Below are 144,179 nucleotides of genomic sequence, written 5' to 3'. Positions count from 1 at the left end.
GGCGTGAAGAGGAATTGATCTATATGATCTATAGGCCAAGTCTGATATCATCGACATTTACAATATTGACATCACACTGTTACTTGCAATAAAACCATTAATTTCCCGTTATGGTTACTGAAGAGAACACGGAAGCATGGTTATTATAAAAACTGTATACACAAATACATTTGAGTTTTAGAACGCTATTTTTTCAATAAAAAACATAAGACGGGAACTTAATCTAACGGTAGTCGTTTGGCATTCATGAACATAGCATTTCATAACACATACGTGGACGAGTCTTAATCAAATATATCCGCAATTAAAATAACACTTTCTGGATTAGTTTGCAAGCAGACTCTAATTTTCTGATTATAAGATTTTATAATGTTATGTAGTGATAAAAAAGATGCAAAGTGGGCCATTAAGTAACCAGGGGAGGTAATTGCTAGGGGGCATAATTAACCTTGTTGAAGGCACGATGCCAAATGCATTGGTTCTAGCAATGTCTTTAAGTTTATTTTCTGTTAGAAATAGCTTTTGGGTACCGTTTGACCCTGTCTTGACACGAAGAAATGAGCAATTTGTCCATTCAGATTGACGGATGAGTTAAGTGACTCGCCATGGCTAATCTCGCCTGTACATATCTTAGTGTTAACAGTGGATGGTAAACGACTTAGAATGGCTACAGGCTATTCATCAGCATGACCATGCGTCATGAGGCAGACAGGAAAAAACAAACTAACACGCGACGTATGTAGGTGGTAAGGCCATTACTATACGTATACATCGTGCCTTTGCCTGGATACAGTCGGTCCGTGAAGAGCCGGGGAAGAATAAGTCTTCAGCATTCCATGCTTGCCGCAAAAGGCGACTGTGCTTGTCGTAACGAGATCGGGTGGTCAGGCTTGCGGACTTGACACGTGTCATCGGTTCCCAGTTGCGCAGATCGATGCTTATGCTGTAGATCACTGGATTGCCTGGCCCATTTTTTTACAGACGCCGCTATGTAGTTGGAATATTGATGAGTGCGGCGTACAGCTACACTCACTCACTGGGTACAGTCCGATTGTCACTGGTGCACAATGTGAAAGTCAGAGGAACTGACGTTGACTAATGCTAAATTTCTGAATAAATATAGTTTTGATAGTAATAAACAAACCCAATGTAATGCAAAAGGAGCCCCAGGGAGACCAAAGATTTTGAATCTGAGGAAATCTAGACTTGTTTCAGACTTTATTATTGCAGAGAAGTAACTGACTGGTTCTATGATCACCCTGTACATGACAATCTGATGTGTTCAGTAACCAACCTGTAGATGACATGTTGATCGGTTCAGTAACCAACCTGCAGATGATATTCTGTTTGGTTCAGTAACCAACCTGTAGATGACACTCTGATCGGTTCAGTGACCAACCTGTAGATGACACTCTGATTGGTTGAGTACAGCGGCACCAGTGGGAGTTTCAACTGAAAGGACAAGTAAGATCAGCAAGTGTGCTTTATGCGCTGTGGATTTACGCAGATCCAGAATAACGGTCCACTCCAACTGTCAACCTGTTTACAGTAGCATGTATGCGGTCGTGTTGTTTTATAAGTCTTCACGTTGGACTGAAGCCATGTTGACGTGGGCACCAGTGAATACACGACTCGGGAAGAGTAAACGTTTTTAAGTGAGACATAATATTACTGAGAGAGGCCTGGTCTAAAAGCGAAGCTGACAGTATGATACCGACGGTGTCGTGAACATGTCTCCGCAGTAATATATACTCTGGTATTCGTGAAACCTTCACGTATGATCTTAACTTAAGTGTAAACACCTGTTTCATTAGTACGTTCATAAAGGTATTATCATAATACTTCTCACCGATTCGTCACACTAAACCTTTTTTATTTGCCACGTTCTTTCCTGTGACAGCGAAGTATTCAGAAAATGTTACCTACATTTAAATATAAATATATATTTTACTATTGAATATATTCATATATGCTGGTTGTGGGATTAGTTTCCGAGATGGTATCTATTCCATTCACCATGTTTTCCAAGGAGGTATAACATAGCCCAGTAGAAATCTATTATGTACATACATTGTAGTACAGCTGTGAATCGAAATCCGATAAATAGATAAACGTAACCATCTTAGGATACAGGCCAATTGCAAACATATCGTAGTGAAAACTGTATCAACAGGTCAACCTTGTATGTCAATGGTGACGGTTGTCAGTTTTCTTGGAATGTTTAACGGCCCTCTCCAGTACGTCAGCTTTCACGTGTCGATCAAAGAGACCAAATTAGGACATTAGCGGTGTCAGTTTCATCTGACATTGAAACGGACACTAGGTGATTATTTAGAGAAATAGGGCAACGAGTTTCCTCCACCATTAACTGGTAGTTTAGTGTTATACTAACACCCAATTTACAGCTAATGGTCACTGAGCTTTACGCTTATTTCGTTTCATCAGTACACACTGGTGGAATGCTGACACCAATATAATCTCTCATCACGTGATACACAGCCTGAACACGTGTCGCCCGTTACGTCATCGACAGCTTCATCTGAATGTGCCTTTAATTGGAAACGCCCCTCAACCAATAAATCAGTTGTCATAGCAACTTCCATATAAAATGTTAGTGTCGGCCCGAAATCAATTAAAAACAAATCAAATTTGACATTTAAGGGTTTTGGAAGGTTCATGTAGCAGAGACATTGAACAGCAAGAATCTATTCATTGGACCTGACGCTAATGATGTAATAAGCCAGAATCACGTTTCATACAAATCAGCTAGTTTTGGCTAGGGTACGTTTAACGTGCATGGGCTGCATAGTTGTAGTACCCGTGCCGACAATGACGTCTTCAGCGACAGTGAACATTTGATATATGAAATATCAACTATATACTTACTTTAGAATATGCTGGTACTTGGCAGCAGAGAGTTTTAGAGATGTTTTAATTACTGATAGGCGAAAAAGTCTTGGTCGGGGATGGTTGAGATACGTGTATAATGTTTGAAGGTATACTGACCTGGGGTTTGACGTATTTCGGTGATTGTTCTTGGTTTTGTCAGGTTTTGATGAGGTCAAATTCAATTTTCATGTAAATGTTAGATTCTCCACGGTAGGTTATACAAGCTGGACAACTTAGATCCTTCTTATGAAGTCTCAGTGTATGTGGTGTGTTAGGGATATACGTACATTTTGAAATAATGAATAATGATCTATTTATTCATTGACACGCTGATAAAATATCAATCATAAAATACCTATATCAGTAACTTATTTTGTCCAGTATATTTACCCATCGTGATATTAGCATCAACAGCATGTCTGTGATGAGTGTGTCCCATTCAAATTTCGTAGCTACGTTTACACAAACGGATTTCCTGATATTGTCTGGTACAACACCAGTAGCGCCTAGTGTGCTCTTTCTCTGAATATACACGTATTAAAGATCGCCATACTATTGTTACTTTGTTTGATTAAGGCTATAAGATCCAATACCTCGTCTAATACGCTCAACTTCAATGAAACTTATGACAATTTGAAGGGTAATTCATTAACAGGTATTTGTGACACCAGGGCAATTATACACCTGACTCCTCTTTGGGGTAATCAGAGTTTCAGTGATCCATTCTCAGAGTGTTTCTTAACCACTGTTTTCACGTTTAAGTTATGTTGAATCAGTTACGGTAAGACTTATTTCTATCTGGCTTTGACGTTTTATATTCCTGCCGCACAGAACCGAATTCTAGTTACATCTCAGCTTTTCATTTCAATTTGGGAGGAAAGCCTAACTGATATAGAAATTATTCCTCAAAAATTACAAGATGGCGTCATATAATAGTTTATAATCTGATAATGTACGCTCGTGCGCAGTCTGGAACCTTGGTGCACATTAGCAAGCTACACAGTGATATTATTAGAGTCTTTTGTTTACTTCAGACTCCAGTCTTGTAAACACGACACACACAGAACATAAAGGATGTTAATGGTCATGTCAACAAACAGTGAGTACATCGTCCAGCACAAAGAAAATGGTAAACGTATAGTACATTCTGTATTACATGTTAAATTAGTGTTTTCTGTTTCGTCAGAGTCAAGATGATCAGTCGCGTTCACACAGACTGCTCCTACGTGTCATATTATTCTGCATGGTCATATCACTCAACAATTTAACTAGCAGAGAGTAGCATGATCTCTTGGCAAACAAGTCACGCCGCTACAACCGATCTACTGTTTTCGTGGCTCATCGCGTGGAACTTTCGGGAATCCTGTCAAAACACTAGCAGAAACACAACATTGGATAGTTACCGTACGTCACCTATAACAATCCATATTTGTCGTAACTTTTAGTGGAGAAAAACTTTCGGAATGTCCTTGAAAACCAGAAAGAATTAAGGTAGGTAAAATAATGTGGTTCAAGGACTGTGAGACTGACTACATTGCAGGGAGAGCTAGGCAGAAGGGAAATAATGTGGTTCAAGGACTGTGAGGCTGACTACATTGCAGGGAGGGCTAGGCAGAAGGGAAATAATGTGGTTCAAGGACTGTGAGACTGACTACATTGCAGGGAAGGCTAGGCAGAAGGGGAATAGTGTGGTTCAAGGACTGTAAGACTGACTACATTGCAGGGGGGGGGGGGGCTAGGCAGAAGGGAAATAATGTGGTTCAAGGACTGTGAGACTGACTTCGTTGCAGGGAAGGCTAGGCAGAAGGGGAGTAATGTGGTTCAAGGACTGTAAGACTGATTACATTGTAGGGAATGCTAGGCAGACAGGAAATAATGTGGTTCAAGGACTGTAAGGCTGACTACATTGCAGAGAGGGCTAGGCAGTAGGTAAAATAATGTGGTTCAAGGACTGTGAAACTGACTACATTGCAGGGAGGGATAGGCAGTAGGTAAAATAATGTGGTTCAAGGACTGTGAGACTGACTACATTGCAGGGAAGGCTAGGCAGAAGGGGAATAGTGTGGTTCAAGGACTGTAAGACTGACTACATTGCAGGGGGGGGGGGGGTAGGCAGAAGGGAAATAATGTGGTTCAAGGACTGTGAGACTGACTACATTGCAGGGAAGGCTAGGCAGAAGGAGAATAGTGTGGTTCAAGGACTGTGAGACTGATTACATTGTAGGGAATGCTAGGCAGAAGGGAAATAATGTGGTTCAAGGACTGTAAGACTGACTACATTGCAGGGAAGGCTAGGCAGTAGGTAAAATCATGTGGTTCAAAGAATGTGAGACTGACTACATTGCAGGGAAGGCTAGGCAGAAGAGGAATAGTGTGGTTCAAGGACTGTGAGACTGATTACATTGTAGGGAATGCTTGGCAGAAGGGAAATAATGTGGTTCAAGGACTGTAAGACTGACTACATTGCAGGGAGGGCTAGGCAGTAGGTAAAATCATGTGGTTCAAAGAATGTGAGACTGACTACATTGCAGGGAAGGCTAGGCAGAAGAGGAATAGTGTGGTTCAAGGACTGTGAGACTGATTACATTGTAGGGAATGCTTGGCAGAAGGGAAATAATGTGGTTCAAGGACTGTAAGACTGACTACATTGCAGGGAGGGCTAGGCAGTAGGTAAAATCATGTGGTTCAAAGAATGTGAGACTGACTACATTGCAGGGAGGGCTAGGCAGTAGGTAAAATAATGTGGTTCAAGGACTGTGAGACTGACTACATTGCAGGGAAGGCTAGGCAGAAAGGGAATAGTGTGGTTCAAGGACTGTAAGACTGACTACATTGCAGGGGGGGGCTAGGCAGAAGGGAAATAATGTGGTTCAAGGACTGTAAGACTGACTACATTGCAGGGAAGGCTAGGCAGAAGGAGAATAGTGTGGTTCAAGGACTGTAAGACTGATTACATTGTAGGGAATGCTAGGCAGAAGGGAAATAATGTGGTTCAAGGACTGTAAGACTGACTACATTGCAGGGAAGGCTAGGCAGTAGGTAAAATCATGTGGTTCAAAGAATGTGAGACTGACTACATTGCAGGGAAGGCTAGGCAGAAGAGGAATAGTGTGGTTCAAGGACTGTGAGACTGATTACATTGTAGGGAATGCTAGGCAGACAGGAAATAATGTGGTTCAAGGACTGTAAGGCTGACTACATTGCAGAGAGGGCTAGGCAGTAGGTAAAATAATGTGGTTCAAGGACTGTGAAACTGACTACATTGCAGGGAGGGCTAGGCAGTAGGTAAAATAATGTGGTTCAAGGACTGTGAGACTGACTACATTGCAGGGAAGGCTAGGCAGAAGGGGAATAGTGTGGTTCAAGGACTGTAAGACTGACTACATTGCAGGGGGGGCTAGGCAGAAGGGAAATAATGTGGTTCAAGGACTGTAAGACTGACTACATTGCAGGGAAGGCTAGGCAGTAGGTAAAATCATGTGGTTCAAAGAATGTGAGACTGACTACATTGCAGGGAAGGCTAGGCAGAAGAGGAATAGTGTGGTTCAAGGACTGTGAGACTGATTACATTGTAGGGAATGCTTGGCAGAAGGGAAATAATGTGGTTCAAGGACTGTAAGACTGACTACATTGCAGGGAGGGCTAGGCAGTAGGTAAAATCATGTGGTTCAAAGAATGTGAGACTGACTACATTGCAGGGAAGGCTAGGCAGAAGAGGAATAGTGTGGTTCAAGGACTGTGAGACTGATTACTTTGTAGGGAATGCTTGGCAGAAGGGAAATAATGTGGTTCAAGGACTGTAAGACTGACTACATTGCAGGGAGGGCTAGGCAGTAGGTAAAATCATGTGGTTCAAAGAATGTGAGACTGACTACATTGCAGGGAGGGCTAGGCAGTAGGTAAAATAATGTGGTTCAAGGACTGTGAGACTGACTACATTGCAGGGAAGGCTAGGCAGAAGGGGAATAGTGTGGTTCAAGGACTGTAAGACTGACTACATTGCAGGGGGGGGGGGCTAGGCAGAAGGGAAATAATGTGGTTCAAGGACTGTGAGACTGACTTCGTTGCAGGGAAGGCTAGGCAGAAGGGGAGTAATGTGGTTCAAGGACTGTAAGACTGATTACATTGTAGGGAATGCTAGGCAGACAGGAAATAATGTGGTTCAAGGACTGTAAGGCTGACTACATTGCAGAGAGGGCTAGGCAGTAGGTAAAATAATGTGGTTCAAGGACTGTGAAACTGACTACATTGCAGGGAGGGCTAGGCAGTAGGTAAAATAATGTGGTTCAAGGACTGTGAGACTGACTACATTGCAGGGAAGGCTAGGCAGAAGGGGAATAGTGTGGTTCAAGGACTGTAAGACTGACTACATTGCAGGGGGGGGGGGGTAGGCAGAAGGGAAATAATGTGGTTCAAGGACTGTGAGACTGACTACATTGCAGGGAAGGCTAGGCAGAAGGAGAATAGTGTGGTTCAAGGACTGTGAGACTGACTACATTGCAGGGGGGGGGGGGGGGGTAGGCAGAAGGGAAATAATGTGGTTCAAGGACTGTGAGACTGACTACATTGCAGGGAAGGCTAGGCAGAAGGAGAATAGTGTGGTTCAAGGACTGTGAGACTGATTACATTGTAGGGAATGCTAGGCAGAAGGGAAATAATGTGGTTCAAGGACTGTAAGACTGACTACATTGCAGGGAAGGCTAGGCAGTAGGTAAAATCATGTGGTTCAAAGAATGTGAGACTGACTACATTGCAGGGAAGGCTAGGCAGAAGAGGAATAGTGTGGTTCAAGGACTGTGAGACTGATTACATTGTAGGGAATGCTTGGCAGAAGGGAAATAATGTGGTTCAAGGACTGTAAGACTGACTACATTGCAGGGAGGGCTAGGCAGTAGGTAAAATCATGTGGTTCAAAGAATGTGAGACTGACTACATTGCAGGGAAGGCTAGGCAGAAGAGGAATAGTGTGGTTCAAGGACTGTGAGACTGATTACATTGTAGGGAATGCTTGGCAGAAGGGAAATAATGTGGTTCAAGGACTGTAAGACTGACTACATTGCAGGGAGGGCTAGGCAGTAGGTAAAATCATGTGGTTCAAAGAATGTGAGACTGACTACATTGCAGGGAGGGCTAGGCAGTAGGTAAAATAATGTGGTTCAAGGACTGTGAGACTGACTACATTGCAGGGAAGGCTAGGCAGAAAGGGAATAGTGTGGTTCAAGGACTGTAAGACTGACTACATTGCAGGGGGGGGCTAGGCAGAAGGGAAATAATGTGGTTCAAGGACTGTAAGACTGACTACATTGCAGGGAAGGCTAGGCAGAAGGAGAATAGTGTGGTTCAAGGACTGTAAGACTGATTACATTGTAGGGAATGCTAGGCAGAAGGGAAATAATGTGGTTCAAGGACTGTAAGACTGACTACATTGCAGGGAAGGCTAGGCAGTAGGTAAAATCATGTGGTTCAAAGAATGTGAGACTGACTACATTGCAGGGAAGGCTAGGCAGAAGAGGAATAGTGTGGTTCAAGGACTGTGAGACTGATTACATTGTAGGGAATGCTAGGCAGACAGGAAATAATGTGGTTCAAGGACTGTAAGGCTGACTACATTGCAGAGAGGGCTAGGCAGTAGGTAAAATAATGTGGTTCAAGGACTGTGAAACTGACTACATTGCAGGGAGGGCTAGGCAGTAGGTAAAATAATGTGGTTCAAGGACTGTGAGACTGACTACATTGCAGGGAAGGCTAGGCAGAAGGGGAATAGTGTGGTTCAAGGACTGTAAGACTGACTACATTGCAGGGGGGGCTAGGCAGAAGGGAAATAATGTGGTTCAAGGACTGTAAGACTGACTACATTGCAGGGAAGGCTAGGCAGTAGGTAAAATCATGTGGTTCAAAGAATGTGAGACTGACTACATTGCAGGGAAGGCTAGGCAGAAGAGGAATAGTGTGGTTCAAGGACTGTGAGACTGATTACATTGTAGGGAATGCTTGGCAGAAGGGAAATAATGTGGTTCAAGGACTGTAAGACTGACTACATTGCAGGGAGGGCTAGGCAGTAGGTAAAATCATGTGGTTCAAAGAATGTGAGACTGACTACATTGCAGGGAAGGCTAGGCAGAAGAGGAATAGTGTGGTTCAAGGACTGTGAGACTGATTACTTTGTAGGGAATGCTTGGCAGAAGGGAAATAATGTGGTTCAAGGACTGTAAGACTGACTACATTGCAGGGAGGGCTAGGCAGTAGGTAAAATCATGTGGTTCAAAGAATGTGAGACTGACTACATTGCAGGGAGGGCTAGGCAGTAGGTAAAATAATGTGGTTCAAGGACTGTGAGACTGACTACATTGCAGGGAAGGCTAGGCAGAAGGGGAATAGTGTGGTTCAAGGACTGTAAGACTGACTACATTGCAGGGGGGGGTAGGCAGAAGGGAAATAATGTGGTTCAAGGACTGTAAGACTGACTACATTGCAGGGAAGGCTAGGCAGAAGGAGAATAGTGTGGTTCAAGGACTGTAAGACTGATTACATTGTAGGGAATGCTAGGCAGAAGGGAAATAATGTGGTTCAAGGACTGTAAGACTGACTACATTGCAGGGAAGGCTAGGCAGTAGGTAAAATCATGTGGTTCAAAGAATGTGAGACTGACTACATTGCAGGGAAGGCTAGGCAGAAGAGGAATAGTGTGGTTCAAGGACTGTGAGACTGATTACATTGTAGGGAATGCTTGGCAGAAGGGAAATAATGTGGTTCAAGGACTGTAAGACTGACTACATTGCAGGGAAGGCTAGGCAGTAGGTAAAATCATGTGGTTCAAAGAATGTGAGACTGACTACATTGCAGGGAGGGCTAGGCAGAAGAGGAATAGTGTGGTTCAAGGACTGTGAGACTGATTACATTGTAGGGAATGCTTGGCAGAAGGGAAATAATGTGGTTCAAGGACTGTAAGACTGACTACATTGCAGGGAGGGCTAGGCAGTAGGTAAAATCATGTGGTTCAAAGAATGTGAGACTGACTACATTGCAGGGAATGCTAGGCAGAAGGGAAATAATGCGGTTCAAGGACTGAGACTGACTACCCATCTATCATACAAGAGGACGGATGAGCATCTTGATTCTCTTGTTGCCGTTAAGTTATCAATGCATGCTAAGTGTATGTAGTGGGGTGACTATAGTTACCGCCTCTCGCCGTGTCGTTAAACTGTCCATGTGCATCAATCTTATGATTTGGATGGAAACAAATAATCACCCAGTACATGACAGTTTATGACTGCTTGTAACGAACTATGGCTATATAGCATACAACTATAACAATAAAAAATGAATGGTCCCTTTGAGTTAGATATAAAAGCAGTTTACAGTATGAGAATTACCACACAACGCGTGTTCGTCTCATGACGCTGCTGGATGAAGCCCCCCAAAGGTCGTCACACGGAATATAGACGTTGTTTTATACAATCATATACTTAATTAGTTCATGGTCAGACAGAATTATTCACAGGTCTGTTTTCTGTCAACCTGCGATTACAACTGAGAAGACGAATACTTTTTACACGAGACGGATCTCTTTATGACAGACGAGGAAGACGATGATGACGATGATGATTTGTGACCTGTAATCAAGTTGGTTAACATGGGTATTTATATACATGACCCACTCCACACTTGGAAGACTCGGGGAGGCAGGCATAATTCATGTTAGCTTAAATACGCCTGTGAAGAAGGACCGTCGGGCGACACGGACACAAGAAATATGAGTGAGTATTGTTTTACGTCGGCGACGAAACAGTAATGGACGGTAAGCAAATGGGAACCCGTGGGAAGCTTTGTTCACCGTGCTCCACCGTTGCATCAGTGAGAGATCAAGCCGCTTCTAACAGTATCCCAGTCACATCACGCCATGTCAGCTCACTGTCATCGACAGTGAAATGCGGAGTGATGCTCTCACAGACATTGGCCACTTCCTTGAAACCCACGAACTCATTACTTGGTGCTTACAAGCCTATAAATGTGTAAGGCTGTCCATTCCTATGATATATTTAAGAGCTTCTTAACTGATAATCACCAGATCAGTAATACTTTCGCTTCAGCAGAGACTGACCTCGTTTCCATGGTTCCGATGCAATCTGTGGTATTACCCCAGTGTTACTGACCCATTCAGTGGTCATTGATACTAGACAGTGTTCGAATTAACCACACTAGATGGCGCTGTCAGAGATGCCGCGGGGCATTGTAGGTAAGGAGAAAAACGAGATGTTTTCAGCTAATCTGATAATTCAGTTGACCAGTATCAATTTTACTCACTTTTCGCCAATGACCAACACCTGTCATTGTAGAGACTAAATTCTGCAAGTACCTGCCAGTACATTCTGTGTTCTAGAAAACCACAGTTTTCTGAAACACAATAACACTAACAACAGCTGGGTCGTTCAAATGGAATGATTTCTTTTACGTGGGCCTATGCCCAAGGGCGAAACCAATGTACAATTTGTTCCATCAAAGTCATTCGACCAAGCTTTATATTTATGCGCAGACTGCATCAAAACCCAGAAATCAGCTCCAAACCTCATTCCACCAATCCTTCAGATTACCACCCCAAACCCCTCACCGTACGCCACCCACCCGATTCGCAAACTGCTGAAGGGATTTTAAAAACGCTAATACATTTTGTCGAGGCACGGTGTTTCATGAAGTCAGATCACTTGGCCATATTTACTTTGCTGTTATCAATTTGCAACTGCTATACATAGCAAGCTATTTATTGTCTACACTCTTTAAACAGAAAGAAACAAACCTTTATCGCGTGGCATCGGATGGCACTTGTCATAAAACAGACAAGAAACTCACAATGTCGTAATATCAAAATACAATTGACGACTATGATTAGTTATGAAAACGAAACACCTCTTTGAAACAGTTTCAATATAGATCACCAAATGACTACTCAAGTCATGTTCCAGCTAGAGAAACAAATACATGGAAGGTAGTGGAAACATTTCTCTTTGATCGTGGCCGTAAAATATGCATCTCTTTTTCTCCACTGCTAGCAGACTTTAGTCTTAGCGCTCACCACCGGAGGTATTTGTGTCTGAAATCTGAACATTGTTATCGTATTTATGTTGTATGACGTACAAGCTGGTCATCGTGTTTTCAAATGATATTGTTCTGTCTCAGTGGGAGAATAAAATTTCTGACAAGGATTAAGAAGGCATCAACGCAACAGAAATCACCCTCCAGCTGGCAGTGTTCAGCGAAAATTCAGATTGGCATTCGTTTTGGAGGAGTTCAAGGCCAAATCATTACGCCACGTCTTGACACAACGACACCGAACATCGCCATTGAAAGAATGCACGCTGGAGAAACTAAATCTTCTGTTGCCAGCCAGGCATCTGAATGTTAGTCTTTAGTCTCTGAAATGAACATATCTTACTGAAAAAAGTTCATAGTTAAAAATAATAATATAATGAAATGGGGCCCTGAGACTTTCTTCATTTTCAGCATGAAGCTAAGGGAATCTAGACTTGCCACATTTTCTAGACTTGCAAGGGCTTTCTTGGATATATTTGCTTCATGGTCTGTACGACAGACTAGAGTGAGGTGCCTGGACTTCAGAGGATATCCTGTCAAAATGTACGGAACAGGCTGAGAGAGATTGACTGGGAACCAGGAGTTTCGACGTCGGGCCGACACCATAGCGTGCAATGTCTCCGTAATCTAAAATTATCCTCTTGGTTGTATAGGCATTGCCTTCTTTTCAACTGACGCAAAAATTATGCACTAAGGTCCATTTGTGGACGAGTTATGCATGTTTAAAAATACAACACTTTCGCAACAGATTTCTGGGTTATGCTTTTCTTTTGTTGAACAGTATATATACAACCAGGAGAAGTGTCAAAGTAGCCAAGTAGACGCAGGATGAATGTACTGTTTTCTACTGGGACAGCCTCCGTAGTTCAGCAAGTGTATGGAGCGTCCGCCAGGGTGTCCGGAAGTTCGATCCCCGGTTACGTCATACTGGAATAAGGTACTTGTTGTTACTTTGGCACGGCTAGTGTTTTAAGGGGATAGATACAACATGGAGACCTCAGCTCGGAATCAATACACTGTGTATGAGCGAGGCATTCATGATGGACTGCTACAGCAGTCTCTAAGAAGACCCCGTTAGGCAGGCAAAAACACGTAGCCACACACATACGCTCGCACGCAAATCTTACGTCGCCATATTAATACAGGTGATGACTTGTTTCACCTCACCTTTGCTGTCAACGAGCGGACACCAAGCCCAGACAAAATATTTAGAGGTGGCCACGCTCACAGCTGGTACAAAGTGCATTTCTGGACAACTCATTATTTGTCCAATTCGACCGACAGAGGCAAGCCGCATTCTAAAGACGTACCGAAATGCATCGAAATTGAATCACGATTACTCATGTAGGTTCCTAAATATAACACACTTTAATCAACCTTAAAACGTAATTTTATCACAGACAGTTAATTTAGCCGTGCAGATTTCCGCACGACGAGACACAAGGCGAGCTATCTAACATCACGCCGCATGTCCCACTTAACACGCCACGCAGGATTTCTCGGTTAATTCTATTAGTTTCGTTGATTAATGGCTTCGAGAATCGTCAGACATCAACAGACAACGTTACCAGATAAACTACATTTGTGTTTTGCATAAACAACGCACACATGGCTATTGTGAACGAAGCATAACCGGGCGTGTCAATGTTAGTATTTGGGGTTGTCGACCATAAAGGGTCCAGTCGTGTTGTCCACGTGTTTGTTTAATGGCACCTGGGCAATGCCGCTGATTTCCTGTGGCGGGTCATTTGGATGGGGGAGGTCATACACGCCTCGGACGTAGGAGTAGTCGCAGTAGTGTTGGTGGTAGATGTGGTAGTAATTGTCGTCGTGGTAGTGGCAGTGGCAGTAGTAGTGGTAGAGTAGCTTTAACTGTATTAGTTATAGAAGGAGTGATAGTAGTTGAGTTAGCAGCAGTAGTAGTAGCAGCAGTAGTAATGGAGTGAGTGAGTTTAGATTTTACTGACCACAATTCAATCCCAACCCAGGTATTGATGAGAAGAAGACGCTTCACTGACGCTGCTGTGGCATGTACAAGTAAAGTACGTGTGTATTTGCATACAGGACTCCGCGAGTCAGCGTCTACACTTTACCGTGATGCAGAACAGTCTCGCGTGATCAGCAAAAAAAATATTCTCCGTTAAAACATAATGTCAGTTGTATGTCGTGTTTGCCTGTGTCAATTTCCATAACAGTCACTCAGGGTTAAAGTCCGACAACCAATAGGTTTTCCCTCCCCGAAGATGGCGTCGTCAGTCTTCAATAATTGATGACGGAAGCTAACGCCTGCTGTTCTCGATCCTGTTCCATGGAGCCGGACTGGATGTATGGTTATCACTGGGAAATAGTACCTCAGTGAATCACTGAACATGTAGTCATTTTACTTCATGTTTTAATGCACTTTACAACGTTCAAGGTTATAAAGTACTCCTAAATAGGGTCCCGCAGATTGGTTCAAAGACTAGTGAGGCTGCTAATGGCTGTCACGGACCAGTAGCGTGGCAGTACAGTGTCGCACCATTAGCCATCAGAACTGATCAGACCATATACTGTCAAGTAGCCACCTTGTCTATTGTTTCAAATCGACTTTATGTCTTTAACACTGAAGTTACAAACTCTGATCAGCTACTACAACATTTCATCAAAGCTTTATGTCTCACAACATAGGATGTCTGTAAATTCATTTTCAGAAATTGGCTGACCCATTACAATTCATTGAAAATATTGGATTGAAATGATCATATTAATTTCTTCAATGAAATATGACCACATACATTCATCACTGAATGATCTGACTCCAGTAGTGTGTTAAATGATATATATAACTGTGGACACTTACATGTCAGAGTTTGCCCACATAACCACCTGTAGAGACTGCAACATCCTGACGCTAACTGGCGGGTGAGAGACGCGAGCAAAGGTTAATCAAATATCATTCTGAATAATTAATTTCTCATACGTAAATATCATGTTCTTCAAGGCAGTATTGCAGTCAAAGGGGAAGGAAATAATTTAGCATACACTGGGCATACAAATGGTGAACAGGACAAGGAAGTTGAATGTTACCATTTATGAGTTACATTGTTAGATAAAGCTGTATTTTTTTTCATTTCATTTAAGAACACTACGATATTCAAAAGCATGCAATGCGTTCAACTTGATAATTTGTAACAAACACTATTGTTATTTTGTGAGATGAGATGCGATTCCCTTTTTGCATAAGCATTTTCTTCATTATCTAAACGCAACTGTTGACTGAAGACTCTTGTTAACGTATTCCTTTTGAAGGACATTGTCCGGATCAAAGCGCTGTAGACTGACTGGCAATGTAGTAAGTCGCTAGAAAGATGTTACTGAATTATTCACCTAGGAAAAAATTACAGTTGAAAGTCGTTCATCCGAACGGTTGCGTTTCCACAGTCTGGATGAACGATCATCCGAAAATATACAGCAATGTATTTCCAGTTTTGTTTGGAGCAAAAGGTCATTAAGACTTTAAGGTCTGGATCTTCCAGAGGGACATCACAGGCCGTTCGAAAAAGTAACGATCAATTTTCCCTTCAGAATTAAGGCCATGTGATTTGGTAAGCTAAAAAGTTCTCAAATTAGAGTCGAACACACGAAAATCATTTAAGTATGGACAGGCAATATTTTCACAAACACTTTTAACCTTTCATCTCAATTTCCTAACATTCCAAGCAAAAAGCCTTTCTGCTAGAAATAAAATTATCTCATTTTCAACCAGATACTTTTCGCTCGCTGAATTAGCTGCACTAACTAGCTTAAATGAACTAACGTGCTGTCAAACTAGTAAAGGTTATCAGGTCCATCTCCCAGTAGATAGCGAGGTGTCAGTCCGACACTTGTATCCAGCGTCCACTCACGAGGCCGATACATCGCTTCCTAGTGCCATTAAATATTAACGTCTCTAACAAGCCAGCACACTTGATTTTCCGGACCATTAACCAGCTGGGGAGGGAGCGGGATCGTGACAATGTGTGCTTCTTCATACACGATAACAGGAGCATCTTCAAGGTGGAAACGCCGCTGATTACCGTACCGGATTATCATACTCGCTTTTCCTTGAGCTTGTCTGAATATACATACACATAATTCCTTGGGAATTAAAAAGGAGTCCCATTGAAAGGGGATTGTTTGAACCGAACGAAATCTAGAATTCCTTCATTTAGGGCCTAGCATTACAGAGAGGAATGAAAGTAATGCCCGTGAGGTACTGTGACAGATCAGTCCTGTGTTGTGTTGACTTTACAGATGCTGCCTTTTGTTAGATGTGTATTGTAGTTTTGCAGGAATCGTACTATTTGTATATCATTTGGAACGAAACATTTGGTAAATATCACAGAAAAAGTGTTTCATTTTTTAACTCTAAAGCATTTAAAGGTTACCAATGATATGTGCTCCTGAGTAAGTTTTGAAACAAATATAGATACAAGGGTATGTCAAGAAGAACCTCACCACGACAATGATATAATGCATCTGTTTTTATGAGATATTTTTCTACATAATATCTGTCAACTTCAAGTAAATTGGTTTGCTATGTACCAGCCTCACGATCCCCAATTTGTTTGACTTTTTTGTATTGGTACCTCCCCAAAAACGCAAAATCTGCAATAAATGCACCACAAACTTCAGGAAACAAACTGTGCAAGAAACGTTTTGTTCCTTTGAGGTAGGTAGAAGTCAGTTAAAGTCAAACATATACATTAAGATGCATAACAAAGCAGTTTGAAACTATAATCGGATGTTTAGTGAAAGAGCTTGTTTTGGAGGCACAATCCCCTGGTCATTTTACAAAAATTGGACACCTAGAATATTGTTAGGCTCCCTACATTTTGGCACCCCCTCGTATATCGGAGTCAATCAATGTTGAAGTGATAAAAAATATAGGATTTGACAGTGCATCACCATTTGAGCTTCCATATCATTATAGTTGTCTGCCCAAGAATGACCCCCCGTGCACGTGCATGGGGCTACTACGTTGTGTACGTACACATTACACGCGTTGTGTACAGGGTGATAAAGAGAAATAGTGTTTCTTTCGTACGATGTCTGTCTTTGAAAAGTTTGTGAACGCATATACTTCCTACTGTTACGAGAGTGTGTTTATGTTTTGATTATTTGTGCGTGCTTCCGGGAGACTGCTACAAGAGTCCACGTTGATTGCGATGGTCATGTGTCCTCGAACTTTCAGGAAATGTTGACTGTATATATAAAGGCTAGTTGCCATTTTGTCGACACGGATATACAGAGATTAAAAGGAGTACATTAACCTGCCAATCTGAACGCTTGACCTACAAAACCTGTGCCTGACCGCTCGCTGTGTTACATTTCGCATAACTGTTTCTCAATCTTCCATCATGACTTCGATGAGGTGACATTACATTGTGACCCATTACTTTAGATTTGACTCTGTTATATTGTACATGAAACATCTCTTGTGAATCTTTTGTACCTTGCTTTCTGTTAATACAAAAGTATTGGAAATACAACACTGGACTTCTCAGTGTTATATTTTGCTGGTTCTGAGGGGATTTCTTGCATCATTAATTTTGTCAAGGCAACTTTTAACCGTAACACTACCCAAATTGAAAGTTCGGGTTTTTAAAGAGCATATGTTTGTTAGCTGCACTTGCCATAGGTATTAGATACTGATATTATTAAATACATCAGTTGGAAGATATTCAGATGTTGGAACAAGCCATCGATACCTGTAGTGATGCGGTTTTCAGCAGGTGCAGACATAGAAGACAAAAGGCTAGCAAATCTCTGCACAACACTTTAACACCGGGCTATGTACTTCGCTCACTGAAGTGACATACAGCACTGAAAAATATATCAGTGTACTTGAGAAGTAGGGTAGAACTGAAATAAATAGATATATACATGGGATATATATATTAAGAGATGAAAGGATGCTTGCAGGTAAAATTTTGTTACCTTCATATATTTTGTACCATGTATCAGGTCCCAACTCCATGTATTTGTACCAGGAACTAAGTCAGCACAACCTTCAACATCACAAGATTCGCCAAAAATCGGTCAATCGTCCATCACGGGAGGGAAACGCTTAGTTAATTTAAGAACGACTTAACAATAATACTCCCTGCTTTAATTTACAGAGAGGACAGTTAGTGAGTATGTTTTTATGCTACGTTTAGCAGCATCACGACAATGGACTGTAGAAAGCAATTATATTCGGAATGTGTTGGTCTGTGATCGGCCGCTGATTAGTACTCCGCCTTGACTTGACCCCATACTGACCACAAGCGGTTGGGTTTACACTCACACACACCGAAACCTCTTAAGGCGGAAAACAATAGCTTGATCATTACATGCTCCTTTGTGCTTTAGAAAACTTGAATATAAAGTTTAGTCCCAGGCCAAAGGGATGAATCGTCCTGGTTCAGTATCTGATATTTGATTTTTATTTATTGCGAATCATTCCGTCAAGAAACAGTAGCAGTATACCATAAACTACAAATACGAACAGTAGATACAGACATATAGAAATACAGATACATAAATGATATACATTACAACAGTTTATCATATGCAGTATAGTCAAATGGAAGTAATGTGAGGCAATATACAGGATTCATTTGAAATTGTAAATATCATGACATATTTTAGAAATAGTTTATTAATAACAATTTCTGTTTGAAAACATTGTTAACGATTGTTCTTTTCTTGAAAGTGTAGCAAAGTTTTGATTATGGGAAAGCAATGTTTGTAGATGTGACTCCCTTTCTTTCCTGTACTTAGAACAGGATATTATAAAGTGTTGTTGATCTTCTAAGACACATAGACGATGTTCTAGTGGGATTTTCGATATCTTCCAGTTTCAATTTTGAGTTTATGATTGCTTAAACGTAGTTTTGAAAAATGTGACCTATGGGCTTCGTTTTTACAATGAGATAGATAGTTCTCAAGATTTATGGATGACTTGACCAATCTGTAGGTTCTTAATTGATGTGGGAGAATCACTAAATGACAGTCTGAACATGTCTTCACATTTGGACTGGAGTTTATTCATTGTAAATTTATTGAATTTAGTTGTGTTATATTGTGCTTACAGAGATATTTGTTTCTAGGGCATCCTTAAGTATTATATTTGTTATGCTATCTATATGGATCTCATAGTTAATTATTTTTTTGATGATAAATACTAATAATGTGTCTATACCTAGTTCTGCACGACAGGCCCAGCCATATTTTTTCTTGCCGACTCCTAACAATGATTTACAAAATTGAAGCTGTAATTTTTCTGTGAGCAGAATGTCAATATTTTTTAACGTGGTACAATCTACACCCCAAACTTCACAGTTATATAACATTATTGGTTCAAATTGGGTTTTAAACAGTTTTATTGCTAATTGTACTGGAATATCATGATGAAAGACTGACGTTTTTAATCTGTGAGAAGCACTTATAGTTTTTCTAGTGAGTGCTTGTATACAACTTTTGAACTTTCCATTTTGATGGAGTTGTATACCAGGATATATGTATGTACCTGTCAGCTGTAGCTATTGTTTTTCCTTGTGCTGACCATTTGTAGTTTTTGTTGTCTTGATTGTTTTTTTCCGAAGATAACTACTTTAGATTTATCATGGTTAATTTGTATGTTATTGACGTTACAACATCGTGATACATTGTCCAGAAGCGTTTGTAATTTAAGTATTATCATATAATGCGTCGTTTCAACAAAACAAAGATTGCACCATCGTTTGACGGGATTTATTGTCCATCAGAGGATTGTCTGGTTTGCTTACATGTTGCCATGTACAAGTGCTGGGCTGTGAATGATAGGGGTTCCCGGTAGGGCAGAGGGAACATCTGACAGCATCTCTGAAGATCAGTGATCCATTCATAACAGTTTCAATGCTGGAATTTAATCAGGAATAGTTACTACTGACGATTTCCGTCAGTAGAATTCCGTAGACGATTCCCGTACACCTCCTCGTGCCATTGTGTGATTTCCCCATAGGTCACCACCACATGTGATCTACACCAGTGTCTTTGCATGCAAAGTGTACTTGTTGACTATATCGGTATTGTATGTGTGCGCGCGTGCGTGCTCGCGCGTGTGTTAGACTAACAACTGGCGTCTGAAATGAACGTATTTTGCATTAACACTTCATAGGAAATAAGAGTTAAACATAATGAAAAGTAACCCTGAGACCTCTGAGGGGGTGTGGAATTCAAGACATTTTCTTGTCTTCAATGGTCTTTCTTGGGTATATATATATATATGTAAACCCTTGTTTAATGAAGACTCTTGTCTTCACCTGCATTGTCCTGCGTGTATTTACATAATTTTGTTCCTTGAAGGCAGCACAGAACACAAAAGATATTTTGGTAGAGCAGGCTTATTCTTTCATTAAGGACCTTGCAGGATGCTGTGTTGTAGACTGGGTTTAGGAAGGCGAGGATCCCTGCCAACTGTCGTAGTAGTAGATAACAGCCAGGCCGCATCCTGTTGTGTCCGATGAAACCATACGCACGGCGTCTTAACGTCACCCTGCAGGTCTGATCCCACGATTCGGCGAGGTGGCATTCGGAGAAATATATGGCCGACGTAATCTGAATTACTGTAGGTGCTTCACAGATGTGCATACACACAATGGGAACTCACGACTGCGTTAATGTGGACCGTATGGCCACTGACGTACCTGACAGTCGTTGACACGACGTTGATGTTTATCCGCTATGTTTATAAAAATCGACGTCTACATGATGTCAGTACATTTGATCACAGTGAGTAAGATACATGTTAATTTGAACATCATCTGAATTTCTTGTGTTATATTTCTCTTGCTAATGTATTAATACAGCTCACTCCTTAATATTGGTTCATTCTCTCACACCACTATCTGTAAACTTTAGTATCGTGAGAACACAGGTGTGAAATGAATGAATGAATATTCTAGCTATTACAAGTTGTATGAGTCGACTTCCCAGCTGAAAAGAACTGGAAATAATCAACAACTGCATTATGAAATGATCTTTACAACTAAATACAAAGTACTAAGTTTAAGTATACAATGGATAAAAAATCAATAGCAGTTTGAAATAATAATAAGAAAGGTACAAGTTCGGAAATACAAAAACCTAGGGTGAAACATTGCCTTTATACCACCGCTGGGTTTGGTGTGAATGAGATGCTAGAGGTATATGCTTGTCCGCTTATACAGTCTAATTGCTCTCTACAAATTTCCCTATCGTGGTGAAACAGTATGTTTCAGATGTCAGATTAGACTCCCGAAGCAACAAAATATAGTCATGTCTACTGTAATGAGTGACTGATTGTTGTTCAATGCCGCGCTGTATTCTGACGGTCTGTAAATAATCGAGTCTGTCAACCAAGTCAACGAGCCTGACCATGCAGACCTGTTTGTCGCCTCTTACAACAAGCATGGGTTACTTAAAATCAATGGTAACCCGAATTTGTACGGGTTCTTACACTAATGAATACACAAGGCAGAGCTGAAGGGGAAACAAGAGAAGAAATAACATAATGTATAAGGAAACAACAAGCACTATGTTTATCAATCTATGTATTAACATGGTGCAAATGCACAATATTTTATAAAGATTCTATGACAGAATATTTTATTGAAATATTGAAATGCTACACGTTCCACATCTTCAGTCTGCCAAGGGTCACAATGATAACGAAGGTCCAAGACCAGTATCTTGTAAGTGTCAACAGATAGAGATAGGCTAATCCAATTTATCATGTACTTCACTCGTGGTCACACTGATATCGAACGCCGTTGTGGTCAAATACGTTATGAAAATCTTTATGTAATTCTGACAGATAGAGTAACTTAACTTCGCAGTAGGTACGTTATCGGTACTCGAATTAGGCAATAGGATTTAGATACAACAACTTATCAGCAATATTATCAGTATTATCAGATTAGCTATGACAACTGGGAAAGGGTATAAAACAGGGACGACCACAGTCACAAATCATCCTGTGACTGTGGCGTAATAAACTCCTTGTTTATTTACTCAGGTTCTCGTGTTGTGTGTGGGTTGGTATAGTTACACCTACTAGCTGCCAAGCGAGCTGATTCCCCAAACTCGCGAGTTAACATATGTATACGGATATAACTACTCCGTGTCCAGTCCACACTGGTTTTCCGTCAAAACCACGCTGTTCCAGACCGGCGCCCCCAGCAGGTCACGGGTCACTAACACTACTAAATCAATTTTATGTCAGTATAATACCTTTTAAAACAGACGCCCCTTAATTATTCCTGTATGAACATATTTGAACCAATTCCGTCAGATGTCAACTGGGAATAACACTGGACGATGGACCGAAAGGCGATTAAGAGTTCAGAAAATGCATTGGATTCACTTCACTTTCAAGTGCATTAGGCGATCTAAACTGAGATTAACGTTTTCTGCTAAAATATTCATAAAGATTTCCCTGCTCTTGTGCATAATGTAGTTTTGTCATGGCAGGCTTTGACACATCGTCGGGCGCGTGATCTGCTCCGCAATGACGTCCCGTGCATCCGATGTCACAAGCATGCAACATGCGCATTAACACATATCCGGTTACTACCTTTCATAGATGAATGGTGCTTGTCTCAGATCATTCTAATGAGCCCTGTTCGCCCACGTCCGCTATTCAGTTGACGTGACGTATGTATTGTTGATTTAATTCTCAAACGAAATGTGTTTCCTTGACGATGGTTAATTTTCTTGTATTCACCGGAAAGTTCCGTAATACGTTTATGTAGACCACGGTTGATGGTGACGGTGGGAAGATGTGTTTCAGGCATGTTGAGGAGGGCAACTCTACATGGTGAAGCTGAAAGGAAAACATTTGAAGTAAACGCCAGTATATGTTTATGGAATATAAATATTCAACTAATATGCAAAATTTAGACCAAAGCCGAAAGGAAATTAAAAAAAAATAACAAAAGAAACTCAAAAAGTGAAATACAGATGTGACGAACTAGTGTCTGCTCAGTTACACACTGCTCGAGGCTACCAGACACTCATTTCTCAAGTAATACTTGATATCGGTTTTAATAACCAGAACAGAATACATATTGAATACTACAACAACAACAACAACAACAACAACAACAACAACAACAACAACAACAACAAAATAATAATAAAATAAATTGAAGAAATATTTCCCTTTTATATTGAATTACAAGTTGTATGCTGTTGCCGCACCTCGTGACATTCCTACCAGCAAGACAGCAACCTACCATAACACTTCAAACTTTGCCTTCTGCCAAGGTTTCTCACTCAAAATATATCCTGAATATGTTCACTAAAGGAAGGACTATTGTGCTGGACACTTATGGACAACCAGTTCTTTATGCAGGGCTATTTTTGTATACCGTATCAAGAAAAATACCAGTGGATTTGAACACTGGTGTGTCAGAACCATACTCGTGGATTTTGTGAAGTGATGAGTCACTTCCAACGACAGTGAGGTTCCTAGCCAGGGGTCACCTGCAGTACAATTCCATGTTAATTCAAACTGATTCACTCGACTAAGAATGGTTAAGTAACAAAGGACACACCCGTCCATTGCGATAGGAGCCCATGTTCCTTCGAAAACCCATTCATCCTCTCATTCTAAGTTACACCTTGATCCCTCATGCTTTCATATAGGACATCTAGTCAAGCTGGCATTGTTTAACGATATCAAATGCATGTACATTCATATTGGGATGACGTTCTTCTATTTGTTTCAGGTAATTAATTCTGACCCACCCATTCATTCTGGCCAGGTAAAATAGGCGCAATATCAGATCACGGGGTTCAATCTCTCGAATTTGATGAATCCGGAAGTAGAATCAAATCACGGTTTGTGGCCTCGTGGATTCTACTTCCGGGTCAAGCATACTCTCCTGACTGTACCATCTACTGGGGTGAAACCCTAGCTATGTATTTCCAATATGCGTTGTTTGACAGAGTTTTGAAATATCAGTGTAGGATGGAGCTAGAGTCTGGGTGCATAATCACCAGGTTCCCGGAAGCCCGGCATCTGTTGTATATTGCACAGTGTCACATTTCCCTGATCCAGCGGGAACAATCAGAGAGCGCATTAATCTTGTCACGTGCACCAGCTGGTCTGACGGGAGCGAGTCCTCATAAGTGCAGCTGCTGCTGGAAGTTAATAAGTGAAGAGATAGAGACGAATAACTTGTCATAATGCACTTGTTACGTGAAACTTATCGCTCACATAGCACAGTGGATCACAGGTAGGCCTCATGTTGAAAACGAACATTAAACTATGCAGAGTTGTCTCTCATAGCTATAGCAGAGGACGGTCGATGTTCGAATCTTTGACTGGTTCCTCTATACGATTTCTGTTGGGAAGCATACAAGGAAAACAATCTGAGTCATTAACTGCGGCCATGGAAGGGAATAATTGATAACGTGTTATATAAATTACATGCGCTGAACGCACAAGGTTCCTGAGTAACACGACCAAATCATCCATGACATAATGGCGGTGAGGGATTGTGGGTAGGATACTTGTTGCTTGACGAAACCTGGAACCAGTCTTTTCTTTCGAACCCCTGATGCTGCCGAACCAAACGCCGGACCGGATGTTGTGCCCCTCCAACCGGTTTTATGCCTTCTCCGACAGGTTTCAACCGAGGAATTGGCCTAACTATTGATGTTTCAGTTTGGTTGTCTCTGTGTCATGACGCTACTCGCCCACCACCATGAACCAGTTCGTGATAAGTTATGACCTGCTATTGACAGCATCTCAATAAAAATGATCATGCGTTTGTTTCAGATGTGTACCAAACGTACGCACGAGTACATTGCACATTGTTCTTTTTCACTTTTGGTTGTAACTGTTGTACTGGACTCATCTGAATATTTCGCGGTGCACAATACCACTCCCGGTCACCTGAACGGGAACAACGGCATATGCTTTCAGGTTTGGGTTGTGGAATATGTACTCGTTCGCCGTTTAAGGCACAGATCAGTGTTTCTGTTTTTATATACTAAGTTAAGGCCTGGGTATATATCTTTATACAAAATCGTACCTTAATTCAGTGAAAATATGTGGTGTTGAAACGTTGCGTTGCATAGGTCCTACTTTCAGCATAACCATTGCGTTCAGCAGGCCTTGGCCCAACATTAGCATTTATAACCAACCTAAAATGGCCTTATTAGCACCTGGCGACTTCCCAGTTTTTGAATGCGGTTTTGATCAAAAGACCACGTGTGTGAGTATCGACCCCACAACAAATCCGCAAACTTCCAAAATGAACATAAGCATACAGTTACAAAAGAATACTAAAGCAAGAGATGTTTTTCAATTTCTCAAAATTACATTCCAAGGTGTAAATTGAACAGAAGGTTTGTACAATCGCAATAAACATGCGAAAAAGCTTCCTACGGAAGCATCCGACAGTTTACGAATAGAGGTTGGTACCACGTGACATAACGTCATGTGATAATGCCGATTTCTTCAAATCTAGCAATTTCGCGTTTTCACAACGTTATTCTGTGGACTCACATTTACGTTGTGACGTCATCCTAAAGTTAAGTCATGTGACGTTGACGAGTAGACTAAGGCTTAGTCTCTGAATATACATATATTTTTTTCAGTAACAAGCAAACCCGCCGCTGGGAGACCAGAGAAATGAGGAAATCTAGACTTGCTTCACTTAAGGCTTTAGCACTGCAGAGAAGGCTTGGAAGTCAGCAAAATAATGTGGTTCGGGGACAGTGAGGCAGACTAGCTGATGCGTTTAACGTGTCTTAACGTTCTAACTGACGTTAATATATTGTTGAATAGGTTTCTTAGTCGTGTACATTACATAAGAAACAAAGCAGAAATTCCCTTCAATGTCAATTCGTCAGTTTGCGTTGTTTTGAGGGGAGGGGTGGGTGGGTGGGTGTTCTGGAGCTGCCACTGAATAGTAAATAGAGAATCTCAAAGTGAAGAGTTTTACAGAAAAATCTACCGTGACAAGTTATAAGAGAGGTTTTTATAAAGTTGTGAGGAGCTCAAAGCATAGTACCATTTCTTCGGCGTAGATTGGCAGCGTTGGTATTACGTTGTGACGTGACGTTGTAAAATGACGTAGAACAAACGGTGTGACAAGTGATATCATGACGTCACCAATCTACCTTTCCACAACGTTGCGACTGACAATCCGTCACTGCTGGATCACTGACAATCCGTGATGACACCGTTATCAAGTGATTATACCACTATAAGCTTTACCAGCTCTGCCAGTTGCCCTCGTTTTCATAATTACCTTAAACATGTAAATATTTGTACAAACAAGTGATAACGGTGTTAACACCTATAGGAAAACGCTGCATGTTCCGTAATAAAGAAGTTGTATATCCATAGAGCTCACCCACAAGTCTATCACACCAGCCTCTAAATGCCACTCAAAGAAATGTAAATGTTTGCAGATGGCGCCACACGTACGTATTCAGCCAGTGATAGTAATGGGATAAACCGGCACTTTTCTATCAAGATTAAATGTTCACTTCAAAACATTCAACACATGTTGAAAGCACTTAACAGACCTTTTTTCAACGTAAAACTCAACACTGTTCAATTTGAACTATCATATGTACATCACCGTCCCTGACGTGAGATGGAGTTATCGTCCCAAACCGCGTGCGTGGAAGCGCCACCTAGTGTTTAGGTTTAATACCAATCAAAACTTATCATTCCTCGATCTGCGAGCTGTGTCACAAGGAATTCCTTTACAGCAGCCGACTTGGCTCTAGCCGACTGGAAACAGTTGTACACGGTGATTATCAAGACGGAAAGATCAGCCTGTTTAATTTGCAAGACTTAACATATGTAGAGATCTGAAAGTATGTTAGTACAGATGTAATAGTTTTACAAGGACACAAGTGTTTCTCACACTGGACAGGTATAGCTGCCACCCAATCCACAGTAAATAGGTTCCTTAGTAAGGAAGTTGTGCAAGTTACACATCAGAGCTTTCCGGGATAGCTCTATGTAAATGTCATGAATAGAGCAGACACAAGCATGAACACACGGACATACACACATGATATGATCTTGCAAGCTTCGATTCCAGTCTACTTACATCAAAACAAAGAGCAGTTCTGGAGTTGTTCCTATAGTTTAGGGGTGTGGACGCTGAAGAGGCCTGACTGTTATCACCGACAAATTACATTCCATTTTCTCAGATGAGTGCGATGGGGGAATATTGCTAAAACAGGAAGCAAGAGTGTTTTATCCCATATGTCCTTAAAAAAGAGAGAGAGAAATACGGAAATTATGTGAATGTTAGACTAGGACCACGAACAGCATAATAATCAGGAGTAATAGGGGATTCATGGCCTCAAATCTGGCATTATGTTAGGCTCTTTTTCATCATGTTTTTTTTTCCTTTTGCATATGAATGATCAGACATCTTTGAGACATAAAATGGAACACACATTTCGGGGATTACATTATAGTTCACGGTTCACGTTTCTCCACAGAGGCATTCATTGAAACACACACAAACGGCCATCACAACAACGGGACTCCCTCGAACCAAGGGGAACAACTCCGTCAGTGATACCCTTGAGACGTCATAGTTGGCACTAGCTACGTGCGCCGCTGCACGTCCGTCAAAAATGCATTAAAGGAAGCAAGATGTACCCAGATACCCCGTCACTTCGCATTTAGCACAGATGATAGAGAACATTGGGAGGTCTGAAACTTCTCACTAAAATTCTCCAAGTCGGATTTTATCTCGTGTCGTGAATTGTGAAATTTCAAAATCATCACCACTCAGCTGCTACATTTTGTCGACTTTTTTGGTTCTGCGTTGAAATATCTGAGACAAACAGGAAGTTGTGGAGAGTCAGCCACATGCATATCAGATTCACGGCGCAGAAGTATTCCGACTGGAATCGTGTCACAAAATGTGATTTATGTCACAGTATATATCTCAGCTTAACCGGGGCCGATATCGCTTGCTCCGAAACAGGAAATCGGACAAAACACCTGGTTCTGTTTTACCAAACGTCCTTAACTCGACGACAGTCCATAACGCATACTTCAAACTATAAGGTCGTATTTACGTGTCTTGTAGTGATATCAGTCACAATCGTTTCTGAAACTTGTAATTGTATGTGGTAAGATTGCTTTCAGACCACTGCCCCCACATCATAACATTTGGTGTAGTCGTGCACGGTTGGAGGTCGGGTGAAGACGTCGTCAACTTGCTCTGTTGATTTCGGATATGCACATTCAGCTCTTTCTGTTTAATTCTAAATTCCAAAGCTCGTATTAATTTGAGTTACATTTACAAGACGACATAATGTGTGTTTATCGACTGAATATACATAAAAAAGATTTCATTGTGAAAGAGTTATATTGGGGCAGATGGTAGCTGGTTCTTACGCCTCTGGTTACAGGGACACAATTGTCGCCTTATACTTCAAGTCACAGCACGCCGATGGTTACAGGCACACAATTGTCGCCTTATACTTCAAGTCACAGCTCGGCTCTGGTTACAGGCACACAATTGTCGCCTTATACTTCAAGTCACAACTCGCCTCTGGTTACAGGGACACAACTGTCATCTTATACTTCATGTCACAGCATTTCTGGCATATATGCTGTGCCAGCATAGTTATGACACCTTGAGAAACTGTATCTCTGATGGGAGATCGTGTAACATGTCGGTTAATGTATTATGCGATAAGATAAGACAAGATCAGATATTTATGGCGTAGCATTCCATTAAGGAACAGTGGCAATATTCTATAAACTACAGATATAAACATAAAGGGTACAAAGATGTAGAAATACACATACATGATCCTTATCATTACAATCAGATGCTAGATGCTCTATATGCAAGGCATTAATGAACCACAGTAACAAGACATATACGATATAATGTGTATAATAATGGCCTAGCACAATCAAGACGTCTTCTATATTTGTTTGAAGTTATACGTATGGTAGCAAATTATTTCTATGCTATTTGGTTGGTTATTTTTAAACATGAAGCTGATTTTTTTCGGTTGCAGTAAGATTTATTATTTTGGGATGAAAGGGCTTTAATAAGTAGCACCTTCCTTCTGCATATTTAGAACAATACATGGAACATCTTCAAGGACTGAGCATTGACTACAGTGATGGTCTTCCACAGGTGTTGGTGGTCTTGTTCTCCTACCTAGACATTGTGTTTTTTCATCTTGCAGTGTTCGATTTCTGATTTAAATTTTCTGTAAGTTCTAAGGTGGTTCCTAGAATTTAGTGAGTTTGGTTTATCTTGAACAGAGGATTGGAACATATCTGTAAATTTCAGTTGGAGGTCCTCTAAAACAGAGGAAGAAGTTATATTACTTTCCTTGCTGTTAAACTTATTTAAGAGGCCTCTAAACCATCCAATTTTGTGTTTGACAATTTTTAATCCGTGTTCTTACAGGGAACCTTTAGTCTGGCTTTGTTTGGACGTCTACCAGCGTACTTCAACAACTACGCTTGAGAGGAACTTGGCTTTGTTTGGACGTCTACCAGCCTACTTCAACAACTACGTTTGAGAGGAACTTGGCTTTGGATACTGAGATGGAAATGATATTTTCACAACTTCTAGAAGAACTGGAAGAACTAGGGAACGGTGCAACCTGGTAGAACTGTGGAAATGGGGAACGGTGGAACCTGGTAGAACTGTAGAAATGTGGAAATGGGGAACGGTGCAACGTGGTAGAACTAGAGGATGGGGAGCGGGGATAAGGGTGATGATGGAGTAGCCTTTCACTAATGTATCGTACAGAGTAGGAGGGCGTATCACGCTGTTCGCGTTGGTTTGAGTATTATGTTCGGATCAGTCGAACCTACGATCGATACCATGAACAAAGTGCCCATCTCGGCGGGCGATAAACACAGATATAGGTATTCGGCCACACGGGTTCTATACAGATGTACGTCGCCCACGTTCAGCTGCAGCTGAGTGCTCAGAATTCAGAATCACTGCCCATCATAACATGTTGTCCTGGAGATATTTTGTTTAACTACAAAGTGAATGAGTGTGATTTTAGCAACATTCCTTATCATGGCACGGGCATCAACAATACGCCTCAAATACAACCTTTGGTGCAACCTTGATCTTTGGCGTAACTAGCGACCACATCAACCACTGACACTCCGGTCGCAAATGAGGAATGTTTCTCAGTCGCTGAAACATACTACTTTCCCTTCTTCTTAGCACTTAGTGTAATGTTACACAGCCCTAAGTAACGTTCGTCTCCATTGCCTAAAGGTTCCGTTTATCTAATATCAGCAGGGTGGTGGGGTAGCCTAGTGGTTAAAGCGTTCGCTCGTCACGTCGAGGTCCCGGGTTCGATTTCGCATGTGGATACAATGCGTGAAGCCATGTGGTGTCCCCCGTCGTAACATTTTTGGAATATTGCATAAAACCCAACTCACTCACTCTAATCTCATCAGGCTCATTTTCAGTTTAAATGGGGGTTGTTTGTTTCTATCAAAGCTACATACTTTCCGAGAATGGGCGTTAGTCTGCAGGGCCGCTTAGTAAACGTACGTACGCGAGTGTACACTGGACATGTTTTCGTAACTCTATTCCTGTAGTTGTCATGGTAGGAATAAAGGAATAATCTGATGTGTGCAGTCGGCTCGCCATGTGCCGGGCGGATGTAGTAATGTAAGACGATGTATACACAAGCACGCGGGGCAAAACTTTGCATCTGTGTACAATGCAGATGCTTAAATGCCATGAGCTTCTCTGGCAAAGATCACGTAATGCATTTCTTTGTGTGTTAATATATATGTGTGTATTTACCAAGATCTGAAAATATTCCGTTCTCATGTGATCTTAAAACGTACACATTCTGCTCTTTTATATGACATACTGCATAAATCAGTGCCAGTGGAAGCATATCCGTCGTAGATTGCCTTTGGATCTGCAAATATGTGTTTGAATGGGGGCCTGTTATCATCATCATCATCATCATCATCATCATCATCATCATCACAAATACCCCCAACCCCTGCTTCCCCTACCTTTCTCCTTATCCTCATCATTCGTCGGTTATCACGACTTCTCCAGGGGAATCACTGTTACTTATAAACTATATAAGCGAATGAGTGAGTTCAGTTTTACTCCATATTCAATATTCCAGCTATATGGCGGTGGTGTGCAAATGATCGCCAATCCAGTGATCAACAGCATAAGCACCGATTGGGAAGCGATGAAATGTGTCCACCAAGTCAGCGAACCTAACCAAGCATCATGCATGGGTTGTTGAAGACCTATTCTACCCCGAATATGTACATAAATATCAGGAACACAGAAAAGGGTAATCATCATCATCATCATCATCATCATCATCATCATCATCATCACTGATCCTAGAGGCAAGGTGAGTTATGGGAACGGAGGGCGATTTGTTGCATGTAGCAAAAAGGTCGACGCCGACTACGGAACAATGTTTTCCGGTGCACGTATATTTCACACTTAACATATCATTTCTATTACATTCCATATGCCGATAACGCGAGAAAATTCCAAGATGGTTATTCCAGAACCTCGTAACATTGTCAACGGAAATACAAGCAACGCGTCGGCGTCTGTTCTTATATTAATCCCGAGCCCATCCCATCCATCGCACATCGCCGGCGTTCATAACTTGCGTAATCCTACCCATCTCCACAGCAAATGTTCATGTCAGACATATTTCTCTCGTGCTGGCGGTTATTTCACCTGTTTGTGCAACATTCAGCTGTCAATCACGTCTCACTGTCGGCGGTAAACAGGTCGTCAATAAGTTCCACCACACCGACATATGTCATCCAATACTCTATTCACTGGAATGTAATGCCAAACACTTTCCCCAATTTATCACGGTTACAGTGAGTGTATTGCACGTGGAGAAGACAGCTACGTAGCCCACCAGACTCCGGATAAATAAACCTGAACAAAAGACTTATCCCTGGGTGGGGCACTGGCTACATACACTGGACGCCTTATTGAGGGGTTGTATCATAAAGTCCTACATGAGTTTTACATCACGTTTTGTAACCTTTACGTCGTGACTTTGTGGAGCGCGTGACATGTACTGGAGTGGTGTATTAGCTGCTCTGAACATAACGTGGGTTCAGGCGGTATATCTGTGTACAGAGTGAGTGAGTGAGTGAGTGAGTGAGTGTGTAAGAGTGTGAGTGTGTGAGTGTGTGAGTGAGCGAGTGATGTGTTACGCAGCTCCTAACAATGATCCACCTGTACTGAACTATCTCAAGCGCAGTTCAACCACCAGACTCCCACACTGCCCGTTACTAGATGTATGGAAGAACAAGTTGACAGATAGACAAGAAGATGAACGCATAGGGTGTTGAATCGTTAAGTGATCGCACAGCGTTCCTTAATCGAGGCCGAACGTGGACTAGTTATATATTGGCCACCCAGATGTCCAGTACTCTTCAACCCAATAGACAGCTGCATCAAATACAGTTAACGTGAAATATTAAATAAATCAACCCATAAACTGTACGTAGAATGTTGTAGACTACCTGGAGTGGCGGCCAGCAGGTAACATCACCATGAGTGTTGATTAAACAACTGTTACGCTACTCCTGCTGTCACGACCTGGGACACCCAAAGTAGACTGATTCTCGGACATCTTGGAACAAACACAACTGGTGTGTCTTTATATAGATTTAGTAATAAATGTGTTGGTAGGTGAATATAAGTAAATTACACAAATCTCATAGACCGGTCAGATGAAAGACAACACACATCTTAGCAGACAATAAAGTCCGATTCCCAGCCATCCACGGAGTGGTTAATAGCATGAGCAAGGCCAGACAATGACACACCCATACACACTGACATACACCCACACACACTGACATACACCCATACACACTGGCATACACAAATACACACTGACATACACCCATACACACTGACATACACCCATGCATACACCCATACACACTGACATACACCCATACACACTGACATACACCCATACACACTGACATACACCCATACACACTGACATACACCCATACACACTGACATACACACTGACATACACCCATACACACTGACATACATCCATACACACTGACACACACCCATACACACTGACATACACCCATACACACTGACATACACCCATACACACTCACATACACCCATGCATACACCCATACACACTGACATACACCCATACACAGTGACATACACCCATACACACTGACATACACCCATACACACTCACATACACCCATGCATACACCCATACATACTCACATACACCCATTCAAACTCACAAACACCCATACACACTGACATACACTCACATACACACTGACATACACCAATACACACTGACATACACCCATACACACTCCCATACACCCATACACACTCACATACACCCATACACACTCACATACACCCATACACACTCACATACATCCATATACACTCACATGCACTCACATACACCCATACACACTGACATACACCCATACACACTGACATACACCCATACACACTGACATACACCCATACACACTGACATACACCCATACACACTGACATACACCCATACACACTCACATACACCCATACACACTCACATACACCCATACACACTCACATACACCCATACACACTCACATACACCCATACACACTGACATACACACTGACAAACACCCATACACACTGACATACACCCATACACACTGACATACACCCATACACACTCCCATACAACCATACACGCTCCCATACACCCATACATACTCACATACACCCATACACACTCACATACACCCATACACACTCCCATACACCCATACACACTCCCAAACACCCATACACACTGACATACACCCATACACACTGACATACACCCATACACACTCACATACACCCATACACACTCACATACACCCATACACACTGACATACACCCATACACACTGACAAACACCCATACACACTCACATACACTCACATACACCCATACACACTGACATACACCCATACACACTCACATGCATCCATATACACTCACATGCACTCACATACACCCATACACACTGACATACACCCATACACACTGACATACACCCATACACATTGACATACACCCATACACACTAACATACACCCATACACACTCCCATACATCCATACACACTCCCATACACCCATAAACACTCACATACACCCATACACACTCCCATACACCCATACACACTCCCATACACCCATACACACTGACATACACCCATACACACTCGCATACACCCATACACACTGACATACACCCATACACACTCACATACACCCATACACACTCCCATACACCCATACACACTCACATACACCCATGCACACTCCCATACACACATACACACTCCCATACACCCATACACACTCACAAACACCCATACACACTCACATACACCCATACACACTCACATACACCCATGCACACTCACATACACCCATGCACACTCCCATACACACATACACACTCCCATACACCCATACACACTCACAAACACCCATACACACTCAGATACACCCATACACACTGACATACACTAATACACACTCCCATACACCCATACACACTCACATACACCCATACACACTCACAAACACCCATACACACTCACATACACCCATACACACTGACATACACCCATACACACTGACATACACCCATACACACTCACAAACACCCATACACACTCACATACACCCATACACACTGACATACACCCATACACACTGACATACACCCATGCACACTGACATACACCCATACACACTGACATACACCCATACACACTGACATACACCCATAAACACTCACAAACACCCATACACACTCACATACACCCATACACACTCACATACACCCATACACACTCACATACACCCATACACACTCACATACACCTGTGCATACACCCATGCACACTGACATATACCCATACACACTGACATACACCCATACACACTGACGTACACCCATACACACTGACATACACCCATACACACTGACATACACCCATACACACTGACATACACCCATACACACTGACATACACCCATACACACTCACATACACTGATATACACCCATACACACTCACATATACCCATACACACTCACATACACCCATAAACACTGACATACACCCATACACACTCACATACACTGACATACACCCATACACACTGACATACACCCATACACACTGACATACACCCATGCACACTCCCATACACACTCACATACACCCATACACACTGACATACACCCATACACACTGACATACACCCATACACACTGACATACACCCATACACACTCACATACACCCATACACACTCACATACACCCATACACACTCACATACACCCATACACACTCACATACACCCATCACGCAGCTTCTCTATACATTTTGGCATGCTGGGTCCTGATGAACAAAGCTTTCGTAGCGATGGGTTTATGACACTTTATGACAGCCTTACGATTGATGTTCATGCTCTTGATCACTGGAGTGTCCAGACTTGATATTTACAGACCGCCATCATATACCTACAATAATGATGAGTGTGTCCTTAACGACACGAACCTACGAATAACGAATAACGAAGAGTTTTTGTGTCTACACGCATGGGTTACTTTCAGGTGCAGGTACCCACAGTGTTTGCAGTGCGACAATATAACTAGTAACATAATGTTACAGTGGAACTCAAAGAAGGGACGTATTTCTAAAATAGAGCATCGTCCTATCTATCAAAATTTTATTTCAGTTTATATTAGAGACTGTGTATTGTGTTTTGGCTTAGGGGGTATACCCAGTCGACCATCATTGAGCCTATTCGCCTGCAGAGTTGCGGCCCTTGGAGGGGACGACAGTCTGTGGACTTGGCTTGGAATCCGAGACTAACAATGAGTGAGTTTGCTTTTACGCCGCTTGTAGCGATATTCCAGTAATATCACCAAGGGGACATCCGAAATGAACTTCACACAGTGTATCCGTGCGGGAAATCGAACCCATATGTTTGGTGTGAAGAGGAAACGCTTCAACCACGCCGCTACCCCACCGACTAAGCGTTAGTCTATGCTTACTGTAGCCTTGCTCTAAGACTCTACTGAATATTAAGCCCGTGGATGTAGAGTAATTCTATCTGTCGAAGAAGCAAGTCCAGATAAGAGGACAGTACAGTAGGTTATTGTTTATAGAAATTATCATTTTCACTACTAATTAATATCTTAGAGACTTGTGCAAGTCTATGGTTACTCCTAACATGTTGAGAAATACTGACTGAGTATTGTGATACCTTTCCTGTGTGTATGCATAAAATGATCCATCTGACGTCAAGCTTGTCTTCAACATTTGACACACGTGTCGTCATGTAACTGGAATATTGAGTGAAGCGACGTACACTGCCTTGGTTTCAAGTCCGCCAGACAAGAGGAGAGTAGCGTCCGCGATGTTTTGCAGATGCTAATCAGTAACGAATCCAGAAACCATACACGATAAGATCAACCCATACCAGGTCTCCAGTTGGCAACATCAAGCAAACATGACGCTGATCAACTCATTCACTCCAACAAAAAGTGGCTTCCTTGAAAGAACTCTTTTGGCTCCCGCATCAAAAGAGTAATACATCCTCGTTGATTTGCATACTGAAAAACGTAGCATTTATGTCTATCTGCGTCTTGAGATATAGAGATCAGCTTGAAGATGGAGCAGAGGTGTCCACGTCGTCTGAGGTGAGGCAGTTATCTGCGCGGGGTTGAATCCAGACTCCTACTATGGCAGGTTCGAGTCCAAGTGTCTCTCTTTTCAGTTTTATAAGTTTCCTATTCCTGTTCTAGTGTGTCGCCAAAGTAGAAATTATACATTCCTACCACATGATACACACTCATATACAATACATGATACATGCCCATATACACCACATGATACACGCCCATGTACACCACATGATACACACTCATATACAATACATGATACATGCCCATATACACCACATGATACACGCCCATGTACACCACATGATACACACTCATATACAATACATGATACATGCCCATATACACCACATGATACACGCCCATGTACACCACATGATACATGCCCAAATACACCATATGATACACGCCCATGTACACCACATGATACATGCCCATATACACCACATGATACACGCCCATGTACACCACATGATACACGCCCATGTACACCACATGATACACGCCCATGTACACCACATGATACATGGCCATATACACCACATGATACACGCCCATGTACACCACATGATACATGCCCATATACACCACATGATACATGCCCATATACACCACATGATACATGCCCATATACACCACATGATACACGCCCATGTACACCACATGATACATGCCCATATACACCATATGATACACGCCCATATACACCACATGATACATAAATATATACACCAGATGATACATGTCTTGATACATCACATGATACACGCCCATATACACCACATGATACATGCCCATATACACCACATGATACATGCCCATATACACCACATGATACATGCCCATATACACCACATGACACATGCCCATGTACATAACATGATACACGCCCATGCACACCAGATGATACATGCCCCTATACACCACATGACACATGCCCATGTACATAACACGATACATGCCCATATAGACCATATAATACACGCCCATATACACCACATGATACACGTCCATATGCACAATATGATACACGCCCATATACACCACAAGATACATGGCCATGTACACCAGATGATACATGCCCATATACACCACATGATACACGCCCATTTACACCACATGATACATGCCCATGTACACCAGATGATACATGCCCATGTACACCAGATGATACACGCCTATATACAACACATACTGTTCCAAGAGGTGGTAAAAACATCTCGGTAACTCACGTGGAAGAGATTAATGTGCAAGACTGGATATCGGCCTCGGCGTGGCACTACAAACAATCCATCGGGGATCTATGTGCTTGGTTGTTGTTAGACGCTGCACTAAGTTCCAGCTATATGGCGGAGATAACAATCCAGTCTGGACCAGACATTCTAATGATCAACAGCATGAGCATGGTTCTATTCAATTAATATATGGTGACACGTGTCAGCCGAGTCAGCTTGCCTGACATCCCGATCCCGTTAGTCGCCTCTTACGACATGCAAGGGGTGCGGAAGACCACTTCTAACCCGGTCCTTCGCGGGTCCGAATATTTAGTGAAACAGAGTGCATTACAAGTTGTTCACTGGTCACGAGGGGACATATTTAGCTGTGTACGATGTAGCGACATGCTAGAGAAGTACCCGTTCACAGGAGAGAATGGTGTATATGAGAGATAGTGTGTTGCCAGAGCTTGTCACCTTCAGAACCTTTCTCTCATACATTCAGCCTGGCACAAGTAAAGTAATCTCCGTGTTGAGATGAACACTAGCGAGCTGTTCTGGATATATTCGTCCTGTTTTAATTATTATTTTAGTAAGTATTTATTATAAATTATTATGCATATATATATGTGCTTAACCTGTATTTCTGGACGTGCATAAAGTTGTGCGTTGTAGAGGGGTTCACATTTTCACACGGGTACCTTGCTCAACGCCCATTTCTGAATAAAACACTCCCACACATTCACTCTCTCTACTGCTATGTGGCTTCCGGGCTTCCTAGGTTTGTGTCCTCCACCATAAGACAAGTGGCATACAGGAAGTTCCTTGACGCGTGTCGTCCACTATACATCAAGATTAAAACCTCTCAAGTTCAACAAACACTTCATTCCATAAGACATTGGTGCGATCGTGCCAGAATAAATATTTTTTACTCTTGAGACGCTCCCCTTAAGAATGGCGGTCACTTTGTAAGTTTAAAATAAATGCTTTCATAAGGTAAAGTAAACGTGATCACATTTCCCATAATCCTTTGCCCCTCGGTCAGGCGGCCTATCGTAAATATTTGTGCTACTTCAGAAATATGGCATTTTAATGTTAACTAGATAATAGATTACCGGACCCCATCTCACCGCTGCACTTGTTCACCCGAGAACATCCCCCCGTGTGTGAATGAAGCCAATCTCGGCATTCTGACTGTATACTTTCCGACCGTCAGCACGGTATTACACGCTATTTACAGCCTTCAGGTAGCGAGTGCCTGTCACGTGACTTTCACCTGCACGGCGTGCGCGCATGGTGAAAGGTGCAAGGAAACTTAAACATTAAGATGAGTGGGATATTAAAGCAAACCTGAGGCACAGATTTAGTATATTTTAAACATAAACCAGCAAAAACATATAGTGACAGTAGTAGTGAATATTGCAAGTTGGTCGTTTGTCCGGTTTGAGATACTCTGAAAATAATAAGAGAACGTGTTTTCAAGTGAACCTACGAGAGGCATTCTATGAAGAAATAGTGTGTGCACGCGTTTGTGTGTATAAATCGTGTGTGTTTGGACGTGCGCCTACGTGTATGTGCATGTGTGTGTGGAGTGAAATGTGTGATTTCCGGACAAACTGATCCAGGAAAACCGGAGTTTCACTGTATTGGACAATCTGATCATACGTCGTCCCCTGGAAATGACCTCCAGCTATAGTATCAGATCACGATGGGCTTGTACAAGACATTTGTAAATACACAAATTGATCCCATACAGAGTATCAAGAGACCCGCTGTTCTTGTATTTCAAACACACGAGTTTGAGTATTTATGAAAAGACAAGAGCTCTGTTGCAACAAATGACAGTTCGGAGGAACAAAGGCCGGTAGCATCTAACAATTTCATGCTTGTTTGTAAACGAACGGTGAAATATAAAACGCTATCTCTCATTAACAAACCCCATTTGGATGGTTACTTTGGCCTGTTGTCACAATCGATCTCCTTTTTAACCTCAATCCGATGTGATTATTTTGAATGCTTTTCAGGCATTATCACATGTCAGTCTTATAGATTTAGAGCCGAGATCGATTGTCTACATTTGAAAACACGCACAAGTTGACACATCGAACAGACCCTGGGCACTACCACCGACCTCCGTGGATACTATTTACTAAATGAGATTAAACAACGGTATATTTCCAGGGATGTTTTAACGGTTGTGTTCTAAGGGAGAGTCTTGTACAGTTACTTTTAAACAACAGTGCTGATTACGCCGGGATCTGATCTAAGGGAGATAACTGCACTACCAATAGCACGGTCATCAATCTTTGGAGAATTTAATCTACATTTTATGTTCGAATCATATCCTCAACTTTATGTTATTTTTGGAGAATTTAATCTACATTTTACGTTCGAATCATATCCTCCACTTTATGTTATTTTTGGTATTACCCTCCATTATCTAAATTTATGTGCCAGTTTGTGGGTTCGAGTGTGCGCGAGTTTCCGTTTGTTTGTGTGTGTGTGTGTGTGTGTGTGTGTGTGTGTGTGTGTGTGTGTGTGTGTGTGCATGCATGTCTGTGTAGTGATGGCGTACGTGAATTGACAATGCTTTTTTTCAAGAGATAAGGAATGGAGTTACTTGTCCAGTGTTGCACGTGCAGATGTACACCACATGTACACCGCATGATACATGCCCATATACACCACGTGATACAAGCCCATATACACCACATGATACATGCCCATATACACCACATGATACATGCCCATATACACCATATGATACAAGCCCATATACGCCGCATGATGCCTGTCCATATACACCACATGATACATGCTCATATACACCATATGATACATGCCCCTATACACCACATGATACACGCCCATGTACAGCACATGATACATGCCCATATACACCATATGAGACAAGCCCATATACGCCGCATGATGCCTGTCCACATACACCACATGATACATGCCCATATACACCTCATGATACATGCCCATGTACACCAGATGATACATGCCCATATACACCACATGATACATGCCCATATACACCACATGATACATGCCCATATACACCACATGATACACGCCCACATAGTCCACTTGTCCAGTGTTGCACGTGCAGACGTTTAACAGCGGCTAGTGGGGTAGTGAGGAATTGTGTTTCATGACACCTGGACCAGCATTTAAAAAAATGGCATGTGTGCCAACTTAAAGTTGGAGGAGGTCCCCAAGTGATCCATGCAACTCTTACATGTATTATTTGTGTGACACACTCGGTGGAACCCTTGAGTATCGTGAACTTGAGTATCGTGTTGACAGCCTCAGGAAAGTACCCGGGGTCATCCGGATTTGAACACGCTACATCCGTGTCTTGTCTATCCAAAGCAGGCAACTAAGAACGGTAACTCTAACTGAACATTGTACTTTCTGAATCCTCGAACTCACGATCTCACAGTCACACCAAACACCTAAGCATGGATTCTGCTCAGTCCCTATAGAACCGGAGAAAGAAATTATGGTTTACTTAGCACTGCAAAAAACAAAAACAAAAAAACCTGAGACGACGGCAGCTGAAAACATTCAGGAAATATCTTTCCTTTTTACTTCTTTAAGTGGCACCAATAGAGGTTATGATTACACGATGCCATTTAGAAAGTGGTCAAATGCAACATAAGTCATATTTGGGATTTCACTTTCTCAGTAAAGTACAAATTCTAGTACTTTTTGGTAGACTCCCATACGTATGGAATCCGAGAAGGGACATTGTCGCGTTGTCGCGTTGTCGCCCTCTCAAAAACAAGCAAAATGAGGCCAAATTTAACCAAAGCGCGACAATGCGACAATGCGACAATGCGACAACGCGACATTTCGCCTGTTTGTCGCATTGTCGCGATGTCGCGTGTCGCGTTTCGAATAATATTTTCTCTGTTCCTCCAAAGTGCGACACGCGACATAGCGACACTTTTCAAGGTCAAAATATGTCGCGTTGTCGCATTGTTGCCCTATCTACGATGTGTTAAAAAAACCCTAAACATTTACTAAAACGCGACACGCGACAATGCGACATATTGAAATGTCGCATTGTCGCGTTGTCGCCCTTTCCGATTACCGATGCGCAAGCGTAGAAAGTAAATTATAGTACGCATGCGCAGGAAAAGTTAAACTCTATTTCACACTTCAATGGTCCTTTTGCTACTTCCAATGGTTTTTAAAATGAAGTAGTGCTTGAAATGGCAGTGGGACTCCTTTTCTTGAACTTAATGCAAATCTTCATTGTTGGTTTGAAAATTATTTTATATATAAATGTATTTAGTGAATGAAGTGTGTTTTAGCAGCAAGACAAATATCGTTTGAGGTGACGGATGGTTAAGTGATATTTAATTCTACTTGGTATCCATCCACTGCTGGCTGAACAGAGGCAGATCTCAGCGTCGGACAGGACTGTACCACGAAACTGTCAGGAGCCACATTATGGAACATAGTGACCCATTCGAGGACATCACCTGATGAATATGCCGATGTGGCTTGGATTTTGACAATATTTTAGTTTTTCACAACCTGTAATCACAACCTGTCATCGAAATCTCCAAAGTGATTGATGCGTATGGTGCTGGTATTCGAACGTATGATAATAACTATCTGGTGTGACTAAGAGACTAACTCTGCTCAGCAAATTGCCCCGCCTTGAATGACAGGGGTACAATGCGCCGTGATTACAATGAATAGTTGCGCTACTAATTCGTTTTGCTGCTAGAACACACTTGACTGGCTAAATACATTTGCAATATGTAAAACAAGAAAGAAAGATTTGCATTCAAGAAGAGAAGGCCCATTGTCATTTCGAGCACTACTTCATTTTAAAAACCATTGGAGGTAACGAAAGTCTGGTATAGAGTATAACATTTTCTGCGAATGCGTAGATTAATTGACTTTCTACACATGCGTACCGGTAACAAAAAGGGCGACAACGCGACAATGCGACATACATTTTGTCGCATTGTCGCGTGTCGAGTGTCGCGTTTCAGTCAATTTGTTAAATGCATACTATGGTCAATATTTTAATAAAGCGCGACACGCGACAGTGCGACATCGCGACATTTTGATGAAATGTCGCGTTGTCGCATTGTCCCATGTCGCGTTTTAGTGAATTCTTACATATCTTAGATAGGGCGACAACGCGACAACACGACATATTTTGACCTTGAAAAGTGTCGCTATGTTGCGTGTCGCACTTTGGAGGAACAGAGAAAATATTATTCGAAACGCGACACACGACATCGCGACAAACAGGCGAAATGTCGCGTTGTCGCATTGTCGCGCTTTGGTTAATTTTGGCTTCATTTTGCTTGTTTTTGAGAGGGCGACAACGCGACAATGCGACAACGCGACAATGTCCCTTCTCGGATTCCATACATACGGGATTCGAACCCGCACCGTTCAGTCACATGTGGAAGTCGCGGTGGCTGTGCGTGCTAGGCGGCTGACTTTGTGTGCTGGCTCTGAGGGTGCGATTAGGTGCCTGACTCTGAGGGTGCGGGTTCGAATCCCGTATGGGACTCAACCAAAACGTACTAGAATTTGTACTTTACTGAGAAAGTGAAATCCCAAATATGACTTATATTACCAATAGATGTTCATTAGAACATTTCCATGTAATAACTGATAGTGCGAGCCAGATTCAATTACCAACATCAAACACTGATGTATACTTTCATCTCCCGGCAGTTTATATTCGTTGTCACTTTGGGTTCTCCCTAAATTTATGATTCATCAGAGAAAAAATGAGTCATTTATCTCGCCTGTACATATGTATGATTTGGACCGACCTTGCCTCACTACTAGACCTACTGGCAAAACAAATGAAGATTGGAAGCACAATGTTAAAGGTGAAGATGATGCTATGTGCCTATAGCTATATTAATACACATTGCCATTTGGCTATAGATGTCTTTAGCTGTTTATCTCCTGCATGTGTAGTAAGCATAGGTATGTGGGTAGGCATTCATACAAGTTTTAGTACTTCTTTGAGTCGGGTACCACCCGGGATTCGAACATATACCGTCAGAGTGAGACAGCAGGTTGCCAACACTTAAATCAGTGAACATCGATACCAAGCAGCAGGCGTTATTTCGGGGATTCCACATCCTCGGTCAAGTACCTTTCCTGGTAGTTTCCGGGCGAAGCCTATGAATATACACAATGTCCTTCAGAATGTGACCAGATGTAATAAGTGTTAGCTTTCGGTGGCAAGTGTGTTCAAATCCATTTGACAAAGTAGTTAAAAACGTACATGATCTGAACTAACAGTTCCTAGATTTCCATTTTTGTGGAAGTCGCTGTGGCTGATTGGATTAGGGGGATTGACTCTATATGTTGGCGATGTCTGGCTCTGAGGCTCCGGGTTGGAGTACCGAATGATGCTGAACGCCTCATTTTCTCGCTTTGCACTAGAATCTGTTCTTTACTGGGAAAGTGTAGTCTCAGATGTTACATACGCAATATGTATTCATGGATAGCATGTGTTTATTGTCTGTCGTCCCTATTGTTTAAGGTACGTGTGGATATTCAAATCTGGTTCGGAAAGAACATTAACTGATATTCATTTGAAAATTGAGTGTCATTAAACCGAGATCTTGACGGGTTTCCCAAATGACCAAGCGTTGCATATTATAACTACGCTTCATGAATTACATGTGCGTGTGCAGGTCACACTGAATCAGTTACAGCAGATCAGGAGATAACTACGGTGACAAAGTCTAATCAAAACAACACCAGCTGCCCTTTGATGTTTCACTGATGCCTAAGTTCTAGATAACAGTGGCATTTAATGCCTATAATTAAAAGCACTTATCCCATTAGCCAAATTAAGCCTTGAGCAATTCGCGACGTCCTGTATACACACAAGGCTTACCTACATTTAGAAGTAATTCCAACCTATATATCGGTATATACAGCATACCTTTGTGTGGAGAATGAAAAGCATTAAATTGATATATCTTGTTGTTGTGTTTGCACAGGTACAGAGCACGTGCATCAGAACGGATTTACACCTGCATCAGGATAAACCAAAACGGTGGTGTTAGATACTTAGAGGAACTGGTGTCCTTACAGACACCTGGTGGATGAATATCTGGGGCGTTTTACTGAGATGTTGTATTCTGTACTTGCAGTGTGTAATTTCGTTGACATTTTATGCATATGCACAGCCACTGAGAGCTCCGAATATCAACAAAGGTCGCCAGCAACTGATTTTGCTTCTGGGACAAATGTGAAACATCTTCTTATTTTTTTTTACCATAGATCAGTTTATCCAGCACTGGCACAACTGCACTATTTCTAGTCCCAATGGAATTTACTATCAACACCAGAACCATTTCCTAATTTTGATGGATTTGCCCTCTTTCCAAAACGTGTCTGTTTCCAGTATTGAGGTTGAGAACATGTAACCAGAGTTGGCCTGTTGAGACGGACCTCTGGAATAATATTCCAAGGGACGAGAGAACGTGCCAACTATGCACTTTTAACAGCATCGCAGATGAATATCATTACAGTTTTCATTGCAAAGCCCTAGATACTTTGAGGAAACAATATTTATCCACCCATCTAACTTCTTTTCTCAACGAAACAAGTTTATGCAAATGTTATCTAAAAATATCTGAAGACATAATGAGTCTATCAAAATATATCCTTCATCTATCATATATTGTTAGAAATTAATGTGCATATGTTGTTTTCTTCCATCTTAAATTTGTATTTGTATATATGTTTACAATATATGCTCTTGTACCACCACGGTGGTTTTTAGAGTATAAAGAATTGGGAAGCGACTGAATGGCTCGAGTAATTCGATGACGTGTCCCATATGCCACTTGTGTATGCTCATGATATCAGTCATTAGTTTATCTAGTTCCGACTCAATTATTTACATGCCATTGTCGGATAATAATTAGAACATTGCTGCATATTGCTTTCAACAACAACAACAACAACAACAACAACAACAAAAAAACAAAAACAGTTGATAGAAGCTAATATTATCACATGCTATTTATTGTCTTTAAAGAAATTATTCTTCAACTATTAGGCAAAAGCTGACAAAAGCCTGAACCCCTGTCTCCATCATACATATAGTACTATTACCCACAAGTTACATCCTGTTTGATTTGTTTGTACTTGTATGTTTCATGAATTGGCTGCTAAACAGGAAAAAATAAATATCCCTACCGTTGTAGTTTATGGAATGTACTTGTTTTTTCTGTGTTTGAAGTCACAAGGTACATATGGAAGTCGTCATCAATGCAATGTTAATTCCATTAAGAAGAACTTCAATTTGCGATGTCCGTTCACAAAACACATGTGAGCAGCGCACTGTGAGCAGAGTGTTTCTTCATGAATACTAGTGAAAACTGCATTTCACCCTTTCGATATTCCTGCCGAAGGCTCATACCTCAGGGCTGTCACATACATTCCCGTCAATTAAAACAATTCACGGTTTAGCGCATACGGTTTGTGGCTATTCTAATTCAATTAAAAGCGGAACACTTGTTGGTTTAAAGAGAACAACCTCTTTGAAGATTTTTACCTGTCGAGGTTGTTTTCTCGGGATACCTGTAATGCTCACAGTGTTTGAACAGCAAATTGACACTCCAGGTAGGTTCGTTGTGCACGCTACTGGCTATTTTACAACCATAGTGAATAAACCTCTTCAGACCAATCTCCCCATAACACAGCAACGGGAAATAGAACAGATCGTCGTGGATGTGTACATCCCAGATTGTTGTGACAACGAAGATACTGACAGACCTGTACACTTGAGCAGGGCCAATTCGCACTCACGATCACAGGTTACCAAGTATCGTAACTCTAAACACAAACTTGGAATGAATATTAGTGATGGAGTTAAGAATAATAACTAGAATACATTGGCGTCCCAGCAGATACAAGGGCAGATACCCACATTGAAACATTCAGTTAACCAGTTAAGACAAATATAATGGGTGAAAACTTCTTCTTTGTTGTATGTCACGACGTTTCTGGGCTATTCCTTACACCGAATCAAAGAGCTGCAGTGGTGATGTTTCATACGATGTATAAGCAATGATTATAACAGTACTGACATTGATGACAACATTACCGCAACGTCAGTCACCTACCCCGCTCAGCCACCGGTGACTTCCATTTTGGCTGAGCGGGCTAGGCGGCTGACTTTGTGTGCTGGCGATTAGGTGCCTGACTTTGAGGGCGCGGGTTCGAATCCCAGATGTGACTCAACCAAAAAAGTACTAGAATTTCTGCTTTACTGAGAAAGTGAAATCCCAAATATGACATGTGCTGCATTTGACCACTTTCTAAAATGGCATCGTGTAATCTTAACAACATTACTTTGCAACATCAGTTGCCAAACTTCCAGAACAGACTTCAACTGGGAATCAATCCGTAGAGAAAAGTGATCCTCACCCAGTGCTGGGGTTGATCTGAAAGATACCAGGCATGTGCGTGTTCCACATGTATTGTTTAAACTTCTCAAATGTGTTTATTTTGATTGGTTGATGAGCATTCTTGAAGTTGGTGATTCAGTGATAAAACATATGATAACAACTTCTTGTTTATTGCATAGTAAGTACCTACACGCGTTATGCAATAGACAAGAAGTTGTTATCTATAAAGCGGGCGTTTATTTTAATACAAAATAATGTCCTAACAAGAATTCAGCTTCATCGACGGTTTTCTTGCAGCACGTTCCGAAATGAGAACGCAGGGATTGTACAGTTTCGAAGCAGTTGGTGTGCAGGTCACACTGAATCAGTTACAGCAGATCAGGAGATAACTACGGTGACAAAGTCTAATCAAAACAACACCAGGAGCCCTTTGATGTTTCACTGATGCCTAAGTTCTGGATAACAGTAGCATTTAACACCTGTAATTAGCCCAAATTAAGCCTTGAGCAATCCGCGACGTCCTGTATACACACAAGGCTCACGCTACTAACCTACATTTAGAAGTAATTCCGACCTATATATCTGTGTATACAGCATATCTTTGTGTGGAGAATGAAAAGCATTAAATTGATATATCTTGTTGTTGTGTTTGCACAGGTACAGAGCACGTGCATTAGAGCGGATTTACACCTGCATCAGGATTTACAGTTTCAGCGTCATAAACCACGACGGTGGCGTTAGATACTTAGAGAAACTGGATCACATCATTTCCTTACAGACACCTGGTGGATGAATATCTGGGGCGTTTAACTGAGATGCTGCATCAAGTAGCGAAGGATCGAGAAAATGCTCCCATATGGCGACGGGAAAATAGCATATATTCCCTATAAGATATATGCCGTAAATGAAAACCCATTTTGTTAAGTTAAAGTTATATGTACCCGCACATTCCATCACAAAATTTCCCTCTTTAAACAAGGACAAACACAAGCAGACCCTCTCACTGGCGATGATGGGGACTTAACGCTAAGTCATCTTTCTTGCAAGATACCCCAGAAGAAACATCATCAGGTGTGTTGTGATTGTTGTTTGGTGATAGTTATATTGAATTTGATAAGAATTGATGGGGACACATATTGTACCCACCTGGGCAAATCTTGCGAATTTACTTTTATGTGAATCCCCTTTCAGTTGCAAAGTCGACAGTAGGTCCTTCAACTATTAACGAGATATATACTCGACTCTAGTCCACACAACATCGGAAATTAATCCCAGCTAGTATAAAGTGACAACCCAATCAGTCTCGTGCGGCTTTAAAAGGCATTATCCTTGATGTTAACGTTACGCCAAGATCCGAGTCTAACTTTTCAGGGTTAGTCTGACATCAACAGGGAGTGGAGACAACGGTAAGGAGTGGAGACAACAGTAGGGAGTGGAGACAACGGTAAGGAGTGGGGACAACGGTAGGGAGTGGAGACAACGGTAGATTCAAGTAACTTATACATCCATGGACATTTAGTTTTGTAATTTCACGCAACCTGTATTCAGGGTAACGGTTCATTGGAACCTGTTACATGGGTCTAAATGGACCGGGCTGTCGCACTAGGTGACTTAGTACACTGCTTGCCATATTGTTACAAGTACACATGGCGCCAGTCACTGGATTGTCCGGTCCAGTCGTGTGTACAGTGGAAGCTGTCTAAACCGGCACTCATTAGGACTGAAGAAGTAATCCTGTTTAGACAGTGTGACGGATTGTAGAGTTGATGATAAATGTACGAGCCACGAACGGGACAGATTTTATGCCAGCGTTGACAACTTGCCGGATTGGACAGATGCCGGTTATGACAGCTTCCACTGTGTATAACTGTGCATGTACAATGCATTCTATCTTACAAGGAATGATTTGTTTCTGTTGGTAGACCACGTTCTTTGTCCATTTGTGTTTGAAAAGCACGTTAACATTTTCCAGTAAACGTTTATATTGTGATTTGTAATTTGTATGTGATAATGATTAGAATCATTTCAACAAACTACACACGCGAATTGATCACAAGCCTACAATGAGTTACATGTTACCATTTCGGACTAACTGCTACCATTTTTCCTATACTTATACCAATAACAGTTGTCAGCCCAGTCCTATTAATAAAACTGAAGGGGTGACAAGCATGGGTATATATGGTCGGGTCTGTATTTCAATACATCTTATGGTCGATCGTAAGACTGCAGGTGTCAGTAATTACTTAAGTTTTCAGGTAGTGAGCATGTACTCGCATGTAGACGAAACTGTTGTACCATGTGAAAGGCATAACTGAGGTCGTCTTCCGAATCATTTAACTCGTACAGTTACAGCATGTATATTTTGTCAGTGCATATACACACGTAAAGTAAAGTTCTTATCAAAACAAGATTTAACTCTATTGTTTAATTACTGAGGCTTAAAAGTTCAGGGCTGTAAAATAATTCACCTTAATTAGGATCAATTAACAGTTTAGCGCATACGATTTATAACGATTCTACTTCAATTAAAAGCGGAACGCTTGTTTGTTTAAAGGTTGGTTTAATTTATAAGAGGCATACCTATGAATGTTGTTTTTACAATGCTTACAGTGTTTGAACAACTAACTGGCACTCCCACACACTACTTGCTGGTTTACCACAGTACTGTTGTAATTGCTTCAGCGCAATCTTCACACATGTTAAGGTAATCACGTTCAGCCTTTTGTCTTCGCCGTGTATACATCGGAATTAGAAACGAATACGAAGTGTGTTTTGGACCTAAATACCCACACGTTTAACGGAAAAACAGTATTAATAACAATCTTCGAAAACGCTTCATTCTTTCCTTTCTTTGCAAATTACTTATATGACCCGAGTGTGAACAAAACGAAGTTGTATCTGGTCAAACATCAGTTTAAAGACAAGAAGTGAAACCATCCCAGAATTATGATAAAAATGAAAGGAGTCCATTGTATAATTTGGGCAGAATGTCAGAAATGCGTCCAAAAGCGAAAAAAGGGAGCGGCTCTTGTGCCAATTCTGATACCCACTATAAACACATGCAAAGGCAAGGCAGCTGCATGTTCAGGTGCAGAGACGTGAGACTGTATGGTACATAAGATATGCGGGGTTAGTTCATCGTCACTGACGATACTTTATAGATCTGAAGAAACTAACGAAAGGGGTTAAAAATATCTACCCAACCCAACATTACATTTTGATGAATTAGATTCTTTAGAATGCCAGTCTTGACATAAACTATCATGCAGCCTTTATTTGAAAGTAATCATGAATACATTTGCATCATCATCTTGAGATAACCACACATACCAAAACCAGACTGATCCAAACTGTGTTTAACAGGTGTAACCCAAGTATTTTAACTAGCTTCGAATAGCATAAGCATTTGATAATACTGATATAATTATTTCACGGAAGCCATTTAAACTAATATTTGACACATCTAGATATACTACCCCCAAAAAAGAAACGCATGTGTGTTTTGTAAAAAAACATCAATCAAATGAGATTTCCTACAAGGATTAGAGAGGCATTGTCACAACACAACAGAAATCACCTTCCAGTTGAAATTGTGCAGCAAAGTGCATTCACTGTCTGGCAATATAAATCCGGATTACTTTCACAAATTAGCATTTGTTTTGAAGGAGTTTCAAGGCGAAATCGTTGTGTCAGGTGTTGACTATGCGTCACGGAATATCGGCCTTGAAAAAATGCATGCTGGAAATGACCAAGCTTCTGTTGCCAGGCTACTGAATGTTAGTTTGAGCAAGATATCATGGCTTGCAACTCGTTGCAACCAAACAGGTAAAACAAATGACCGTCCCCGTACTGGCAGAACAGCAGTTACCACTGCAACCAAGATCGGTACATCCGGGTACTACTGTTGCGTGATCGTACTGCAACGGGGAGAGCACAGCAACCAGGTTGCCTGTACTTCATAAAATATTCGGTCAAACTGTAAGGAACAGGTTGAAACAGATTGATCTCAGCGCCAGGGAACCCGATGTAGGGGCCGTGCTACGTCGCCACCATCTCGCTCAGCGTCACCGTAATCTAAAAGTATCCACCTGGTTGTAGAGACATTACCTTCTACACTGGTGTACAATTTCATGCACTAAAGGTTATTTGTGGACGAATTATAAATGTTTGAAAATACAACATTTACGCAACAGATTTCTGGTCTATGCGTTTCTTTTTTGTGGATAGTATATATACGGTTATTGCAATGGAGCTCAGCTACATTCATCTAGCGTCATAACATTGCTGGTATATTTACTATCTTCGAGTATTTGCAAACTACCTATCTGTCTAAAGTATGAAGTACCTCAAATCTCTACCCCTGTAAGAAAGGATAGGACAAATAACTGTATCAAAAGGGTTAGATATATTTAGACACCAAATTGCTCAAAAATATATTCCATAATTACACAATGACATGTCAGAGTACATTTATTTACACTTTTTTACTACTGCTTACTTAACAATTCAACAAGTACTTTGGTGCTCACAACTCAGCTGTCGGTAGTGTTGTACATATATGTCGTGCATGTCTGATATATGTCTGGACAATACAGACATTGTTCAATCTTCTTGGAGGAGAAGTTTACACCAAACCTGTCCCTCTCGTGATGTCTCGACAGATTCGAGGCAGATCTTTATTTTGACTCTCTTCATCTAATCCGTTCATAGAAAAACAATGACGTTTCAAAACATAATGCAGTTGCATTCATTGTTTAATTGACGCGCTATGTGAGCTGTATCAATATTGATGCCTACATTTGTCGTCTGGTATTTTAAGTGTAAGTTTGACGTCTACATGAACAGATTATCAAAACTTTAAAAGATTAGACACAGAACAATATTTTCTGTCGGGAGGAATGTTTTGGTCTACGTAGGGCAGTAATCGCCATGCTGGCTGAAGGACTCTGCACATATTACATCATGTTGATTTGTAAGACAGTGGTTGACGCTAACTTCAAACACGTGTACATAGTCTTCCTGAACCTCCACACTTGCTGACTTGCACACAGTACTATATATCAAAACAACCTAAAGCCAATGTAGATGTTTCCAAAGGATAAAAATAACATATACTGAGCTGCCAACATTTAACTTACAGACCCAGCCTATAAAACTCGTTAGAGGCCTTTCTGAGATTCCTAATTGTATAATACTGATCCCGTAAAAAGTATATAATAAATCAACAACTGAATTGATATGAAGTTTGACAGATTCTCATGACATGTATATTGTGTCCAAGAACCCTCGTGGTAAATGCCAGCACGTCCCTGGGCAACAGCGAGACATTTACGACCCCTCGTCCAGTGGTAATTCAGAGGAGTGTCAAAACCATATTTACACTGGGTATGCAGTGATTCCGGGTGAACCACCCGACTACTGGTTTGACACATTGACATGATACAATTAACACCGAGTACCGTCTAAAAACGGGTGCCCAACACCCCCTGGGGCGTCGAGCTTGTGAAAACAGTAACCGCTTGAAACGACAAAGGGATTATAAGGCAATTAACGCAAGAGGCAAAGCCTGTGACCTTTGTTCTCTTAATTAGTTAATGAGTTAGACAAACTGTCAGCTTCCCTGCTATTGACGAGTATTCTCACTCAACGACCGCAGCCATTGGTCGGTCAGTGCAGAGGGGTATATAGGGTCAGTTGTGACATCTTGGGGCATTCGTGTCAGAACTGGTCCGAAACAGGTCCCTATATACACAACTTGAACCATTCCCTCAGCGGGTGTCAGAGAACAGAAGATTGTCTCTGATATTTGGACGCAGTTCTGTGTCTCGGTGATATTCCAGTGGAACGTGACTGCGAGTGCTCGAATTTTGGATACTAAACACTGGATCAAAGTCATTCCGAAGATTCGGAGAATATTTTGTGATTTCCTCAAAAGTTTCAAGAATGGAGTTTATGTTCACACCTGTCCGGGGTAAGATACAGAAGGGCCCAGCAACTCATTCCACGCCCATTCGGAGCAGGCCTATTCCAATGAATATGCGTATCACTCCAATACGTTCAAAAAACAGCGCAGACTGCGGCAGATGCGAAATTCTCAAGCGCTTGGAACAAGACTTGCATTGTGACATCGCAGTCGTGTCCAGTCCCAGACTGGAGATTGTCAGGAAAAGGGTGACGTCTAACCACTGCAAGGCTATCCAACGTCGCAAGGAGAAGATTCGCTGTCAACAAAACGACGCCATCTTGACCCGGAAGCGGTTGAGGGTGAAGGAAAAAGATCGTCTGCTCGCTAAAAAATATGCCGAGCTCAGGAAGAAAATGGCGGCCATTTTGAATTCGTCGACAGAGGAGATTGAACTTGTACACCAGAAAACAGCCGAGAAATAGATCTGCTGTGTCAGTAGGGACATGGTGTGAGATCAAGTATATTTATGGACAGTGCAAAGGGGCGTGGACTTGTTTTTCAGTGTTCTGTTATCTAAGGGGGTAATAATATTCAACTAAAACCGGACATGTTGGAAGGACAAAGTGACAAGAGTGCAGAGGGTAGGGTACTGACGGTGGGTGGGGTTCTGAGTTGGGGAAGGATGGAGGATCGGTCTCATCCATGTTATGATGGCTTGTTATTGTTGCTCATTTGTTATGTAAATAAAATACACTTTCTATGAAATCAAGTGCTTTCTTTGTTTGAACAGTATCGGATTGCCAGCTCGAGTGTTTTACCGACGCTGTGGTGACAGCTTCACATTCATATATCTAAACTGTTTCTGTAATATTGCCACTGTGGATGTCATTGCCGTACATTATATGAAACGCTCGTGACACAGGAACCGTTTTATGTAAAATATTCTAAGGCCGGACACTCTGCTTTCACTTCACTTCAGTGCGAGTGAGTGAATTCAATTCTACGCCGCAATATTCCAGCTCTGGCGACGGTCTGTTAATAATGGAGCCTGGACCAGACGATCAAGTACAATGTGACATGTCTCATACTGAAGACCTTTATGTTAATTTTGAACTGTTTGAAGCATGAGTATCGGATCGTACTCTTCAGTCAACCTGTGTGAAGCAAACGATTCGAATTTTGCATCTTGCTGTTTTTCCAGCAGGTATTGTCTTAGTACAATCGCCGCGGTGTAATTCCCCTTCTAATATTCACAGGGACTACATTTGAACTTTTTGTCAACATTTATATATTGGGATGCGAGGCAGATCGTTTCAAAGCCATAGCTAGATTTTACAGACGGAACAAGAAAAACAAATTTAGAGTTATCTCCCTTCCACAGATTTACATTCTCCACAAAATGTGTAATTTCTGTACACCACGCGCGATTCAATGTTATTCGAGATAAATAAGTACTACCACGAAGTACCGAATGAGTTGACATTGGCAGTGGGGGTACATTATATGCACCTCGCTTGTAAGTAGGGTACATTGAAAATATTAAAAGAAAGTTTAGCCAGTCAGAAAACGCCATTCAAGTGTGAGGTAAGATAATTAATCTAATATCTCTTGTAAATGTTTTTTTTTGTCGCCATGTCAGCTTAAACTGTTGACGTGCACTTACGGTTGGGTTATGAAAGAAAGACTTAATGTTGGCGACTCTGATTGCTAATGATGATGGTCACGGATGAGATTTAATGTGTCAGAAAAAGTCTCGGAACAAACATTTCTTCTGTAGCTGCCTAAGCATAAACATATATACTGATGGACCTCGGGGACTTCAGCTAGTCCACCTGCAGAAATATCGACCCAGCTGCAGTAAATTTGGAACCATCAATGCAAAACAACAGAAAGTCTTGACTAGCCTCAGAAACAAGTCCATTTAGTGGAACGGGAACAATATCTGTGAAAACTATGTCAAATGAACACCGATAACTGATGACGTCAGGTGCCCGGCTGCAAGGAACATCTCTTGTATGGGGACGTTCAGGTTCGCTGTTTTCAATACTAACACGAATGCGCACAAAGTCTTTCCTGGAAATGGAAACATGAAACCGTTATGGTGTCTGGACCTCTCTGTTTCTTGAGGGACTGTAGTAGGAGTCTGCCTTTAATATTGCAGGGGCGGTGGGGGTGGCCTGGTGGTTTGCTCGTCACCCTGAAGACCCTTGTTCGATTCCCCAGATGAGTACAACGTGTGAAGCTCATTTTCTGGAGGCCACCGCCGTGATATTGTTGGAATATTGCTGGAATAGTGCTAAAAGCAGCGTAAACTTAAACTCACTCACTCACTCATTTTAATGATGTCACTGTCTATGTTATAGTTATCAATTTCTTAGCTACCAGTTTTACAAAACAAACAAACAAACAAACAAACAAACAAACAAACAAACAGTGTCATTGTAGTATTGTTGACATAGGTCTTCATGAGAACTGCATTCACTATTTCTTTGCGTTTGATTAGTTTTCACTCTCTATTCCGTTACTCAGGTTTACAGAGCATACACAGGCGGTCGTTTACGTTTACAAAACAAAACACGCTGTTGTCAGTTCTTATATAGATTACTTCCTCGAAGTGATAGGGACAGCATTGATTGTGAACGTCACAATGGTTTACAAATCACTGTGATGCAATGACATCGATACCTACCCATTGAATTGAGTAAATCTGCAATTTAGAATTACATGTACTGTTTGTGTTTTTGTTACCAAAGTAGCATAAAACGCAAAATACTGTTTTCATTGCTGTTTTCTTTCTTTGGTTACAATGGTTTTGTATGCTGGCATGGAATGTTGGTGTACATGTACATGCCATTACATGGGCACAGCGATGTGCACATATCTGGTATTTTCCAACGTGCAAACATATACTACTGCAGCAAGCTAGAGATCACTCTGGAGATTTGTATGTGCTTCTCTCAGTTCAGTATAAGCAGGATTTCACAAACACGACAACCTCAATGGCACTGTGTATTATAGTCATGTAACATTATAGTGCTCTGAAAATGTATTTAATATCTTTACTTTACATCTTAAACTGTTCTCTATGCCTCCTGGCCTCGAAATACAGTACACCTGTTTTATTCTGATATTCTTGAGTTCACAAACAAGAGAAAAACCCGATCAATTGATTTGTGGAAGTGATGTTACCGCCAGTGGCCTACTAATCTGTGCGTTGTACTTGCCCTGGCAAGTTGACTGAAACGGCTCTACAATCCCCTAATGAACCGGTCACAATTTACACACTCCCGGCCTGTCCTGTCTTGTCTTTCTCTCCCCATCCCTGTTCTCTGTTTTCACCCATTCGCTCTTGCTAGAACAATAGCGTGTGAATGTCTTGTATATGTCACAAACACTTGAAAGTCACAAGTACTCTATTTACGTATAGCAGTCACTGGTACACTGCAAAACAAACTGTGGAACTGGGTACCTCATGCATTCAAGGTTGAAACCCTAGACGCATCCCCATCAGGTGTTTTGATTTTTTTAAAAGCCACTGTTTGATGGGCACTCTAGAACTTGGTGAGCCGAGAAACTGACCGTTATAAGTCCCTGACAGCTGTTTGAGTTTCTAATGTAGTCATGAAGAAGTGAACATGACCTTTAGGTGAAGGACCAGGCCAGCCTAGGATCAAGTCTTTTCCCTCGGGATCATAACACTCACCATAATGAAACCACTTCTCATGGATTTAGATACTGTGTTGCTGACCTGTATTGTTGTGTCTGTTCTCTTCTGTCATTTTATATTGATAAAGACTTAGACAGTACTATTCGCAATAGCAGGAAGTCCTTTCTACACACTTTCAAAAAGGAAGTACCTAATTCACGTAGTATACTTTGTAACATATCAATGGTATTGTAAAACAGTGCTGTAATTATATTGTTTCTTCTAAGGGAAACACAGAGTACTGACATGAGGACGATACCATCATTTAAAGTGTGTATTTGAGAGAGTGAGGTATACACAGTAACACTGAAGTATTTTTGAAAATAGCTTTACCACGCATGCATGTACGACCAATTCATTTTGCGTAATTTGCATAGTGAAACTGGTTCGATATTATCCTGACCGCATTGATCCTGAATGGGCAGTGATTCCATCTCCCCTTTCACCCGAAAATATGTCCCCAGAGGATCATGTACATGCGTAAACATCTACTCTACATACACGTGGACACGCCTAGGGAACAATCACGGTATCTTTCTGGAAAATGTCCACAAGTAAACGCAGCAACGTCTTACAGTATGTCTAATTTGTCTATGCATGAACCACATGATTAAAGTTCAATCCCATTTATTCCCTGCTGTCCTTTCAGCCCTTAAATATGAACCTGTATAAACAGGGTCACCTGGGCACTTGCTGGCATGAAGATAACCCCCTCCACCCCTCTTCGTCTACGCCCTTGTAATCAGCGGTCAAAGGTGAATGTCAGGTGTTCACCAGATACAAGTGTACATATCCAGGAGAGGGAGACTTCTGCAGAGGAGGACCGAGACAGGGTGCTCTATATCACTCATCTGTAATCAGCAATACAGGTAAGATCACCTGTGACATCACACTATGCCGTCAACATGCACACTATATCGTGCAAAAACTTAATAATTGCCAGGTCAGCTAAATTGCGAAGCAGGTCAATGCAATATGAAATGCCATAGTTAGATAACATGTTCTTTCCCAAGCAATCTTCGGTTACGAAGTATGTCAACAGAACACTGATATTTCCTACTTAATATACATGCCGGTGTTTTTTATTTAAACAACGGTCTTGTCAAATAAGGGCTTAAAATAAGCTTTGGCCGGATTCAATGTACGGCGCTGTTCACACTCAGAATTTGCCCAGTACCGAGAATGCAGATAAAAATCATGCCTAAATACACTTAAAGAAAATGACATGTCAACGCTCAGTTAACGTTTGGGTTGACTGAACCCTGCGTGGATTCCGGATTACAATCGACCCCCTCCACATCAACATCTCTCCCTGCTGGAGTTGAGTTTTATGTCACATCTGCATTATTCCAGCTGCAGCATTATAGCGCATCCAGGGTGCTGGAGATAGAGGGGGTCGTTAACTTACCCCAAGGGCGTGAATAGTTGCCTTCGCTTGATTGATCACTTGCTTGAATGGTCCCGGGTCGATATAGCTCGAAAACTGCCGCATGCGGGCCAAACAACAAACATAAGAAGAAACAAGACGTGATGCTCTCTTCAGTGTTGTCAGATTAAAATGTCTAATTTACGTATCAACTCTAAAACGTCAGCTTGATGTCTGAAGAGACCGACAAAGATTATTTTTACAAATCAGAAAGTAATTTTGCCGGGGTCAAGTTTTGTTGCAGTAGGGGTGGAGGAGGATGAAACTGATAAAATATTGCAGAAGATGGTTTGACACCTTATTGGCAAGTTGCAGTTAAACTTGTTCTGGGTCTAGACATGTTTCGTTCCTAATCTACACACCTTAAAGACAAGCATAGGTTTCACGAGCCTCTCAGAAATTTACTAACATACTGGGTGATACATGCATATATTGTGGCGATGTGGATACCCCGGGGCACCATACATTGTCCTGAGCCGCACCGGGCTGTACTGGGATGCTGGTCTAATGCGTGACCAGGGAACGTAATGTCCACTTGTTTGCTTCATCCGGAGACCTGTCTGTCCACCTGGCAAATCTCACACCACGCTAGTGTTTCACGGTAAAACTGCTGTATATTACAAGTCACCACTGTATGAAATATTCAAACACGACAAACACAGGCTGACATGACACAAAGATGGGTTTAGTTAAGACTGATGGGTTGGAAGAAAGACGTTTATCGGTTAATACGCCAAATCCCATGTTCATGTGACATCTCACCGTTGTTTGTCGGAATCCAAACAATATCACAGGTTCTCGACTTCTTAACCTAGGGTCCCTCATGTCAGTTCTCCGGGTCAGTCACATCAGAGACCCTTCGTACAATATTTGTATTGTGGGGGGTTACCTTTTCTTTACTTTGATAACATATCGTTATAGTTATATATACTATAGTTAAAAGTAAGGTCTTTTCAGTACTGAAAGATGTTCTCTTAAAATGCATGATCTGATAAGGTATATTGTGGAATACGATAGAGCATGTCAAGTGGTCTGGTATGAAAGTTCAGTTACCTGGTCTCGTCGATAAAGGATGTTACTTTGTACAGTTGATTGTGCTAACAGCTCTTACACGTACAGGACCACTGCAAATCACACACAGTCAGATGTAATCTGAAATCTTCACGATCAACTACACACGAACCCAACGTAGCACAGAACTGAAAGCAATTTAGACTGTAGGAATGGGCAAGTGTGTTAACACATCAAAACTGCAGGTTGTGTGTAGATGAGATGGTTCAGTGTGACATCCAGTCTGTTCATATCTCTGCTGGAGTTGCATAGTGGATTAAGTGTTCGCTCGTCACGCGGAACACCCGGGTTCGATTCTCCACATGGGTACAATGTGTAAAGCCCATTTCTGCATATGCATATTCTGGAAGTTTGACCATTACTGTTACTAATATTAATGAGTGTGTTGATGTTACCGCGGCTATTGTCTTTAACCGCAATTACGTTGTAATAAAAACAACAGCAGCAGCAGCAGCAGCAACAACAACAACCTCATCTTATGCAAAGGCATTTTAGCATTAATAAATCAGTACTCCTTATAACGAGCCAAACACATCACCAGTGTATTTACTGGACTCTGTATAGACCAATCCTCTTTATAAGGAATCAACTATATCGACACCCACGACGTAAGGGTTGGTTTGCGCAAATCAGCACACAGGGATCTATATGCTTGTCTTAGAGGACACTAATTAGATATTCCTGCAAACGTCTCAGCTAATAACTCCCGTAAAGAATACACGTCATCTGGCACACACCAAGGATCTGGCAGGACACTGTGACACAGAACACGATGTTCGTCTTACACTAACCGACATACCTTCTCAAGCATTTACACGGTGTGTGATATACAAGTCAATGTAGGCGTAGTTGTAGTCTACATATATATACAAATATACTGACAAGGAGCTACAAATACATATGGAAAAGTAGACTTGATGATCACATGGCCTCAACAAAATTAATGTCCTCCACACTTGCGGGTCATGGTCAGTGGCTACGTGTTGGTAGCCTCCGGGGTTGAACCGTTGTCCCTTGGTTACTTATCCAGGCTTCGTCTCCAAGTTTGTTCAGGACGTCCTCGTTTGATATTGTGTTCATATTATATATTCTTAATGTCTTCTTGTATGTAGAATCTCTATTATTAGTATCCTGTTTTATTTGTCCGTGTGAGTACTAACAATGTTCATATTGTCGATGCCTTCTTGTGCGCTTGTAAGCGTTTCATTGAGAATATCATGTTTATTAGTTTTCGGGTTAGACTGCAATTCATCGGTCCACTTTGGATCCAAACAGACTGTACCTTCGTGCGAAGACCTGGTAGCACCATCATCTGATGTCTCAGTAACAATAATAATTAAAATATACATGGAAATGGGATCTAAAGGTTAGGTGAAATGGGTTTTCGAGTCTCGTTCAACGTCACTGAAATGTTTTCGGTACTCACTACCTACTTAGGCTGTAGAATTCTTGTCCACTGCCAGTCTACTGACTCCATGCTGATCGGTCAATGTTCAGCCCCTTTTAATACAGAGCGTTAGCCAGGGAAACAATAAGTATGACATTTTCACGTCTTTTGACACAAGGCGTCCGAGACTTCGAACAACAAGCCTCCCCATTCCTGGAAGACGCTGTCTTTACTTCAAAGAGGGAGCGACCATTGAATGGTTAATGTTGAACAAGGATGCTACCCCCTCCGAGGTAACTGTATTTAGTACAGGGACTTCTGCAGAGGTAACAGCCTAAGGCCTAGGTTTTCAAAGGTCTCCCAACGTTAAGAAGTTAATGTTAGTATATGACAGTTACGACTGTCTCAGAGGTAACAGCCTAAGGCCTAGGTTTTCAAAGGTCTCCCAACGTTAAGAAGTTAATGTTAGTATATGACAGTTACGACTGTCTCAGAGGTAACGGCCTAAGGCCTAGGTTTTCAAAGGTCTCCCAACGTTAAGAAGTTAATGTTAGTGTATGACAGTTACGACTGTCTCAGCGGTAACAGCCTAAGGCCTAGGTTTTCAAAGGTCTCCCAACGTTAAGAAGTTAATGTTAGTGTATGACAGTTACGACTGTCTCAGAGGTAACGGCCTAAGGCCTAGGTTTTCAAAGGTCTCCCAACGTTAAGAAGTTAATGTTAATGTATGACAGTTACGACTGTCTCAGAGGTAACAGCCTAAGGCCTAGGTTTTCAAAGGTCTCCCAACGTTAAGAAGTTAATGTTAGTGTATGACAGTTACGACTGTCTCAGAGGTAACGGCCTAAGGCCTAGGTTTTCAAAGGTCTCCCAACGTTAAGAAGTTAATGTTGATGTATGACAGTTACGACTGTCTCAGAGGTAACAGCCTAAGGCCTAGGTTTTCAAAGGTCTCCCAACGTTAAGAAGTTAATGTTAATTTGTGGCAGTTACGACTGTTTCAGAGGTAACAGCCTAAGGCCTAGGTTTTCAAAGGTCTCCTAGCGTTAAGAACTTAATGTTAATGTATGACAGTTACGACTGTCTCAGCGGTAACAGAGCTTCGACAATCTAGGTCCTGACCTAGACCATGGTTCGTCATTGCACGGGAGTCAGGCCACGTGTGCAGGGGAGACGTGCTTTGGTTTCTACGGGTCAATTTACACCCGGGACAAAAGGTGTACCGCAGGAAAATTGTTACAAGGTTTCCTGAAACGTGTTTCAATTTGATTTTTTGTGCAGTTTAGATGACGAAAATCTACTCGGTAAGGTCAGAGCACGTGTTCGTTGTTTTGAAGTCTGTACTCATTGACCTTCTGAACCTTGTACATACTCAAATAGAGGCAGACTACCAGGACCCACTGCTGATTCCAGATTACACGTATAATTGCGCTTCATAGGTGTGTTGTAATGTTCAGTATAAATGCAGTACAACGTCAATAGAAAAGTTCAATACACAGTAGAACTACTGTCACACCTGACACGTGCATGTTAACTCCATACTACAAAATGTAGCTTCCTTCTACATACAGCGCTATGTCTGGGATCGCTGAACGTTTCATTACACACCAGTCAGCAATGTCAGCACCAGTACATAATAACAACAAGAATAACAATAACAATCTTTCGAAAGAAATATTTCCCCATTGTGAATATGTACTCATTGAATAGTTATGATATCCGGCATTCGTTTTCGTGTACCCTTCCTCACTGGCGGCGCTCATCACAAGTCAGTTGCTCACCTGGTAAAGGAGACATAAGTATATAGCAGAAGCTGAAAAAGGGAATTGAGTCAGGCGTTAATGAATCATATTAACATCGTACAAGGAGCAATTCAGTGATTGTCGTATCGGATACTTCAGGTGTGCTGTCACACTTGATCAAACATAATGCACAGAAGTGACGTTACTAGTGCAAACTAAATATATGTCAGTATTCACTTGTTGATAACTGTGTCCCGGGATTATCTTCCGAATCATTTATATATAAATATACCTTCCCCAAACACGGCAGAACACATCCGTCTATGTGCTCATGAAAGCAATGACAGCAATAATGTTCTAAAGCTAAACGCATCTGGGAAACAATCATGGAATGTTTGATAATATATACCACGTTAAAAAATCGCGTGACTTCTCAAAGAAAAAAACTGAAGACGGCCCTCTTCGTGAAGACTGATACAGTAGCGTATGATGTGATAGGCGTTGGTTTGCATGTAATATCAGCACGTCCGTCAACAGAGAGTATATATACAGGGGAGACAGCATTTACTGACACACACTCCTTGACATGTACACACCAGGTAGGGGGTTCCATTTCTTACACATTTTTACACGTTGTTGCTCTTTTAAAGCAATACTGTATCCCTTTGACACTTAATATGGTTTATCTGTGCGAACTTGTTATCTGTTGTCGTGTGTTGTCATCCGATGTGACAGACTAGATAACGAGTATATTGTGTCCGAGAGATTGTCCACGATGTGAGAGACTGAATGTGGCTGGCGTGAAAAGGGCGTGATTTCAGCAGGGTATACATTTGTAGGAATCTGAAAACATTTCAAAGATAGGAGAAACTGGAAATTCAAGAACAATGATATGTTTACAGACCTCACTGTTCGCACATGTGTATTTTTGTTTTGTATGATCTGTACATTATTACTCCGACTACTTGCTGAAAAATATAATGCCAGTATGGAATGTAGTTTAGAACAGCTGCCTGAAGTGGCCATTTTATCACTAGTAAGTTACAAGTACGGGGAAATGAATTAAGAGCAGGGTCGAATCACTTTCCTCCCAGAGGGTGGCTTTTGTAACAATAACATTAGGCCTGCCAAAAAAACCAAAACATCTCCTGCTTGTTGACTTCAAAGTGGCACTATTGTGCAACCATTAACTATTTGAACACCTGACGTGTTGTCATCTTTGTGCTGGTCCCAGAAAATGACTGAAAACATATCTTTACGCTTCGGAATATTGAATAATCACACCAAATCCGGCTTACAGCTTAGTCTGCGGTTCAACTTAAAAACTCCATTTGAACTTTGAACATCACCATGTCATGCAATGAATGTGTTGTTCTTTATAATGTTCGCGGAGACACCGGGTGTTATAATGCCAGTGGTCCTTCATATACCTTTCACCGCTATGTTGCCCCTTGCAGCATACTGGATGCGTACTGTAATACAATCGAAACTGGTTTATGTCTGGTGTTTACGTGTACTACCTTCACGGTTGACTGACCGTCACCTGTAGTAAGACCCCTTCAGTAACCCTCATATGTTAATGATTTGCCTAGATTGTGTAACGTGTCTCTCGGGAACGCCGATGACGCTGCCTCGCTGTTTGATCTAACGTGTCATTACAACACGCTGCACTGGTTCCAACCAGAGTTAATAGTAAGCATTTTACTGTCAAGGACCACAAATCCAACCCTTGACATTCGGAATCCTAAACTGCGGGGACCGCAAAGAGATAATCTGCGTTTGACTTGCGAACTATTACCGTGCGTGTGAGAAACAACGGCACGTAGGACAGCTGCATCCGTCATGATCTCTTATTTCAGTTTATAAATGTGTTTTAACATGTGCGTGGTGTTGCTTGACGAGGATGTGTGCGACCGGTTTTCGGTTAAAACAGATTCGGTTGACAGAGCGTCATGCATGTTCCGATGTGTTGAGGTCGCTGTCAGATGTTAAGACGTTACCGTTGTTTCTGGTGTGAAGGATGTGACCTTGGACTAATTAACAGCCTTATCATTTCATGAGATTTAGAGGAAATGGGAAGTTGTGTTCGGCCACTGTTTTCTATAACAGCCGATGGAGTTTATGGATGAAACGTTAAATCCACAGTACATGTGTATTGTGAGTTCTAATGACATTTCTCCGACGCAGTGAAGAGTGTTTTCACGTTGATATGTGTACCCCGATATACTGTAAGTAACTTGCATCGATCAGTTTATGTAATTAATACAACTGTCTGCATTTACTCTTAATATATAAAACACAACCCTTTTCAATACCCTTATACAAGGCATTTGTAAGGTCTGTTAAGGTGGAACAAATAATATCTGTTCTGAATTCAAAATGCCGGTACCAGAGAATCACAAGAACCTGCCGAAGTTCCTGTGGCTGAAACTAACATGAATGGTTCAGCACAGATCTGTGACCACGCCAGCAGCTCTCGTAAAGGGTAAACACGGTAACACCCACAACTCAACTTTCCTGTATTAAATTAAAATTTCATTGTTGATTAAGGTGAAACTTTCTGTGTAACTTACACGCATGCCTAAACAGATGTTTCCAAATGTATTTACGAATGATTACGTACGAATAAGGAATTATTCAAATGTATGAATCAAAATACTCATAGATTAGATTGAGCAGAGGAAAGCTGCACATGTAGCTGACTTGTGTGGTTCCAGTGGCAGATTATGGTCCTGGGGCAGTGAGCACCCTATCCGTGAAGGTTTGTATTACCACCATGGTTGATCTGCACCACTCCGGGGATTCGTCACACGTCATGTCTGTACTGGCGTAGCTCGGATCCTGCCCGTTCCGACGAATCGAGAGTTACTGAAACTTTAATGCCCGGGCAGGTCTGTCTACAGATTAAACAATTGACACCGTATCATTAATCAAGAGATTTGCTAATAGGTACGTTATCTAATTTGTACGTCTCATACAACCCAAATTATACGATCTTTTTCACCTTAGTCATGGTACAGTCTACATCAGGTATGGAAAGGGTATCGTCACATCCTCTTTTAATAGAAATATCCTGAGATCCTGCTTTGGCAGAGACATTTCAGAATGAGACCTGGCTTCATAAAATACAACACAGCACAGATGAACACAACCTGATCCCAGACGTGTTACCTCTCGTAGTTTCGTCTTTACGACAAGATCTGTCCCTCTGTGTGCAGCTTCCCCCTTCACAACACCGTGATGAAATTGACAAGCCCCGTTTTGACATGTTATAGTCTCAGCGGTGTCTTTTCACATTTTATAGTACATCGAATAACATCGCCCTTCCTTTACCGCAATGTAGCTGGAATGTTGCTGAGTATTTTCCTTAGTGGCCGCAACCTCGATAACAGACAAAATATTTTCCATTTAATTGATCAATTACGAGTACACCGTTCATACATCTCACAGGCATATTATGAAAAACATAGCACAATATTAATATAATATAATATATTTTTATGTTATTAGCTTATGTGCACGGCGTTGATCATTGTCATTCTGAGGACAGTTCAGATTTTCTGTGAAGATTATTTTCATCTTGAACACATCAAGTGAGATGGACGGGCAGTTATCAGTAAATCACGTAGTTCGGTGTTTCTGACACAGGTGTAGGTTACCATTCTGTGTTGTTCCACTTGGGGGACGCTCGGAAGAGGCTAGAATGTCTTTAAGTTATATAAGATGATAACATACTTCCCATCAAACTCACAATGTAGATACGTACATTAGTCAACTGTTTTTAAGTGGAATTTACAAACATTCCATACTGTCTAACGGCACTGTTCACACATGGAGAAGTACAATTTTATTCAACATGGACAGGAATACAAACATATAGAAATAATATTATGCGGATAGACAGAAAAAAACATGTAATTTGTTCGTTTTCTTACAGGCAAGTGAGGCTTTAGAAATAATGTAATAGACTTCAATAGATGACCACTTCTTGTTGTTAAAAGTTGTTTACAGAAAAGAATAGACACATAATTAAAGAAATGAAATTCATCCTGGTAACATTAAAATCACACTTGACACATATATGACATTGTACATCTGAATTTATATAAGTATTATAACGTTGAACACTTCTGGCTTAAACAGCGGAATTTGCGTAAAATGCCTATACAGTCCTTGTTATAGCAAAGTTTCAATATGTATTTTTCAGGTTCCAGGGCAGACTTGATTGCTAGATAGTCTTTTAGAAACGATGATGATGATGATGATGATGATGATGATGATGATGATGTTATCATAGAATGTCAATTTCGATATCTTGACATCTTTGTCTACATTCACTTATAAACCTTTCTATATTCCCACACTCCTCTCCAATCGAAACATTAGAGATTCCAGTTCGGAACTAGTGTAGACACAGATGAAATCATCTATTGTGAAAAACATTCGTAACATTGAAATGATTTTCGCCATGAGTTCAATGAATGATGAAACTCAATGAAAATTGGCGATTTTAACAAACTTTTACACCAAAACGGAGCTAAACACATGCTCGATACTTACACATGCTCGATACTTACACATGCTCGATACTTACACATGCTCGATACTTACACATGCTCGATACTTACACATGCTCGATACTTACACATGCTTTTTCAGCAACTGACGCATGATCCTGGTGCTGTTCATCTACATAAAGGTCATAGTTGGTACACGTTAGTGGAGAAATTAGTCTTCGATGTAACCATATACATATCCATAACACATTGTGAGTGTTTTAAGTGAGTCTAAACTTGTGATGGGTAGTATATACAGACTAATAACTTTTCAAACCAAAAAATGCATTTTGGGATCAATGGTCCAGTGTCCTTGACCTCAGTAAGCTTTCAGAATTCTTTATGATAGACATGTGGTAGGTATTTCCAGTTTTTGAACATTAGTGTCAGAGATATGTCCGATGCAATACGATTGTTATGACGTACTACAAGAACAATCGACTGGCCCTAGCTGACGCTTATGAAGGGTGTACTATCGAGGTAGGATTACGCACATTTATTAAATGGTATAAATGTGGAACACATGGTATTTTAACTTTTCGCTGGTGATCATAAACAAAGGATAAACATCTTTTCTGAATCGTACAAACGACTCTGCTTTTAGCAGACATTTTTTTATGGACGTGGGAAGGACTTTGTCGCTTTAATTTACGTTATATGCAAGTGATAGCGAGACTGATCAAAGTTTTTCAGTGTGCAAGTTCCTTTCGTGATTTGCTGACACACTTGAGATGTTCCTGTTTTCAGCAATGTTCTATTCTGTGAGCTGCCGGGTGACATGTCTTTGCACGCCGAGTTGGACTTTTGTATACTCTCATAAACTGGATCAACAGCAGTTCGAAATTAACATACTCTGGAATTAGGATAAAAGGTCTACATAACGTTTATCCCACTTCACAGTTAACATAAAGGATTCAGTTGAATGTCGGTAATGGTCAACAACCTTAAGACCGTTCAGGATTGTCACAAACATGGACTTCGAAGTGTGTGAGGACAATCATTTCCAGGCTGACCATGTATTATTTATTTATATTGTTCGAAGATGAAGGGACACTCTCACGACATTGTTCAAATCATGGACAAACATTACAAGTTGTTAGTATTTCAAAGGTTAATTTGACATGTGTTTCAGTGACTGGTCACGGGATTGCCCTCCTCATTGCCTTAATAATTGTGTATTCATTATCTGCTTCTGGGAAACATTCTCTGTCATTACGATAACATTCATGCAGGAAGGTTAGCATGCCCCCGCACGGCTGAAAGACTGTTCTCATTGAGCCCCGAACAAGCACACACAATATCCAGAGTTTCACACAGCACTCTATAACAGAGCTCATCGAGTTGAACTTACATTTCATTCCCATACTTGGTGCATGCCCTTTCGGCGAGGAAGTTCACTACTGGCAAAGCACGTTTCTCCGAAGAAATTTTAATGATTTTTTCCTTATATTTCAGTTTTGAAAAATGAAGTTTGATGAGATATTGAAAGAGGTGGGTGAGTTTGGCCCCTATCAACGACGAGTATATTTCCTGGTCTGCCTAGCATGTATCACTTCCGCCTTCCAGACCATGCTTCCGGTGTTCATCTTGGATATGCCAGAATACAGGTTGGTGTGCATCAACTTTCTAAAATCTATAGCTTGAATTATGTCCACACAGTAATAGAAATTATACGTGCAGCACGTCGTTGGGTATCGTTTTCCAGTTTGAACATATGGCAGGTATTATATGTTACTATATATATATGGCAGGTATTATATGTTATTATATATATATGGCAGGTATTATATGTTATTATATACGTTGACACACCCCTACATTGGAATTCATTCCGTATCATGTTGTTGTGATGTACGGACGATAAACAAGGCCTTGATCTGAGAGCGTAGAGTAATCACACGGGACGCAGGAAAGGGAGCAAGTTTGATGGAGGGCCGCGACTGACCTTTGAAACGGTACATGTTTTGGTATAAAATGACCCTTGAATTGATGTTAAAACGTAATATGGAACAAAATGGCCCTTATGGTATGAAAAAAGTACAAAGTCAATCATACTGACATAGAAAAGGAGGAAAGTGAAGAGAGTAGAAACTAAGAATTGATACGGGTAGCCCATTTTCTGTAAATCTGGTATCACCTCCTGAATTGACTATTTTTTTATATCCATATTATTCGTATTGTGTTAAAACATCGGGAAATGTGTACATATATACACACACAGCTGATGAGATAACGTCCCTGAGAATTTTACAGTTAATAATTGAATTTGTTCTGTTAACCAAGTGATCATTTGATAACCTAATCTATGAGTTGGGTATAGAACTTGTCAATCTGAAATAGGTGATGGAATTATCATTTAGTCTGCAGTCGTATTTGAAGACATTGTATTTTTAGAGTTTCCCGAATCTGTCATTAGGTTCATATCTTATTTCACATTTATACCATTTAATGAATGTTTAGAATTATTTCAGGGAACGAAATTAATGAAAGTGAGATTTCCGAAGTCGTCAATATTTTTAATTATAGAACTTTCCCCCAAATCATTCTTAATGTGTTTTGATTAGTTTTGTTTTAAATTTTGATGTTTCGGGGAATTCACGATATCACATGCTTTAAGTTTACCATTGAAAATCTTTTAGCCCATTTCATTTTCATGTATTTACAAAAACATCAACCACGTCAAGACCTCCTTTTGAATGATCAGTGATTATTTATCAACAGTCTTCTTTTTCCGTTTTAAATAAACTTAAACAGGATAGCGTTTGGCGATTTAATAAAGGTTTTGTTCGGCAATGGAAAGTCTGAAAATAGATGTGTAAACAGAGGGATAATTTTACCATTTGACGTTAGCAATACTTTTGTCCAGGAAAGCAGATGTGTCTTCCTTTGCTAATTAGTATCAACAACAAAAAACATCATCCCTAGAATTTTGACAGGTCCCTTTCAACACTGTAAAGGCAAATGAGGACAAAGTTTTTCATTTCAACTCCTTTTGTAAGCCATTAAAATCTTCCTGATCTTGTCACAATTAATTTTTAATCCGATGCTTTAGGAGAAAAGTTTGTAATGTGCCAGTAAGTTCCGAGAGTCCCTTCTGTGATCCTTCTAAAAAGAAATGTGCGCCATCAGCAGATGGGAAGGTTAAATATCCAACACCTTTAACATCAGCATCTCTACACCAAGTATTAAACCAAGTATTATTCTTAATAGATATGGATAATAGTTCTGCACAAATGATAAATAGATAGAGGAAATAGGGTCGCCTTGTCCGCAACCTCTTTCAAGATTAAAATAATTTGAAATGTGCCCTGTGCTTATTATTACAGTGTTATTATTATACTGAAACAATTTAATCCATTGTCTCAGAGAAGGTCCAAAATTGATTGCATGCAGTACCCTATCTATGAAATGCCATTCTACAGAGTCCAAAACTTTTCCAAAATCTACCGTTATATGACGTCCTGGCTGTTTGTGGATTTCACAGTAGTGAATGAAATAACATAATATTATTGTATTTTTTCCCACTGAAACTTCCTAAAGAAAGTCCGTTTGCGTTTCACTGATAATATGTGGTTATAATATTCTTGATTATTTTTACAGTTATTGTGCGCCAGATTTTTAAGCTATCGACGGTGTCTGTTTTCTTTTGGAATGCATTTTGTTATTAAACCCCACAATTTTATTTTATTACACCCTTATTTGGAAAGAAATGACAAAGTTTCAACATCGAAAGAATGTGTTATAGATCCACGGAGAATAATTCCGATATCTTTCCAGAAGAACTTGTAGAACTTTGCTGGAAAACCGTCTGATCATTATTTTTCATAAATCTTAAGACAAGGGCCCACTCATTTCCATTTGGTATTGTACTGATTACCGCTTTTGCAGCACTGTGTCCTTCAATATCACCAATGCTTCTTACATTCAGTTTTAACACTTCAAATACAAACTGGGCATGTGTTCTGAAGGTCAGCTTTTCCCGATGCTTTGACTTCAAAGTATTTTATATTTTCCATATGGGATTTAATACCCAATATCCAAGACGTTCAGTTGGGTTAAGGCCGAAGTGGAGTGGAGTGATATATATATGATATATGATATGATAGATATATGAGTGATCAGATTTGAAAGCTATTCCTACAGATGCAGCTGTATTAGAGAGATAATGTGCTAAAAAATAGGAATAAATCAGATGTACTCAGCTTCGGAGGAATTGGTTGAAGCCATGTATATTGCCTTGTGTCATGTTCGATGTCGATGTTTAAACCCACCATCAGAAAATAGCTTGACTGGACTTTAAACACTGTAGACGTTTTTGGTAAAATGAAGTTTACATCGATGCTCTAACTTAATATCACCTATAAAATGAAAAACATATATGGTTAGCAATCAGTATCCCCATGAAGCTCGAAGCATTATTGCAATAATTTAACTGATAGGAAATGATCAAATATGCATTGATAGCAGATACTGTACATGTTTTAGTGTATAACTAGATAATTATGTAACATGTGATTTTTTTATGAATATGTCATGATAATATATGTGTCCTAGCTCTGTGGCGAACAACAGGGACTTACCCAGGAAAGAAATTATGTGTAAGCACAACTGGACCTGCCATTGGGCGTAGCGCACGGGACTTCGAGGGGGAATGCTCCCTCTATAAAATCTTCAAAACATGTTTGATCCAGACAGCATTTCCTGCACTACTGTCCAGTGAAAGGATACTGATATTTGCATTGGGAAGTTACTGAAACTGAACTGATGAATTTAGTATTTTAACAAACATTTTAAAGCAACTTTAAGCAATGACAAAATAGCTCTTTCAGCAAAATTCGTTATTCTGTTTGGCCATTAAATGTTATGTACCAGCTGATTTACATTTTATATGTCAAATATATTAAGAACATCTTGCCTTAACATACATAGAAAATGTAACTTTGTTGGTTTTTGTCTCTCGCTTTGGAGTTTATATTTCTGTAATTTGCAGTGGCGTATTATTGTTAGTCATCAGTGACAGGTGTGTGTCCAGACGTTTGTATGTACCTGGGAAGTTACAACACATTCACAACTCTGCAACCGTAAACATAAACTGAAGACCAAAATGAACTTCATGTTTAAACATTTTCAGATGCAAAATTTATTCGATGCCAAACGACACCTACAAGATTCAAAGCTCATATCACGCTTCTCTGGTGAACCAGTCTATTCCTATGGAAACCACTGACGAATCAGAGAGCTATGCCTCCTGTCGCCTGTATGACGTCACGAACAGTTCTACAACATCACGCGGAAGTAACAAATCACAGACAACTTGTCATCGATGGGTGTACGATCAGTCGACCTTCACATCTACAGTAATAACCCAGGTACTTCATCGATCAACCCTTACGTGTCATTCCTGTATTAGTCAATGTCAACTGTCAAAAAATCCCCAAGCAATCGTGTGTTCAAATCTCTTTGTTGTTCGTATATGATCTTACGTCAACACCCTTTGAGTGTAAACGTCATTATTTCTTTCCAGTATTCACCTGCCATGCCATCATGAAGTTGTAGCAGTGTTGATAAACCACACTCTCTAATTCACACTCGGCCTATTACTGTATTTATGGAGAAATCTCTGAACTAGGTTCAGGAAACTGTTGACAGGTGACCAAGGCAGTGGACATCGAATCATACAAATATAACGTCATCAAGTTGTATGTAAAGCGGTTTGCCAGCACCATGTACTTGAACGTCTTCATCACAATGATCAGTTTCCGTTTCAGTTTGACATGGTGTGTGACCACGCCTCCTTTCGCTCCCATCTCAACATGGTTGGTTTCGGAGGAATGTTGGCAGGGGCTGTCACGTTCGGGATCATCACAGACATGTGAGCGTTCTTTTCTCTTAGAAAGTGTGTACATAACGTGTGTTATGTTAACTCTAATGTTGCTTGTGTTATAAATATGACAGGACTTGGACTGCCATCTTATACACAAAGTAGAAATGTACGTGTGGCAGAACTATATTTTCGCAAACTATACCAAACAGTAACAGAAACGCAAATTTTGAAAAAAATGAAATCTCATGAAAGTAAGCTCTCATGTTTACATCGACTATACTGAGGGGGATAAAGTAAGGTCTCATGTTTACATCTACTATACTGAGGGGATAAAGTAAGGTCTCATGTTTACATCTACTATACTGAGGGGATAAAGTAAGGTCTCATGTTTACATCTACTATACTGAGGGGATAAAGTGAGGTCTTATGTTTACATCTACTATACTGAGGGGATAAAGTAAGGTCTCATGTTTACATCGACTATACTGGGGGGATAAAGTAAGGTCACATGTTTACATCTGCTATACTGACAGGATAAAGTAAGGTCTCGTGTTTACATCTACTATACTGACGGGATAAAATAATGGATGACATGAAAGCGCAAGAGTCATTTTATTTTCTTTCAGGTTCCTTCACAACTTGCGTGTCACATTGTAAAGACACGTGGAAAAAAGTAAAGGAACAGTCCTTTCATGTGATCCCCTATTTGTTCCCTCAGTATGTATAAAAACGTGACCCACTTACACCACCCCGTGTTGCGTTTCTTTTGCTGCCAGTATAGAGATGTATTCAGTCATCCCCAAACTGTTCTTCTAACTCAGTATCTGTGAACTCTATTTATGCGCATTACTTGCCACAGTGTTGGACGAAAGCGGACTCTCTTGGCCAGCGGAGTCATTCAGATGATATTCGGCATCGCTCTAGCTTTCTCTCCAAACTTCATCCTGTTCGCTGTGTTCCGATTCTTCACGGGCATAGCGGCCATGTCTACATTCATGATTGCCTTTGTTATAGGTGAGTTGGACAGTGAGGGATTTCATTCATCCGATAGTGAGTACTTGATACAAAGACATGTTTATGAACAAATATGAATATTTTAGCTTTTTTCATTGATGATGTTGATATCAAGTGACGAAATTGATATCAAGTGGTTCATCTTTCGTCTCGTGATCGATTGCCTACGTTTAGATTCAGCAAATGAGTCTCAGTGACTCCAGAACCATGCTTAGACTCATCATGGATCCAGGACTACGGTTAGGCTCATCATGAATCCTGGACTACGGTTAGACTCATCATGATTCCTGGACTACGGTTAGACTCATCATGAATCCTGGACTACGGTTATGCTCATCATGAATCCTGGACTACGGTTAGACTCATCATGAATCCTGGACTACAGTTAGGCTCACAATGAATCCTGGGTGGTTAGACTCATCATGAATCCAGGACTACGGTTAGGCTCATCATGAATCCTAGACTACGGTTAGGCTCATCATGAATCCTGGACTAGGGTTAGGCTCATCATGACTCCTGGGTGGTTAGGCTCATCATGAATCCAGGACTACGGTTAGGCTCATCATGACTCCTGGACTACGGTTAGGCTCATCATGAATCCTGGACTATGGTTAGGCTCATCATGAATCCTGGACTACGATTAGGCTCATCATGAATCCTGGACTGCGGTTAGACTCATCATGGATCCAGGACTACGGTTAGGCTCATCATGATTCCTGGGTAGCGGTTAGGCTCATCATGACTCCTGGTGGTTAGGCTCATCATGGATCCAGGACTACGGTTAGGCTCATCATGACTCCTGGGTGGTTAGACTCATCATGAATCCTGGGTGGTTAGACTCATCATGATTCCTGGACTATGGTTAGGCTCATCATGAATCCTGGACTATGGTTACGCTCATCATGAATCCTGGACAACGATTATGCTCATCATAAATCCTGGACTACGATTAGGCTCATCATAAATCCTGGGTGGTTATGCTCATCATGGATCCAGGACTACAGTTAGGTTCATCATGAATCCTGGACTACGGTTAGGCTCACCATGAATCCTGGACTATGGTTAGGCTCATCATGAATCCTGGACTACGGTTAGGCTCATCATGAATCCAGGACTACGGTTAGACTCATCATGAATCCTGGACTACGGTTAGGCTCATCATGATTCCTGGGTAGCGGTTAGGCTCATCATGACTCCTGGGTAGCGGTTAGGTTCATCATGAATCCTGGGTAGCGGTTAGGCTCATCATGAATCCTGGACTATGGTTACGCTCATCATGAATCCTGGACTACGATTAGGCTCATCATGAATCCTGGGTGGTTAGGCTCATCATGGATCCAGGACTACGGTTAGGTTCATCATGAATCCTGGACTACGGTTAGGCTCATCATGAATCCTGAACTACGGTTAGGCTCATCATGATTCCTGGGTAGCGGTTAGGCTCATCATGATTCCTGGGTAGCGGTTAGGCTCATCATGATTCCTGGGTATCGGTTAGGCTCATCATGACTCCTGGACTACGGTTAGGCTCATCATGAAAGGACTATTGTAAGACTTACATGATTCCAGGTCCTTGGTTCAGATTAGTCACCCTTCACCTTACCAGCTTCATGCCTTAGAGGGTTTGGTGTACAATGTGCTCTTTCTAAAACGTCAAACCACTTGTGCCCAATACATGTTTCATCAGGGTTTCCAAACAATTGAACTTGACAGACTTTTTAAAAGGTTTATGGCAAACATGTGGAGGATATTTCGAAACATGAGGCTTCGGTGATAACAATGCTAGAGTTCCAAGTGACTAGTCCTTGCAAGCATCTGCTGCGAATGCCAGTAGTCAGTGAGAGAGTCTCTTCAGCTCACGCCGCTTTTAGCAATGTACCAGTAATATCACTGCGGGTGACACCACAAATGGGCTTCACACGTTGTACCCATAATGGGAATCGAACCGGTGTTTTCTACGTGATGAGCAAACGCCATAACCAGCAGGCTACTACCCCCTCCCTTTTACACAAGTAAAGATTATAACAGCAGTATAAAAGGTCGCTTTCTTGGATCTTAATATTTATTCCGGTCATGTGTATACATATATTTCAGGTCTGGAACTCGTTGGTCCCTCAAAACGAACCATTGCAGGGATTGCCATAGAGTTCTTCTGGTGCTTTGGTCTGTTTGTGCTGGCACTTGTGGCCTACTTCATCAGAGAGTGGACGTATCTCCAGATCGTCATGACAATCCCTTCGGTGTTCTTTATAGTATATTGGTGGTAAGCAAGTGCTCGCTCTCGTGGCGAGATCCTCCGGGGCGTAGTAAAGGTGCTTGTGTGCGTACATGCGTAGGGAGTGTTTTCGTGAGAGTGAATCAGGATACATTTTAAGTGTTTTATACTTTTGTTCATTACCTGCCACAGACAACATTTCACGTCCGTCTTCTAAGATATATATGTAGTCGTAGTGAGGAGAAGGCGCCGTTTATATGACTAACATTTTGTCGCGTATGTCCATGTACAGGATAATACCGGAATCTCCAAGATGGTTACTGTCACGTGGTCGGGTGGATGAAGCCGAACAGATTATAAACAAATTAGCCCGTGTCAATGGGCGGTCTCTCCCGAAGGATGTCATGAAACGCGTGATGCTGGAGGACGGTCCGGAGATGAAAATATGGCACATGTTCACCACGCCCGTCCTCATCGTCAGGGGAGTAGTAATATTTTATCAGTGGTAAGTTGCACATCGTGGGTGAACGTAGGTGCTCTATCACGATACAATATCATGTATGTATGTATGTATGTATGTATGTATGTATGTATGTATGTATGTATGTATGTATGTATGTATGTATGTATGTATGTATGTATGTATGTATGTATGTGTAGTGTATGTATGTATGTATGTATGCGTGACATGGATTTGTATGTTAATGTGTGTATGTAGAAAGTGGTTTATTTCTCTCTCAGACGTCAAACGACAACAGAAGAGTCACACAGACGTAAAGATAAAGGTTAAAGTTAGCTCATAGGAAGCATTTTGGCAGTGTCATAAATTATAAATAAAAAACAGTGAACAATACTGAGATAGCAGGAATTATTATTAATCTCTTATGACACACATCACAGGTCCCTAAGTCAAGGGAAGGTCCCGCGCTACATTCTGCGTGCCATCATACAAGCTATGTCTTTAAGACATTTAAGGGCTTTATAAGGCATCTATGTTTTTAATATAAACAAACAGTGGTAGCACTTACACTATATCATACTTGGATTTCCGGTGTTCCCGGATAACTGGGCCCCTCCGATTTTATCTAATTTCGGCATTTCCATTCTGGAAGATGTTTAGTTAATGTCACTGATCCTGTTTGCACTGTACTTCAGTGAATATATTGTACACATACCGTAAACTTCACCAGCACAGAAATCACAATTTATCACATTCCTAATGTAAGCAGTATACATTAACCACATCCATTAACCCCCAAGATGCCGATCGAGTTCTTTTTCAGGTGCACATTTTCCTAAGGTTTGAAAAGTGAACGTTGTGCGAGAATTACGCTCGCGTGGTCCTGGATCTGCGTACGGTTATAAAATTACAAGGAAATGTAGAATATTTAATTTCCTATTCGTTGGTACTAATATCACTGCGACTACCACAGGGGTCTGAAAAGCACACTTTGCTAAATGTTGTCCAGTAATTTCTCTGTTTTTATCGTGCACTAATAAAAGCACTCTGCTACGAATTTTCATCTTTACGAAAGGTATGAGCGAAGAAAATACAGCACGAAGTCTGAACGACATAAGTGTATATGAAATGGATTCAGTGTATGACGTTTTATACGTTCAACATTAAAAATGGCCCGCAATAAATGTCTGTTATTTACACTGGAAACGATAAAAACATATACCAAAACCCAAATAGTCAGAATCATCATGGATACTTACATGTCATGTCTATGTACAAATGATCCCTGAATCGAGGGAAGAGTCCTCGCAAACTCCTGTGTACTCTTATCAACGAAGCCGCCATTTTGAAAGAAATCGGTCATCTGTAGTGATGTCATACGTCAACATTGTTGCACATGTTAGGCAATTTCTCTGAGGTGAAGGTCGGTTGAAGAAACGTGAACACAATGGCCACATCATTCCGATTGCACTTCCAGTATTGTCATGTATATTTTGCGTATCGTTCAGATTTTTTTCACGAAACTGATTTCAGTATTTACATATACCTTTGTTCAACATCACATCATATGTGGATATAGGGTAAGCGTTTTTATTCTTTGAAATCTTTTGATTGTTTGAATACTATTTACATGGGAAATTGACTCAGTAAGTGTACAATACCACATTTTAAGCCTCCACACAAGTGCTAGAAGATCACACGTATCCATTACTGCAACATGTGCTTTAGTTCCTGTGATGTACACAATATTCAATACGCTGGGACTAATATTGCAGTTTCATATGAACAGATTAATAAACAGCGATTTAATTCAACCTTATAAGTAAAACTGATAATATTAACTAAAATGATTTATACATTTTATGAAATGTATAGACTCACATATATAAGGAATTGTCTTGTTCATTGAATTTGTTTGTGTCGTTTTTTAGACAAAACAACTATGAAAATTGACTGACCGGGTACGAGTTTGTCAAAAACGATTTTTGATTCATTATCATTCTTTTCGATAATACAATCAATTCAAATTCGATGAAAACATAACACCTGATGGCAGGTTATTTAACTCAAACAATATTTAGTCGAAAATTGTTTAACTGTATATAATCACGGTCGTGTCTTAATCTAAACAAACCTTACGTCCATATTCTACTAATTCCATACTAAAGAAGCGATCTCTTTGTACTTTTCATTGCATACTTATGAAGAGAAATAATTACATAATCATATGAAGAAAAGTTTATATCCTAAATAAATATCCAATGAATATTCAGGTATTGTGAAAAATTATTTTTCATTTACCCTAAATTGATGCCAGACAGGTGCGCATGTTGCTCACATTAGGTAAGTAGTAAAGCCGTCTAATTGTTGATATATTCAGAACACTAGTGTGAAACCATACATTTTATGTTTTGTGTAAAGAGTGTTGAATTCTAACATAGAAGCCGCAAGCTTTTATACATTCAGTGGGAATTAGGTGAGATACATTACTTCGGTAAAATGATGCAAAACACATCTGCAAAAACAGGAGAACATGAAAACCGAAGAAGCAACTTATTGTGTCGGATTGGGCCATCCAAACAGCTATTACCTGCTTTCTCATGTAGTACACGGGCATCTATTGGTATAAATTGTGAAACTGCCAAAACGTATCCGCCCACAATGGGGAACTTTGTATTTGTATAGTCCGGTTCACTGTGAACAATACAAAATGAAAATATACTGGGCGTATATACAGCAAATTCTCTCCATGTGATGTGAGTTATATTGACCTAATGTATAACATAACGGAGTCATGCCCCCTTATCTGACTGCATTAGCACATAAATCCATTTCATATTGATATAAATCCATGTCGTCCAGACATCGGGCTGTATTTTCTCCGCTCACGCTTTTCAAAAAGATGAAAATAAAAAAAAGTCTCAGGCGGTTGCTTTTATTAGTGCACGATAAAACAAACGGAGAAATGTACTGTTTTTTAACGCATAAAAAGGTTTGGGCAACATTTGGCAGTGTCTTTTTCCCGAAAACCTGTGGTAGTCGCAGTTATATTTATACCAACGAATAGGAAATCAAATATTCTACATCTCTGTGTAATTTTATAGCCGTACGCAGATCCAGGACCACGCGAGCGTAATTCTCGCACAACGTTCACTTTTCACTTTTCTCGAATTTCTTTACACATTCGAATCCTCTGTTTTGCAAACTACTACCAATGGGACGATTGATGGCTTCAGTCCTGAAGTTCGTGAACGTAATGGTTTCACTTTCAAGAAAATATTCATTCGTGTTGGTATTTCTGAGAGTCTTCTGTAGGCACAGTTCACGAAGCAGCTAAAAAATCAGGGAAACCGTCCTCCGAATGTTAAGCTTTGATAATGTCACATCGTGCGCTTGAAGATAGGTGTGCAAATGCTAGTACTCTCTTGGAAATGCTAACTGTTTGGAGTAACGGCCCTGGATAATATTGTGAGACGCTACCCGGCGATGGGATTAAGTAGAAAATCCGACAGCGACGTTGCAAAACACTGCCCAAGTTTGGACGACTCGTGTGTGAGCGTGCGTGCGTGTATGGTTGGGAGCATGTACAGATTTGATGATTGGTTAAGGTCGGTTCAATAGGAGGAGTAAACGCAATATACCTTGCTGCTCACTGTGTAAAACCTATGATGTTTACATTGCAGTCATGTGAATATTTTCGCGAAACAAAGTTCAATACCTTATCATATGTGGATATTTGTTTTTTTAAAACGATATGTACATAAAAATTCACACATTTAGCGTAGAAAGCCTTTACACACTTGCTAGAAGATAAAAGCTACAAAAATTCTACCTAGTTCGTATGATGCGCAATGAATTATTCAATATTGTAATTTTGTATGAATAGGTTAGTGAACAGCGATCTCATCGAATGTTTTTGGTTCTACTTGATAAGTTACTTGACGGAAGGTATTACTAATTTGTATTGAATCTATATACACTCATATATGTTATGAATTGTTCCGGTATGGACTCATTTTATGGACACTGATGTCGACTGATTCGCCAGGTGCTTGTTTGCCACAAGGTTTAATGATATACTCGTCACGAGTCTTGTTTTCTGTAATATAATCAGTTTATATTTAGAAACGTAAGAAGTCATTGATATGTTTTACTAAATTATATTTTACTCATTTTGACTGTGAGCTATGCTAGTCATGAAATGTTTATGCATAATTTTATGAACAATGATTGCCAGGTGCACGTTTTTCACAAACGTACATTATTTTGATAGTTCCGAATGAAAGAGGACATTTTTGTTCAACTTCTATTCTATGGTATGAAGAGAAATCGACACATGTTAATAAACGAGGAATTTATCATATTCGCGTGTTTTGAAATAATCTTTACTAGTAACGTTTGTGAAAAAGGTGCGCGTTTTGTCCACGGGGTGACAGTTGTTTCACAGCTACATCAGCATGTCGTTCGTGATTATAGCCGTCAGATGTGCTTCAGATTCAAACCCGAAAAGCCAAAGGTAGTAGAAGAGACAATCTCTGAACGCTACAGTATAACGGTAATATATGGTGAACATCAGAAATGGCTTTAAACCAAACAGCGATCCCGTTTGAATATCCAGTAAAATGCATATAAACTGTCGGAGGGTTTGAGGAAATGTCCATTTCGTTCAGTTCAGCGAATCATCATTGTACTGCCTATGTTTCAAATTCGTCGAGGTCCACATGCCGTTCCTTTACTTCCATCTGTCCCTTAAAACACCAAACTATTGCTTCCATCTGTCCTTCAACACACCATACCATTACTTCCATCTGTCCCTTAACACACCATGCTTTTACTTCCATCTGTCCTTCAACACACCATGCTATTACTTCCATCTGTCCTTCAACACACCATACTATTACTTCCATCTGTCCTTCAACACACCATGCTATTACTTCCATCTGTGATTTAACACGCCATACTATTACTTCCATCTGTCCTTCAACACACCATGCTATTACTTCCATCTGTCCTTTAACACACCATACTATTACTTCCATCTGTCCTTCAACACACCATACTATTACTTCCATCTGTCCTTCAACACGCCATACTATTACTTCCATCTGTCCTTCAACACACCATACTATTACTTCCATCTGTCCTTCAACACGCCATACTATTACTTCCATCTGTCCTTCAACACACCATACTATTACTTCCATCTGTCATTTGACACACCATACTATTACTTCCATCGGTCCTTCAACACACCATGCTATTACTTCCATCTGTCCTTTAACACACCATGCTTATACTTCCATCTGTCCTTCAATACGCCATACTATTCCTTCCATCTGTCCCTTAACACACCATACTATTCCTTCCATCTGTTCCTTAAGACACCATACTATTACTTCCATCGGTCCTTCAACACACCATACTATTACTTCCATCTGTCCTTCAACACACCATGCTATTACTTCCATCTGTACTTTAACACAGCATACTATTCCTTCCATCTGTCCTTCAACACGCCATGCTATTACTTCCATCTGTCCTTCAATACACCATACTATTACTTCCATCTGTCCTTTAACACACCATGCTATTACTTCCATCGGTCCTTCAACACACCATGCTTTCACTTCCATCTGTCCTTCAATACGCCATACTATTCTTTCCATCTGTCCCTTAACACACCATACTATTCCTTCCATCTGTCCCTTAACACACCATAGTATTACTTCCATATGTCCTTCAACACACCATACTATTACTTCCATCTGTTCTTCAACACGCCATACTATTACTTCCATCTGTCCTTTAACACACCATACTATTACTTCCATCTGTCCTTCAACACGCCATGCTATTACTTCCATCTGTCCTTCAACACACCATGCTATTACTTCCATCGGTCCTTTAACACACCAAACTATTACTTCCATCTGTCCTTCAAAAAGCCATACTATTCCTTCCATCTGTCCCTTAACACACCATACTATTCCTTCCATCTGTCCCTTAACACACCATACTATTACTTCCATCTGTCCTTCAACACACCATGCTATAACTTCCATCTGTCCCTTAACACACCATGCTTTTACTTCCATCTGTCCTTCAATACGCCATACTATTACTTCCATCTGTCCCTTAACACACCATACTATTCCTTCCATTTTGTCCCTTAACACACCATACTATTACTTCCATCTGTCCTTCAACACACCATACCATTACTTCCATCTGTTCTTGAACACGCCATACTATTACTTCCATCTGTTCTTCAACACACCATACTATTACTTCCATCTGTCCTTTAACACGCCATACTATTACTTCCATCTGTCCTTCAACACAACATGCTATTACTTGCATCTGTCCTTTAACACGCCATACTATTCCTTCCATCTGTCCCTTAACACACCACACTATTCCTTCCATCTGTCCCTTAACACACGATACTATTACTTCCTTCTGTCCTTTAACACACCATACTATTACTTCCGTTTGTCCCTTAACACACCATACTTTTCCTTCCATCTGTCCCTTAACACACCATACTATTCCTTCCATCTGTCCCTTAACACACCATACTATTACTTAAATTTGTCCTTCAACACACCATACTATTACTTGCATCTGTCCTTTAACACGCCATACTATTACTTCCATCTGTCCTTTAGCACACCATACTATTACTTCCATCTGTCCTTTAACACGCCATACTATTACTTCCATCTGTCCTTCAACACGCCTTGCTTCTACTTTCATCTGTCCTTCAACACACCCTGCTATTACTTCCATCTGTCCTTCAACACATCATACTATTACTTCCATCTGTCCTTCAACACACCATACTCTTATTTCCATCTGTCCTTCAACACACCATGCTATTACTTCCATCTGTCCTTTAACACGCCATACTATTACTTCCATCTGTCCTTCAACACACCATGCTATTACTTCCATCTGTCCTCTAAAACACCATGCTATTACTTCCATCTGTCCTTCAACACACCGTGCTATTACATCCATCTGTCCTTCAACACACCATACTACTACTTCCATCTGTTCTTCAACACACCATGCTATTACTTGCATCTGTCCTTTAACACACCATGCTATTACTTCCATCTGTCCTTTAACACACCATACTATTACTTCCATCTGTCCTTCAACACACCATGCTATTACTTCCATCTGTCCTTTAACACACCATACTATTACTTCCATCTGTCCTTCAACACACCATACTATTACTTCCATCTGTCCTTCAACACACCCTGCTATTTCTTCCATCTGTTCTTCAACACACCATGCTATTACTTCCATCTGTCCTTCAACACACCATGCTATTACTTCCATCTGTACTTTAACACAGCATACTATTACCTCCATCTGTCCTTCAACACGCCATGCTATTACTTCCATCTGTCCTTCAATACACCATACTATTACTTCCATCTGTCCTTTAACACACCATGCTATTACTTCCATCGGTCCCTCAACACACCATGCTTTCACTTCCATCTGTCCTTCAATACGCCATACTATTCTTTCCATCTGTCCCTTAACACACCATACTATTACTTCCATCTGTCCTTCAACACACCCTGCTATTTCTTCCATCTGTTCTTCAACACACCATGCTATTACTTCCATCTGTCCTTCAACACACCATACTATTACTTCCATCTGTCCTTCAACACACCATGCTATTACTTCCATCTGTCCTTCAACACGCCATGCTATTACTTCCATCTGTCCTTCAACACACCATGCTATTACTTCCATCTGTCCTTTAACACACCATACTATTACTTCCATCTGTCCTTCAACACACCATGCTATTACTTCCATCTGTCCTTCAACACGCCATACTATTACTTCCATCTGTCCTTCAACACACCATGCTATTACATCCATCTGTCCTTCAACACACCATACTATTACTTCCATCTGTCCTTCAACACACCATACTATTACTTCCATCTGTCCTTCAACACACCATGCTATTACTTCCATCTGTCCTTCAACACACCATGCTATTACTTCCATCTGTCCTTTAGCACACCATGCTATTACTTCCATCTGTCCTTCATCACACCATGCTATTACTTCCATCTGTCCTTTAACACGCCTTACTATTACTTCCATCTGTCCTTCAACACACCATGCTATTACTTCCATCTGTCCTTTAACACACCATACTATTACTTCCATCTGTCCTTCAACACACCATACTATTACTTCCATCTGTCCTTCAACACGCCATACTATTACTTCCATCTGTCCTTCAACACACCATGCTATTACTTCCATCTGTCCTTTAACACACCATACTATTACTTCCATCTGTCCCTCAACACACCATACTATTACTTCCATCTGTCCTTCAACACACCATACTCTTGTTTCCATCTGCCCTTCAACACACCATGCTATTACTTCCATCTGTCCTTTAACACGCCATACTATTACTTCCATCTGTCCTTCAACACACCATGCTATTACTTCCATCTGTCCTTTAACACGCCATACTATTACTTCCATCTGTTCTTCAACACACCATGCTATTACTTCCATCTGTCCTCTAGCACACCATGCTATTACTTCCATCTGTCCTTCAACACACCATGCTATTACATCCATCTGTCCTTCAACACACCATACTATTACTTCCATCTGTCCTTCAACACACCATGCTATTACTTCCATCTGTCCTTCAACACACCATGCTATTACTTCCATCTGTCCTTTAACACGCCATGCTATTACTTCCATCTGTCCTTTAACACACCATACTATTTCTTCCATCTGTCCTTCAACACACCATACTCTTATTTCCATCTGTCCTTCAACACACCATGCTATTACTTCCATCTGTCCTTTAACACGCCATACCATTACTTCCATCTGTCCTTCAACACACCATGCTATTACTTCCATCTGTCCTTTAACACACCATGCTATTACTTCCATCTGTCCTCTAACACACCATGCTATTACTTCCATCTGTCCTTCAACACACCATGCTATTACTTCCATCTGTCCTTCAACACACCATACTATTACTTCCATCTGTCCTTCAACACACCATGCTATTACTTCCATCTGTCCTTCAACACACCATGCTATTACTTCCATCTGTCCTTCAACACACCATACTATTACTTCCATCTGTCCTTCAACACACCATACTATTACTTCCATCTGTCCTTCAACACACCATGCTATTTCTTCCATCTGTTCTTCAACACACCATGCTATTACTTCCATCTGTCCTTCAACACACCATGCTATTACTTCCATCTGTCCTTTAACACGCCATACTATTCCTTCCATCTGTCCTTTAACACACCATGCTATTACTTCCATCTGTCCTTTAACACACCATACTATTACTTCCATCTGTCCTTCAACACACCATACTATTACTTCCATCTGTCCTTCAACACGCCATACTATTACTTCCATCTGTCCTTCAACACACCATGCTATTACTTCCATCTGTCCTCTAACACACCATGCTATTACTTCCATCTGTCCTTCAACACACCATGCTATTACATCCATCTGTCCTTCAACACACCATACTGTTACTTCCATCTGTCCTTCAACACACCATGCTATTACTTCCATCTGTCCTTCAGCACACCATGCTATTACTTCCATCTGTCCTTTAACACGCCATACTCTTATTTCCATCTGTCCTTCAACACACCATGCTATTACTTCCATCTGTCCTTTAACACACCACACTATTACTTCCATCTGTCCTTTAACACACCATACTAGTACTTAGATCTGTCCTTCAACACACCATGCTATTACTTCCATCTGTCCTTCAACACACCATGCTCTTACTTCCATCTGTCCTTCAACACACCATACTATTACTTCCATCTGTCCTTCAACACACCATACTATTACTTCCATCTGTCCTTCAACACACCATGCCATTACTTCCATCTGTCCTTTAACACGCCATGCTATTACTTCCATCTGTCCTTCAACACACCATGCTATTACTTCCATCTGTCCTTTAACACACCATACTATTACTTCCATCTGTCCTTCAACACACCATACTATTACTTCCATCTGTCCTTCAACACACCATACTATTACTTCCATCTGTCCTTCAACACACCATGCTATTACTTCCATCTGTCCTTTAACACACCATACTATTACTTCCATCTGTCCTTCAACACACCATACTATTACTTCCATCTGTCCTTCAACACACCATACTATTACTTCCATCTGTCCTTTAACACACCACACTATTACTTCCATCTGTCCCTCAACACACCATACTATTACTTCCATCTGTTCTTCAACACGCCATGGTATTGCTTCCATCTGTCCTTTGACACGCCATACTATTACTTCCATCGGTCCTTCAACACACCATGCTACTACTTCCATCTGTCCTTTAACACACCATGCTTTTACTTCCATCTGTCCTTCAATACGCCATACTATTCCTTCCATATGTCCTTTAACACACCATGCTATTCCTTCCATCTGTTCCTTAAGACACCATACTATTACTTCCATCGGTCCTTCAACACACCATACTATTACTTCCATCTGTCCTTCAACACACCATGCTATTACTTCCATCTGTCCTTTAACACAGCATACTATTACTTCCATCTGTCCAACACGCCATGCTATTACTTCCATCTGTCCTTCAATACACCATACTATTACTTCCATCTGTCCTTCAATACACCATACTATTACTTCCATCTGTCCTTTAACACACTATGCTATTACTTCCATCGGTCCCTAAACACACCATGCTTTCACTTCCATCTGTCCTTCAATACGCCATACTATTACTTCCATCTGTCCCTAACACACCATAGTATTACTTCCATATGTCCTTCAACACACCATACTATTACTTCCATCTGTTCTTCAACACGCCATACTATTACTTCCATCTGTCCTTTAACACACCATACTATTACTTCCATCTGTCCTTCAACACGCCATACTATTACTTCCATCTGTCCTTCAACACACCACGCTATTACTTCCATCTGTCCTTCAACACACCAAACTATTACTTACATCTGTCCTTCTATACGCCATACTATTCCGTCCATCTGTCCCTTAACACACCATACTATTCCTTCCATCTGTCCTTCAACACACCATACTATTTGTTCCATCTGTCCTTCAACACACCATACCATTACTTCCATCTGTTCTTGAACACGCCATACTATTACTTCCATCTGTTCTTCAACACACCATACTATTACTTCCATCTTTCCTTTAACACGCCATACTATTACTTCCATCTGTCCTTCAACACACCATGCTATTACTTGCATCTGTCCTTTAACACACCATACTATTACTTCCATCTGTCCTTCAATACGCCATACTATTCCTTCCATCTGTCCCTTAACACACCACACTATTCCTTCCATCTGTCCCTTAACACACGATGCGATTGCTTCTATCTGTCCTTCAACACACCATACTATTACTTCCGTCTGTCCCTTAACACACCATGCTTTTACTTCCGTCTGTCCCTTAACACACCATGCTTTTACTTCCATCTGTCCTTTAATACGCCATACTATTCCTTCCATCTGTCCCTTAACACACCATGCTATTACTTCCTTCTGTCCTTCAACACACCATACTATTACTTGCATCTGTCCTTTAACACGCCATACTACTACTTCCATCTGTCCTTTAGCGCACCATACTATTACTTCAATCTGTCCTTTAACACGCCATACTATTGCTTCCATCTGTCCTTGAACACGCCTTGCTTCTACTTTCATCTGTCCTTCAACACACCATGCTGTTACTTCCATCTGTCCTTCAACACACCATACTATTACTTCCATCTGTCCTTCAACACACCATACTCTTACTTCCATCTGTCCTTCAACACACCATGCTATTACTTCCATCTGTCCTTTAACACGTCACACTATTACTTCCATCTGTCCTTCAACACACCATGCTATTACTTCCATCTGTCCTTTAACACGCCATACTATTACTTCCATCTGTCCTTCAACACACCATGCTATTACTTCCATCTGTCCTCCAACACACCATGCTATTACTTCCATCTGTCCTTCAACACACCATGCTATTACATCCATCTGTCCTTCAACACACCATACTATTACTTCCATCTGTCCTTCAACACACCATGCTATTACTTCCATCTGTCCTTTAACACACCATGCTATTACTTCCATCTGTCCTTTAACACGCCATACTATTACTTCCATCTGTCCTTCAACACACCATGCTATTACTTCCATCTGTCCTTTAACACACCATGCTATTACTTCCATCTGTCCTTCAACACACCATACTATTACTTCCATCTGTCCTTCAACACACCATGCTATTTCTTCCATCTGTCCTTCAACACACCATACTATTACTTCCATCTGTCCTTCAACACGCCATACTATTACTTCCATCTGTCCTTCAACACACCATGCTATTACTTCCATCTGTCCTTTAACACACCATACTATTACTTCCATCTGTCCCTCAACACACCATACTATTACTTCCATCTGTTCTTCAACACGCCATGCTATTACTTCCATCTGTCCTTTGACACACCATACTATTACTTCCATCGGTCCTTCAACACACCATGCTATTACTTCCATCTGTCCTTTAACACACGATGCTTTTACTTCCATCTGTCCTTCAACACGGCATACTATTCCTTCCATCTGTCCTTCTATACACCATACTATTTCTTCCATCTGTTCCTTAAGACACCATACTATTACTTCCATCGGTCCTTCAACACACCATACTATTACTTCCATCTGTCCTTCAACACACCATGCTATTACTTCCATCTGTCCTTTAACACAGCATACTATTGCTTCCATCTGTCCTTCAACACGCCATGCTATTACTTCCGTCTGTCCTTCAATACACCATACTATTACTTCCATCTGTCCTTTAACACACCATGCTATTACTTCCATCTGTCCTTCAACACACCATGATACTACTTCCATCTGTCCCTTAACACACCATACTATTACTTCCATCTGTCCTTGAACACACCATACTATTACTTCCATCTGTCCCTTAACACACCATGCTTTTACTTCCATCTGTCCTTCAATACGCCGTACTATTACTTCCATCTGTCCCTTAACACACCATACGATTACTTCCATCTGTCCTTCAACACACCATACTATTACTTCCATCTGTCCCTTAACACACCATGCTTTTACTTCTATCTGTCCTTCAATACACCATACTATTCCTTCCATCTGTCCCTTAAAACACCATAATATTCCTTCCATCTGTCCCTTAACACACCATACCATTACTTCCATCTGTCCTTCAACACACCATACTATTACTTCCATCTGTCCCTCAACACACCAAACTATTATTTCTATCTGTCTTTCAACACGCCATACTGTTGCTTCCATCTGTCCTTCAACACGCCAGATTATTTCTTCCATCTGTCCCTTAAGACACCAAACTATTAGTTCCATCTGTCCTTTAACACACCATACTATTACTTCCATCTGTCCTTCAACACGCCATACTATTACTTCCATCTGTCCTTCAACACACCACGCTATTACTTCCATCTGTCCTTCAACACACCAAACTATTACTTCCATCAGTCCTTCTGTACGCCATACTATTCCGTCCATCTGTCCCTTAACACACCATACTATTCCTTCCATCTGTCCTTCAACACACCATACTATTTGTTCCATCTGTCCTTCAACACACCATACCATTACTTCCATCTGTTCTTGAACACGCCATACTATTACTTCCATCTGTTCTTCAACACACCATACTATTACTTCCATCTTTCCTTTAACACGCCATACTATTACTTCCATCTGTCCTTCAACACACCATGCTATTACTTGCATCTGTCCTTTAACACACCATACTATTACTTCCATCTGTCCTTCAATACGCCATACTATTCCTTCCATCTGTCCCTTAACACACCACACTATTCCTTCCATCTGTCCCTTAACACACGATACGATTGCTTCTATCTGTCCTTCAACACACCATACTATTACTTCCGTCTGTCCCTTAACACACCATGCTTTTACTTCCGTCTGTCCCTTAACACACCATGCTTTTACTTCCATCTGTCCTTCAATACGCCATACTATTCCTTCCATCTGTCCCTTAACACACCATGCTATTACTTCCATCTGTCCTTCAACACACCATACTATTACTTGCATCTGTCCTTTAACACGCCATACTACTACTTCCATCTGTCCTTTAGCGCACCATACTATTACTTCAATCTGTCCTTTAACACGCCATACTATTGCTTCCATCTGTCCTTGAACACGCCTTGCTTCTACTTTCATCTGTCCTTCAACACACCATGCTGTTACTTCCATCTGTCCTTCAACACACCATACTATTACTTCCATCTGTCCTTCAACACACCATACTCTTACTTCCATCTGTCCTTCAACACACCATGCTATTACTTCCATCTGTCCTTTAACACGTCATACTATTACTTCCATCTGTCCTTCAACACACCATGCTATTACTTCCATCTGTCCTTTAACACGCCATACTATTACTTCCATCTGTCCTTCAACACACCATGCTATTACTTCCATCTGTCCTCCAACACACCATGCTATTACTTCCATCTGTCCTTCAACACACCATGCTATTACATCCATCTGTCCTTCAACACACCATACTATTACTTCCATCTGTCCTTCAACACACCATGCTATTACTTCCATCTGTCCTTTAACACACCATGCTATTACTTCCATCTGTCCTTTAACACGCCATACTATTACTTCCATCTGTCCTTCAACACACCATGCTATTACTTCCATCTGTCCTTTAACACACCATGCTATTACTTCCATCTGTCCTTCAACACACCATACTATTACTTCCATCTGTCCTTCAACACACCATGCTATTTCTTCCATCTGTCCTTCAACACACCATACTATTACTTCCATCTGTCCTTCAACACGCCATACTATTACTTCCATCTGTCCTTCAACACACCATGCTATTACTTCCATCTGTCCTTCAACACACCATACTATTACTTCCATCTGTCCCTCAACACACCATACTATTACTTCCATCTGTTCTTCAACACGCCATGCTATTACTTCCATCTGTCCTTTGACACACCACACTATTACTTCCATCTGTCCTTCAACACACCATGCTATTACTTCCATCTGTCCTTTAACACACGATGCTTTTACTTCCATCTGTCCTTCAACACGGCATACTATTCCTTCCATCTGTCCTTCTATACACCATACTATTTCTTCCATCTGTTCCTTAAGACACCATACTATTACTTCCATCGGTCCTTCAACACACCATACTATTACTTCCATCTGTCCTTCAACACACCATGCTATTACTTCCATCTGTCCTTTAACACAGCATAGTATTGCTTCCATCTGTCCTTCAACACGCCATGCTATTACTTCCGTCTGTCCTTCAATACACCATACTATTACTTCCATCTGTCCTTTAACACACCATGCTATTACTTCCATCTGTCCTTCAACACACCATGATACTACTTCCATCTGTCCCTTAACACACCATACTATTACTTCCATCTGTCCTTCAACACACCATACTATTACTTCCATCTGTCCCTTAACACACCATGCTTTTACTTCCATCTGTCCTTCAATACACCGTACTATTACTTCCATCTGTCCCTTAACACACCATACTATTACTTCCATCTGTCCTTCAACACACCATACTATTACTTCCATCTGTCCCTTAACACACCATGCTTTTACTTCTATCTGTCCTTCAATACACCATACTATTCCTTCCATCTGTCCCTTAAAACACCATAATATTCCTTCCATCTGTCCCTTAACACACCATACCATTACTTCCATCTGTCCTTCAACACACCATACTATTACTTCCATCTGTCCCTCAACACACCAAACTATTATTTCTATCTGTCTTTCAACACGCCATACTGTTGCTTCCATCTGTCCTTCAGCACGCCAGATTATTTCTTCCATCTGTCCCTTAAGACACCAAACTATTAGTTCCATCTGTGCTTCAACACGTCAAACAATTACTTCCATCTGTCCTTCAACACACCATACTATTACTTCCATCTGTCATTCAACACCCCATACTATTTCTTCCATCTGTCCTTCAACACGCCAAACAATTACTTCCGTCTGTCCTTCAACACGCCATGCTATTACTTCCATCTCTCCTTCAACACGCGATACTATTTCTTCCATCTGTCCTTCAATACGCCATATTCTTCCTTCCATCTGTCCTTCAACACACCAAACTATTACTTGCATCTGTCGTTCAACACGCCATACTATTCCTTCCATCGGTCCTTCAACACACCATGCTATTACTTCCATCTGTCCTTTAACACACCATACTATTGCATCCATCTGTCCCTTAACACACCATACTATTACTTCCATCTGTTCTTCAACACACCATGCTATTACTTCCATCGGTCCTTCAACACGACTTGCTTCTACTTCCATCTCTCCTTCAACACACCATGCTATTACTTCCATCTCTCCTTCAGCACACCATGCTATTACTTCCATCTGTCCTTCAACACACCATACTATTACTTCCATCTGTCCTTCAACACACGGTGCTATTACTTCCATCTGTCCTTTAACACACCATGCTATTACTTCCATCTGTCCGTTAACACACCATACTATTACTTCCATCTGTGCTTCAACACACCATACTATTGCTTCCATCTGTCCTTTAACACACCAAACTATTACTTCCATCTGTCCTTCAACACGCCATACTATTACTTCCATCTGTCCCTTAACACACCATGCTATTACTTCCATCTGTCCTTCAATACACCATACTATTACTTCCATCTGTCCTTCAACACACCATGCTATTACTTCCATCTGCCCCTTAACACGCCAAACTATTACTCCCAGCTGTCCCTTAGCACGCCATGCTATTACTTCCATCTGTCCTTCAATACACCATGCTATTACTTCCATCTGTCCCTTAACACGCCAAACTATTACTCCCAGCTGTCCTTCACACCATGCTACTACCTCCATCTGTCCTTAAACACACCATACTGTTACTTCCATCTGTTCTCGAACACACCATGCTTTGACTTCCATCTGTTCTTCAACACGCCAGATTATTACTTCCATTTGTCTCTTAACACACCAAACTATTACTTCCATCTGTGCTTCAACACGCCAAACTATTACTTCCATCTGTCCTTCAACACACCATACTATTACTTCCATCTGTCCTTTAACACGCCATACTATTTCTTCCATCTGTCCTTCAACACGCCAAAGTATTACTTCCGTCTGTCTTTCAAGACGCCATGCTATTAGTTCCATCTCTCCTTCAACACGCGATACTATTACTTCCATCTGTCCTTCAATACACCATACTATTACTTCCATCTGTCCTTCAACACACCATGCTATTACTTCCATCTGTCCTTCAACACGGCACACTGTTACTTCCATCTGTCCTTCAACACACCATGCTATTACTTCCATCTGTCCTTCAACACACCATACTATTGCTTCCATCTGTCCTTCAACACGGCATACTATTACTTCCATCTGTCCTTCAACACACCATACTATTACTTCCATCTGTCCTTCAACACACCATGCTATTACTTCCATCTGTCCTTCAACACGCCTTGCTTCTACTTCCATCGGTCCTTCAATACGCCAAACTATTACTTCCATCTGTCCTTTAACACACCATGCTATTACTTCCACCTGTTCTTCAACACACCATGCTATTACTTCCATCTGCCCTTCAACACACCATACTATTACTTCCATCTGTCCTTCAACACGCCATACTATTACATCCATCTGTCCTTCAACACGCCATACTATTACTTCCATTTGTCCTTCAAGACGCCATGCTTGTACTTCCATGTGTTCACGCAGTGGTATTGTTACCAGTTGTCCGTCCGCACACCGTGCTATTACCGAAATGCTGTTTGATCAGCTCGAATATTTAAACTCACTCTCTCATTCAGTATATCCTTAAACTAGGTTTGCTATCAACATAATCTACTACGGCCTCAGTCTGAACGTCAGCAACCTCAGTGGAGATGTCTTCCTCAACTTCACCATCTCGTCCGCTGTAGAGACAGCTGCTTATGTCATGTGTATTGTTCTTCTGGAAAGGACGGGCAGGAAGAAACTATACTGTGCAAGCATGCTTCTTGGTGGAGTGGCGTGTATTGCTACACTGTTCCCAGTTATCTATGGTGACAAGTGTGAGTATATCTAAGCCTTGTTTGTCGCGTTCTTTGTGCGAAGTGACGCATATCTTGTGGCGTTGTTTCTAAATTAAACTGAAACGACGTGACATATCTGATACATATGAAACGTGTCCAAGAGTCAAATTCACCTTAGCATCATTCACGTGATCATTAGGGGTGTGTGTGTGTGGGGGGGTGGGAGGGGGTGGGTGGGGGGTGGGGTAGCCATAGGTTGTAGCTTCTACTTGTCTCGCTGCAGACCCAGGTTCGATTCCCCACATGGGTATAATGTGTGAAGCCCGTTTCTGGTGTCCTCCGCTGTGATATTGCTGGAATATTGCTAAAGGCTGCATAAATCCCTACACACTCACTCACTTGGTGATAAGCCTGTCTCAAAGGTGGCGTTGCGAGTTGTTGAAGTTGCAAGACAGGATTGTACTGTTGTTTGAGGATTGTGCATAAAGTAACGTATTTGACTATGCTTGCGCCAAAGAGGATAATGTCGCGGTTTTTGACATTTTATATTTCGTTCAAACTTTCAGGGCATGTTTTATCTCGGCTCGGCCTTGCCACTGGCATGAAGATGGTGCTCCCTTACATAACTGAAGTATTTTCCAAATTCACTGACTCAAAACATCTTCCGTGCTTCAGCACACACATGGATCACGGTTTCGCTGGCCATGGTGGGCAAGTTCGGGGCGTCGGCGGCTTTCGCGGTTGTGTATGTCTTCTCCGCTGAGATCTTCCCGACGGTGGTGCGCCAGTCTGGCATTGGAGCGTGTTCTGTATTTGAAGGCGTGGGCGGCATGGTGGCTCCGTATATATCAGATCTGGTAAGATCAAGACCTTTTTAATAACGTTGCAACGTTTAGATGTACTGGCTAAAATCCCGGTCTTACAGTTGTAAGATGAATTCCGAAATGACCTATGGAGAACGCATTTTGTTGCATGCATTTAGGTCAAATTAAAACAAAACGGTTTCACTACATTGCAGGGCGTCATTGTTGGGGGAAACTTGGCGGAAGCTCTGCCACTCATCGTGTTTGGGGTTATCACGGTTTCCGCTGGATTGTTGTCGTTACTACTTCCGGAGACAAAGAACAAGAAGCTACCAGAAACCATTGAAGATGCCATATTGTTCGGAAGGTATAGTAGATGTTTTGGAAACAGCGTATTGTGTAACATTGTCTTTTGTGAAGCTCTCTATTGTTTAACGTAATAGGCGAGAAAAATAGACGGGATAATAGTCGAAAATAGTGACAGATTACATGTCATCGTGCACTATTGGTGTGCCTATTCCGCTTTACTGTAGCAACTAAGTCGGATACATGCTGGCCTTCCTAATGGTCCCGGAAGGTTGCTGACATCAGCTTCCAGTAGCCTTAATCTTGCCAGGGTGAGCCAATTAACTTTGTCATCTTGGTGCATCGTCATCATTCGTTTTCCTGTAACAGCTACAAACATTTTGCCTGTCTTCCATTCATGTACTGTATGTTTGTTGCAGTAAGATACTATATTCCATTTCTATTTTTAGGAAAGACAAGTCACAGAAGTATACGTACGATCCAATAGTTTCCAAAAACACTCGGGAAATGGTTGACGATTCCATTCTGTAATCTTTACTACCTCTCAAATGTCTGTGACGTCATCGCTTGCGCCATGTGTATCGGCGGACACGCCAGGGATGGGATGCGTCCATATCAAGAGGAACACAGCATTTTCATGTCTTTGATATACAGTTTCAACCATTTCACCTGATGTTCCTTCATACTACATCCACTTTCATATAGTTCATGAAACTAGCAGATGGTTATGCAGATAGAGTTCCATTACAAAATCTGTGTATATAGAGAAACAGCATATAATTCAACAACATGTGTTTCTAACAACTCATATACCATGAGATTTCATATGCGACTAAATATAATCATAAAATCTTTGTTGTGGTTTTGTGAAGACCAAAAGGTACTAATTAAACAGTAATCTGCTTGTACTCAGATCCTAGATGTTCCTGGCTCGCAGGTATATTTAGGGAACAGATTCCCCTGTTTGACGGCCATATCCAGGTCCTCGATTCCTATGTTTGACGGATGAATCCAGGTCCCAGATTACCCTGTTTGATGGATGTATCCAAGTCCCCGATTACCCTGTTTGACTGATATATCCAGGTCCCCGATCCCTCTGTTAGATGAGCGTATCCAGCTCCCCTATCCCTCAGTTTGACGGATGTATCCAGATCCCCGATTTCTCTGTTTGACAGATGTATCCAGGTTCCCAATTCTCCATTTGACGTATGTATCCAGGTCCCTTCCGACAGTTTTATTCGGATCATAGATTCTCCTCGTTACATTAATATGATCTGATCTTTAAATACGGGGCTTCATCATTTGGATATTTATGTGAAAAACACCCTTGTGACAACAATCTGACACTGTGGAGATGTGACTTACAGACGTTGAGGACCGAGGTGATTAACCTCCATCTGCCTCGTCCTCAATGTTAACACCGACCCTTTGACCAGAGGTACATTCATAAAGCTGTCCAAGTTGGAGGGATGAGGCGAACCACTTTTGCCAGCATAAAAAATAAAACTCAGTGGCAACTGTTTCCACCTGACTTTAACATGACCAACATAACCATTGCTTTAATCAAGACAACGGACAAACCCCGAATCATAATAATCATCAAGAGACATAAACTTCTTTCAGTGAATGGAAGCAACAAAATCATTGACATACCATTACCAACAGCCTCGAAAACATAGACATGCCACATCATACTAGTTAAAGCCATAGCATCATTGGCAGGCATGGATATATGCCAAGAAACCAATGCAAAAGTCCTGTCGATATGAATCCAACCTTTCCTCGTTCATAGAGAGTCCCAACCATTGCCATAACCCTAAATAACAAAGTTCGAACAAACTGTCATAATCCTGGACAAAAGAGTCCCAACCACTGCCATAATCATAAACAAAAATACAGTAGCAAACAACTGTAAGCAATGTAACGGCTCCTTACATTGAATACAACTCAGCTGTTTGTAACTCACACGTTAACGTTGAAAGTAGTAATGGTTAGTTAATGTGAACGATATCACTCATAGTCGCATGCTCTTCGACTGGAACTACTGGAAGTTTCTAGAAGCTGTTCTCAAAACGGTTTTTCTTAGATTGGAAAATATCACTTAGGTGTCATGAATCTGAAAAGAAAGGGAATCTTTGTTTAAAAAGTCAGAAAACTAGAAAATGTATTAACGGAACAAGTTTCCCTAATATGCAGGTGATACAGAGTTGTCTCTCAGGTACAGGCCAATGATATCAGCTTCAGTGACGAATGCCTTTTATTGGATGCCATCTTGTATACTGTACATGAAGCATGGTTGCTTACTACCTCCTGCGAATTATCATTAAAATCAAGTGGTATGTATGCATTGCGGAAGCTAAGACACTTATCCATGCTTTTGTAGCATTATGGCTTGATTATTGTTATTCATTGCTGTCTGGATCAATTAACTATGCCTGCGCAAACTTCAGAAGGTACAGATCTCAGCGGCAAGATTGATAAAAGGAACATGTAGACATGAGCATATTACGCCCATCTTATAAGGCTTCCAGAAACTGATGTTTCTGTTTAAAGCTCTTCACCGTCTAGCCTCTCTGCATCTGGAAGAGCTGCGGTCAGCTTCAACATAAATTAACATGTTACTAAGAAAGTTTGGTGTATAATATCCGTGACAAAATGTAACGACAGTTTATCCTTCATATACAGTTTAGGATGTCAGTGGAATATTGTTATCAGAGGTAATTCTATTAGCCCGTTTGACAACTCAAGCAGCGACAGCTATTACCGGAAGAAGCAGGACTTGACTATGTAAATAGCTCATTTGGAAATATTGACTACACTCAAACGTGTCCAAAGCAATGATGAAGCAGGGATCGCGACCCAAACTAAGATGTGAGCACAAACAACACAAGTGCTAACCTTCGAGTCAATACAAGATTCTTACACCTTTTCAGGTAAATGTGTCAATCAAACTGCTCCTGTTTATTTTATAAAACTGATTGATGTATGAATCTGCTCGGTTACTAATATCTGCTGATCAGTTTGTTTTTAAAACATTCAAAACTTCCTATTATTAACTCTTTTTTGCAAACATTACATCGTTATACTCTTGATCTGAATTGCATGCCGAAACGTACTTGACAAGTTGTGAATCACATTTAACTGTCAGTGATAACAACGTTTGTACCAGTTTAAACTTTATCCAGTAAGCGATAGTACTTTTAACATTTACGATGCGCATATTTTATATGCACGAAGTACTCAAACATATCGCCATCTCGGCGATACAGCCACATTACGAGAGGAGAAACGCACGTGCTTGCACGAGAAATACATGCAAAATCAGACGTCGGATAAGAATAGACATGAAATGTACAACTACTGAGTCGGCATTTAGGCAGCTTGACGGATGGGTCCCAGTAAAGGTTTGATAACAATTTAAGTTGCAAAAAATTACAAACATGACCATTATTTGTTTTTCAAAATGGATAAGTAGTTATTTCCATACTTTTCCTAGTCTATTAGCGATCACACCAGGGATACTCTACAACAACTCTATATAGGCTCCCTGATTACACTAAACTGCGCCTCACCCTTTAAATATCGGAATTGTTAATAAGCACACAAAAGCACATATACTTATACATATATTACTGAACTTTGAACATGCAGACTATGGTGAGTGGTTGAAGCGGCCATAATCGTCATATGCTTAGTGAGGGTAATCTCCTGTAACTTTTCACACATTCCCTCGTGTATCCCTGGGCCGTCGGTGAATGAAAGAAGTGCCTATTTCTTAATCTGCCGAAACTTGTAAGTTTTGAGAGCCAGTATTGTTTATCTTGACTGGTACATTCATTCAAGTCTTTTTGCATGATTCTCGCTGTCGGCTACCTTGAGCTGTGACCGACTTTGTTCGCACTCTTTTCTTTCTTAAATTCAGTTTTCATCTGTTAGTAAAAGCACGCTCTGTCAGCGGCCAGAGGGTGCATTTTAGCGACTCAAGCAGCAAGGAGCCCTAATAAACCCAACTACTGCCATAATTTTACATAAGAATCCCAACCATTGCCACAATTCGCAGAAAACCGTGCCAAAAATCGTAATTACACCTGAGAAACAGCTGCCAAAATATACCAGTAATAATGAATAGAAAGAACTAAACCTGTTCCTTAATCATAAATGAAAATGACACAACCATTGCCATCGCCAAACATATAATCTTCAAAACAAACCCCATAATCATAAATACAATGATGGTTCTCCTTGTCCTTTCGGCTTGACTCGTAGAGCATTCGTAACCTGCATAGTGACTACGCAGACACACAGAATCAGATGCTTTGGCGAAATGTTATTGACAAAGTCGTGCATAGTCAGGTGTATACATACCAAGGATCCGCATAACTCAAGTATCCGCATAAACATGAAAAGGGTTATCGACAAAGGTTGTCAGAACAAAATGATATTTTTAAGTTCTCTATCATCTCCTACCCATGTGATGTGGCTGTGTTTTAATTTGACGGGCCAAGCAATAAAATGTATAGAGATTCAATGCATCTAAGTAAAGCTACCATTTTATAATACCACGTTTCCTCGTATTTAAACACACTCCCGACTTTTAGAAAGTGAAGCTACATTCACCACACACACACACACACACACACACACACACACACACACACACACACACACACACACACACACACACATATATATATATATATATATTGCAGACTGTCACTGCATCTACAACTGTCACAAGTGTTTGGATGTCAAAATCAGTTATTGATTCGAAGATATAACGTTAAATGTATTGATATAGACCTAACGTCCACTATGCAATGTCTAAGCACATTTGAATGTAACTGGTCTGTTAAGGTAAAGCCATTTTGCCTCTGAAACTCCACCAGACATGTTTTGCCCGTGTTCTCTTGGCCAGGGCGAAGAGATGGGTTTACAGTTATAGAAGAGTATCCCATGCGTCTGTATTTCCAGTTTCGAGCTGTCAGCTATTTTCGTATTCTTTTGGGGGTACTGAGGAAAGAATTCAGGGTATAAAACGTCAGCGTCACAGACTATCCGACGAAACAGAAAGGCAAAACAGTTTATGAATGTTATTACATAGTGTCTATACCAGGCGTTGGGTACACTATACAGGTACATGTATCCTGCCTCATGTCACAAACACATAACGTTAATGAACTGTTCGCCTGAAGAAACACGAGAACATTGGATACATGACGACTACTCCGGTGACAGAGTGACAGCTGTTTTAGGTCCTGCTTGAGATGAATAGAATAGTAGAAGAGAATCTCAAGTTACACCGTCATAAGCAATATCAGAACGGGAATGTAGCGTTTTATGATTCCAATCATTATGACTGTTATAACCGGGACTACGAAAAACTCCTTTTCTTGTTTTCAGTATCGTCTGAGCAGCATATACTCTGTATCCGCGTCTCCGCATTTTGTTCACAAATTTAAAAATTTTAAAAGGCCAAACAGTTCATCAGTTAAAATGGCCCACTTACCTACTTACAAAATTGTGCTTGCAAACCTCCTTCCGTCGCCTACATGTTTCTGCGTCTAGGGACTACTTAAGGAGACACCAACAGCCTGCTGACTGTGCCATAGTAAACATTAACGTGCGTGCTGTCAATAATACAATCATTCAAACTTTCTGAACAGAACCGGAGGTAAGAAAAGACGGGGATATTTTATGCTATCACATGCAAGAAAGCGCACGTCCTCTATAGAAACCACTGTAAAAATAGTAATTCAAAACCACATATGACCGGTTTCTTACCTCGAAGGCTTCTATAATGTCATGCACCTAGATAAGCTAGCGTTGTTAGCCTCTGATATCACCTCCATAGCCAATGCAGCAGGGCTGTAGAGAGAGACACAGTCTCTTTCACACACAGAACCTTCGCCTTGGTGAGTTTCAGTTGTAGTTTCATGCTTCAGTGATTACTCTCTATTAAACAATGACTTATATTAGGGTCAGTGGTCGTTATAATATATGATGCATTGTAGGGGTTTATGTAATCATCGTCATGAAATGTATTTGTGTTATCAGCTATTCAACTGAGCACTGACTGGAAGCGTGTTCTATCAGCGACACAACAGTGAAACGTTTTGAACGTTATCATCCTTCACTACAAAGTGTAGGTGTTATACAGACAGGGAAGTAAATGTTCTCTGTTATACCGAGTCCAGTTTTACAAGCTGTTCAGTAGTCATCTTTGGTGTGGGTATGTCTTTCCGAAATTGTAAACTGTTATCTTGAAATACTGAAGAGTCGGAAAAGTCAACATTTACATAAGTGTTTAACTGTAAATGCTGAGGTTTGTGAGCTGTTAGTTTCGTAGAGAGAAGCCCATAAGAATAACTCTCCAAACTGTTACATGTAAGAGGTGTGTCTGTGAGAGAACAATCATCGCTGTTCTCTTTAAAATACCGTTTTATGATAGCATGCTTGGTTTACTTTAGTATCTGTCATACACTAGAAGTTTTACTGCTGTTAGCCAACAGGCGTGCAATTCCTACTTTTAACGTTCTATAATATAATATAATATAATATAATATAATATAATATAATATAATATAAAGGAGAAGCACGTGCATGTGAATATTCTATCCCCTTATACATGATGTGCAAAGTACGTGACCCCTGCATGATAATGTCATGCATGTCATGTACAAAATAAGTGATAACCCCCATGAACATGAAATTGTTGACTCCCCTCGCCTCAAAATAACCATCACCCCCGTAGCTATATTTTATGAAAAATATCCTAGATCGTATAATAGATGAAGTTCTGAGTCAAAAGCACAAGAGCTGCCAAGACGAGCAACACCATCATATCACTTGTGCCAGTGCATAACACCTGCTGGCTGGGTGTCAGACAGCTGTCTCAGCAGATTCATTGCATAATATCATATTTACACATATCTATTTGTGTTATGATTCTCTTACATGTCGTAGGAGGCGACTATTGGGATCGGGTGGTCAGGCTCGCTGACTTGGTTGACATATGTCATCGGTTCCCAAATGCGCAGATCGATGCTCGATTATTTACAGATCGCCGCCATATAGCTGGAATATTGCCGACTTTAAAACTAAACTAACTCACTCACTCATTCAGAGGCCTTAAAAGAACAACTTTTACGGTTCACTGAACAGATTAGCTACTGTTAGCTGCCACCTACACGTACTAACAGAACAATACACGTACTAACAGTAGTGAGAGCAGTCCAAATGAAAACAAGAAAAGACTGGAGCTATTATTATTTCCTTTGATAGATGGCAAAGAACGCATTACATAAAAACCGCTCAACTTGGGTGGGTGCATGTATATATGTGTATCTATCTGTCTTACCGAACATCTCAATGTTAATTTTGTATAATTGGAGACACGAGTAGAAATCTTCTTGAAGACATCACTACATTTTGCAGGCAAGAAAAACAGATTTAGAGTTATCTCCCTTCCATTATTTCCATTGGCAAAACATCAGAAATTTCCGCACATCAAACGTGATTCAATGTTATGTCTCAAACAAAACCTTTTCTCAGTCAACTTCTGTTGTGCATATCCTATCACTGGGAGATGGCTTTTCTAAATTTGCTATCTTCTGCCTAGTCCTTTTTTTCGAATGAATAAGATGTATTTCAATCAATAAAGACAATAAAACCTCTCAGTGACAAACCTACTTCTATATGAGATAATAGTTGATGTTAAGAATAATTTTGAGAAGAGAAGGTATATGTTCATATAATCACAACAACGTTCTGTTTACACACAATCAAACTTCCCAGTAGCGCACTCTACTCTACGCCACTGACAGTGGACTGTTCCATTATGCCCGTAGGTGTTACCCTAAATAAACTTCTACTTCAGTGTCTGTCAATCGACTGTCTGTCAAATGGGTGTCTTTCTATTGGGAGATAACCCAAGAAACAGTTCTGGTTCAAAATTGGGCGACCACCAAATATGACGTTACTAGACCTGACCAAGTGTACAACCATGCTTGTAGTATTTCCAAGGAAGCATAACTCTGAATTCCCAAACATGGCTACTCCCCTGAGCAAAATAGCTATACAGTCATTACCCTCGTAAAATGTGCAGTGTGGAAAAATGCAGATCCTTTAACTCAAAATCTCAAAGTTAAACTCTCTGAATGCATGAGAGGGAAAGGGAACACTCTCCAATATCAGTTTCCAATACGTCCATGAGTAGATTTCGACGTGTTAATGATCTCTTTTCAAGTAGTCAGATGAAATGAAATACACATATGGCGACCTTAGTTTGTCACGCTCTTTAATATTGTGCTCCTTTACCCATAGTCCATCGGGGCTGCAATGTCGGTTGTAGATCACAACTGTTTCTAAACTTTTTCAATGGAATCCTGGCATTGGTGGCGTTGATGGCATCACCCTGTTGCTAGAACAATTGCTTTGATCACATTTGATCAGTACATTTTATTTGATGAAATTATGTTCCGTGTCCCACTTCCTGCCCCACAGCTCACTGAGGTGAATATTCACTTAACTGATGCAAGCCTTTTCAGTGAGGATGTTGTTTACTGCTGTCCTCGATAATTATTATATTCCTTTTCTGTTTGATTTCAGTTTAAAAAATGAAGTTCGATGAGATATTGATACACGTGGGTGAGTTTGGCCCCTATCAACGCCGAGTATATTTCCTGGTCTGCCTAGCATGCATCACTTCCGCCATCCAGACGTTACTTCCGGTGTTTATCCTGGAAATGCCAGGATACAGGTGGGTGTGCATCACAATGCATGCTTTGTCGTCGTATTGACAGCGGCCACACTGGCTTGGATACATGCTGGTAACACTTTTATCAATGAGCATGGCAAATTACATGCTTTCAACAGAGAGTGCACAATTCCCTCATTGTCAGTCGACTGACAAGACGTGACAAATTCTCTGACGCGTATACCTATCAATGTAACAAGTTGCAGACTTTACAGTGCACACTTATCTGTTTCAGATAGGCATATCTACATGTCACCTTGTGTAGCTGCAGTAGTGCGGCGCTGGGTATCATGCATACACAAATTTGATACACTTATACACTTACTGCAACAGTAAGCACAGACTGACAATTACACCATAAAACATTTTCAGGTGCAAGATCCCTACTCTGGAAAACGACACCTACAAGATACAAAGCCCCCATCACGCCTCACTGGTGAACCAGTCTATTCCTATAGAACCCACTGACGAATCAGAGAGCTATGCTTCCTGTCGCCTGTATGACGTCACGAACAATTCTACAAGATCGCCGGAAACTAACCAATCCCAGACAACTTGTCATCGATGGGTGTACGATCAATCGACTTTCACATCTACAGTAATAACCCAGGTGAAGTACTAAGACATCGCTTTGCTCTTGTCTAACAAAACTATCTTTAGTGAAATTAATGCTATAGTTTCTCTATAATGACATTCTGGCGATACTGCAACGTGGTCACGGTTTATGAAACATACAACCCGGAGACATTATGAGGCATGGATTCCTGGGCGAAGGGCTACATTGTGTGTGGTCAAAACTATATCAAAATAGTAGCGAACGATAGGACCTAAGGCCTCTGAGTTTACTTGATGTAAATGGGTCCTAGTATCTTGTGTTCGAATCCCACTATCGCAAATGATCACAAATTGTGTGATGTATGGTTTGTCAACCCCATCCAGGGCACGTGGATTTCGCACAAACTGAAAACGTTTACTATCTGAGCCTCTAACTCACATTCAGATTAAGGAAATAATCAAGTGTTGACAAAGGCAAAGGCCTGACATAAATGAAGTTTACCTTGATCATTTACTCGAACGTCTTCATCACAATGATCAGTTTCCGTTTCAGTTTGACATGGTGTGTGACCACGCCTCCTATCGCTCACATCTCAACATGGTTGGTTTCGGAGGAATGTTAGCAGGTGCTGTCACGTTCGGGATCATCTCAGACATGTGAGCGTTCTTGTTGTAGCCATTTCTCCTTTACTGTTTAGAACAAGACCTGAAATTCTCGTGCTTCAAGAGCGATAGACTTGAATTTAACATGCTAAACATGCAGTGGTACCAAAGATGGTATGTGACAAAGTGTCCCTTTTTTCTGAGCACTGTGTATTTTCAGATGCTTGTTAAATAGTTGGCGTTGCATGTATTTGGATGGTTTCCATCAGTACGGCATTGTGTTCAGTGTTTGCAAACACCTGGTGTCATTACTGTTTAATACGAACACTTGCTCACGGTATGGTCGATTTTGCTTTCAGCAGTGACGTATGATGAATGATGGCATTATTGTTTTGTTGCTATTGTCAAATGTATGATGGACATTTCACAGACTCTAACGTTACACGTGTGATCAACATTAAAAACTTTAACACAGAACATTAAATGAAACTACCACTTTGAATATAGACGACTTACGTCCTGACAGTGTTGGACGCAAGTTAACTCTCCTGGCCAGCGGGGTCATTCAGGTGATATTCGGCATCGCTCTAGCTTTCTCTCCAAACTTCATCCTGTTCGCTGTGTTCCGATTCTTCACGGGCATAGCGGCCATGTCTACATTCATGATTGCCTTTGTTATAGGTGAGTTGGACAGTGAAAGGTTTGTTACTTACGGACAATATAGTCGGTAACTGGACATCGTGATGTGTGTTAATGTTGACGGCTGAGACTTTCATGTAATGCATCTTTGACTATTAGCTTCCTGTTTGGTCCCAAACAATTTCCTGAGCATTTGCCCTGTACCTGTCCCAAATATCAATGTTAATGTTCCAAATGCCGCAAGAGGGCTCGGTTGATTCTTTCAGTCTGGTTCGGTTCATCAGCTCAACGCTGGGCATCCACATCCACTGACAAGATGTTTTTCAGTCTCATTAAATTCTTACATGATGTATTTACCCGTTGAAGTAATAATGACTGCCTGAGATATGCCTGTCTTGATATTGATTGAAAATTTATTAATATATCTCAGGACTTGAACTCGTTGGTCCCTCAAAAAGAACCATCGCTGGAATTGCTATACAGTTCTTCTGGTGCTTTGGTCTGTTTTTGCTGACGCTAGTGGCCTACTTCATCAGAGATTGGAAGTATCTCCAGATCGTCTTGTCCATCCCTTCGGTGTTTTTTATAGCATATTGGTGGTAAGGAAATCGGCCACCACCAGTAACGTTTGTTGTGGTTGGGTGCGGAAGGTGAGTGCTGGGAAGCGTCCGTCCGGGTGCGCAGTAGTAGACGGACGCAGGAAGGGATCCAGGGGTGACAACCATTGCTTCAAAACGTAACGGTTCATTTTATCATCTGTTTAAAAAGTCAGCCTACTTACGTTTGTAAATGTATTTTGAAGAAAAGAGACTATCTTTCAAAATGACGCACGTTTTGTTTATGTACTCAAATGACAGGGTAATACCGGAATCTCCAAGATGGCTGCTGTCACGTGGCCGGGTGGATGAAGCGGAAGTAATTCTAAACAAATTGGCTCGCGTCAACGGCCGATCTCTGCCGAAGGACTTTATAAAGCGCATTGTGCTCGAGCAAGGCCCACAGATGAAAATATGGCACATGTTCACTTCTCCTGTCCTCATTGTGAGAGGGATAATCATATTCTCCCAGTGGTAAGCTAGCAGTATTTATTCATTGTTCATTCACTGCATTTACGGCAACGAATGCAGAAAACGTTTGTTCTTTATAAACATACACTGCTGTCAGCCGAAGGCTCGGGGAATTATTGATATATTATGTGCTGTTACATATAATTCCCAGATAAGTTAACATTAAGAGCCCGTGAAAGTAACAAACATGAAAGTACATGTAATGTGATATAATCAACAACGGTATTCTGAGATAACCTACATTTACCAATTCATTTCAAATGTATTTCGGTGACAACAGAGCATGAAGTCAAAGACATCAGCATGATATAACTGAAATACTCTTAACCAGCATTAAACCCATCTCTCACTCTAAGTCAGAGTGTTTTCTGACATAGGCTTGCTATCAACATAATCTACTACGGCCTCAGTCTGAACGTCAGCAACCTCAGTGGAGACGTCTTCCTCAACTTCACCTTCCTCTCCGCTGTGGAGACAGCTGCTTATGTCATGTGTATTTTTCTCCTGGAAAAGACGGGGAGAAAACAATTATACTTTGCGGCCATGCTTCTTGGTGGAGTGGCGTGCATTGCTACAGTGTTCCCAGTTATCTATGGTGACAAGTGTGAGTATGTCTAAAATAATGTCATGATCTTTGTTTGGTTTGTCGTGACCTTTGTTCAAAGTGACGCAGGTTGTTTCGGCTTTGTTCCCAAATTAAAGTGAGATAAAATAGAGTGGAAACAAATACCAAGTGTCCAAGTCCACTTACGTCGGTGGCGCTCCTGTGTTCATTATGAAACGCATGTGAGGAAACAAGTGGGACATTCGCTGTGAAGAATTGTGTAACCTCTCACGAGGTGTTTGATTTGCCCCGATGTGTCCATGTTTGTCAGTACTGTACATTACTGGTGGGTCCATACAAGTAGATATGACCTGCATCTCATTGAGCGTCCACGCATGGATCTGACAGGCCTTGTTATAACTAGTGTTAAACCAGGCTTACTCACTGAAACATGATCTATGCTTCAGCACACGCGTGGATCACCGTTACACTGGCCATGGTCGGCAAGTTCGGTGCCTCGGCGGCTTTTGCAGTGTTGTATGTCTTCTCTGGTGAGATCTTCCCGACGGTGGTACGTCAGTCTGGCATAGGGGTGTGCTCTATATTTGAAGGCACTGGCGGAATGGTGGCTCCATATATATCAGATCTGGTAAGGTCGTAGCATTGTAATTCTGTCTTCTTCAGAATTGATCCAGTCAACACATTCTTGAAAACAAAAATATTTCTTGCCCAAATTGCTAGCCTTTTGTGGACCCGCTTGGATTTGTCGAAAGATTCCAACTGGTTCCAGAGTGTGTACACACGCAATCATATGTCTGCGAATGTGTATGTTTGCTTTTCTCCGCATGCATATAGACATGTGTTACAGATGCAATGTTGAAGAAAATAAACCTGTCAAAACAGTGTTTAATGAACATTTTGTCATCCCGTCAAAACACAATATAAACTGTCTGGTTGCGTTTTGTATATCCACATCGTTCATAAACACCATCCATGCGCTTTTGTAGCCCACTGTATACACTACACTTGCCAAGCAATACTACTTGCGGGAGAACCTGAACATGATATGGGAGACTTTTGTCGGGACGCGGGTGAAACACAGTTTATAAATGCGTTCACAAGTTGTTTTATTTGACCCATTCTAAAAAGATGAGGCCCCTTTGCCGAGTGTATTTTCTAAGTAAAGCGTTTAAACAAATCCTGGATCACCTTTTAGTAGAATGACAAAATGCATGATGAATTCCTCATTGAGTCATGGTGGACAGTATATTTTTTGTCTCAGTCGTAACGTCAAGCCAAATTTCGTCCCATCGTATTGCAGGGTATTATCTTTGGAGGACACTTAGCGGAAGCTCTGCCTCTCATCGTATTCGGGGCTGTAACTGTTGCTGCGGGGCTGTTGTCGTTACTACTTCCGGAGACAAAGAACAAGAAGCTACCAGAAACCATTGAAGATGCTATATTTTTCGGAAGGTATGGTAGATGTTTAATACAATGTCAAGAGACAGAAAAGTTCCATGCTCTAGACTGTTTGAGGTTACAAGCGGCATGTCATCGTAAAGTATTGTCGTACCTGATTAGTCACTGGTTTTCGTGATCGCGGAAATCTCACTGAGCTTTGATAACGTTGTTAGATTACATATATCACGGGCACCAGCTCCCGGCGTTGTTTAGTGTTGCAAACATGAAGTTAATTTTATAATGTTGGCGTAAAGGTCTAATTTTATTTCCTTAAACAAGACCCTACACACTCATGTCGCCCACTGGTCATCCTTTTGTGATCTGTCAATATTTTGCGCTATTGTGCAATATTTCAATTTTTAACGTTCAGGAATGATTTCGTCTGTCATACTCAGGAACGAAAGGTCAAACACCAATGCCTACGACCCAATACCATCATCAAACACCAAGGAAAAAGTGGACGATTCCAGTATATAGTGATTACAAGAGTTGGAAACGACAAACCCGCGACCTCATCGCAACGTCCAGCAACATTGACAGATGTGGCAAGGATGTATGCTGCGTATCAAGATGACGTCACCGGCGGAATGCATCATCAATCACAGATCTTCTTCATAATGATATCCATGTATACATAATGACACTAGCACGTGCTTTCAACAATATGTGTTTACAGATAAAATATTTCAATAGACAATATTTATTGCCACTCATATATTGTGACGGATATCTTACATGCCATTAGATTAATCACATAACGCTTTGTGTCTTCTTATAATATTTTATATGTAACCATTATATGAGACCGTCCTCACAACTTCCTGTATACCGTATTGTGTGATAGCTTGTCAGACCAAAACCCAGTACCCCGTATCTACCGTAGTATGTGTTACCGTGTCAGACTAGTTCTCAATGTACCCCATGTATAATACCTGATCAGACTAGTTCTCAATGTACCCCATGTATAATACCTGATCAGGCTAGTTCTCAATGTACCCCATGTATATTACCTGATCAGGCTAGGTCCCAGGAACCCAAATCTGTCGAATTGTGTGATAGCGCGATAGCGATTGTGTGATTGTGTGATAGCTTGTAGGATTATGTGTCTGCGCCTCAGTCTTGTTCCCAACCTCATGCTTGTTCGTCACGTGTCACAACGAGTCAGCTGACACGCCAACCACCCCTGTAACTAACCCCTCCGGTCACGTGTGGGCGCTGAATACAGCGTTTATAACGACGGGAAAGGTCATTGTGAGGTTGAAGCTACTTGCATTTATTATGATGATTTATCTGATCCCTCGATATTGTGTACGGAGCTACTTCTTGTTTATCTTTGTGTCAACTAAACACTTCCGTGATCTGAGCGTCAGGATACTCTGTACACATTGCAGGACATGCCCCGAGTGCCTGAGGTTATCAACGTGTGTTCTCATGACCTGGGAGCACAGGTACTTTTATAACGCAACCCTCGTTAGAGGGAGTGAACCACACTTCACAGCATCAACCTAGGTGACGCTTCATCAGCAACCACGGAGAAATTTCTGCTAAAGGCACTCTACGATTCCTACCAGTCCGACTGCAAACAACAAATATCGGACAATGCCATCTCTCAGCAGATACTCTTGTCATTCACAGCAGATACTCTTTCTCGTTATATCTGCACATATTCGATGGACAAAAGATAGCATGCAATTTAAAGCTTGAATTGTGCAAATAATGACAGAAATTATCCAAAGTCCAATTATATCACAACAATACAAATGCACAATCAAACACATCACCACAACCGAAATACTCAAATAAATACATCACCACAACAGAAATAGCAAACGGCACATATATCTACAACAGAAATAGTCTACCAAATACATCACTACAACACAAGTAACCAACTAATACATCACTACAACACAAATAACCAACTAAATGCATCACGACAACACAAATCTCAAACTTCACCACGACCCAATATTTGTTCATTGTTTGCCACCAGTGCGTATGAGTGCTTCCTATAGCTATACCATAGTTTAGTGCGATATCTCCCTTAATACAACGCATGTGCATGTAAACAACTCGGGGAGAAAAACGCTTTCAGAAGTGTTTCCATCCCGACCTCTATTCCTTTATTTAACATGGGCTCTTAGTTCACGTCTTGTCAACTTCTATTATTGTTTATATATACTTTTTATTTATATCATGACATTTACATGTATAAACATTGAATATGAATATAGTACATGTGATTCTTTTACCAATTTGCTTGATGACGTCTCTCCCTGCATTTTGGTGTGTTTAAAAATGATTCTGTAAACATAAAATGTTCAAAGGCATTTTTAGTCCTTTGGTCCATGAAACCATAATCATTACAAACATCGCCGACTGAGTGTAAATATTTACTGAACCAGCTATCGGTGCAACGATTTGAGTCATGAGATAGGTGGTTCATAATTAATGTCCTCTATATCAAAATGTGTGTTCTGTTTTTTATATCATTCTGACTTTTATTGAGAACATCTGTCCAGAAAGGAACTTTTATTTGAATGTGTTGAGCAAATTTTGCACTTAATATAAAATCTGATGGTAGGCATGTCACTTTACAATTGTATTTGACATATATAAATTTAAAAGCTGTAAAGCATTAACATAGTTTTTACTATCAGCCATTCTAAGTCATCCCTTCTTATGTTCCCGTACTTAGTTTTCTCTCCTTATACTACTTGACAACCCAAAGGAAACTGAACACTACCTTATCAGATGATTTATAACTGATTTGGGAGAATGGGGTAAAATATGTACAAAGGTAGATAAAGCAAGTGTTTTAATGAGTAGCTTTGCCGATAAGAGATAAGCTTCATTTCTGTCATGCGGCAAGAATTCTGTTATTTTCCACTCTTTTCCTTTTCCTCTTTGTATCTGTGCAAAGTCTAACATTACTATCCGTACAAAGTCTAACATTACTATCTGTACAAAGTCTAACATTACTATCTGTACAAAGTCTAACATTACTATCTGCCGTTGCACCGATCCACATGGCTTTGGTGTCATCAGTGTTTATTTTGAAGCCTGAGATTTTATTAGAAATCCCATTAAGAGTATTGATAGCAGCCCTTAAGCAATCTTCACTTCCATGAAAAACAAGCTGGGTGTCATCTGCATACTGACCTAGTGTATTGTCTGTATCGCTAAGAATATTACCGTTAATGTCACAATTTTGACGAGTCATATTACTTAATATTTCAGCCACAAGAAGAAATAAGTAAGATGAGAGAGGATCACGTTGTTGACAGCCCCTTTCATTTTGAAAAAGAAGAAAGATGCCCATTTGGTATTACCCAAGAGGTGGAGTTTTGAGTGAGTATTTTCACCCATGCTATGATCTCGGCCCAAAGCCAAATTTATTCGCTTATCGTTCGCACAGTATACAAAGCGGCTGTAAAATAGCCTTCATGATTCCGTCGTCACACTTTGAAGTCGAAATGTGCAATTAATTTCTATTGGATGTTATTCACCTGTAAGAAACTTTAACATTACTCATCAGGTTACCGTAGAGTTACGTGTTCATATTGCCTGACGCAAGTCAGCTGACACCACCGGTACACAACCGCCCAGGCAAGGGTAATTCCAGTAGCCTGCAGTATTACAGGTGTCTTTAGTAAGGGGGTTCAGTATGCAGTAGGATGGGTCCACAATGTCTTTAGTAGGATGGGTCCAGTAGATCCAAAGCAGAATGGGGTCAGTTTGTCTAGAGTATTGTCTACTACTGCTACCCAACTTGCTACAAAAGGCGACTATGCTTGTCGGAAAAGGCGATTAACGGGATCTGGTGGGCTATGGATTGTTGGCGTCGGTGGAGAAGAATGTCCAGGAAGGGAAGCTGTTGGTGTGTCTCTTCTTCCATTGTAAACTGAATTCTTGGGTGTTGGGAATTCAAGTGTTGCAGCAGGGCCTCTGGATCTTGGTTGTCGTCCAGGAGGGCAAGGACATCATCTACTTTGCAGAACCCATGCTTTGGGGTGAATGGTGCAGTTTTCAGGGCAGTTTCTTCAAAGGTAATCATGTATATTTCTGTCAGTAGTGGTGATAGAGGGGATCCCATTGGCAATCCATGGATCTGTTGGTAGAGCTGGCCATTCCAGTTGAAATATGAAGTCTCGAAGCATTTACTTCCGAGATCGACGATGCTTTGGGCTGTGAGTTTGGTGTCTAGTATGGTAGAGATGATTCCAGTCTAGTAGATAGGATGTGAATGGCTTCTTTGATGGGTATATTGGTAAATAGGTCTACCACGTCGTAGCTGACTAACTTTTTTTGTGTCACTGGTGTTTCTCAGCTAATGGACGTGGACAACACCTAAATGCAACAATCCAGCAGGATGCATCTACCAGATCCAATGTAGTTGTAAAGAGACATATATTGGTGAAACTGGTCGACCACTGGCTATCAGGTTAAAAGAACACAAAACATCAGTTCAAAATTTGGATCAGAAGTCTGCTGTATGTGAACACATCATGCACAACCCCAATCACAAGATTGTTTGGGACAACACCAGGACATTAGTTAGGAACGCCAATGACTTAAAAAAACGGAAGCTCCTAGAAGCCATTGCAGTCAAGCGGAACAAGCCCTCAATCAACAGAGACGGAGGTGTTTACTTACCCAATGCATGGAACCACCTTATCCTCAGTGACTAATCTTTATCTAAACATCTTTACCTGTAACTCGTTAACCTAATCAACACAAGCCTGCACACCAGTTAGTTGAAGCCTGTACATAAGTTGAAGCCTGTACATCAATCAATCGAAGCCTGTATATCAATTAATAGAAACCTGTATATCTTGTTACCCATTGTTATCAGTCTACTGTTATGTGTATATATACTACAACCCTTTAGTTTTACCCTCACTTCACCTGAAGAAGAGACTAGAATCTGTCTCGAAACGTGGTGACCTTGTATAATAAAGAAGTTGAACCATAAAGCACTTTTAGTTTCAAACTATTCCAATACACAAATCCACAATGTAGTCGGAAGCATTTTGGCATTGTCATAGATTATAAATAAAAAACAGTGAACAATACTGAGATAGCAGGAATTATTATTAATCTCTTATGACACACATCACAGGTCCCTAAGTCAAGGAAAGGTCCCGCGCTACATTCTACGTGCCATCATACAAGATATGTCTTTAGCCTTGGCCTTTGAGTAAGACATTTAAGGGCTTTATAAGGCATCTATGTTTTTAATATAAACAAACATTGGTAGCACTTACACTATATCATACTTGGATTTCCGGTGTTCCCGGATAACCGGGCCCCTCCGATTTTATCTAATTTCGGCATTTCCATTCTGGAAGTTAATGTCACTGATCCTGTTTGCACTGTACTTCAGTGAATATATTGTACACATACCGTAAACTTCACCAGCACAGAAATCACAATTTATCACATTGCTAATGGAAGCAGTATACATTAACCACATTCATTAACCCCCAAGATGCCGATCGAGTTCTTTTTCAGGTGCACATTTTCCTAAGGTTTGAAAAGTGAACGTTGTGCGAGAATTACACTCGCGTGGTCCTGGATCTGCGTACGGTTATAAAAGTACAAGGAAATGTAGAATATTTAATGTCCTATTCGTCGGTACTAATATAACTGCGACTACCTCAGGGGTCTGAGAAGCAGACTTTGCTACATGTTGTCCTTAACTTTTGTAGACGTTAAAAAACAGTAATTTCTCTGTTTTTATCATGCACTAATAAAAGCACTCTGCTACGAATTTTCATCTTTACGAAAGGTATGAGCGAAGAAAATACAGCACGATGTCTGAACGACATAAGTGTATATGAAATGGATTCAGTGCATGACGTTTTATACGTTCAACATTAAAAATGGTCCGCAATAAATGTCTGTTATTTACACTGGAAACGATAAAAGCATATAACAAAACCCAAATAGTCAGAATCATCATGGATACTTACATGTCATATCTATGTACGAATGATCCCTGAATCGAGGGAAGAGTCCTCGCAAACTCCTGTGTACTCTTATCAACGAAGCCGGTCATCTGTAGTGATGTCATACGTCAACATTGTTGCACATGTTAGGCAATTTCTCTGAGGTGAAGGTCGGTTGAAGAAACGTGAACACAATGGCCACATCATTCCGATTGCACTTCCAGTATTGTCATGTATATTTTGCGTATCGTTCAGATTTTTTTCACGAAACTAATTTCAGTATTTACATATACCTTTGTTCAACATCACATCATATGTGGATATAGGGTAAGCGTTTTTATTCTTTAAAATCTTTTGATTGTTTGAATACTATTTACATGGGAAATTGACTCAGTAAGTGTACAATACCACATTTTAAGCCTCCACACAAGTGCTAGAAGATCACACGTATCCATTACTGCAACATGTGCTTTAGTTCTTGTGATGTACACAATATTCAATACGCTGGGACTAATATTGCAGTTTCATATGAACAGATTAATAAACAGCGATTTAATTCAACCTTATAAGTAAAACTGATAATATTAACTAAAATGATTTATACATTTTATGAAATGTATAGACTCACATATATAAGGAATTGTCTTGTTCATTGAATTTGTTTGTGTCGTTTTTTAGACAAAACAACTATGAAAATTGACTGACCGGGTACGAGTTTGTCAAAAACGATTTTTGATTCATTATCATTCTTTTCGATAATACAATCAATTCAAATTCGATGAAAACATAACACCTGATGGCAGGTTATTTAACTCAAACAATATTTAGTCGAAAATTGTTTAACTGTATATAATCACGGTCGTGTCTTAATCTAGACAAACCTTACGTCCATATTCTACTAATTCCATACTAAAGAAGCGATCTCTTTGTACTTTTCATTGCATACTTATGAAGAGAAATAATTACATAATCATATGAAGAAAAGTTTATATCCTAAATAAATATCCAATGAATATTCAGGTATTGTGAAAAATTATTTTTCATTTACCCTAAATTGATGCCAGACAGGTGCGCATGTTGCTCACATTAGGTAAGTAGTAAAGCCGTCTAATTGTTGATATATTCAGAACACTAGTGTGAAACCATACATTTTATGTTTTGTGTAAAGAGTGTTGAATTCTAACATAGAAGCCGCAAGCTTTTATACATTCAGTGGGAATATGGTGAGATACATTACTTCGGTAAAAATGATGCAAAACACATCTGCAAAAACAGGAGAACATGAAAACCGAAGAAGCAACTTATTGTGTCGGATTGGGCCATCCAAACAGCTATTACCTGCTTTCTCATGTAGTACACTGGCATCTATTGGTATAAATTGTGAAACTGCCAAAACGTATCCGCCCACAATGGGGAACTTTGTATTTGAATAGTCCGGTTCACTGTGAACAATACAAAATGAAAATATACTGTGCGTATATACAGCAAATTCTCTCCATGTGATGTGAGTTATATTGACCTAATGTATAACATAACGGAGTCATACCCCCTTATCTGACTGTATACGTGCATAACCTCTCTGTCGACGTTTCACGTCATAGAAGAAAATCCATTTTTGAGATTTATTGCGGGCCATTTTTAATGTTGAGCGTTATGCATTAGCACATAAATCCATTTCATATTCCTGTAAATCCATGTCGTCCAGACATCGGGCTGTATTTTCTCCGCTCACGCTTTTCAAAAAGATGAAAATAAAAAAAGTCTCAGGCGATTGCTTTTATTAGTGCACGATAAAACAAACGGAGAAATTTACTGTTTTTTAACGCATAAAAAAGTTTGAGCAACATTTGGCAGTGTCTTTTTCCCTAAAACCTGTGGTAGTCGCAGTTATATTTATACCAACGAATAGGAAATCAAATATTCTACATCTCTGTGTAATTTTATAGCCGTACGCAGATCCAGGACCACGCGAGCGCCATTCTCGCACAACGTTCACTTTTCAAAACTTATGAAAATGTGCACCTGAAAAAAAAACAAACAAAAAAACCAAAACGGAGTCGTTTGGTCCACTTAGACCCACACTGCAACTTGTTAACGTGCCATGTAGCAAATGTCTCTTTGATCTTGCGACTTGTTCTGAGCACGACCAAATACATGTTACTGACAAACTCGAATTTCTTTACACATTCGAATCCTCTGTTTTGCAAACTACTACGAATGGGACGATTGATGGCTTCGGTCCTGAAGTTCGTGAACGTAATGGTTTCACTTTCAAGAAAATATTCATTCGTGTTGGTATTTCTGAGAGTCTTCTGTAGGCACAGTTCACGAAGCAGCTAAAAAATCATGGAAACCGTCCTCCGAATGTTAAGCTTTGATAACGTCACATCGTGCGCTTGAAGACAGGTGTGCAAATGCTAGTGCTCTCTTGGAAATGCTAACCGTTTGGAGTAAAGGCCCTGTGCCCCGTTGTTCAAAACAACCTTAGCTAAGATCAACCTTAAGCACTAAGGTTAGAGTTACGATCACCTTAAGAAAAAGATACGCCTGTTGCACAAAACAACCTTAGGGCAACCTTAACTTGAGGTCCAACCTTAGCGTAACCTTAACCCGTGGATGCCGATTTTTTTTTTCAGGCGCATATTTTCATAAGGTTTGAAAAGTGAACGTTGTGCGAAAATTGCGCTAGCGTGGTCCTGGATCTGTGTACGGCTATAAAATTGCACAGATTCTATGATGTGTGGAGAATTCAATGATGCACTTGTCGCAGCAGACTTTGAAGTATACGTGATATAATAGGCGTCTCAATATCGGCCTAGTCGAAACGTGATTTTGTAAACACTATCCAATATGGCGGAAACCTCACTTCGGCGTTCGTGTAAGTGTATTTTCGAAAACATCCCAACCTATTCTTGGTTCATCGGCGACGTTTCAGAACTATCATTATTGGTTTTCATGAAAACTTGATATCAGTGATCATTAATATGCTATTTTTGACATTCCCATTTCTGTACACTCTCTGCTTCCTGAAAATACAAACAGCCGCCATATTCCCTTTCCAACCTTAGAGACGCTAAGGTTGGGTCGAACCAACCTTAGTTATCAACCTTAACTTAAGGTTAACCTTAGTTGAAGTTGTTTCGTGCAACGGGAGGCTAACCTTAGTAAAGGTCTAAGGTTGAAATCTTAGAGATAAGGTTGACCTTAGAGATAAGGTTGTTTTGAACAACGGGGCACTGGATAATATTGTGAGACGCTACCCGGCGATGGGATTAAGTAGAAAATCCGACAGCGACGTTGCTAAACACTGCCCAAGTTTGGACGACTCGTGTGTGTGCGTGCGTGCGTGCGTGTATGGTTGGGAGCATGTACAGATTTGATGATTGGTTAAGGTCGGTTCAATAGCAGGAGTAAACGCAATATACCTTGCTGCTCACTGTGTAAAACCTATGATGTTTACATTGCAGTCATGTGCATATTTTCAATATATAAAGTTCAATATCTTATCATATGTGGATATTTGTTTTTTAAAACGATATGTACATGAAAATTCACACATTTAGCGTAGAAAGCCTTTACACACTTGCTAGAAGATAAAAGCTACAAAAATTCTACCTAGTTCGTATGATGGGCAATGAATTATTCAATATTGTAATTTTGTATCGATAGGTTAGTGAACAGCGATCTCATCGAATGTTATTGGTTCTACTTGATAAGTTACTTGACGGAAGGTATTGCTAATTTGTATTGAATCTATATACACTCATATATGTTATGAATTGTTCCGGTATGGACTCATTTTATGGACACTGATGTCGAATGATTCGCCAGGTGCTTGTTTGCCACAAGGGTTTAATGATATACTCGTCACGAGTCTTGTTTTCTGTAATATAATCAGTTTATATTTAGAAACGTAAGAAGTCATTGATATGTTTTACTAAATTATATTTTACTCATACTCACTGTGAGCTATGCTAGTCATGAAATTTTTATGCATAATTTTATGAACAATGATTGCCAGGTGCACGCTTTTCACAAACATATAACGATATACACGATATAGTAATCAGTTTATATTTACAAAAATAATCTTATGGCATGATGTTTAAACTGTTTGCTATATATATGCAAGAATTGTACAAACATACAAACCAAATCAAACCGTACATTATTTTGATAGTTCCGTATGAAAGAGGACATTTTTGTTCACCTTCTATTCTATGGTATGAAGAGAAATAGACACATGTTAATAAACCAGGAATTTATCATATTCGCGTGTTTTGAAATAACCTTTACTAGTAACGTTTGTGAAACAGGTGTTTCACAGCTACATCAGCATGTTGTTCGTGATTATAGCCGTCAGATGTGCTTCAGATTCAAACCCGAAAAGCCAAAGGTAGTAGAAGAGATAATCTCTGAACGCTACAGTATAACGGTAATATATGGTGAACATCAGAAATGGCTTTAAACCAAACAACGATCCCGTTTGAATATCCAGTAAAATGCATATAAACTCTCGGAGGGTTTGAGGAAATGTCCATTTCGTTCAGTTCAGCGAATCATCATTGTACTGCCTATGTTTCAAATTCGTCGAGGTCCACATGCTATTACTTCCATCTGTCCTTCAACACACCATGCTATTACTTCCATCTGTCCCTGAACACGCCATGCTATTACTTCCGTCTGTCCTTCAACACACCATGCTATTACTTCCATCTGTCCCTGAACACGCCATGCTATTACTTCCATCTGTCCTTCAACACGCCATGTTTTTACTTCCATCTGTTCTTCAACACGCAGTGGTATTGTTACCAGTTTTCCGTCCACAAACCGTGCTATTACCGAAATGCTGTTTGATCAGCTCGAATATATAACTCACTCTCTCATTCAGTATATCCTTAAACTAGGTTTGCTATCAACATAATCTACTACGGCCTCAGTCTGAACGTCAGCAACCTCAGTGGAGATGTCTTCCTCAACTTTACCATCTCGTCCGCTGTAGAGACAGCTGCTTATGTCATGTGTATTGTTCTCCTGGAGAGGACGGGCAGGAAGAAACTATACTGTGCAAGCATGCTTCTTGGTGGAGTGGCGTGTATTGCTACACTGTTCCCAGTTATCTATGGTGACAAGTGTGAGTATATCTAAGCCTTGTTTGTCGCGTTCTCTGTGCGAAGTGACGCATATCTTGTGGCGTTGTTTCTAAATTAAACTGAAACGACGTGACATATCTGATACATATGAAACGTGCCAAGAGTCAAATTCACCTTAGCATCATTCACGTGATCATTAGGGGTGGTGGGGTAGCCATAGGTTGTAGCTTCTACCTGTCTCGCTGCAGATCCGGGTTCGATTCCCCACATGGGTATAATGTGTGAAACCCGTTTCTGGTGTCCTCCGCTGTGATATTGCTGGAATATTGCTAAAGGCTGCATAAATCCCTACACACTCACTCACTTGGTGATAAGCCAGTCTCAAAGGTGGCGTTGCGAGTTGTTGAAGTTGCAAGGCAGGATTGTACTGTTGTTTGAGCATTGTGCATAAAGTAACGTATTTGACTATGCTTGCGCCAAAGAGGATAATGTCGCGGTTTTTGACATTTTATATTTCGGTCAAACTTTCAGGGCATGTTTTATCGCGGCTCGGCCTTGCCACTGGCATGAAGATGATGCTACCTTACATAACTGAAGTATTTTCCAAATTCACTGACTCAAAACATCTTCCATGCTTCAGCACACACATGGATCACGGTTACGCTGGCCATGGTGGGCAAGTTCGGGGCTTCGGCGGCTTTCGCGGTTGTGTATGTCTTCTCCGCTGAGATCTTCCCGACGGTGGTGCGCCAGTCTGGCATTGGAGCGTGTTCTGTATTTGAAGGCGTGGGCGGCATGGTGGCTCCGTATATATCAGATCTGGTAAGATCAAGACCTTTTAAATAACGATGCAACGTTTAGATGTACTGGCTATAATCCCGGTTTTACAGTTGTAAGATGAATTCCGAAATGACCTATGGAGAACGTATTTTGTCGCATGCATTTAGGTCAAATTAAAACAAGACGGTTTCATTACATTGCAGGGCGTCATTGTTGGGGGAAACTTGGCGGAAGCTCTGCCACTCATCGTGTTTGGGGTTATCACGGTTTCCGCTGGATTGTTGTCGTTACTACTTCCGGAGACAAAGAACAAGAAGCTACCAGAAACCATTGAAGATGCTATATTGTTCGGAAGGTATAGTAGATGTTTTGGAAACAGCGTATTGTGTAACATTGTCTTTTGTGAAGCTCTCTATTGTTTAACGTAATAGGCGAGAAAAATAGACGGGATAATAGTCGAAAACAGTGACAGATTACATGTCATCGTGCACTATTGGTGTGCCTATTCCGCTTTACTGTAGCAACTAAGTCGGATACATGCTGGCCTTCCTAATGGTCCTGGAAGGTTGCTGACTTTTAAGAACGATATGGTGAACATCAGCTTCCAGTAGCCTTAATCTTGCCAGGGTGAACCAATTAACTTTGTCATCTTGGTGCATCGTCATCATTCGTTTTCCTGTAACAGCTACAAACATTTTGCCTGTCTTTCATTCATGTACTGTATATTTGTTGCAGTAAGATACTATATTCCATTTCTATTTTCAGGAAAGACAAGTCACAGAAGTATACGTACGATCCAATAGTTTCCAAAAACACTCGGGAAATGGTAGACGATTCCATTCTGTAATCTTTACTACCTCTCAAATGTCTGTGACGTCATCGCTTGCGCCATGTGTATCGGCGGACACGCCAGGGATGGGATGCGTCCATATCAAGAGGAACACAGCATTTTCATGTCTTTGATATACAGTTTCAACCATTTCACCTGATGTTCCTTCATACTACATCCACTTTCATATAGTTCATGAAACTAGCAGATGGTTATGCAGATAGAGTTCCATTAAAAAATCTGTGTATATAGAGAAACAGCTTATAATTCAACAACATGTGTTTCTAACAACTCATATACCATGAGATTTTATATGCGACTAAATATAATCATAAAATCTTTGTTGTGGTTTTGTGAAGACCAAAAGGTACTAATTAAACAGTAATCTGCTTGTACTCAGATCCTAGATGTTCCTGGCTCGCAGGTATATTTAGGGAACAGATTTCCCTGTTTGACGGCCATATCCAGGTCCTCGATTCCTCAGTTTGACGGATGTATTCAGGCCCCAATTCCTCTGTTTGATGAATCTATCTAGGTTCCCAATTCCTCATTTGACGGATGTATCCAGGTCCCCGATTTCTAAGTTTGACAGATGTATCCAGATCCCCGATTCCTCTGTTTGACGGATGTATCCAGGTCCCCGATTCCTCTGTTTGACGGACGTACCCAAGTCCCCGATTCCTCTGTTTCACGTGTGTACCCAGGGCAAGGATTCTTCTGGTTGACGGATGTATCCGGGTTCCCAATTCCCCATTTGACGGATGTAACCAGGTCCCCGACTCCTCTGTTTGACGGATGTACCCAGGTCCCCAATTCCTCTGTTTCACGGATGTACCCAGGTGCCCGATTCCTCTGTTTCACGTGTGTACCCAGGGCAAGGATTCGTCTGTTTGACGGATGTATCCGGGTTCCCAATTCCCCATTTGACGGATGTATTCAAGTCCCCGATTCCCTTGTTTGACGGATGTACCCAGGTCAAGGTTCCTTCCGTTTGACGGATGTATTCAGGTCCCTCCTTCACCTGGCTTTCAGTTTTATTCGGGTCACAGATTCTCCTCGTTACATTAATATGCTCTGATCCTTAAATATGGGGCTTCTTCGTTTAGATATTTATGTCAAAAACATCCCTGTGCCAACAATATGACACTGTGGAGATATATGTGATTTAGAGGCGTTGAGGACCGAGGTGATTAACCAACATCTGTCTCGCCCTCAGTGTTAACTCCCACCCCTTGGCCAGAGATGATTCATAAAGCTGTCCACATAGGAGGGATGAGGCGAACCGCTTTTGCCAGCATTAAAAATATAACTCAGTGGCAACTCATTCCACCTTACTTTAACATATAACCAACATAACCATTGCTTTAATCAAGATTCTAGCACGACATTTTGAGATACTCGATTCTGATTGGTTGACTGCTGCACGTGACCGTCCTTAAACCTAAATCAAAGGACCGCTAATTACACGTCGACCGCTTCACCTGCGTATGAATACATAGCACTCGCTGACCTTTTTGTTTGTAAACAAACATGTCGTTTGAATTAAACATAGGTGGTTTTCCTCTTGGTACCTTCTACGAGATATTCGGAGAAGAGAAATTTTCGTTTAATGGTTCGATGACGACCTGCTGGAATCAAGCGGTACAAATGAAATTCTTCAGCAACAGAATTTCGGCACACATTGAGTGTCACTGAATTAACGCTAGATTCCACATAGAGCGGTGCCGGGTATTACATAACTGCTAACATCACATCACGCCTAAGTTAGTAATTCCCCCGGTGTTTCATCACTCGTAACACAAATAAATACACAAAACGAACCTCACAATATCTATGTATGCGGGGATGGAATTTTGCTCAGTGACGGCCGCTTGTTCGGTAATACCCGACACCGCTCTACAAAACAGTCATACAAGACTGTACTGCATACGGTTGCCACTCCAAAACAAAGCACAAAACAGTATGAATTAAAATGAAAATGACATTTATCATTATAAACAAATCTCTGTTAAATGTGATCTTAGTAAGCACAGAAACGCCATTACTCAGCCATCCTTCACACCGGCAATGAAAACACTCGGCCTATCCCTAACCTGATGCCTTTGGTCCCCGCTGCATCGTCAGTTGTTGCACCATCCACATCTACTATAAACGTGTCCAATATTAAAACTGGCATGTCTGGTCTATTCCAAATTGGCAACAGCAGCGTGGTGATTACTTCCGTGAGTAAGTTTGAAAGTTTGAAGCGGCAACACTTTACAGTCGTCCTACTTGTAGGTCATGGGCGAGTCTATAGTAATGTACTATAGGGGTGGGATGATTTTTCGGTTGTATATAATTGTATAAAATTGTTTAGGGGTTCTACACTATGTAACTGACAGCATTGTATCCATATGTAAGAGACACAAACAAGTTGTCTGAGCATCCAAAATAATGTTCTTGTACTTTGCAAATGTTTTGTCTAAATCATTGCACATCCTGTTCTTGAGTTGCACGATTCCATATCGATTCCTGGGAAAACGCCCCATCACAACTCTGTGCGCTTGCGCGCGAAAGTGTCCGGATTTCAAACGCGTGCCAGACGTGCTAGAATGGAGATAAAGGCATTCTGTTTTCATTTACCGGTCTTAACTCAAGAGATGAAGGACCGCAAAAAAATGAAAACAGAATGCCTTTATCTCCTAAACAACGGACAAACCCCGAAGCATAATAATCATCAAGAGACATAAACTTCTTTCAGTGAACGAAAACAAAAAGATCATTGACACGCCGTTACTAACAGCCTCGAAAACATAGACACACCACATGATAATAGATAAAGCCACAGCATCATTGGTTGGCATGGATATATGCCACGAAACCAATGCGAAAATCCTGTCAATATGAATCCAACCTTTCCTCGTTCAAGTTAAAAGCAACACAATCATTCCCACAACAGCTATTAACACAAGGAAATATACTCCTATAATCATAAGGATAAGGGCTGAAACTTAAGTGACATAAAGTAATGCAACACAACCATAATCCGAAGGAAAAATGCCAAAACGTTGCCATCATCCTCAAAGATTGCCATAATTTATGGTAGAAGATTGCAAGTAATTCCTATAATTCTGATTATATGAAACCCAATCAAGTATCAACAATTGTCATAATCCTAGATTAAAGAGACCCAACCATTACCATACTAGTTGGCAAAACAGTCCCAACCATTGCCATAATCCCAGATAAAAGAGTATCAACAATCTGAAATAATAACAGATAAAAGAGTCCCAACCATTGCCATAATCCCAGATAAAACAGCCCTAACAAACTGTCATAATCCCAGATACAATAGTCCCAACCATTGCCATAATCCCAGATAAAAGAGTCCCAACCATTGCCTTAATCCCAGATAAAAAAGTCCCAACCATTGCCATAATCCCAGATAAAAGAGTCCCAACCATTGCCATAATCCCAGATAAAAGTGTACCAACCATTGCCATAATCCCAGATAAAAGAGTCCCAAACATTGCCATAATCCCAGATAAAAGAGTACCAACCATTGCCATAATCCGAGATAAAAGAGTTCCAACAATCTGTCATAATCCCAGAAAAAAGAGTCCCAACCATTGCCTTAATCCCAGATAAAAGAGTACCAACAATCTGTCATAATCACAGATAAAAGAGCCCTAACAATCTGTCATAATGAGAGATAAAAGAGAACCAACCATTGCCATAATCCCAGATAAAAGAGTAGCAACCATTGCCATAATCCCAGATAAAAGAGTCCCAACCATTGCCATAATCCCAGATAAAAGAGTTCCCACAATCTGTCATAATCCCAGATAAAAGAGTCCCAACCATTGCCATAATCCCAGATAAAAGAGTACCAACAATCTGTCATAATCCCTGATAAAAGAGCGCTAACAATCTGTCATAATGCCAGATAAAAGAGTCCCAACCATTGAAAAAATCCCAGATAAAAGCGTCCCAACCATTGCCATAATCCCAGATCAAAGAGTCCCAACCATTGCCATAATCACAGATAAAAGAGTCCCAACCATTGCCATAATCCCAGATAAAAGAGTCCCAACCATTGTCAAAATCCCAGATAAAAGAGTACCAATTATTGCCATAATCCCAGAAAAAAGAGTTCCAACAAACTGTCATAATCCCAGATAAAAGTGTCCCAACCATTGCCATAATCCCAGACAAAAGAGTACCAACCATTGCCACAATCCCAGATAAAAGAGTACCAACAATCTGTCATAATCCCAGATGAAAGAGTCCCAACCATTGCCATAATCCCAGATAAAGGAGTCCCAACCATTGCCATAATCCGAGATAAAAGAGTCCCAACCATTGCCATAATCCCAGATAAAAGAGTCCCAACCATTGCCATCATCCCAGAAAAGAGTCCCAACCACTGTCATAATCCCAGATAAAAGAGTCCCAACCATTGTCATAATTCCAGAAAAAAAAGACATAACAATCTGTCATAATTCCAGATAAAAGAGTACCAACCATTGCCATAATCCCAGATAAAAGAGTCCCATAATCCCACATAAAAGAGTCCCAACCATTGCCATAATCCCAGATAAAAGCGTCCCAACAACTGTGATAATCCAAAATAAGAGAGTGCCAACCATTGCCATAATCCCAGACAAAATAGGTCCCAACTATTGTCATAATCCCAGATAAAAGAGCCCTAACAATCTGTGATCATTCCAGATAAAAGAGTCCAAACCATTGCCATAATCCCAGATAAAAGAGTACCAACCATTGCCATGATCCCAGATAAAAGAGTACCAACCATTGCCATTATCCCAGATAAAAGAGCCCTAACAATCTGACATAATGCCAGATAAAAGAGTCCCTGCCAATGTCATAGTCACAGATAAAAGAGTACCAACCATTGCCATAATCCCAGATAAAAGAGTCCCAACCATTGTCATAATCCCAGATAAAAGAGTCCCAACGACTGTCATAATCCCAGCTAAAAGAGTCCCGACCATTGCCATAATCCCAGATAAAAGAGTCCCAACCATTGCCATAATCCCAGATAAAACAGCCCTAACAAACTGTCATAATCCCAAATACAATAGTCCCAACCATTGCCTTAATCCCAGATAAAAGAGTACCAACCATTGCCATAATCCCAGATAAAAGTGTACCAACCATTGCCATAATCCCAGATAAAAGAGTCCCAAACAATACCATAATCCCAGATAAAAAAGCCCTAACAATCTGTCATAATGCGAGAAAAAAGAGTCGCAACCACTGCCATAATCCCAGATAAAAGAGGACCAACCATTGCCATAATCCCAGATAAAAGAGTACCAACCATTGCCATAATCCCAGATAAAAGAGTACCAACCATTGCCATAATCCCAGATAAAAGAGTCCCAACCATTGCCATAATCCCAGATAAAACAGCCCTAACAAACTGTCATAATCCCAAATACAAAAGTCCCAACCATTGCCTTAATCCCAGATAAAAGAGTACCAATCATTGCCATAATCCCAGATAAAAGTGTACCAACCATTGCCATAATCCCAGATAAAAGAGTCCCAAACAATACCATAATCCCAGATAGAAGAGTCCCAACCATTGTCATAATCCCAGATAAAAGAGTTCCAACAATCTGTCATAATCCCAGATAAAAGAGTCCCAACCATTGCCTTAATCCCAGATAAAAGAGTACCAACAATCTCTCATAATCCCAGATAAAAGAGCCCTAACAATCTGTCAGAATCCCAGATAAAAGAGTCCCAACCACTGTCATAATCCCAGATAAAAGAGTACCAACCGTTGCCATAATCCAAGACAAAAGAGTACCAACCATTGCCATAATCCCAGATAAAAGAGTCCCAACCATTGCCATAATCCCAGAAAAAAGAGTTCCCACAATCTGTCATAATCCCAGATATAAGAGTCCCAACCATTGCCATAATCCCAGATAAAAGAGTCCCAACCATTGCCATAATCCCAGATAAAAGAGTACCAATTATTGCCATAATCCCAGATAAAAGAGTACCAACAATCTGTCATAATCCCAGATAAAAGAGTCCCAACCATTGCTATAATCCCAGATAAAAGAGTACCAACCATTGCCATAATCCCAGATAAAAGAGTAGCAACCATTGCCATAATCCCAGAAAAAAGAGTCCCAACCAATGTCATGATCCCAGATAAAAGAGTACCAACCATTGCTATAATCCCAGATAAAAGAGTCCCAACCATTGTCATAATCCCAGATAAAAGAGTACCAATTATTGCCACAATCCCAGATAAAAGAGTACCAACAATCTGTCATAAACCCAGATAAAAGAGTCCCAACAATTGTCATAATCCCAGACAAAAGAGTAACAACCAATGCCATAATCCCAGATTGAAGAGTCCGAACCATTGTCATAATCCCAGATAAAAGAGTAGCAACGATTGCCATAATCCCAGAATAAAGAGTCCGAACCATTGCCATAATCCCAGAAAAAGGAGTCCCAACCATTGAAAATAATACCAGATAAAAGAGTACCAACCATTGCCATAATCCCAGATAAAAGAGTAGCAACTCTTGCCATAATCCCAGAAAAAAGAGTCCGAACCATTGCCATAATCCCAGATAGAGGAGTCCCAACCATTGCCATAATTCGAGATAAAAGAGTCCCAACCATTGCCATAATCCCAGATAAAAGAGTCCCAACCATTGCCAAAATCCCAGAAAAAAGAGTCCCAACCATTGCCAAAATCCCAGATAAAAGAGCCCTAACAATCTGTCATAATTCCAGATAAAAGAGTACCAACCATTGCCATAATCCCAGATAAAAGAGTCCCTTAATCCCAGATAAAAGAGTCCCAACCATAGCCATGATCCCAGATAAAAGCGTTCCAACAATTGTCATAATCCCCAATAAGAGAGTACCAACTATTGCAATAATCCCAGATAAAACAGGTCCCAACTGTTGTCATAATCCCAGATGAAAGAGTCCTAACAATCTGTCATCATTCCAGATAAAAGAGTCCAAACCATTGCCATAATCCCAGATAAAAGAGTACCAACCATTGCCATAATCCCAGATAAAAGAGCCCTAACAATCTGACATAATGGCAGATAAAAGAGTCCCAACCATTGTCACAGTCACAGATAAAAGAGTACCAACCATTGCCATAATCCCAGATAAAAGAGTCCCAACCATTGTCATAATTCCAGATGAAAGAGTCCTAACCACTGTCATAATCTCAGATAAAAGAGTAGCAACCATTGCCATAATCCCAGATAAAAGAGTCCCAACCATTGTCATAATCCCAGATAAAAGAGCCCTAACAATCTGTCATAATCCCAGATAAAAGAGCACCAACCATTGCCATAATCCAAGATAAAATAGTCCCAAACATTCCCATAATCCCAGATAAAAAAGGCCTAACAATCTGTCATAATGCAAGAGAAAAAAGTCCCAACCATTGCCATAATCCCAGATAAAAGAGGACCAACCATTGCCGTAATCCCAGAGAAAAGAGTCCCAACCATTGCCATAATCCCAGATAAAAGAGTACCAACCATTGCCATAATCCCAGATAAAAGAGTACCAAGCATTGCCATAATCCCAGATAAAAGAGTACCAAGCATTGCCATAATCCCAGTAAAAGGAGTCCCAACTATTGTCGTGATCCCAGATAAAAGAGCACCAACCATTGCCATAATCCCAGATTAAAGAGTCGCAACCATTGTCATAATCCCAGATAAAAGAGTGCCAACTATTGCCATAATCCCAGATAAAGGAGTACCAACAATCTGTCATAATCCCAGATAAAAGAGTCCCAACCATTGTCATAATCCCAGATAAAAGAGCCCTAGCAATCTGTCATAATTCCAGATAAAAGAGTCCCAACCATTGCCATAATCCCAGATAAAAGAGTCCCAACCATTGTCATAATCCCAAATAAGAGAGTTCCAGCCATTGCCATAATCCCAGATAAAATAGGTCGCAACCTTTGCCATAATCACAGATAAAAGAGGACCAACCATTGCCATAATCCCAGAGAAAAGAGTCTCAACCAGCGCCATAATCCCAGAAAAAAGAGTACCAACCATTGCCATAATCCCAGATAAAAGAGTAGCAACCATTGCCATAATCCCAGAAAAAAGAGTCCCAACCATTGTCATGATCCCAGATAAAAGAGTACCAACCATTGCCATAATCCCAGATAAAAGAGTCCCAACCATTGTCATAATTCCAGATGAAGGAGTCCTAACCACTGTCATAATCTCAGATAAAAGAGTCCCAACCATTGCCATAATCCCAGATAAAAGAGTCCCAACCACTGTCATAATCCCAGATACAAAAGTCCTAACAATCTGTCATAATGGAAGAGAAAAAAGTCCCAACCATTGCCATAATCCCAGATAAAAGAGGACCAACCATTGCCATAATCCCAGAGAAAAGAGTACCAACCATTGCCATAATCCCAGATAAAAGAGTACCAACCATTGCCATAATCCCAGATAAAAGAGTACCAAGCATTGCCATAATCCCAGATAAAAGAGTACCAACTATTGCCAAAATCCCAGATAAAGGAGTACCAACAATCTGACATAATCCCAGATAAAAGAGTCCCAACCATTGTCATAATCCCAGATAAAAGAGCCCTAACAATCTGTCATAATTAAAGATAAAAGAGTACCAACCATTGCCATAAACCCAGATTAAAGAATCCCATAATCCCAGATAAAAGAGTCCCAACCATTGCCATAATCCCAGATAAAAGCGTCCCAACCATTGTCATAATCCCAAATAAGAGAGTACCAACCATTGCCATAATCCCAGATAAAATAGGTCCCAACCATTGTCATAATCCCAGATAAAAGAGCCCTAACAATCTCTCATAATGCCAGAAAAAAGAGTCCCAACCTTTGCCATAATCCCAGATAAAAGAGGACCAACTATTGCCATAATCCCAGAGAAAAGAGTCCCAACCATTGCCATAATCCCAGATAAAAGAGTACCAACCATTGCCATAATCCCAGATAAAAGAGCAGCAACCATTGCCATAATACCAGAAAAAAAGAGTCCCAACCATTGTCATGATCCCAGATAAAAGAGTACCAACCATTGTCATAATCCCAGATAAAAGAGTACCAATTATTGCCATAATCCCAGAAAAAAGAGTACCAACAATCTGTCATAATCCCAGATAAAAGAGTCCCAAACATTGGCATAATCCCAGACAAAAGAGTACCAACCATTGCCACAATCCCAGATAAAAGAGCACCAACAATCTGTCATAATCCCAGATAAAAGAGTCCCAACCATTGCCATAATCCCAGATAGAGGAGTCCCAACCATTGCCATAATCCCAGATAAAAGAGTCCCAACCATTGCCATAATCCCAGATAAAAGAGTCCCAACCATTGCCATAATCCCAGAAAAAAGAGTACCAATTATTGCCATAATCCCACATAAAAAAGAGTACCAACAATCTGTCATAATCCCAGATAAAAGGGTCCCAACCATTGTCATAATCCCAGACAAAAGAGTACCAACCATTGCCACAATCCCAGATAAAAGAGTACCAACAATCTGTCATAATCCCAGATAAAAGAGTCCCAACCATTGCCATAATCCCAGATAAAGGAGTCCCAACCATTCCCATAATCCGAGATAAAAGAGTCCCAACCATTGCCATAATCCCAGGTAAAAGAGTCCCAACCATTGCCATAATCCCAGACAAAAGAGTACCAACCATTGCCACAATCCCAGATAAAAGAGCCCTAACAATCTGTCATAATTCCAGATAAAAGAGTAGCAACCATTGCCATAATCCCAGATAAAAGAGTCCTATAATCCCAGATAAAAGAGTCCCAACCATTGCCATAATCCCAGATAAAAGCGTCCCAACAATTGTCATAATCCCAAATAAGAGAGTACCAACCATTGCCATAATCCCAGATAAGATAGGTACCAACTATTGTCATAATCCCAGATGAAAGAGCCCTAACAATGTGTCATCATTCCAGATAAAAGAGTCCAAACCATTGCCATAATCCCAGATAAAAGAGTACCAACCATTGCCATGATCCCAGATAAAAGAGTCCCAACCATTGAAAATAATCCCAGATAAAAGAGCCCTAACAATCTGACACAATGCCAGATAAAAGAGTCCCAACCATTGTCATAGTCAGAGATAAAAGAGGACCAACTATTGCCATAATCCCAGAGAAAAGAGTCCCAACCATTGCCATAATCCCAGATAAAAGAGTACCAACCATTGCCATAATCCCAGATAAAAGAGTAGCAACCATTGCCATAATCCCAGAAAAAAAGAGTCCCAACCATTGTCATGATCCCAGATAAAAGAGTACCAACCATTGTCATAATCCCAGATAAAAGAGTACCAATTATTGCCATAATCCCAGAAAAAAGAGTACCAACAATCTGTCATAATCCCAGATAAAAGAGTCCCAAACATTGGCATAATCCCAGACAAAAGAGTACCAACCATTGCCACAATCCCAGATAAAAGAGCACCAACAATCTGTCATAATCCCAGATAAAAGAGTCCCAACCATTGCCATAATCCCAGATAGAGGAGTCCCAACCATTGCCATAATCCCAGATAAAAGAGTCCCAACCATTGCCATAATCCCAGATAAAAGAGTCCCAACCATTGCCATAATCCCAGAAAAAAGAGTACCAAGCATTGCCATAATCCCACATAAAAAAGAGTACCAACAATCTGTCATAATCCCAGATAAAAGGGTCCCAACCATTGTCATAATCCCAGACAAAAGAGTACCAACCATTGCCACAATCCCAGATAAAAGAGTACCAACAATCTGTCATAATCCCAGATAAAAGAGTCCCAACCATTGCCATAATCCCAGATAAAGGAGTCCCAACCATTCCCATAATCCGAGATAAAAGAGTCCCAACCATTGCCATAATCCCAGGTAAAAGAGTCCCAACCATTGCCATAATCCCAGACAAAAGAGTACCAACCATTGCCACAATCCCAGATAAAAGAGCCCTAACAATCTGTCATAATTCCAGATAAAAGAGTCCCAACCATTGCCATAATCCCAGATAAAAGCGTCCCAACAATTGTCATAATCCCAAATAAGAGAGTACCAACCATTGCCATAATACCAGATAAGATAGGTACCAACTATTGTCATAATCCCAGATAAAAGAGCCCTAGCAATGTGTCATCATTCCAGATAAAAGAGTCCAAACCATTGCCATAATCCCAGATAAAAGAGTACCAACCATTGCCATGATCCCACATAAAAGAGTCCCAACCATTGAAAATAATCCCAGATAAAAGAGCCCTAACAATCTGACACAATGCCAGATAAAAGAGTCCCAACCATTGTCATAGTCAGAGATAAAAGAGTACCAACCATTGCCATAATCCCAGAAAAAAAAGAGTCCCAACCATTGTCATAATCCCAGATAAAAGAGTCCCAACCACTGTCATAATCCCAGATAAAAGAGTCCCAACCATTGCCATAATCCCAGAAAAAAGAGTCCCAACGAGTGTCATAATCCCAGATAAAAGAGTCCCGACCGTTGCCATAATCCCAGATAAAAGAGTCCAACCATTGTCAGAATCCCAGATAAAAGAGCCCTAACAATCTGTCATAATCCCAGATAAAAGAGCACCAACCATTGCCATAATCCCAGATAAAAGAGGACCAACCATTGCCATAATCCCAGATAAAAGAGTATTAACCATTGCCATAATCCCAGATAGAAGAGTACCAACCACTGCCATAATCCCAGATAAAAGAGTACCAACCATTGCCATGATCCCAGATAAAAGAGTACCAAGCATTGCCATAGTCCCAGAAAAAAGAGTCCCAACCATTGTCATGATCCCACATAAAAGAGTACCAACCATTGCCATAATCCCAGATTAAAGAGTCCGAACCATTGTCATAATCAAAGATAAAAGAGTAACAATTATTGCCATAATCCCAGATAAAGGAGTACCAACAATCTGTCATAATCCAAGATAAAAGAGTCCCAACCATTGTCATAATCCCAGACAAAAGAGTACCAACCATTGCCATAATCCCAGATAAAAGAGCCCTAACAATCTGTCATAATTCCAGATAAAAGAGCACGAACCATTGCCATAATCCCAGATAAAAGAGTCCTATAATCCCAGATAAAAGAGTCCCAACCATTGCCATAATCCCAGATAAAAGCGTCCCAACAATTGTCATAATCCCAAATAAGAGAGTACCAACCAATGCCATAATCCCAGAAAACATAGGTACCAACTATTGTCATAATCCCAGATAAAAGAGCCCTAACAATGTGTCATCATTCCAGATAAAAGAGTCCAAACCATTGCCATAATCCCATATAAAAGAGTACCAACGACTGTCATAATCCCAGATAAAAGAGCACCAACCATTGCCATAATCCCAGATAAAAGAGTACCAACCATTGCCATAATCCCAGATAAAAGAGTACCAACCATTGCCATAATCCCAGATAAAAGAGTCGCAACCATTGTCATGATCCCAGATAAAAGAGTCCCAACCATTGCCATAATCCCAGATAAAAGAGTCCCAGCCCTTGTCATAATTCCAGATGAAAGAGTCCCAACCATTGCCATAATCATAGAAAAAAGAGTCCCAACCATTGTCATAATCCCAGATAAAAGAGCCCTAACAATCTGTCATAATCCCAGATAAAAGAGTACCAACCATTGCCATAATCCCAGATGAAAGAGTACCAACCATTGCCATAATCCCAGATAAAAGAGTACCAACCATTGCCATAATCCCAGATAAAAGAATCCCAGCCATTGTCATAATCCCAGATAAAAGAGTCCCAAATATTGCCATAATCCCAGATAAAAGAGTCCCAGCCCTTGTCATAATTCCAGATAAAAGAGCCCTAACAATCTGTCATAATTACAGATGAAAGAGTACCAACCATTGCCATAATCCCAGAAAAAAGAGTCCCAACCACTGTCATAATCCCAAATAAGAGAGTACCAACCATTGCCATAATCCCAGATAAAATAGGTCCCAACCATTGTTATAATCCCAGATAAAAGAGCCCTAACAATCTGTCATAATTCCAGATAAAAGAGTCCAAACCATTGCCATAATCCCAGATAAAAGAGTCCCAACGACTGTCATAATCCCAGATAAAAGAGTACCAACCATTGCCATAATCCCAGATAAAAGAGGCCCAACCATTGCCATAATCCCAGTTAAAAGCGTCCCAACCACTGTCATAATCCCAAATAAGAGAGTACCAACCATTGCCATAATCCCAGATAAAATAGGTCCCAACCATTGTTATAATCCCAGATAAAAGAGCCCTAACAATCTGTCATAATTCCAGATAAAAGAGTCCAAACCATTGCCATAATCCCAGATAAAAGAGTCCCAACGACTGTCATAATCCCAGATAAAAGAGTACCAACCATTGCCATAATCCCAGATAAAAGAGTACCAACCATTGCCATAATCCCAGATAAAAGAGTACCAACCATTGCCATAATCCCAGATAAAAGAGTCGCAACCATTGTCATGATCCCAGATAAAAGAGTCCCAACCATTGCCATAATCCCAGATAAAAGAGTCCCAGCCCTTGTCATAATTCCAGATGAAAGAGTCCCAACCATTGCCATAATCATAGAAAAAAGAGTCCCAACCATTGTCATAATCCCAGATAAAAGAGCCCTAACAATCTGTCACAATCCCAGATAAAAGAGTACCAACCATTGCCAAAATCCCAGATGAAAGAGTACCAACCATTGCCATAATCCCAGATAAAAGAGTACCAACCATTGCCATAATCCCAGATAAAAGAATCCCAGCCATTGTCATAATCCCAGATAAAAGAGTCCCAAATATTGCCATAATCCCAGATAAAAGAGTCCCAGCCCTTGTCATAATTCCAGATAAAAGAGCCCTAACAATCTGTCATAATTCCAGATGAAAGAGTACCAACCATTGCCATAATCCCAGATAAAAGAGTCCCATAATCCCAGATAAAAGAGTCCCAACCATTGCCATAATCCCAGTTAAAAGCGTCCCAACCACTGTCATAATCCCAAATAATAGAGTACCAACCATTGCCATAATCCCAGATAAAATAGGTCCCAACCATTGTCATAATCCCAGATAAAAGAGCCCTAACAATCTGTCATAATTCCAGATAAAAGAGTCCAAACTATTGCCATAATCCCAGATAAAAGAGTACCAATCATTGCCATAATCCCAGATAAAAGAACCCTAACAATCTGACATAATGCCAGATAGAAGAGTCCCAACCATTGTCATAGTCCTAGATAAAAGAGTACCAACCATTGCCATAATCCCAGATAAAAGAGTCCCAACCATTGTCATAATCGCAGATAAAAGAGCCCTAACAATCTGTCATAATCCCAGATAAAAGAGTACCAACCATTGCCATAATCCCAGATAAAAGAGTACCAACCATTGCCATAATCCCAGATAAAAGAGTACCAACCATTGCCTTAATCCCAGATAAAAGAGTCCCAGCCCTTGTCATAATTCCACATAAAAGAGTCCCAACCATTGCCATAATCCCAGATGAAAGAGTACCAACCATTGCCATAATCCCAGATAAAAGAGTCCATACCATTGCCATAATCCCAGATAAAAGAGTACCAACCATTGTCATAATCCCAGATAAAATAGTCCCAACCATTGTCATAATCCTAGATGAAAGAGTCCCAACCACTGCCATAATCCCAGAAAAGAGTCCCAACCACTGTCATAATCCTAGATAAAAGAGTCCCAACCATTGCCATAATCCCAGGTAAAAGAGTCCCAACCATTGCCATAATCCCAGACAAAAGAGTACCAACCATTGCCACAATCCCAGATAAAAGAGCCCTAGCAATCTGTCATAATTACAGATGAAAGAGTACCAACCATTGCCATAATCCCAGATAAAAGAGTCCTATAATCCCAGATAAAAGAGTCCCAACCATTGCCATAATCCCAGATAAAAGCGTCCCAACAATTGTCATAATCCCAAATAAGAGAGTACCAACCATTGCCATAATCCCAGATAACATAGGTACGAACAATTGTCATAATCCCAGATAAAAGAGCCCTAACAATGTGTCATCATTCCAGATAAAAGAGTCCAAACCATTGCCATAATCCCAGATAAAAGAGTACCAACCATTGCCATGATCCCAGATAAAAGAGTCCCAACCATTGCCATAATCCCAGATAAAAGAGCCCTAACAATCTGACATAATGCCAGATAAAAGAGTCCCAACCATTGTCATAGTCAGAGATAAAAGAGTACCAACCATTGCCATAATCCCAGATAAAAGAGTCCCAACCATTGTCATAATCCCAGATAAAAGAGTCCCAACCACTGTCATAATCCCAGATAAAAGAGTCCCAACAATTGCCATAATCCCAGAAAAAAGAGTCCCAACGAGTGTCATAATCCCAGATAAAAGAGTCCCGACCGTTGCCATAATCCGAGATAGAAGAGTCTAACCATTGTCAGAATCCCAGATAAAAGAGCCCTAACAATCTGTCATAATCCCAGATAAAAGAGCACCAACCATTGCCATAATCCCAGATAAAAGAGTACCAACCATTGCCATAATCCCAGATAAAAGAGTCCCAACCATTGTCATAATCCCAGACAAAAGAGTACCAACCACTGGCAAAATCCCAGATAAAAGAGTACCAACAATCTGTCATAATTCCAGATAAAAGAGTCCTAACCATTGTCATAATCCCAGATAAAGGAGTACCAACCATTGCCATAATCCCAGATAACACAGTCCCAACCATTGTCATAATCCCAGATAAAAGAGTCCCAACCATTGCCATAATCCCAGAAAAAAAAGTCCCAACCATTGTCGTAATCCGAGATAAAAGAGTCCCAACCATTGTCATAATCCCAGATAAAAGAGCCCTAACAATCTGTCATAATTCCAGATAAAAGAGTACCAACCATTGCCATAATCCCAGATAAAAGAGTACCAACCATTGCCATGATCCCAGATAAAAGAGTACCAACCATTGCCATAATCCCAGATAAAAGAACCCTAACAATCTGACATAATGCAAGATGAAAAAGTCCCAACCATTGTCATAGTCACAGATAAAAGAGTACCAACCATTGCCATAATCCCAGATAAAAGAGTCCCAACCATTGTCATAATTCCAGATGAAAGAGTCCTAAGCACTTTCATAATCCCAGATAAAAGAGTCCCAACGACTGTCATAATCCCAGATAAAAGAGTACCAACCATTGCCATAATCCCAGATAAAAGAGTACCAACCATTGCCATAATCCCAGATAAAAGAGTACCAACCATTGCCATAATCCCAGATAAAAGAGTCGCAACCATTGTCATGATCCCAGATAAAAGAGTCCCAACCATTGCCATAATCCCAGATAAAAGAGTCCCAGCCCTTGTCATAATTCCAGATAAAAGAGTCCCAACCATTGCCATAATCCCAGAAAAAAGAGTCCCAACCATTGTCATAATCCCAGATAAAAGAGCCGTAACAATCTGTCATAATCCCAGATAAAAGAGTACCAACCATTGCCATAATCCCAGATGAAAGAGTACCAACCATTGCCATAATCCCAGATAAAAGAGTACCAACCATTGCCATAATCCCAGATAAAAGAATCCCAGCCATTGTCATAGTCCCAGATAAAAGAGTCCCAAATATTGCCATAATCCCAGATAAAAGAGTCCCAGCCCTTGTCATAATTCCAGATAAAAGAGCCCTAATAATCTGTCATGATTCCAGATGAAAGAGTACCAACCATTGCCATAATCCCAGATAAAAGAGTCCCATAATCCCAGATAAAAGAGTCCCAACCATTGCCATAATCCCAGTTAAAAGCGTCCCAACCACTGTCATAATCCCAAATAAGAGAGTACCAACCACTGCCATAATCCCAGATAAAATAGGTCCCAACCATTGTTATAATCCCAGATAAAAGAGCCCTAACAATCTGTCATAATTCCAGATAAAAGAGTCCAAACCATTGCCATAATCCCAGATAAAAGAGTACCAATCATTGCCATAATCCCAGATAAAAGAACCCTAACAATCTGACATAATGCCAGATAGAAGAGTCCCAACCATTGTCATAGTCCTAGATAAAAGAGTACCAACCATTGCCATAATCCCAGATAAAAGAGTCCCAACCATTGTCATAATCCCAGATAAAAGAGCCCTAACAATCTGTCATAATCCCAGATAAAAGAGTACCAACCATTGCCATAATCCCAGATAAAAGAGTACCAACCATTGCCATAATCCCAGATAAAAGAGTACCAACCATTGCCTTAATCCCAGATAAAAGAGTCCCAGCCCTTGTCATAATTCCAGATAAAAGAGTCCCAACCATTGCCATAATCCCAGATAAAAGAGTCCCAGCCCTTGTCATAATTCCAGATAAAAGAGTCCCAACCATTGCCATAATCCCAGATGAAAGAGTACCAACCATTGCCATAATCCCAGATAAAAGAGTCCATACCATTGCCATAATCCCAGATAAAAGAGTACCAACCATTGTCATAATCCCAGATAAAATAGTCCCAACCATTGTCATAATCCTAGATGAAAGAGTCCCAACCACTGCCATAATCCCAGATACAAGAGTCCCAACCATTGCCATAATCCTAGATAAAAGAGCCCCAACCATTGCCATAATCCCAGATAAAAGAGTCCCAAGCTGTAAGTCCGTGGACATGGAGTTCTCAAAAACACGACCGACCACGATGGCAGCGGGTAAAAGACAGTTTATTACATTATCGGATAACAACAGCAAACTTACTCAAGGGAGGTAACTCGGGCTGGCTATAATTTCATTACCCCTTAAGCCCATAACTCCTATAATTATACAGTCATAACATTCCTCCCCCTAGCTTATTCTAATATGGACAATAGAATATTCCTATCAGATATGATCCTTTATAGTAATTACTTTACTTCAGAAATTAATCTTACAATTATCAATCAGCATGTTTAGACTCTTGAACAATCATAATTCAAGTCTCTGGGGTGCTCGTCTTTGACGAACAGGATAACGTCTCGGCTCGACTGCAACAACATCATCTGTGGCAGTCTCTGGACTAGAACTCGACACAGCTGGTTGAACTGGTTCACATGTCAAGTTACTATTATCTGGAGCACTCGTGACGTCTCGGGATTCTGTAACATCTCACGTCTCACGTTGTGGCAACAAACAATCTGACACAACAGGCATCTGAACATGTGGCTGAAACATACAACTTTCATTATCAATCAGTTGATCAACATGTTTTCTCTTAACAGCACCATTTGGACACAGAATCTATGTGTATGGAACTGGTCCAGTTTGTTCAAACACTGTGCCTGACTCCCACTTCTCCCCTTCTCTATAAGACCTGAAGTGGACATGTTGGCCTGATGAAAAACTTCTAACTGTTCCTCTCAACATTGACGCTGACTGTTGTTTCTGAACTGTTCTCTGAATATCTGGTTTGAGCAAATCTAGCCTTGTCTTAAGTCGTCTACCATGCATCAATACTGAGGGAGTTTCACCCGTTGTCGTGTGAGGTGTGTTTCGGTATGCCAACAGAAAATTTGATAGCTTGTGCCTGACAGTGACATTTTTCTTCTCAGCTTTCAGGCTGTTCTTGAGACTCCGTACAAATCTTTCAGCTAAGCCATTAGTGGATGGATGGTATGGTGCGGAAAGTTTATGCTTGATTCCATTGGATTTGGTGAATTTCTGAAACTCTTCTGATGTAAATTGTGATCCATTGTCGCTCACAATCTGATCTGGGATGCCATTTCTGCTGAAAATGTCCCGCAAAACCTCGATTGTTTTCTCAGACGTTGTTGACTTCATAATAGCTACTTCAGGCCATTTGGAATGTGCAGCTACAACAACAAAGAACATATGACCCATGAATGGTCCTGCAAAATCAATATGCAGTCTCTGCCATGCTGCAGTTGTGAACACCCAGGGATGGAGTTGAGCTCACTGTGGATTTTTACTGATTTCACGACATCCCTGACATGTTTTACATATCCTGTCTATATCTGCAGCTATCCCTGGCCACCACATGTAGCTTCGTGCTAATGCCTTCATATGACTCATTCCGGAATGTCCTTCATGAAGTTCATCTAAGCACTTCTCTCGGTACTGTGAAGGTACGACTACTCTCATACCCCACATCAGACAACCTTGGAATACCGACAGCTCTCTTCTACGACTGAAGTAAGGTTTCAGATCTTCACTAGGGCATACCTCAGTCCATCCTTTCAGCGTTATGTCCAACATCTTTGAAAGAACTGGATCATGTCTGGCCCTATTACGAATCTGCTCAGTTGTGACTGGCAATGTATCAATTTGATTTACATACAAGACATCAGTCGTGTCGGCATCCGAGTTATCATCAGGCAAAGGTAATCTTGACAGTCCATCTGCGTTACCATGTAGCCTTGTGTTGCGGTAGCCACTCTATGTCGTAGTCATGCCCAGCAAGGAATACTGCGTATCTCTGAAGTCTGGCAGCTGTCATGGCTGGAATGGCTTTTTGTGGTGAAAAGATTGAAATGAGAGGTTGGTGATCTGTGACTAGTGTGAAATGTCTACCGTAAAGATACATATGGAATTTCTTGACTGCCCAGACAGTTGCTAGTGCATCTTTATCAATCTGTGAATAGTTCTTTTCAGCCTTATTCAAGGATCTCGATGCAAATGCAACTGGCTTTTCTCTCCCATCTGCTAGAACATGTGATATGACAGCACCGAGCCCATAAGGTGATGCATCAGTTGCTACTTTCAGAGGTTTGCTAGGATCATAATGTGCCAACACTTGTTCTGACATGATAAGTTCTTTTGACTGAACAAAAGCTCTCTCACAGTCTCTAACCAGTCAAATTTCTTTGAACTTTCAAGCAATCTGTTCAGCGGATGCATTACAGAATCAAGATTTGGCAAGAATTTGTGATAATAGTTCACTAATCTTAGATATAACCTGACCTCTGACACATTTCTTGGTCTTGGAGCATCTGCTATCGCCTTGATCTTATCTGGTCCATTCTTGTCGATGACATGGCCACAATATTCAATCTGATCTTGAAAGAAGCTGCACTTGTCTCTGTTCACACGGAGTCCATCTTCCTTGAGTCTCAGCATCACAGTCTGCAAATTCTTTAGGTGGTCGTCATCACACTTCCCTGAAACAATCATGCCATCCAAAATGACTTGTGTCATAGGTATACCTTGCAACACCTGTTCTATGACCCTCTGCCATATTGCTGGCGCAGAAGCGATTCCAAACACTAATCTGTTGTAACTAAACAGTCCTTTGTGTGTGTTAGTGGTCAAAAGTTCTCTAGAACCTGCTTCAACCTCCATTTGAAGACATGCATTCTTAAGATCAATTTTGGAAAACTTCTCTCCCCCAGCCAAGCTTGCACAAATATCTTCTGTCTTAGGCAAAGGATGATGATCAACAACCAATGAGGATTAACAGTAACTTTGAAATCTCCACAAATTCTGACGTGACCTGTCTTCTTAACAACATGTAAAATGGGTGTAACCCATTCACTGCTTTCAACTCTAGACAGAATTCCTTCAGATTCTAATCTTTCAAGTTCAGCTTCAACTTTTGGGCGTAGCATAAATGGGAGATTTCTTGGCTTACAATATTTTGGTTGAGCGGTGTCCATCAAACGCATTTTAGTCTGACCTAAGGTTAAAGTTCCTATTCCATCTTTGAATATTTCTTCATTCTGAACAATGTTTGCAACCTGTCTGACATATCAAGTGCTGAGGTCTTCTCTACTCTAACAGTCTTGATACCTGACCAGTTTAGCTTCAGTTTCCTGAGCCAGTCTCTTCCAGACAAAGCTGGTCCACCCCCATCTACTACTGTGAAATCAAGTACGGCCTGAGAGTTATTTATCTCAACACTCACCGATACCTTACCCACAGGGTGAATCTTCTTGCCAGTGTAGGTCTTCAATACTACCTCTGATTTCTGTAAGGTCATGTTTGTTGTGTCTGTTTCTGTCCCTACAGACCCTGGCAATGTGACCTTTCCGGTTGCAGTTATTACAAAGTTCATCTTTGAATTTGCATTTTTCTTCAAAATGGCCAATGTTCCCACATCTTCTACAAGGTTCTGAGCTTCTTGCCTTTTCTTGACTTTTGTATGACTGTTTATTGAATTTAACTTTATTAACTGAATTGTCTTTCTTTCCCTGGAGTTCAAATGTATCACGTGACGCCGTTTCCATACCAACAGCAATTAGAAATGCCGCTACTTGTTTATTTTCTGGAATATCTTTGTAAATGAAATATTGTTGCAATCATTCAAAATAGGTACGCCAATCATCTGAATTTGCATCATAGTCCATGAGGTACACAACTTTTGATGCCACATGGGATGACCAATGTTTGAGGTGTTTAAAATAAAGATACATGACTAATATCAACTTTAATGCATGATAGCAATCATATATTAGCAGCTGTTGACTTTTATGGCAGTTTTAAAAAGTTGCCTGGCGCTGTTTCCCTAAAAATAGATACGTAATTAGTTGTTAGGTAATATTATGCGTAATCCAATATGGCCGCACTTCCTGTTTATACTGTTGCTACAGAGGATGATGTCACTGATGACATCAGAAACCACTACAAGCTGTGATAGTGGTAAGTATTCATTAAAAACTGCTTAACAGTATTTCTGAAATAATATATGATATGAAAAGCAACCCAAATCACATCATTTCATTCATTATATTGCTCCAAATGACATAATAAATTTCCCAATGT

At 40.7% G+C, this 144,179-nt stretch overlaps 3 protein-coding genes across 4 annotated transcripts; all 3 read left to right on the top strand.

Moving 5' to 3' along the window:
* Positions 1 to 57,776: 57,776 nt before the first annotated feature.
* LOC137265858 (organic cation transporter protein-like) lies at positions 57,777 to 96,955 on the top strand. Of its 2 annotated transcripts, none has more exons than XM_067801317.1 (11): positions 57,777 to 57,889; positions 68,658 to 68,809; positions 72,334 to 72,571; positions 72,971 to 73,074; positions 73,886 to 74,040; positions 76,135 to 76,303; positions 76,548 to 76,760; positions 94,805 to 95,031; positions 95,668 to 95,849; positions 96,011 to 96,162; positions 96,551 to 96,955. In XM_067801317.1, exons 2-11 carry the CDS (start codon positions 68,667 to 68,669, stop codon positions 96,630 to 96,632), a joined length of 1,665 nt encoding a protein of 554 aa, XP_067657418.1. In that variant the 5' UTR covers positions 57,777 to 57,889; positions 68,658 to 68,666; the 3' UTR covers positions 96,633 to 96,955. The 2 variants fall into 2 exon arrangements, with proteins under 2 accessions (XP_067657418.1, XP_067657419.1); XM_067801318.1 differs by lacking the exon at positions 57,777 to 57,889 and adding an exon at positions 63,125 to 63,245 and having other exon boundaries at positions 96,551 to 96,954.
* A 4,960-nt stretch (positions 96,956 to 101,915) lies between these two features.
* LOC137265756 (organic cation transporter protein-like) lies at positions 101,916 to 111,085 on the top strand. Its single transcript, XM_067801205.1, has 11 exons — positions 101,916 to 102,013; positions 104,709 to 104,859; positions 105,229 to 105,466; positions 105,965 to 106,068; positions 106,541 to 106,695; positions 107,084 to 107,252; positions 107,511 to 107,723; positions 108,098 to 108,324; positions 108,732 to 108,913; positions 109,586 to 109,737; positions 110,121 to 111,085. The coding sequence occupies exons 2-11, from the start codon at positions 104,717 to 104,719 to the stop codon at positions 110,200 to 110,202; spliced, it is 1,665 nt and encodes a 554-aa protein (XP_067657306.1). The 5' UTR covers positions 101,916 to 102,013; positions 104,709 to 104,716; the 3' UTR covers positions 110,203 to 111,085.
* An 8,601-nt stretch (positions 111,086 to 119,686) lies between these two features.
* LOC137266168 (organic cation transporter protein-like) lies at positions 119,687 to 122,396 on the top strand. Its single transcript, XM_067801655.1, has 5 exons — positions 119,687 to 119,697; positions 120,584 to 120,810; positions 121,410 to 121,591; positions 121,753 to 121,904; positions 122,315 to 122,396. Exons 1-5 carry the CDS (start codon positions 119,687 to 119,689, stop codon positions 122,394 to 122,396), a joined length of 654 nt encoding a protein of 217 aa, XP_067657756.1.
* The last annotated feature ends 21,783 nt before the right edge of the window (positions 122,397 to 144,179 follow it).

Source organism: Haliotis asinina, chromosome 15, assembly GCF_037392515.1.
Source record: "Haliotis asinina isolate JCU_RB_2024 chromosome 15, JCU_Hal_asi_v2, whole genome shotgun sequence".
NCBI lineage: Eukaryota > Metazoa > Mollusca > Gastropoda > Lepetellida > Haliotidae > Haliotis > Haliotis asinina.
This window is presented reverse-complemented; position numbering and strand designations above follow the sequence as displayed.

Coding starts and splice junctions, on each gene's coding strand:
- LOC137265858 (XM_067801317.1), top strand. CDS start 68,667: ATGAAGTTTGATGAGATATTGAAAGAGGTGGGTGAGTTTGGCCCCTAT. Junction 68,810..72,333: donor TTGGATATGCCAGAATACAG/GTTGGTGTGCAT, acceptor AAACATTTTCAG/ATGCAAAATTTATTCGATGC. Junction 76,761..94,804: donor GTAGTAATATTTTATCAGTG/GTAAGTTGCACA, acceptor TCCTTAAACTAG/GTTTGCTATCAACATAATCT.
- LOC137265756 (XM_067801205.1), top strand. CDS start 104,717: ATGAAGTTCGATGAGATATTGATACACGTGGGTGAGTTTGGCCCCTAT. Junction 105,467..105,964: donor CATCTACAGTAATAACCCAG/GTGAAGTACTAA, acceptor TTTCCGTTTCAG/TTTGACATGGTGTGTGACCA. Junction 108,325..108,731: donor AGTTATCTATGGTGACAAGT/GTGAGTATGTCT, acceptor TCTATGCTTCAG/CACACGCGTGGATCACCGTT.
- LOC137266168 (XM_067801655.1), top strand. Junction 120,811..121,409: donor AGTTATCTATGGTGACAAGT/GTGAGTATATCT, acceptor TCCATGCTTCAG/CACACACATGGATCACGGTT. Junction 121,905..122,314: donor GATGCTATATTGTTCGGAAG/GTATAGTAGATG, acceptor TTCTATTTTCAG/GAAAGACAAGTCACAGAAGT.